A 144,179-nucleotide genomic window follows, 5' to 3' on the forward strand; every position below is an offset into this window, starting at 1 on the left:
GAAAATTAAAAAATAAATGCAAAAAAAATCTAAAAATTAAAAGACATCATCCAGGCTTCATTTAAAGATGAAACGGGTCAGGACAGGCCGAAAAATAGAGAGTAAAATAAATTTCCTCCCTGTCCGTTTGAACCAGACCCGAGGTAGAAAATTCAAATATCAATGCAAAAAAATTTTAAAAATTAAAAAACATCGTCCTGGCTTAATTTAAAGATGAAACAGGTCAGGACAGGCCGAAAAATAGAGAGTAAAAAAAATTTCCTCCCAGTCCGTTTGAACCCGACCCGAGTTAGAAAATTCAAATATCAATGCAAAAAAATTTTAAAAATGAAAAAACATCGTCCTGGTTTCATTTCACGGCGAAATGGGCCAAATCAGGCCGAAAAATAGAGAAGAAAAATAATTTACTTCCTATCCGTTCGAACCCGACCCGAGTTAGAAAATTCAAATATAAATGCAAAAAAATTTTAAAAATTAAAAAACATCATCCAGGATTTATTTCAAGACGAAATGGGCCAAGACAGGCCAAAAAATAGAGAACAAAAAAAATTTCCTTATTATACGTTTGAACCCGACCCGAGTTAGAAAATTCAAATATCAATGCAAAAAAATTTTAAAAATGAAAAAACATCGTCCTGGCTTCATTTCACGACGAAACGGGCCAAATCAGGCCGAAAAATAGAGAAGAAAAATAATTTACTTCCTATCCGTTCGAACCCGACCCGAGTTAGAAAATTCAAATATAAATGCAAAAAAATTTTAAAAATTAAAAAATATCATCCAGGCTTTATTTCAAGACGAAATGGGCCAAGGCAAGCCGACAAATAGAGAACAAAAAAAATTTCCTTATTATACGTTTGAACCCGACCCGAGTTAGAAAATTCAAAAATAAGTGCAGAAAAATTTTAAAAATTAAAAAAATCATCCAGGCTTCATTTCAAGTCGAAACGGGTCCGGACAGGCCGAAAAATAGAGAATAAAAAAAATTTCCTCCCTATCCGTTTAATCCCGACCCGAGATAGAAAATTCAAATATAAATGCAAAAAAAATTTTAAAATTAAAAAACATCGTCCAGGCTTCATTTCAAGAAGAAACGGGCTAAGACCGGCCAAAAAATAGAGAACAAAAACAATTTCCCTCCTATCCGTTCGAACCCGACCCGAGTTAGAAAATTAAAAAATAAATGCAGAAAAATTTTAAAAATTAAAAAACATCATCCAGGCTTCATTTCAAGACGAAACGGGTCAGGACAAGCCGAAAAATAGAGAATAAAAAAAATTTCCTCCCTATCAGTTTGAACCCGACCGGAGTTAGAAAATTCAAACATAAATGCAAAAAAAAATTTAAAAATTATTCATCATCGTCCAAGCTTCATTTCACGGCAAAACGGGCCAAGACAGGCCGAAAAATAGAGGAAAAAAAAACTTCCTTCCTATCCGTTCGAACCCGACCCGAGTTAGAAAATTCAAAAATAAATGCAAAAAAATTCTAAAAATTAAAAGACATCATCCAGGCTTCATTTCAAGACGAAACGGGTCAGGACAGGCTGAAAAATAGAGAATAAAAAAAATTTCCTCCCTATCCGTTTGAACCCGACCCGAGTTAGAAAATTCAAATATAAATGCAAAAAAATTTTAAAAATTAAAAAACATCATCTAGGCTTCATTTCAAGACGAAAAGGGCTAAGACAGGCCGAAAAATAGAGAAAAAAACAATTTCCTTCCTATCCGTTCGAATCCGACCCGAGTTAGAAAATTCAAAAATAAATGCAGAAAAATTTTAAAAATTAATAAACATCATCCAGGCTTCATTTCAAGACGAAACGGGTCAGGACAGGCCGAAAAATAGATAATAAAAAAAATTTCCTCCCTATCCGTTTGAACCCGACCCGAGTTTGAAAATTCAAATATAAATGCAAAATAAATTCTAAAAATTAAAAAACATCGTCCAGGCTTCATTTCACAACGAAACGGGCCAAATCAGGCAAGAAAATAGAGAAAAAAAAAATTCCTTCCTATCCGTTCGAACTCGACCCAAGTTAGAAAATTCAAAAATAAATGCAAAAATATTCTAAAAATTAAAAGACATCATCCGGGCTTCATTTCAAGACGAAATAGGTCAAGACAGGCCGAAAAATAAAGAATAAAAAAAATTTCCTCCCTATCCGTTTGAACCTGACCTGAGTTAGAAAATTCAAATATAAATGGAAAAAAATTTTAAAAATTAAAAAACATCGTCCAGGCTTCATTTCACAACGAAACGGGCCAAATCAGGCAAAAAAATAGAGAAAAAAAAAATTTCCTTCCTATCCGTTCGAACTCGACCCGAGTTAGAAAATTCAAATATAAGTGCAAAAAAATTTTAAAAATTAAAAAATATCATCCAGACTTCATTTCAAGACTTAAAGGGACAAGACAGGCCGAAAATTAGAGAATAAAAATAATTTCCTTCCTATCTGTTTGAACCCGACCCGAGTTAGAAAATTCAAATAGAAGTGCAAAAAAATTTTCAAAATTAAAAAACATCATCCAGGCTTCATTTCAAAACGAAACGGGCCAGGACAGGCCGGAAAACAGAGAATAAAAAAAATTTCGTCCCTATCCGTTTGAACCCGACCCGAGTTAGAAAATTCAAATATAAATGCAAAAAATTTTTAAAAATTAAAAAAGATCATCCAGGCTTCATTTAAAGACGAAACGGGCTAAGACAGGCCGAAAAATAGAGAACAAAAATAATTTCCTTCTTATCCGTTCGAACCCGACCCGAGTTAGAAAATTCAAAAATAAATGCAGAAAAATTTTAAAAATTAATAAACATCATCCAGGCTTCATTTCAAGATGAAACGGGTCAGGACAGGCCGAAAAATAGAGAATAAAAAAAATTTCCTCCCTATCCGTTTAAACCCGACTCGAGTTGGAAAATTCAAATATAAATGGAAAAAAAATGTAAAAAATAAAATAACATCATCCAAGCTTCATTTCACGGCAAAACAGGCCAAGACAGCCCGAAAAATAGAGAAAAAAAAATTTCATTCCTATTCGTTCGAAACCGACATGAGTTAGAAAATTAAAAAATAAATGCAAAAAAAATCTAAAAATTAAAAGACATCATCCAGGCTTCATTTAAAGATGAAACGGGTCAGGACAGGCCGAAAAATAGAGAGTAAAATAAATTTCCTCCCTGTCCGTTTGAACCAGACCCGAGGTAGAAAATTCAAATATCAATGCAAAAAAATTTTAAAAATTAAAAAACATCGTCCTGGCTTAATTTAAAGATGAAACAGGTCAGGACAGGCCGAAAAATAGAGAGTAAAAAAAATTTCCTCCCAGTCCGTTTGAACCCGACTCGAGTTAGAAAATTCAAATATCAATGCAAAAAAATTTTAAAAATGAAAAAACATCGTCCTGGTTTCATTTCACGGCGAAATGGGCCAAATCAGGCCGAAAAATAGAGATGAAAAATAATTTACTTCCTATCCGTTCGAACCCGACCCGAGTTAGAAAATTCAAATATAAATGCAAAAAAATTTTAAAAATTAAAAAACATCATCCAGGATTTATTTCAAGACGAAATGGGCCAAGACAGGCCGAAAAATAGAGAACAAAAAAGATTTCCTTATTATACGTTTGAACCCGACCCGAGTTAGAAAATTCAAATATCAATGCAAAAAAATTTTAAAAATGAAAAAACATCGTCCTGGCTTCATTTCACGACGAAACGGGCCAAATCAGGCCGAAAAATAGAGAAGAAAAATAATTTACTTCCTATCCGTTCGAACCCGACCCGAGTTAGAAAATTCAAATATAAATGCAAAAAAATTTTAAAAATTAAAAAATATCATCCAGGCTTTATTTCAAGACGAAATGGGCCAAGGCAAGCCGAAAAATAGAGAACAAAAAAAATTTCCTTATTATACGTTTGAACCCGACCCGAGTTAGAAAATTCAAAAATAAATGCAGAAAAATTTTAAAAATTAAAAAAATCATCCAGGCTTCATTTCAAGACGAAACGGGTCCGGACAGGCCGAAAAATAGAGAATAAAAAAAATTTCCTCCCTATCCGTTTAATCCCGACCCGAGATAGAAAATTCAAATATAAATGCAAAAAAAATTTTAAAATTAAAAAACATCGTCCTGGCTTCATTTCAAGAAGAAACGGGCTAAGACCGGCCAAAAAATAGAGAACAAAAACAATTTCCCTCCTATCCGTTCGAACCCGACCCGAGTTAGAAAATTAAAAAATAAATGCAGAAAAATTTTAAAAATTAAAAAACATCATCCAGGCTTCATTTCAAGACGAAACGGGTCAGGACAAGCCGAAAAATAGAGAATAAAAAAAATTTCCTCCCTATCAGTTTGAACCCGACCCGAGTTAGAAAATTCAAATATAAGTGCAAAAAAAAATTTAAAAATTATTCATCATCATCCAAGCTTCATTTCACGGCAAAACGGGCCAAGACAGGCCGAAAAATAGAGGAAAAAAAAACTTCCTTCCTATCCGTTCGAACCCGACCCGAGTTAGAAAATTCAAAAATAAATGCAAAAAAATTCTAAAAATTAAAAGACATCATCCAGGCTTCATTTCAAGACGAAACGGGTCAGGACAGGCCGAAAAATAGAGAATAAAAAAAATTTCCTCCCTATCCGTTTGAACCCGACCCGAGTTAGAAAATTCAAATATAAATGCAAAAAAATTTTAAAAATTAAAAAACAACGTCCAGGCTTCATTTCACAACGAAACGGGCTAAAACAGGCCGAAAAATAGGGAACAAAAATAATTTCCTTCTTATCCGTTCGAACCCTACCCGAGTAAGAAAATTCAAAAATAAATGCAGAAAAATTTTAAAAATTAAAAAACATCATCCAGGCTTCATTTCAAGACGAAACGGGTCAGGACAGGCCGAAAAATAGAGAATAAAAAAAATTTCCTCCTTATCCGTTTGAACCCGACTCGAGTTTGGAAATTCAAATATAAATGCAATAAAAATTTAAAAAATTAAAAAACATCGTCCAAGCTTCATTTCACGGCAAAACGGGCCAAGACAGGCCGAAAAATAGAGAAGAAAAATAATTTACTTCCTATCCGTTCGAACCCGACCCGAGTTAGAAAATACAAATATAAATGCAAAAAAATTTTAAAAATTATAAGACATCATCCAGGCTTCATTTAAGGATGAAACGGGTCTGGACAGGCCGAAAAATAGAGAGTAAAAAAAATTTCCTCCCTGTCCGTTTGAACCCGACCCGAGTTAGAAAATTCAAATATCAATGCTAAAAAATTTTAAAAATTAAAAAACATCGTCCTGGCTTCATTTAAAGATGAAACGGTTCAGGACAGGCCGAAAAATAGAGAGTAAACAAAATTTCCTCCCTGTCCGTTTGAACCCGACCCGAGTTAGAAAATTCAAATATCAATGCAAAAAAATTTTAAAAATTAAAAAACATCGTCCTGGCTTCATTTCACGACAAAACGGGCCAAATCAAACCGAAAAATAGAGAAGAAAAATAATTTACTTCCTATCCGTTCGAACCCGACCCGAGTTAGAAAATACAAATATAAATGCAAAAAAATTTTAAAAATTATAAAACATCATCCAGGCTTTATTTCAAGACGAAATGGGCCAAGACAGGCCGAAAAATAGAGAACAAAAAAAATTTCCTTTTTATACGTTTGAACCCGACCCGAGTTAGAAAATTCAAAAATAAATGCAGAAAAATTTAAAAATTAAAAAACATCATCCCGGCTTCATTTCAAGACGAAACGGGTCAGGACAGGCCGAAAAAAAGTGAATAAAAAAAATTTCCTCCCTATCCGTTTGAACCCGACCCAAGTTAGAAAATTCAAGTATAAATGCAAAAAGAATCTTAAAAATTAAAAAACATCGTCCAAGCTTCATTTCACGGCAAAACGGGCCAAGAGATAGGCCGAAAAATAGAGAAAAAAAAATTTCCTTCCTTTCCGTTCGAACCCGACCCGAGTTAGAAAATTCCAAAATAATTGCAAAAAAATTCTAAAAATTAAAAGACATCATCGAAGCTTCATTTCAAGACGAAACGGGTCAGGACAGGCCGAAAAATAGAGAATAAAAAAAATTTCCTCCCTATCCGTTTGAACCTGACCCGAGTTAGAAAATTCAAATATAAATGCAAAAAAATTTGAAAAATTAAAAAACATCGTCCAGGCTTCATTTCAAAACGAAACGGGCCAAATCAGGAAAAAAAATAGAGAAAAAAAAAAATTTCCTTCCTATCCGTTCGAATTCGACCCGAGTTAGAAAATTCAAAAATAATTGCAAAAAATTCTAAAAATTAAAAGACCTCATCCAGGCTTCATTTCAAGACGAAACGGGTCAGGACAGGCCGAAAAATAGAGAATAAAAAAAATTTCCTCCCTATCCGTTTGAACCCGACCCGAGATAGAAAATTCAAATATAAATGCAAAAAAAATTTTAAAAATTAAAAAATATCGTCCAGGCTACATTTCAAGACGAAACGGGCTAAGACATGCCGAAAAATAGAGAACAAAAATAATTTCCTTCTTATACGTTTGAACCCGACCCGAGTTAGAAAATTCAAAAATAAATGCAGAAAAATTTTAAAAATTAAAAAACATCATCCCGGCTTCATTTCAAGACGAAACGGGTCAGGACAGGCCGAAAAAAAGAGAATAAAAAAAATTTCCTCCCTATCCGTTTGAACCCGACCCGAGTTAGAAAATTCAAATATAAATGCAAAAAGAATCTTAAAAATTAAAAAACATCGTCCAAGCTTCATTTCACGGCAAAACGGGCCAAGATAGGCCTAAAAATAGAGAAAAAAAAAATTTCCTTCCTTTCCGTTCGAACCCGACCCTAGTTAGAAAATTCCAAAATAATTGCAAAAAAATTCTAAAAATTAAAAGACATCATCCAAGCTTCATTTCAAGACGAAATGGATCAGGACAGGCCGAAAAATAGAGAATAAAAAAAATTTCCTCCCTGTCCATTAGAACCCGACCCGAGATAAAAAACTCAAATATAAATGCGAAAAAAAATTTAAAAATTAAAAAACATCATCCAGGCTTCATTTCAAGACGAAAAGGGCTTAGACAGGCCGAAAAATAGAGAAAAAAACAATTTCCTTCCTATCCGTTCGAACCCGACCCGAGTTAGAAAATTCAAAAATAAATGCAGAAAAATTTTAAAAATTAAAAAACATCATCCAGGCTTCATTTCAAGACAAAACGGGTCAGGACAAGCCGAAAAATAGAGAATAAAAAAAATTTCCTCCCTATCCGTTTGAACCCGACCCGAGATAGAAAATTCAAATATAAATGCAAAATAAATTTTAAAAATTAAAAAACATCATCCAGGCTTCATTTCACAACGAAACGGGCCAAATTAGGCAAAAAAATAGAGAAAAAAAAATTTCCTTCCTATCCGTTCGAACTCGACCCGAGTTAGAAAATTCAAAAATAAATGCAAATTTATTCTAAAAATTAAAAGACATCATCCGGGTTTCATTTCAAGACGAAACGGGTCAAGACAGGCCGAAAAATAGAGAATAAAAAAAATTTCCTCCCTATCCGTTTGAACCTGACCTGAGTTAGAAAATTCAAATATAAATGCAAAAAAATTTTAAAAACTAAAAAACATCGTCCAGGCTTCATTTCACAACGAAACGGGCCAAATCAGGCAAAAAAATAGAGAAAAAAAAAATTTCCTTCCTATCCGTTCGAACTCGACCCAAGTTAGAAAATTCAAATATAAGTGCAAAAAAATTTTAAAAATTAAAAAATATCAGCCAGACTTCATTTCAAGACTTAAAGGGACAAGACAGGCCGAAAAATAGAGAACAAAAATAATTTCCCTCCAATCTGTTCGAACCCGACCCGAGTTAGAAAATCCAAATATAAGTGCAAAAAAAATTTCAAAATTAAAAAATATCATCCAGGCTTCATTTCAAAACGAAACGGGCCAGGACAGGCCGGAAAACAGAGAATAAAAAAAATTTCCTCCCTATCCGTTTGAACCAGACCCGAGTTAGAAAATTCAAATATAAATGCAAAAAATTTTTAAAAATTAAAAAAGATCATCCAGGCTTCATTTAAAGACGAAACGGGCTAAGACAGACCGAAAAATAGAGAACAAAAATAATTTCCTTCTTATCCGTTCGAACCCGACCCGAGTTAGAAAATTCAAAAATAAATGCAGAAAAATTTTAAAAATTAAAAAACATCATCCAGGCTTCATTTCAAGACGAAACGGGTCAGGACAGGCCGAAAAATAGGGAATAAAAAAAATTTCCTCCCTATCCGTTTGAACCCGACCCGAGATAGAAAATTCAAATATAAATGCAAAAAAAAAATTTAAAAATTAAAAAACATCGTCCAGGCTACATTTCAAGACGAAACGGGCTAAGACATGCCGAAAAATAGAGAACAAAAATAATTTCCTTCTTATACGTTTGAACCCGACCCGAGTTAGAAAATTCAAAAATAAATGCAGAAAAATTTTAAAAATTAAAAAACATCATCCCGGCTTCATTTCAAGACAAAACGGGTCAGGACAGGCCGAAAAAAAGAGAATAAAAAAAATTTCCTCCCTATCCGTTTGAACCCGACCCGAGTTAGAAAATTCAAATATAAATGCAAAAAGAATCTTAAAAATTAAAAAACATCGTCCAAGCTTCATTTCACGGCAAAACGGGCCAAGATAGGCCTAAAAATAGAGAAAAAAAAAATTTCCTTCCTTTCCGTTCGAACCCGACCCGAGTTGGAAAATTCCAAAATAATTGCAAAAAAATTCTAAAAATTAAAAGACATCATCCAAGCTTCATTTCAAGACGAAATGGGTCAGGACAGGCCGAAAAATAGAGAATAAAAAAAATTTCCTCCCTGTCCATTAGAACCCGACCCGAGATAAAAAACTCAAATATAAATGCGAAAAAAAATTTAAAAATTAAAAAACATCATCCAGGCTTCATTTCAAGACGAAAAGGGCTTAGACAGGCCGAAAAATAGAGAAAAAAACAATTTCCTTCCTATCCGTTCGAACCCGACCCGAGTTAGAAAATTCAAAAATAAATGCAGAAAAATTTTAAAAATTAAAAAACATCATCCAGGCTTCATTTCAAGACGAAACGGGTCAGGACAGGCCGAAAAATAGAGAATAAAAAAATTTTCCTCCCTATCCGTTTGAACCCGACCCGAGTTAGAAAATTCAAATATAAATGCAAAATAAATTTTAAAAATTAAAAAACATCGTCCAGGCTTCATTTCACAACGAAACGGGCAAAATTAGGCAAAAAAATAGAGAAAAAAAAATTTTCCTTCCTATCCGTTCGAACTCGACCCGAGTTAGAAAATTCAAAAATAAATGCAAAAATATTCTAAAAATGAAAAGACATCATCCGGGCTTCATTTCAAGACGAAACGGGTCAAAACAGGCCGAAAAATAGAGAATAAAAAAAATTTCCTCCCTATCCGTTTGAACCTGACCTGAGTTAGAAAATTCAAATATAAATGCAAAAAAATTTTAAAAATTAAAAAACATCGTCCAGGCTTCATTTCACAACGAAACGGGCCAAATCAGGCAAAAAAATAGAGAAAAAAAAAATTTCCTTCCTATCCGTTCGAACTCGACCCGAGTTAGAAAATTCAAATATAAGTGCAAAAAAATTTTAAAAATTAAAAAATATCATCCAGACTTCATTTCAAGACTTAAAGGGACAAGAAAGGCCGAAAAATAGAGAACAAAAATAATTTCCCTCCAATCTGTTCGAACCCGACCCGAGTTAGAAAATCCAAATATAAGTGCAAAAAAATTTTCAAAATTAAAAAACATCATCCAGGCTTCATTTCAAAACGAAACGGGCCAGGACAGGCCGGAAAACAGAGAATAAAAAAAATTTCCTCCCTATCCGTTTGAACCCGAGCCGAGTTAGAAAATTCAAATATAAATGCAAAAAATTTTAAAAAATTAAAAAAGATCATCCAGGCTTCATTTAAAGACGAAACGGGCTAAGACAGACCGAAAAATAGAGAACAAAAATAATTTCCTTCTTATCCGTTCGAACCCGACCCGAGTTAGAAAATTGAAAAATAATTGCAGAAAAATTTTAAAAATTAAAAAACATCATCCAGGCTTCATTTCAAGACGAAACGGGTCAGGACAGGCCCAAAAATAGGGAATAAGAAAAATTTCCTCCCTATCCGTTTAAACCCGACTCGAGTTGGAAAATTCAAATATAAATGGAAAAAAAATGTAAAAAATAAAAAAACATCGTCCAAGCTTCATTTCACGGCAAAACAGGCCAAGACAGCCCGAAAAATAGAGAAAAAAAAATTTCCTTCCTATCCGTTTGAAACCGACCTGAGTTAGAAAATTCAAAAATAAATGCAAAAAAATTCTAAAAATTAAGAGACATCATCCAGGCTTCATTTAAAGATGAAACGGGTCAGGACAGGCCGAAAAATAGAGAGTAAAAAAAATTTCCTCCCTCTCCGTTTGAACCCGACCCGAGTTAGAAAATTCAAATATCAATGCAAAAAAATTTTAAAAATTAAAAAACATCGTCCTGGCTTAATTTAAAGATGAAACGGGTCAGGACAGGCCGAAAAATAGAGAGTAAAAAAAATTTCCTCCCAGTCCGTTTGAACCCGACCCGAGTTAGAAAATTCAAATATCAATGCAAAAAAATTTTAAAAATGAAAAAACATCGTCCTGGTTTCATTTCACGGCAAAATGGGCCAAATCAGGCCGAAAAATAGAGAAGAAAAATAATTTACTTCCTATCCGTTCGAACCCGACCCGAGTTAGAAAATTCAAATATAAATGCAAAAAAATTTTAAAAATTAAAAAACATCATCCAGGCTTTATTTCAAGAGGAAATGGGCCAAGACAGGCCGAAAAATAGAGAACAAAAAAGATTTCCTTATTATACGTTTGAACCCGACCCGAGTTAGAAAATTCAAATATCAATGCAAAAAATTTTAAAAATTAAAAAACATCATCCAGGCTTCATTTCAAGACGAAAAGGGCTTAGACAGGCCGAAAAATAGAGAAAAAAACAATTTCCTTCCTATCCGTTCGAACCCGACCCGAGTTAGAAAATTCAAAAATAAATGCAGAAAAATTTTAAAAATTAAAAAACATCATCTAGGCTTCATTTCAAGACGAAACGGGTCAGGACAGGCCGAAAAATAGAGAATAATAAAATTTTCCTCCCTATCCGTTTGAACCAGACCCGAGTTAGAAAATTCAAATATAAATGCAAAATAAATTTTAAAAATTAAAAAACATCGTCCAGGCTTCATTTCACAACGAAACGGGCCAAATTAGGCAAAAAAATAGAGAAAAAAAAATTTTCCTTCCTATCCGTTCGAACTCGACCCGAGTTAGAAAATTCAAAAATAAATGCGAAAATATTCTAAAAATTAAAAGACATCATCCGGGCTTCATTTCAAGACGAAACGGGTCAAGACAGGCCGAAAAATAGAGAATAAAAAAAATTTCCTCCCTATCCGTTTGAACCTGACCTGAGTTAGAAAATTCAAATATAAATGCAAAAAAATTTTAAAAATTGAAAAACATCGTCCAGGCTTCATTTCACAACGAAACGGGCCAAATCAGGCAAAAAAATAGAGAAAAAAAAATTTTCCTTCCTATCCGTTCGAACTCGACCCGAGTTAGAAAATTCAAATATAAGTGCAAAAAAATTTTAAAAATTAAAAAATATCATCCAGACTTCATTTCAAGACTTAAAGGGACAAGACAGGCCGAAAAATAGAGAACAAAAAAAATTTCCTCATTATACGTTTGAACCCGACCCGAGTTAGAAAATTCAAAAATAAATGCAGAAAAATTTTACAAATTAAAAAAATCATCCAGGCTTCATTTCAAGACGAAACGTGTCAGGACAGATCGAAAAATAGAGAGTAAAAAAAATTTTCTCCCTGTCCGTTTGAACCCGACCTGAGTTAGAAAATTCAAATATCAATGGAAAAAAATTTTAAAAATTAAAAAACGTCGTCCTGGCTTCATTTCACGACAAAACGGGCCAAATCAAACCGAAAAATAGAGAAGAAAAAAAATTTACTTCCTATCCGTTCGAACCCGACCCGAGTTAGAAAATTCAAATATAAATGCAAAAAAATTTTAAAAATTAAAAAACATCATCCAGGCTTTATTTCAAGACGAAATGGGCCAAGACAGGCCGAAAAATAGAGAACAAAAAAAATTTCCTTCTTATACGTTTGAACCCGACCCGAGTTAGAAAATTCAAAAATAAATGCAGAAAAATTTTAAAAATTAAAAAACATCATCCCGGCTTCATTTCAAGACGAAACGGGTCAGGACAGGCCGAAAAAAAGAGAATAAAAAAAATTTCCTCCCTATCCGTTTGAACCCGACCCGAGTTAGAAAATTCAAGTATAAATGCAAAAAGAATCTTAAAAATTAAAAAACATCGTCCAAGCTTCATTTCACGGCAAAACGGGCCAAGATTGGGCGAAAAATAGAGAAAAAAAAAATTTCCTTCCTTTCCGTTCGAACCCGACCCGAGTTAGAAAATTCCAAAATAATTGCAAAAAAATTCTAAAAATTAAAAGACATCATCCAAGCTTCATTTCAAGACGAAACGGGTCAGGACAGGCTGAAAAATAGAGAATAAAAAAAATTTCCTCCCTATCCGTTTGAACCTGACCCGAGTTAGAAAATTCAAATATAAATGCAAAAAAATTTTGAAAATTAAAAAACATCGTCCAGGCTTCATTTCAAAACGAAACGGGCCAAATCAGGCAAAAAAATAGAGAAAAAAAAAATTTCCTTCCTATCCGTTCGAATCCGACCCGAGTTAGAAAATTCAAAAATAATTGCAAAAAATTCTAAAAATTAAAAGACCTCATCCAGGCTTCATTTCAAGACGAAACGGGTCAGGACAGGCCGAAAAGTAGGGAATAAAAAAAATTTCCTCCCTATCCGTTTGAACCCGACCCGAGATACAAAATTCAAATATAAATGCAAAAAAAATTTTAAAAATTAAAAAACATCGTCCAGGCTACATTTCAAGACGAAACGGGCTAAGACATGCCGAAAAATGGAGAACAAAAATAATTTCCTTCTTATACGTTTGAACCCGACCCGAGTTATAAAATTCAAAAATAAATGCAGAAAAATTGTAAAAATTAAAAAACATCATCCCGGCTTCATTTCAAGACGAAACGGGTCAGGACAGGCCGAAAAAAAGAGAATAAAAAAAATTTCCTCCCTATCCGTTTGAACCCGACCCGAGTTAGAAAATTCAAATATAAATGCGAAAAGAATCTTAAAAATTAAAAAACATCGTCCAAGCTTCATTTCACGGCAAAACAGGCCAAGATAGGCCTAAAAATAGAGAAAAAAAAAATTTCCTTCCTTTCCGTTCGAACCCGACCCGAGTTAGAAAATTCCAAAATAATTGCAAAAAAATTCTAAAAATTAAAAGACATCATCCAAGCTTCATTTCAAGACGAAACGGGTCAGGACAGGCCGAAAAATAGAGAATAAAAAAAATTTCCTCCCTGTCCATTAGAACCCGACCCTAGAAAAAAAACTCAAATATAAATGCAAAAAAAAATTTAAAAATTAAAAAACATCATCCAAGCTTCATTTCAAGACGAAAAGGGCTTAGACAGGCCGAAAAATAGAGAAAAAAACAATTTCCTTCCTATCCGTTCGAACCCGACCCGAGTTAGAAAATTCAAAAATAAATGCAGAAAAATTTTAAAAATTAAAAAACATCATCCAGGCTTCATTTCAAGACGAAACGGGTCAGGACAGGCCGAAAAATAGAGAATAAAAAAAATTTCCTCCCTATCCGTTTGAACCCGACCCGAGTTAGAAAATTCAAATATAAATGCAAAATAAATTTTAAAAATTAAAAAACATCGTCCAGGCTTCATTTCACAACGAAACGGGCCAAATTAGGCAAAAAAATAGAGAAAAAAAAATTTCCTTCCTATCCGTTCGAACTCGACCCAAGTTAGAAAATTCAAAAATAAATGCAAAAATATTCTAAAAATTAAAAGACATCATCGGGGCTTCATTTCAAGACGAAACGAGTCAAGATAGGCCGAAAAATAGAGAATAAAAAAAATTTCCTCCCTATCCGTTTGAACCTGACCTGAGTTAGAAAATTCAAATATAAATGCAAAAAAATTTTAAAAATTAAAAAACATCGTCCAGGCTTCATTTCACAACGAAACGGGCCAAATCAGGCAAAAAAATAGAGAAAAAAAAAATTTCCTTCCTATCCGTTCGAACTCGACCCGAGTTAGAAAATTCAAATATAAGTGCAAAAAAATTTTAAAAATTAAAAAATATCATCCAGACTTCATTTCAAGACTTAAAGGGACAAGACAGGCCGAAAAATAGAGAACAAAAATAATTTCCCTCCTATCTGTTCGAACCCGACCCGAGTTAGAAAATCCAAATATAAGTGCAAAAAAATTTTCAAAATTAAAAAACATCATCCAGGCTTCATTTCAAAACGAAACGGGCCAGGACAGGCCGGAAAACAGAGAATAAAAAAAATTTCCTCCCCATCCGTTTGAACCCGACCCGAGTTAGAAAATTCAAATATAAATGCAAAAAATTTTAAAAAATTAAAAAAGATCATCCAGGCTTCATTTAAAGACGAAACGGGCTAAGACAGGCTGAAAAATAGAGAACAAAAATAATTTCCTTCTTATCCGTTTGAACCCGACCCGAGTTAGAAAATTCAAAAATAAATGCAGAAAAATTTTAAAAATTAAAAAACATCATCCAGGCTTCATTTCAAGACGAAACGGGTCAGGAAAGGCCGAAAAATAGGGAATAAAAAAAATTTCCTCCCTATCCGTTTAAACCCGACTCGAGCTGGAAAATTCAAATATAAATGGAAAAAAAATGTAAAAAATAAAAAAAACATCGTCGAAGCTTCATTTCACGGCAAAACAGGCCAAGACAGCCCGAAAAATAGAGAAAAAAAAATTTCCTTCCTATCCGTTCGAAACCGACCTGAGTTAGAAAATTCAAAAATAAATGCAAAAAAATTCTAAAAATTAAGAGACATCATCCAGGCTTCATTTAAAGATGAAACGGGTCAGGACAGGCCGAAAAATAGAGAGTAAAAAAAATTTCCTCCCTCTCTGTTTGAACCCGACCCGAGTTAGAAAATTCAAATATCAATGCAAAAAAATTTTAAAAGTTAAAAAACATCGTCCTGGCTTAATTTAAAGATGAAACGGGTCAGGATAGGCTGAAAAATAGAGAGTAAAAAAAATTTCCTCCCAGTTCGTTTGAACCCGACCCGAGTTAGAAAATTCAAATATCAATGCAAAAAAATTTTAAAAATGAAAAAACATCGTCCTGGTTTCATTTCACGGCGAAATGGGCCAAATCAGGCCGAAAAATAGAGAAGAAAAATAATTTACTTCCTATCCATTCGAACCCGACCCGAGTTAGAAAATTCAAATATAAATGCAAAAAAATTTTAAAAATTAAAAAACATCATCCAGGCTTTATTTCAAGACGAAATGGGCCATGACAGGCCGAAAAATAGAGAATAAAAAAAATTTCCTTATTATACGTTTGAACCCGACCCGAGTTAGAAAATTCAAATATCAATGCAAAAAAATTTTAAAAATGAAAAAACATCGTCCTGGCTTCATTTCACGATGAAACGGGCCAAATCAGGCCGAAAAATAGAGAAGAAAAATAATTTACTTCCTATCCGTTCGAACCCGACCCGAGTTAGAAAATTCAAATATAAATGCAAAAAAATTTTAAAAATTAAAAATATCATCCAGGCTTTATTCCAAGACGAAATGGGCCAAGACAGGCCGAAAAATAGAGAACGAAAAAAATTTCCTTATTACACGTTTGAACCCGACCCGAGTTAGAAAATTCAAAAATAAATGCAGAAAAATTTTAAAAATTAAAAAAATCATCCAGGCTTCATTTCAAGACGAAACGGGTCAGGACAGGCCGAAAAATAGAGAATAAAAAAAATTTCCTCCATATCCGTTTAATCCCGACCCGAGATAGAAAATTCAAATATAAATGCAAAAAAAATTTTAAATTTAAAAAACATCGTCCAGCCTTCATTTCAAGAAGAAACGGGCTAAGACCTGCCAAAAAATAGAGAACAAAAACAATTTCCCTCCTATCCGTTCGAACCCGACCCGAGTTAGAAAATTAAAAAATAAATGCAGAAAAATTTTAAAAATTAAAAAACATCATCCAGGCTTCATTTCAAGACGAAATGGGTCAGGACAAGCCGAAAAATAGAGAATAAAAAAAATTTCCTCCCTTTCAGTTTGAACCCGACCCAAGTTAGAAAATTCAAATATAAATGCAAAAAAAAATTTAAAAATTATACATCATCGTCCAAGCTTCATTTAACGGCAAAACGGGCCAAGACAGGCCGAAAAATAGAGAAAAAAAAAACTTCCTTCCTATCCGTTCGAACCCGACCCGAGTTAGAAAATTCAAAAATAAATGCAAAAAAATTCTAAAAATTAAAAGACATCATCCAGGCTTCATTTCAAGACGAAACGGGTCAGGACAGGCCGAAAAATAGAGAATAAAAAAAATTTCCACCCTATCCGTTTGAACCCGACCCGAGTTAGAAAATTCAAATATAAATGCAAAAAAATTTTAAAAATTAAAAAACATCGTCCAGGCTTCATTTCACAACGAAACGGGCTAAGACAGGACGAAAAATAGGGAACAAAAATAATTTCCTTCTTATCCGTTCGAACCCGACCCGAGTTAAAAAATTCAAAAATAAATGCAGAAAAATTTTAAAAATTAAGAAACATCATCCAGGCTTCATTTCAAGACGAAACGGGTTAGGACAGGCCGAAAAATAGAGAATAAAAAAAATTTCCTCCTTATCCGTTTGAACCCGACTCGAGTTTGGAAATTCAAATATAAATGCAATAAAAATTTAAAAAATTAAAAAACATTGTCCAAGCTTCATTTCACGGCAAAATGGGCCAAGACAGGCCGAAAAGTAGAGAAAAAAAAAATTTCCTTCCTATCCGTTCGAAACCGACCTGAGTTAGAAAATTAAAAAATAAATGCAAAAAAATTCTAAAAATTAAAAGACATCATCCAGGCTTCATTTAAGGATGAAACGGGTCAGGACAGGCCGAAAAATAGAGAGTAAAAAAAATTTCCTCCTTGTCCGTTTGAACCCGACCCGAGTTAGAAAATTCAAATATCAATGCAAAAAAATTTTAAAAATTAAAAAACATCGTCCTGGCTTCATTTAAAGATGAAACGGGTCAGGACAGGCCGAAAAATAGAGAGTAAAAAAAATTTCCTCCCTGTGCGTTTGAACCCGACCCGAGTTAGAAAATTCAAATATAAATGCAAAAAAATTTTAAAAATTAAAAAACATCATCCAGGCTTTATTTAAAGACGAAATGGGCCAAGACAGGCCGAAAAATAGAGAACAAAAAAAATTTCCTTCTTATACGTTTGAACCCGACCCGAGTTAGAAAATTCAAAAATAAATGCAGAAAAATTTTAAAAATTAAAAAACATCATCTCGGCTTCATTTCAAGACGAAACGGGTCAGGACAGGCCGAAAAAAAGAGAATAAAAAAAATTTCCTCCCTATCCGTTTGAACCCGACCCGAGTTAGAAAATTCAAATATAAATGCAAAAAGAATCTAAAAATTAAAAAACATCGTCCAAGCTTCATTTCACGGCAAAACGGGCCAAGATAGGCCGAAAAATAGAGAAAAAAAAAATTTTCCTTCCTTTCCGTTCGAACCCGACTCGAGTAAGAAAATTCCAAAATAATTGCAAAAAAATTCTAAAAATTAAAAGACATCATCCAAGCTTTATTTAAAGACGAAACGGGTCAGGACAGGCCGAGAAATAGAGAATGAAAAAAATTTCCTCCCTATCCATTAGAACACGACCCGAGATAAAAAATTCAAATATAAATCCAAAAAATTTAAAAATTAAAAAACATCATCCAGGCTTCATTTCAAGACGAAAACGGCTAAGACAGGCCGAAAAATAGAGAAAAAAACAATTTCCTTCCTATCCGTTCGAACCCGACCCGAGTTAGAAAATTCAAAAATAAATGCAGAAAAATTTTAAAAATTAAAAAACATCATCCAGGCTTCATTTCAAGACGAAACGGGTCAAGACAGGCCGAAAAATAGAGAATAAAAAAAATTTCCTCCCTATCCGTTTGAACCCGACCCGAGTTAGAAAATTCAAATATAAATGCAAAAAAATTTTAAAAAGTAAAAAACATCATCCAGGCTTCATTTCAAGACGAAAAGGGCTAAGACGGGCCGAAAAATAGAGAAAAAAACAATTTCCTTCCTATCCGTTCGAACCCGACCAGAGTTAGAAAATTCAAATATAAATGCAAAAAAATTTTAAAAATTAAAAAACATCATCCAGGCTTCATTTCAAGACGAAAAGGGCTAAGACAGGCCGAAAAATAGAGAAAAAAACAATTTCCTTCCTATCCGTTCGAACCCAACCCGAGTTAGAAAATTCAAATATAAATGCAAAAAAATTTTAAAAATTAAAAAACATCATCCAGGCTTCATTTCAAGACGAAAAGGGCTAAGACAGGCCGAAAAATAGAGAAAAAAACAATTTCCTTCCTATCCGTTCGAACCCGACCCTAGTTAGAAAATTAAAAAATAAATGCAAAAAAATTCTAAAAATTGAAAGACATCATCCGGGCTTCATTTCAAGACGAAACGGGTCAAGACAGGCCGAAAAATAGAGAATAAAAAAAATTTCCTCCCTATCCGTTTGAACCTGACCCGAGTTAGAAAATTCAAATATAAATGAAAAAAAAATTTAAAAATTAAAAAACATCATCAAGGCTTCATTTCACAACGAAACGGGCCAAATCAGGCAAGAAAATAGAGAAAAAAAAATTTTCCTTCCTATCCGTTCGAACTCGACCCGAGTTAGAAAATTCAAATATAAGTGCAAAAAATTTTAAAAATTAAAAAATATCATCCAGACTTCATTTCAAGACTTAAAGGGACAAGACAGGCCGAAAAATAGAGAACAAAAATAATTTCCTTCCTATCTGTTCGAACCCGACCCGAGTTAGAAAATTCAAAAATAAATGCAAAAAAATTCTAAAAATTAAAAGACATCATCCAGGCTTCATTTAAAGATGAAACGGGTTAGGACAGGCCGAAAAATAGAGAGTAAAAAAAATTTCCTCCCTGTCCGTTTGAACCCGACCCGAGTTAGAAAATTCAATTATCAAAGCAAAAAAATTTTAAAAATTAAAAAACATCATCCAGGCTTCATTTTAAGATGAAAAGGGCTAAGACAGGCCGAAAAATAGAGAAAAAAACAATTTCCTTCCTATACGTTCAAACCCGACCCGAATTAGAAAATTCAAATATAAATGCAAAAAAATTTTAAAAATTAAAAAACATCATCCCGGCTTCATTTCAAGACGAAACGGGTCAGGACAGGCCGAAAAAAAGAGAATGAAAACAATTTCCTCCCTATCCGTTTGAACCCGACCCGAGTTAGAAAATTCAAATATAAATGCAAAAAAATTTTAAAAATTAAAAAACATCATCCAGGCTTTATTTAAAGACGAAATGGGCCAAGACAGGCCGAAAAATAGAGAACAAAAAAAATTTCCTTCTTATACGTTTGAACCCGACCCGAGTTAGAAAATTCAAAAATAAATGCAGAAAAATTTTAAAAATTAAAAAACATCATCTCGGCTTCATTTCAAGACGAAACGGGTCAGGACAGGCCGAAAAAAAGAGAATAAAATAAATTTCCTCCCTATCCGTTTGAACCCGACCCGAGTTAGAAAATTCAAATATAAATGCAAAAAGAATCTTGAAAATTAAAAAACATCGTCCAAGCTTCATTTCACGGCAAAACGGGCCAAGATAGGCCGAAAAATAGAGAAAAAAAAAAATTTCCTTCCTTTCCGTTCGAACCCGACTCGAGTAAGAAAATTCCAAAATAATTGCAAAAACATTTTAAAAATTAAAAGACATCATCCAAGCTTCATTTAAAGACGAAACGGGTCAGGACAGGCCGAAAAATAGAGAATAAAAAAAATTTCCTCCCTATCCATTAGAACCCGACCCGAGATAAAAAATTCAAATATAAATGCAAAAAAATTTTAAAAATTAAAAAACATCATCCAGGCTTCATTTCAAGACGAAAACGGCTAAGACAGGCCGAAAAATAGAGAAAAAAACAATTTCCTTCCTATCCGTTCGAACCCGACCCGATTTAGAAAATTCAAAAATAAATGCAGAAAAATTTTAAAAATTAAAAAACACCATCCAGGCTTCATTTCAAGACGAAACGGGTCAAGACAGGCCGAAAAATAGAGAATAAAAAAAATTTCCTCCCTATCCGTTTGAACCCGACCCGAGTTAGAAAATTCAAATATAAATGCAAAACAATTTTAAAAATTAAAAAACATCATCCAGGCTTCATTTCAAGACGAAAAGGGCTAAGACAGGCCGAAAAATAGAGAAAAAAACAATTTCCTTCCTATCCGTTCGAACCCGACCCGAGTTAGAAAATTCAAATATAAATGCAAAAAAATTTTAAAAATTAAAAAACATCATCCAGGCTTCATTTCAAGACGAAAAGGGCTAAGACAGGCCGAAAAAAGAGAAAAAAACAATTTCCTTCCTATCCGTTCGAACCCGACCCGAGTTAGAAAATTCAAAAATAAATGCAAAAAAATTCTAAAAATTGAAAGACATCATCCGGGCTTCATTTCAAGACGAAACGGGTCAAGACAGGCCGAAAAATAGAGAATAAAAAAAATTTCCTCCCTATCCGTTTGAACCTGACCCGAGTTAGAAAATTCAAATATAAATGAAAAAAAAAATTTAAAAATTAAAAAACATCGTCAAGGCTTCATTTCACAACGAAAAGGGCCAAATCAGGCAAGAAAATAGAGAAAAAAAAATTTTCCTTCCTATCCGTTCGAACTCGACCCGAGTTAGAAAATTCAAATATAAGTGCAAAAAATTTTAAAAATTAAAAAATATCATCCAGACTTCATTTCAAGACTTAAAGGGACAAGACAGGTCGAAAAATAGAGAACAAAAATAATTTCCTTCCTATCTGTTCGAACCCGACCCGAGTTAGAAAATTCAAAAATAAATGCAAAAAAATTCTAAAAATTAAAAGAAATCGTCCAGGCTTCATTTAAAGATGAAACGGGTCAGGACAGGCCGAAAAATAGAGAGTAAAAAAAATTTCCTCCCTGTCCGTTTGAACCCGACCCGAGTTAGAAAATTCAATTATCAAAGCAAAAAAAATTTAAAAATTAAAAAACATCATCCAGGCTTCATTTTAAGATGAAAAGGGCTAAGACAGGCCGAAAAATAGAGAAAAAAACAATTTCCTTCCTATCCGTTCGAACCCGACCCGAGTTAGAAAATTCAAATATAAATGCAAAAAAATTTTAAAAATTAAAAAACATCATCCCGGCTTTATTTCAAGACGAAACGGGTCAGGACAGGCCGAAAAAAAGAGAATGAAAACAATTTCCTCCCTATCCGTTTGAACCCGACCCGAGTTAGAAAATTCAAATATAAATGCAAAAAGAATCTTAAAAATTAAAAAACACCGTCCAAGCTTCATTTTCACAGCAAAACGGGCCAAGATAGGCCGAAAAATAGAGAAAAAAAAATTTCCTTCCTTTCCGTTCGAACCAGACCCGAGTTAGAAAATTTCAAAATAATTGCAAAAAAATTCTAAAAATTAAAAGACATCATCCAAGCTTCATTTTAAGACGAAACGGGTCAGGACAGGCCGAAAAAGAGAGAATAAAAAAAATTTCCTCCCTATCAGTTTGAACCGGACCTGAGTTAGAAAATTCAAATATAAATGCAAAACAATTTGAAAAATTAAAAAACATCGTCCAGGGTTCATTTCACAACGAAACGGGCCAAATCAGGCGAAAAAATATAGAAAAAAAAAATTTCCTTCCTATCCGTTCGAACCCGACCCGAGTTAGAAAATTCAAATATAAATGCAAAAAAATTTTAAAAATTAAAAAATATCATCCAGACTTCATTTCAAGACTTAAAGGGACAAGACAGGCCGAAAAATAGAGAAAAAAATAAGTTCCTTCCTATCTGTTCGAACCCTACCTGAGTTAGAAAATTCAAAAATAAATGCAGAAAAATTTTAAAAATTAAAAAACATCATCCAGGCTTCATTTCAAGATGAAAAGGGCTAAGACAGGCCGAAAAATAGAGAAAAAAACAATTTCCTTCCTATCCGTTCGAACCGGACCCGAGTTAGAAAATTTCAAAATAATTGCAAAAAAATTCTAAAAATTAAAAGACATCATCCAAGCTTCATTTCAAAACGAAACGGGCCAGGACAGGCCGGAAAACAGAGAATAAAAAAAATTTCCTCCCTATCCGTTTGAACCCGACCCGAGTTAGAAAATTCAAATATAAGTGCAAAAAATTTTAAAAATTAAAAATTATCATCCAGACTTCATTTCAAGACTTAAAGGGACAAGACAGGTCGAAAAATAGAGAACAAAAATAATTTCCTTCCTATCTGTTCGAACCCGACCCGAGTTAGAAAATTCAAAAATAAATGCAAAAAAATTCTAAAAATTAAAAGAAATCGTCCAGGCTTCATTTAAAGATGAAACGGGTCAGGACAGGCCGAAAAATAGAGAGTAAAAAAAATTTCCTCCCTGTCCGTTTGAACCCGACCCGAGTTAGAAAATTCAATTATCAAAGCAAAAAAAATTTAAAAATTAAAAAACATCATCCAGGCTTCATTTTAAGATGAAAAGGGCTAAGACAGGCCGAAAAATAGAGAAAAAAACAATTTTCTTCCTATCCGTTCGAACCCGACCCGAGTTAGAAAATTCAAATATAAATGCAAAAAAATTTTAAAAATTAAAAAACATCATCCCGCCTTTATTTCAAGACGAAACGGGTCAGGACAGGCCGAAAAAAAGAGAATGAAAACAATTTCCTCCCTATCTGTTTGAACCCGACCCGAGTTAGAAAATTCAAATATAAATGCAAAAAGAATCTTAAAAATTAAAAAACACCGTCCAAGCTTCATTTTCACAGCAAAACGGGCCAAGATAGGCCGAAAAATAGAGAAAAAAAAAATTTCCTTCCTTTCCGTTCGAACCAGACCCGAGTTAGAAAATTTCAAAATAATTGCAAAAAAATTCTAAAAATTAAAAGACATCATCCAAGCTTCATTTTAAGACGAAACGGGTCAGGACAGGCCGAAAAAGAGAGAATAAAAAAAATTTCCTCCCTATCAGTTTGAACCGGACCTGAGTTAGAAAATTCAAATATAAATGCAAAACAATTTGAAAAATTAAAAAACATCGTCCAGGGTTCATTTCACAACGAAACGGGCCAAATCAGGCGAAAAAATATAGAAAAAAAAAATTTCCTTCCTATCCGTTCGAACCCGACCCGAGTTAGAAAATTCAAATATAAATGCAAAAAAATTTTAAAAATTAAAAAATATCATCCAGACTTCATTTCAAGACTTAAAGGGACAAGACAGGCCGAAAAATAGAGAAAAGAATAAGTTCCTTCCTATCTGTTCGAACCCTACCTGAGTTAGAAAATTCAAAAATAAATGCAGAAAAATTTTAAAAATTAAAAAACATCATCCAGGCTTCATTTCAAGATGAAAAGGGCTAAGACAGGCCGAAAAATAGAGAAAAAAACAATTTCCTTCCTATCCGTTCGAACCGGACCCGAGTTAGAAAATTTCAAAATAATTGCAAAAAAATTCTAAAAATTAAAAGACATCATCCAAGCTTCATTTCAAAACGAAACGGGCCAGGACAGGCCGGAAAACAGAGAATAAAAAAAATTTCCTCCCTATCCGTTTGAACCCGACCCGAGTTAGAAAATTCAAATATAAATGTAAAAAAATTTTAAAAATTAAAAAAGATCATCCAGGCTTCATTTAAAGACGAAACGGGCTAAGACAGGCCGAAAAATAGAGAACAAAAATAATTTTCTTCTTATCCGTTCGAACCCGACCCGAGTTAGAAAATTCAAAAATAAATGCAGAAAAATTTTAAAAATTAAAAAACATCATCCAGGCTTCATTTCAAGATGAAAAGGGCTAAGACAGGCCGAAAAATAGAGAAAAAAACAATTTCCTTCCTATCCGTTCGAACCGGACCCGAGTTAGAAAATTCAAATATAAATGCAAAAAAAATTTAAAAATTAAAAAACATCATCCAGGCTTTATTTCAAGACGAAACGGGTCAGGACAGGCCGAAAAATAGAGAATAAAAAAAATTTCCTCCGTATCCGTTTAAACCCGACTCGAGTTAGAAAATTCAAATAAAAATGGAAAAAAAAATTTAAAAATAAAAAAATATTGTCCAAGCTTCATTTCACGGCAAAACAGGCCAAGACAGGCCGAAAAATAGAGAAAAAAAAAATTTCCATCCTATCCATTCGAAACCGACCTGAGTTAGAAAATTCAAAAATAAATGCAAAAAAATTTTAAAAATTGAAAACATCATCCAGGGTTTATTTCAAGACGAAATGGGCCAAGACAGGCAGAAAAATAGAGAACCAAAATAATTTCCTTCCTATCCGTTCGAACCCGACCCTAGTTAGAAAATTCAAAAATAAAAGGAAAAAAATTCTAAAAATTAAAAAACATCATCCAAGCTTCATTTCAAGACGAAAAGGGCTAAGACAGGCCAAAAAATAGAGAAAAAACAATTTCCTTCCTATCCATTCGAACCCGACCCGAGTTAGAAAATTCAAAAATAAATGCAGAAAAATTTAAAAATTAAAAAACATCATCCAGGCTTCATTTCAAGACGAAACGGGTCAGGATAGGCCAAAAAATAGAGAATAAAAAAACTTTCCTCCCTATCCGTTTGAACCCGACCAGAGTTAGAAAATTCAAATACAAATGCAAAATAAATTTTAAAAATTAAAAAACATAGTCCAAGCTTCATTAAACGGCAAAACGGACCGAGACAGGCCGAAAAAAAGAGAAAAAAAAATTTCCTTCCTATCCGTTCGAACCCGACCCGAGTTAGAAAATTCAAAAATAAAGGCAAAAAAATTCTGAAAATTAAAAGACATCATCCGGGCTTCATTTCAAGACGAAACGGGTCAAGACAGGCCGAAAAATAGAGAATAAAAAAAATTTCGTCCCTATCCGTTTGAACCTGACCCGAGTTAGAAAATTCAAACAAAAATGAAAAAAAATTTTAAAAATTAAAAAACATCGTCAATGCTTCATTTCACAACGAAACGGGCCAAATCGGGCAAAAAAATAGAGAAAAAAAAAATTTTCCTTCCTATCCGTTCGAACTCGACCCGAGTTAGAAAATTCAAATATAAGTGCAAAAAAATTTTAAAAATTAAAAAATATCATCAAGACTTCATTTCAAGACTTAAAGGGACAAGACAGGCCGAAAAATAGAGAACAAAAATAATTTCCTTCCTATCTGTTCGAACCCGACCCGTGTTAGAAAATTCAAAAATAAATGCAAAAAAATTCTAAAAATTAAAAGACATCATCCAGGCTTCATTTAAAGATGAAACGGGTCAGGACAGGCCAAAAAATAGAGAGTAAAAAAAATTTCCTCCCTGTCCGTTTGAACCCGACCCGAGTTAGAAAATTCAATTATCAATGCAAAAAAATTTTAAAAATTAAAAAACATCATCCAGGCTTCATTTCAAGATGAAAAGGGCTAAGACAGGCCGAAAAATAGAGAAAAAAACAATTTCCTTCCTATCCGTTCGAACCGGACCCGAGTTAGAAAATTCAAATATAAATGCAAAAAAATTTTAAAAATTAAAAAACATCAGCCAGGCTTTATTTCAAGACGAAATGGGCCAAAACAAGCCGAAAAATAGAGAACAAAAAAAATTTCCTTCTTATACGTTTGAACCCGACCCGAGTTAGAAAATTCAAAAATAAATGCATAAAAATTTTAAAAATTAAAAAACATCATCCCGGCTTCATTTCAAGACGAAACGGGTCAGGACAGGCTGAAAAAAAGTGAATAAAAAAAATTTCCTCCCTATCCGTTTGAACCCAACCCAAGTTAGAAAATTCAAATATAAATGCAAAAAGAATCTTAAAAATTAAAAAACATTGTCCAAGATTCATTTTCACGGCAAAACGGGCCAAGAGAGGCCGAAAAATAGAGAAAAAAAAAATTTCCTTCCTTTCCGTTCGAACCCGACCCGAGTTTGAAAATTCCAAAATAATTGCAAAAAAATTCTAAAAATTAAAAGACATCATCCAAGCTTCATTTCAAGACGAAACGGGTCAGGACAGGCCGAAAAATAGTGAATAAAAAAAATTTCCTCCCTATCCTTTAGAACCTGACCCGAGATAAAAAATTAAAATATAAATGCAAAAAAATTTTAAAAATTAAAAAACATCATCCAGGCTTCATTTCAAGACGAAAAGGGCTAAGACAGGCCGAAAAATAGAGAAAAAAAGAATTTCCTTCCTATCCGTTCGAACCCGACCCGAGTTAGAAAATTCAAAAATAAATGCAGAAAAATTTTAAAAATTAAAAAACATCATCCAGGCTTCATTTCAAGACGAAACGGGTCAGGACAGGCCGAAAAATAGAGAATAAAAAAAATTTCCTCCCTATCCGTTTGAACCCGACCCGAGTTAGAAAATTCAAATATAAATGCAAAATAAATTTTAAAAATTAAAAAACATCGTCCAGGCTTCATTTCACAACGAAACGGGCCAAATCAGGCAAAAAAATAGAGAAAAAAAAAATTTCCTTCCTATCCGTTCGAACTTGACCCGAGTTAGAAAATTCAAAAACAAATGCAAAAATATTCTAAAAATTAAAAGACATCATCCGGGCTTCATTTCAAGACGAAACGGGTCAAGACAGGCCGAAAAATAGAGAATAAAAAAAATTTCCTCCCTATCCGTTTGAACCTGACCTGAGTTAGAAAATTCAAATATAAATGCAAAAAAAATTTAAAAATTAAAAAACATCGTCCAGGCTTCATTTCACAACGAAACGGGCTAAATCAGGCAAAAAAATAGAGAAAAAAAAAATTTCCTTCCTATCCGTTCGAACTCGACCCGAGTTAGAAACTTCAAATATAAGTGCAAAAAAATTTTAAAAATTAAAAAATATCATCCAGACTTCGTTTCAAAACGAAACGGGCCAGGACAGGCCGGAAAACAGAGAATTAAAAAAATTTCCTCCCTATCCGTTTGAACCCGACCCGAGTTAGAAAATTCAAATATAAATGCAAAAAATTTTTAAAAATTAAAAAAGATCAGCCAGGCTTCATTTAAAGATGAAACGGGCTAAGACAGGCCGAAAAATAGAGAACAAAAATAATTTCCTTCTTATCCGTTCGAACCCGACCCGAGTTAGAAAATTCAAAAATAAATGCAGAAAAATTTTAAAAATTAAAAAACATCATCCAGGCTTCATTTCAAGACGAAACGGGTCAGGACAGGCCGAAAAATAGAGAATAAAAAAAATTTCCCCCCTATCCGTTTAAACCCGACTCGAGTTGGAAAATTCAAATATAAATGGAAAAAAAATGTAAAAAATAAAAAAACATCGTCCAAGCTTCATTTCACGGCAAAACAGGCCAAGACAGCCCAAAAAATAGAAAAAAAAAAATTTCTTTACTATCCGTTCGAAACCGACCTGAGTTAGAAAATTCAAAAATAAATGAAAAAAAATTCTAAAAATTAAACGACATCATCCAGGCTTCATTTAAAGATGAAACGGGTCAGGACAGGCCGAAAAATAGAGAGTAAAAAAAATTTCCTCCCTGTCCGTTTGAACCCGACCCGAGTTAGAAAATTCAAATATCAATGCAAAAAAATTTTAAAAATTAAAAAACATCGTCCTGGCTTAATTTAAAGATGACACGGGTCAGGACATGCCGAAAAATAGAGAGTAAAAAAAATTTCCTCCCAGTCTGTTTGAACCCGACCCGAGTTAGAAAATTCAAATATCAATGCAAAAAAATTTTAAAAATGAAAAAACATCGTCCTGGTTTCATTTCACGGCGAAATGGGCCAAATCAAACCGAAAAATAGAGAAGAAAAATAATTTACTTCCTATCCGTTCAAACCTGACCCGAGTTAAAAAATTCAAATATCAATGCAAAAAAATTTTAAAAATTAAAAAACATCATCCAGGCTTTATTTCAAGACGAAATGGGCCAAGACAGGCCGAAAAATAGAGAACAAAAAAAATTTCCTTATTATACGTTTGAACCCGACCCGACTTAGAAAATTCAAATATCAATGCAAAAAAATTTTAAAAATGAAAAAACATCGTCCTGGCTTCATTTCACGACGAAACGGGCCAAATCAGGCCGAAAAATAGAGAAGAAAAATAATTTACTTCCTATCCGTTCGAACCCGACCCGAGTTAGAAAATTCAAATATAAATGCAAAAAAATTTTAAAAATTAAAAAATATCATCCAGGCTTTATTTCAAGACGAAATGGGCCAAGACAGGCCGAAAAATAGAGAACAAAAAAAATTTCCTTATTATACGTTTGAACCCGACCCGAGTTAGAAAATTCAAAAATAAATGCAGAAAAATTTTAAAAATTAAAAAAATCATCCAGGCTTCATTTCAAGACGAAACGGGTCAGGACAGGCCGAAAAATAGAGAATAAAAAAAATTTCCTCCCTATCCGTTTAATCCCGACCCGAGATAGAAAATTCAGATATAAATGCAAAAAAAATTTTAAAATTAAAAAACATCGTCCTGGCTTCATTTCAAGAGGAAACGGGCTAAGACCGGCCAAAAAATAGAGATCAAAAACAATTTCCCTCCTATTCGTTCGAACCCGACCCGAGTTAGAAAATTAAAAAATAAATGCAGAAAAATTTAAAAAATTAAAAAACATCATCCAGGCTTCATTTCAAGACGAAACGGGTCAGGACAAGCCGAAAAATAGAGAATAAAAAAAATTTCCTCCCTATCAGTTTGAACCCGACCCGAGTTAGAAAATTCAAATATAAATGTAAAAAAAAAATTTAAAAATTATACATCATCGTCCAAGCTTCATTTCACGGCAAAACGGGCCAAGACAGGCCGAAAAATAGAGAAAAAAAAAACTTCCTTCCTATCCGTTCGAACCCAACCCGAGTTAGAAAATTCAAAAATAAATGCAAAAAATTCTAAAAATTAAAAGACATCATCCAGGCTTCATTTCAAGACGAAACGGGTCAGGACAGGCCGAAAAAGAGAGAATAAAAAAAATTTCCTCCCTATCCGTTTGAACCCGACCCGAGTTAGAAAATTCAAATATAAATGCAAAAAAATTTTAAAAATTAAAAAACATCGTCCAGGCTTCATTTCACAACGAAACGGGCTAAGACAGGCCGAAAAATAGGGAACAAAAATAATTTCCTTCTTATCCGTTCGAATCCGACCCGAGTTAGAAAATTCAAAAATAAATGCAGAAAAATTTTAAAAATTAAAAAACATCATCCAGGCTTCATGTCAAGACGAAACGGGTCAGGATAGGCCGAAAAATAGAGAATAAAAAAAATTTCCTCCTTATCCGTTTGAACCCGACTCGGGTTTGGAAATTCAAATATAAATGCAATAAAAATTTAAAAAATTAAAAAACATCGTCCAAACTTCATTTCACGGCAAAACGGGCCAAGACAGGCCGAAAAATAGAGAAAAAAAAATTTTCCTTCCTATCCGTTCGAAACCGACCTGAGTTAGAAAATTCAAAAATAAATGCAAAAAAATTCTAAAAATTAAAAGACATCATCCAGGCTTCATTTAAGGATGAAACGGGTCAGGACAGGCCGAAAAATAGAGAGTAAAAAAAATTTCCTCCCTGTCCGTTTGAACCCAACCCGAGTTAGAAAATTCAAATATCAATGCAAAAAAATTTTACAAATTAAAAAACATCGTCCTGGCTTCATTTAAAGATGAAACGGGTCAGGACAGGCGGAAAAATAGAGAGTAAAAAAAATTTCCTCCCTGTCCGTTTGAACCCGACCCGAGTTAGAAAATTCAAATATCAATGCAAAAAAATTTTAAAAATTAAAAAACATCGTCCTGGCTTCATTTCACGACAAAACGGGCCAAATCAAACCGAAAAATAGAGAAGAAAAATAATTTACTTCCTATCCGTTCGAACCCGACCCGAGTTAGAAAATTCAAATATAAATGCAAAAAAGTTTTAAAAATTAAAAAACATCATCCAGGCTTTATTTCAAGACGAAATGGGCCAAGACAGGCCGAAAAATAGAGAACATAAAAAATTTCCTTCTTATAGGTTTGAACCCGACCCGAGTTAGAAAATTCAAAAATAAATGCAGAAAAATTTTAAAAATTAAAAAACATCATCTCGGCTTCATTTCAAGACGAAACGGGTCAGGACAGTCCGAAAAAAAGAGAATAAAAAAAATTTCCTCCCTATCCGTTTGAACTCGACCCGAGTTAGAAAATTCAAATATAAATGCAAAAAGAATCTTAAAAATTAAAAAACATCGTCCAAGCTTCATTTCACGGCAAAACGGGCCAAGATAGGCCGAAAAATAGTGAAAAAAAAAATTTCCTTCCTTTCCGTTCGAACCCGACCCGAGTAAGAAAATTCCAAAATAATTACAAAAAAATTCTAATTAAAAGACATCATCCAAGCTTCATTTCAAGACGAAACGGGTCAGGACAGGCCGAAAAATAGAGAATAAAAAAAATTTCCTCCCTATCCCTTAGAACCCGACCCGAGATAAAAAATTCAAGTATAAATGCAAAAAAATTTTAAAAATTAAAAAACATCATCCAGGCTTCATTTCAAGACGAAAAGGGCTAAGACAGGCCGAATAATAGAGAAAAAAACAATTTCCTTCCTATCCGTTCGAACCCGACCCGAGTTAGAAAATTCAAAAATAAATGTAGAAAAATTTTAAAAATTAAAAAACATCAACCAGGCTTCATTTCAAGACGAAACGGTTCAGGGCAGGCCGAAAAATAGAGAATAAAAAAAATTTCCTCCCTATCCGTTTGAACCCGACCCGAGTTAGAAAATTCAAATACAAATGCAAAATAAATTTTAAAAATTAAAAAACATAGTCCAAGCTTCATTAAACGGCAAAACGGACCGAGACAGGCCGAAAAAAAGCGAAAAAAAATTTCCTTCCTATCCGTTCGCGCCCGACCCGAGTTAGAAAATTCAAAAATAAATGCAAAAAAATTCTAAAAATTAAAAGACATCATCCGGGCTTCATTTCAAGACGAAACGAGTCAAGACAGGCCGAAAAATAGAGAATAAAAAAAATTTCCTCCCTATCTGTTTGAACCTGACCCGAGTTAGAAAATTCAAATATAAATGAAAAAAAAATTAAAAAATTAAAAAACATAGTCAAGGCTTCATTTCACAACGAAACGGGCCAAATCAGGCAAAAAAATAGAGAAAAAAAAATTTTCCTTCCTATCCGTTCGAACTCGACCCGAGTTAGAAAATTCAAATATAAGTGCAAAAAAATTTTAAAAATTAAAAATTATGATCCAGACTTCATTTCAAGACTTAAAGGGACAAGACAGGCCGAAAAATAGAGAACAAAAATAATTTCCTTCCTATCTGTTCAAACCCGACCCGAGTTAGAAAATTCAAAAATAAATGCAAAAAAAATTCTAAAAAGTAAAAGACATCATCCAGGCTTCATTTAAAGATGAAACGGGTCAGGACAGGCCGAAAAATAGAGAGTAAAAAAAATTTCCTCCCTGTCCGTTTGAACCCGACCTGAGTTGGAAAATTCAATTATCAATGCAAAAAAATTTTAAAAATTAAAAAACATCATCCAGACTTCATTTCAAGATGAAAAGGGCTAAGACAGGCCGAAAAATAGAGAAAAAAACAATTTCCTTCCTATCCGTTCGAACCCGACCCAAGTTAGAAAATTCAAATATAAATGCAAAAAAATTTTAAAAATTAAAAAACATCATCCCGGCTTCATTTCAAGACGAAACGGGTTAGGACAGGCCAAAAAAAGAGAATAAAAAGAATTTTCTCCCTATCCGTTTGAACCCGACCCGAGTTAGAAAATTCAAATATAAATGCAAAAAGAATCTTAAAAATAAAAAAACATCGTCCAAGCTTCATTTTCACGGCAAAACGGGCCAAGATAGGCCGAAAAATAGAGAAAAAAAAATTTCCTTCCTTTCCGTTCGAACCCGACCCGAGTTAGAAAATTCCAAAATAATTGCAAAAAAATTCTAAAAATTAAAACACATCATCCAAGCTTCATTTCAGGACGAAACGGGTCAGGGCAGGCCGAAAAATAGAGAATAAAAAAAATTTCCTCCCTATCCGTTTGACCCGGACCCGAGTTAGAAAATTCAAATATAAGTGCAAAAAAATTTTAAAAATTAAAAAATATCATCCAGACTTCATTTCAAGACTTAAAGGGACAAGACAGGCCGAAAAATAGAGAACAAAAATAAGTTCCTTCCTATCTGTTCGAACCCGACCTGAGTTAGAAAATTCAAATATAAGTGCAAAAAAATTTTTCAAAATTAAAAAACATCATCCAGGCTTCATTTCAAAACGAAACGGGCCAGGACAGGCCGGAAAATAGAGAATAAAAAAAATTTCCTCCCTATCCGTTTGAACCCGACCCGAGTTAGAAAATTCAAATATAAATGCAAAAAAATTTTAAAAATTTAAAAAGATCATCCAGGCTTCATTTAAAGACGAAACGGGCTAAGACAGGCCGAAAAATAGAGAACAAAAATAATTTCCTTCTTATCCGTTCGAACCCGACCCGAGTTAGAAAATTCAAAAATAAATGCAGTAAAATTTTAAAAATTAAAAAACATCATCCAGGCTTCATTTCAAGACGAAACGGGTCAGGACAGGCCGAAAAATAGAGAATAAAAAAAATTTCCTCCCTATCCGTTTAAACCCGACTCGAGTTAGAAAATTCAAATATAAATGGAAAAAAAAATTTAAAAATAAAAAAATATTGTCCAAGCTTCATTTCACGGCAAAACAGGCCAAGACAGGCCGAAAAATAGAGAAAAAAAAAATTTCCTTCCAATCCATTCGAAACCGACCCGAGTTAGAAAATTCAAAAATAAATGCAAAAAAATTTTAAAAATTAAAAACATCATCCAGGGTTTAATTCAAGACGAAATGGGCCAAGACAGGCAGAAAAATAGAGAACCAAAATAATTTCCTTCCTATCCATTCGAACCCGACCCCAGTTAGAAAATTCAAAAATAAAAGGAAAAAAATTCTAAAAATTAAAAAACATCATCCAAGCTTCATTTCAAGACGAAAAGGGCTAAGACAGGCCGAAAAATAGAGAAAAAAACAATTTCCTTCCTATCCGTTCGAACCCGACCCGAGTTAGAAAATTCAAAAATAAATGCAGAAAAATTTTAAAAATTAAAAAACATCATCCAGGCTTCATTTCAAGACGAAACGGGTCAGGACAGGCCGAAAAATAGAGAATAAAAAAAATTTCCTCCCTATCCGTTTGAACCCGACCCGAGTTAGAAAATTCAAATACAAAGGCAAAATAAATTTTAAAAATTAAAAAACATAGTCCAAGCTTCATTTAACGGCAAAACGGACCGAGACAGGCCGAAAAAAAGAGAAAAAAAAAATTTCCTTCCAATCCGTTCGAACCCGACCCGAGTTAGAAAATTCAAAAATAAATGCAAAAAAATTCTGAAAATTAAAAGACATCATCCGGGCTTCATTTCAAGACGAAACGGGTCAAGAAAGGCCGAAAAATAGAGAATAAAAAAAATTTCCTCCCTATCCGTTTGAACCTGACCCGGGTTAGAAAATTCAAATATAAATGAAAAAAAATTTTAAAAATTAAAAAACATCATCAAGGCTTCATTTCACAACGAAACGGGCCAAATCAGGCAAAAAAATAGAGAAAAAAAAAATTTTTCCTTCCTATCCGTTCGAACTCGACCCGAGTTAGAAAATTCAAATATAAGTGCAAAAAAATTTTAAAAATTAAAAAATATCATCCAGACTTCATTTCAAGACTTAAAGGGACAAGACAGGCCGAAAAATAGAGAACAAAAATAATTTCCTTCCTATCTGTTCGAACCCGACCCGAGTTAGAAAATTCAAAAATAAATGCAAAAAAATTCTAAAAATTAAAAGACATCATCCAGGCATCATTTAAAGATGAAACGGGTCAGGACAGGCCGAAAAATAGAGAGTAAAAAAAATTTCCTCCCTGTCCGTTTGAACCCGACCCGAGTTAGAAAATTCAATTATCAATGCAAAAAAATTTTAAAAATTAAAAAACATCATCCAGGCTTCATTTCAAGATGAAAAGGGCTAAGACAGGCCGAAAAATAGAGAAAAAAACAATTTCCTCCCTGTCCGTTTGAACCCGACCCGAGTTAGAAAATTCAATTATCAATGCAAAAAAATTTTAAAAATTAAAAAACATCATCCAGGCTTCATTTCAAGATGAAAATGGCTAAGACAGGCCGAAAAATAGACAAAAAAAAAATTTCCTTCCTCTCCGTTCGAACCCGACACGAGTTAGAAAATTCAAATATAAATGCAAAAAAATTTTAAAAATTAAAAAACATCATCCAGGCTTTATTTCAAGACGAAATGGGCCAAGACATGCCGAAAAATAGAGAACAAAAAAAATTTCCTTCTTATACGTTTGAACCCGACCCGAGTTAGAAAATTCAAAAATAAATGCAGAAAAATTTTAAAAATTAAAAAACATCATCCCGGCTTCATTTCAAGACGAAACGGGTCAGGACAGGCCGAAGAAAAGAGAATAAAAACAATTTCCTCCCTATCCGTTTGAACCCGACCCGAGTTAGAAAATTCAAATATAAATGCAAAAAGAATCTTAAAAATTAAAAAACATTGTCCAAGCTTCATTTTCACCGCAAAACGGGCCAAGATAGGCCGAAAAATAGAGAAAAAAAAAATTTCCTTCCTTTCCGTTCGAACCCGACCCGAGTTAGAAAATTCCAAAATAATTGCAAACAAATTCTAAAAATTAAAAGACATCATCCAAGCTTCATTTCAAGACGAAACGGGTCAGGACAGGCCGAAAAATAGTGAATAAAAAAAATTTCCTCCCTATCCTTTAGAACCCGACCCGAGATAAAAAATTCAAATATAAATGTAAAAAAATTTTAAAAATTAAAAAACATCATCCAGGCTTCATTTCAAGACGAAACGGGTTAGGACAGGCCGAAAAATAGAGAGTAAAAAAAATTTCCTCCCTGTCCGTTTGAACCCGACCTGAGTTGGAAAATTCAATTATCAATGCAAAAAAATTTTAAAAATTAAAAAACATCATCCAGACTTCATTTCAAGATGAAAAGGGCTAAGACAGGCCGAAAAATAGAGAAAAAAACAATTTCCTTCCTATCCGTTCGAACCCGACCCAAGTTAGAAAATTCAAATATAAATGCAAAAAAATTTTAAAAATTAAAAAACATCATCCCGGCTTCATTTCAAGACGAAACGGGTTAGGACAGGCCAAAAAAAGAGAATAAAAAGAATTTTCTCCCTATCCGTTTGAACCCGACCCGAGTTAGAAAATTCAAATATAAATGCAAAAAGAATCTTAAAAATAAAAAAACATCGTCCAAGCTTCATTTTCACGGCAAAACGGGCCAAGATAGGCCGAAAAATAGAGAAAAAAAAATTTCCTTCCTTTCCGTTCGAACCCGACCCGAGTTAGAAAATTCCAAAATAATTGCAAAAAAATTCTAAAAATTAAAACACATCATCCAAGCTTCATTTCAGGACGAAACGGGTCAGGGCAGGCCGAAAAATAGAGAATAAAAAAAATTTCCTCCCTATCCGTTTGACCCGGACCCGAGTTAGAAAATTCAAATATAAGTGCAAAAAAATTTTAAAAATTAAAAAATATCATCCAGACTTCATTTCAAGACTTAAAGGGACAAGACAGGCCGAAAAATAGAGAACAAAAATAAGTTCCTTCCTATCTGTTCGAACCCGACCTGAGTTAGAAAATTCAAATATAAGTGCAAAAAAATTTTTCAAAATTAAAAAACATCATCCAGGCTTCATTTCAAAACGAAACGGGCTAGGACAGGCCGGAAAATAGAGAATAAAAAAAATTTCCTCCCTATCCGTTTGAACCCGACCCGAGTTAGAAAATTCAAATATAAATGCAAAAAAATTTTAAAAATTTAAAAAGATCATCCAGGCTTCATTTAAAGACGAAACGGGCTAAGACAGGCCGAAAAATAGAGAACAAAAATAATTTCCTTCTTATCCGTTCGAACCCGACCCGAGTTAGAAAATTCAAAAATAAATGCAGTAAAATTTTAAAAATTAAAAAACATCATCCAGGCTTCATTTCAAGACGAAACGGGTCAGGACAGGCCGAAAAATAGAGAATAAAAAAAATTTCCTCCCTATCCGTTTAAACCCGACTCGAGTTAGAAAATTCAAATATAAATGGAAAAAAAAATTTAAAAATAAAAAAATATTGTCCAAGCTTCATTTCACGGCAAAACAGGCCAAGACAGGCCGAAAAATAGAGAAAAAAAAAATTTCCTTCCAATCCATTCGAAACCGACCCGAGTTAGAAAATTCAAAAATAAATGCAAAAAAATTTTAAAAATTAAAAACATCATCCAGGGTTTAATTCAAGACGAAATGGGCCAAGACAGGCAGAAAAATAGAGAACCAAAATAATTTCCTTCCTATCCATTCGAACCCGACCCCAGTTAGAAAATTCAAAAATAAAAGGAAAAAAATTCTAAAAATTAAAAAACATCATCCAAGCTTCATTTCAAGACGAAAAGGGCTAAGACAGGCCGAAAAATAGAGAAAAAAACAATTTCCTTCCTATCCGTTCGAACCCGACCCGAGTTAGAAAATTCAAAAATAAATGCAGAAAAATTTTAAAAATTAAAAAACATCATCCAGGCTTCATTTCAAGACGAAACGGGTCAGGACAGGCCGAAAAATAGAGAATAAAAAAAATTTCCTCCCTATCCGTTTGAACCCGACCCGAGTTAGAAAATTCAAATACAAAGGCAAAATAAATTTTAAAAATTAAAAAACATAGTCCAAGCTTCATTTAACGGCAAAACGGACCGAGACAGGCCGAAAAAAAGAGAAAAAAAAAATTTCCTTCCAATCCGTTCGAACCCGACCCGAGTTAGAAAATTCAAAAATAAATGCAAAAAAATTCTGAAAATTAAAAGACATCATCCGGGCTTCATTTCAAGACGAAACGGGTCAAGAAAGGCCGAAAAATAGAGAATAAAAAAAATTTCCTCCCTATCCGTTTGAACCTGACCCGGGTTAGAAAATTCAAATATAAATGAAAAAAAATTTTAAAAATTAAAAAACATCATCAAGGCTTCATTTCACAACGAAACGGGCCAAATCAGGCACAAAAATAGAGAAAAAAAAAATTTTTCCTTCCTATCCGTTCGAACTCGACCCGAGTTAGAAAATTCAAATATAAGTGCAAAAAAATTTTAAAAATTAAAAAATATCATCCAGACTTCATTTCAAGACTTAAAGGGACAAGACAGGCCGAAAAATAGAGAACAAAAATAATTTCCTTCCTATCTGTTCGAACCCGACCCGAGTTAGAAAATTCAAAAATAAATGCAAAAAAATTCTAAAAATTAAAAGACATCATCCAGGCTTCATTTAAAGATGAAACGGGTCAGGACAGGCCGAAAAATAGAGAGTAAAAAAAATTTCCTCCCTGTCCGTTTGAACCCGACCCGAGTTAGAAAATTCAATTATCAATGCAAAAAAATTTTAAAAATTAAAAAACATCATCCAGGCTTCATTTCAAGATGAAAAGGGCTAAGACAGGCCGAAAAATAGAGAAAAAAACAATTTCCTCCCTGTCCGTTTGAACCCGACCCGAGTTAGAAAATTCAATTATCAATGCAAAAAAATTTTAAAAATTAAAAAACATCATCCAGGCTTCATTTCAAGATGAAAATGGCTAAGACAGGCCGAAAAATAGACAAAAAAAAAATTTCCTTCCTCTCCGTTCGAACCCGACACGAGTTAGAAAATTCAAATATAAATGCAAAAAAATTTTAAAAATTAAAAAACATCATCCAGGCTTTATTTCAAGACGAAATGGGCCAAGACATGCCGAAAAATAGAGAACAAAAAAAATTTCCTTCTTATACGTTTGAACCCGACCCGAGTTAGAAAATTCAAAAATAAATGCAGAAAAATTTTAAAAATTAAAAAACATCATCCCGGCTTCATTTCAAGACGAAACGGGTCAGGACAGGCCGAAGAAAAGAGAATAAAAACAATTTCCTCCCTATCCGTTTGAACCCGACCCGAGTTAGAAAATTCAAATATAAATGCAAAAAGAATCTTAAAAATTAAAAAACATTGTCCAAGCTTCATTTTCACCGCAAAACGGGCCAAGATAGGCCGAAAAATAGAGAAAAAAAAAATTTCCTTCCTTTCCGTTCGAACCCGACCCGAGTTAGAAAATTCCAAAATAATTGCAAACAAATTCTAAAAATTAAAAGACATCATCCAAGCTTCATTTCAAGACGAAACGGGTCAGGACAGGCCGAAAAATAGTGAATAAAAAAAATTTCCTCCCTATCCTTTAGAACCCGACCCGAGATAAAAAATTCAAATATAAATGTAAAAAAATTTTAAAAATTAAAAAACATCATCCAGGCTTCATTTCAAGACGAAACGGGTTAGGACAGGCCGAAAAATAGAGAATAAAAAAAATTTCCTCCCTATCCGTTTGAACCCGACTCGTGTTAGAAAATTCAAATACAAATGCAAAATAAATTTTAAAAATTAAAAAACATAGTCCAAGCTTCATTAAATGGCAAAACGGACCGAGACAGGCCGAAAAAAAAGAATTTCCTTCCTATCCGTTCGAACCCGACCCGAGTTAGAAAATACAAAAATAAATGCAAAAAAATTCTAAAAATTAACAGACATCATCCAGGCTTCATTTCAAGACGAAACGGGTCAGGACCGGCCGAAAAATAGAGAATAAAAAAAATTTCCTCCCTATCCGTTTGAACCGGACCCGAGTTAGAAAATTCAAATATAAATGCAAAAAAATTTTAAAAATTAAAAAACATCGTCCAGGGTTCATTTCACAACGAAACGGGCCAAATCAGGCAAAAAAATAGAGAAAAAAAAATTTCCTTCCTATCCGTTCGAACCCGACCCGAGTTAGAAAATTCAAATATAAGTGCAAAAAAATTTTAAAAATTAAAAAATATCATCCAGACTTCATTTCAAGACTTAAAGGGACAAGACAGGCCGAAAAATAGAGAGCAAAAATAAGTTCCTTCCTATCTGTTCGAACCCGACCTGAGTTACAAAATTCAAATATAAGTGCAAAAAAATTTTGAAAATTAAAAAACATCATCCAGGCTTCATTTCAAAATGAAACGGGCCAGGACAGGCCGGAAAACAGAGAATAAAAAAAATTTCCTCCCTATCGGTTTGAACCCGACCCGAGTTAGAAAATTCAAATATAAATGCGAAAAAATTTTAAAAATTAAAAAAGATCATCCAGGCTTCATTTAAAGACGAAACGGGCTAAGACAGGCCGAAAAATAGAGAACAAAAATAATTTCCTTCTTATCCGTTTGAACCCGACCCGAGTTAGAAAATTCAAAAATAAATGTAGAAAAATTTTAAAAATTAAAAAATATCATCCAGGCTTCATTTCAAGACGAAAAGGGCTAAGACAGGCCGAAAAATAGAGAAAAAAACAATTTCCTTCCTATCCGTTCGAACCCGACCCGAGTTAGAAAATTCAAAAATAAATGCAGAAAAATTTTAAAAATTAAAAAACATCATCCAGGCTTCATTTCAAGACGAAACGGGTCAGGACAGGCCGAAAAATAGAGAATAAAAAAAATTTCCTCCCTATTCGTTTGAACCCGACCCGAGTTAGAAAATTCAAATACAAATGCAAAATAAATTTTAAAAATTAAAAAACATAGTCCAAGCTTCATTAAACGGCAAAACGGACCGAGACAGGCCGAAAAAAAGAGAAAAAAAAAATTTCCTTCCTATCCGTTCGATCCCGACCCGTTTTAGAAAATTCAAAAATAAATGCAAAAAAATTCTAAAAATTAAAAGACATCATCTGGGCTTCATTTCAAGACGAAACAGGTCAAGACAGGCCGAAAAATAGAGAATAAAAAAAATTTCCTCCCTATCCGTTTGAACCTGACCCGAGTTAGAAAATTCAAATATAAATGAAAAAAAATTTTAAAAATTAAAAAACATCGTCAAGGCTTCATTTCACAACGAAATGGGCCAAATTAGGCAAAAAAATAGAGAAAAAAAAAAATTTTCCTTCCTATCCGTTCGTACTCGACCCGAGTTAGAAAATTCAAATATAAGTGCAAAAAAATTTTAAAAATTAAAAAACATCATCCAGACTTCATTTCAAGAATTAAAGGGACAAGACAGGCCGAAAAGTAGAGAACAAAAATAATTTCCTTCCTATCTGTTCGAACCCGACCCGAGTTAGAAAATTCAAAAATAAATGCAAAAAAATTCTAAAAATTAAAAGACATCATACAGGCTTCATTTAAAGATGAAACGGGTCAGGACAGGCCGAAAAATAGAGAGTCAAAAAAATTTCCTCCCTGTCCGTTTGAACCCGACCCGAGTTAGAAAATTCAATTATCAATGCAAAAAAATTTTAAAAATTAAAAAACATCATCCAGGTTTCATTTCTAGATGAAAAGGGCTAAGACAGGCCGAAAAATAGAGAAAAAAACAATTTCCTTCCTATCTGTTCGAACCCGACCCGAGTTAGAAAATTCAAATATAAATGCAAAAAAATTTTAAAAATTAAAAACATCATCCAGGGTTTATTAAAAGACGAAATGGGCCAAGACAGGCAGAAAAATAGAGAACCAAAATAATTTCCTTCCTATCCGTTCGAACCCGACCCTAGTTAGAAAATTCAAAAATAAAAGGAAAAAAATTCTAAAAATTAAAAAACATCATCCAGGTTTCATTTCGAGACGAAACGGGTGAAGTCTGGCCAAAAAAGAGAGAAGAAAAAAAATTTTCTTCCTATCCGTTCGAACCCGACCCAACTTAGAAATTTCAAAAATAACTGTAAAAAATTTTTAAAAATTAAAAGACATCATCCAGGCTTCATTTCAAGACGAAACAGGTCAGGACAGGCATAAAAAATAGAGAATAAAAAAAATTTCCTCCCTATCCGTTTGAACCCGACCCTAGTTAGAAAATTCAAATACAAATGCAAAATAAATTTTAAAAATTAAAAAACATAGTCCAAGCTTCATTAAACGGTAAAACAGACCGAGACAGGCCGAAAAAAAAGAGAAAAAAAAAATTTCCTTCCTATCCGTTCGAACCCGACCCGAGTTAGAAAATTCAAAAATAAATGCAAAAAAATTCTAAAAATTAAAAGACATCATCCAGGCTTCATTTCAAGACGAAACGGGTCAGGACCGGCCGAAAAATAGAGAATAAAAAAAATTTCCTCCATATCCATTTGAACCGGACCCGAGTTAGAAAATTCAAATATAAATGCAAAAAAATTTTAAAAATTAAAAAACATCGTCCAGGGTTCATTTCACAACGAAACGGGCCAAATCAGGCAAAAAAATAGAGAAAAAAAAAATTTCCTTCCTATCCGTTCGAACCCGACCCGAGTTAGAAAATTCAAATATAAGTGCAAAAAAATTTTAAAAATTAAAAAATATCATCCAGACTTCATTTCAAGACTTAAAGGGACAAGACAGGCCGAAAAATAGAGAACAAAAATAAGTTCCTTCCTATCTGTTCGAACCCGACCTGAGTTAGAAAATTCAAATATAAGTGCAAAAAAATTTTAAAAATTAAAAAACATCATCCAGGCTTCATTTCAAAACGAAACGGGCCAGGACAGGCCGGAAAACAGAGAATAAAAAAAATTTCCTCCCTATCCGTTTGAACCCGACCTGAGTTAGAAAATTCAAATATAAATGCAAAAAAATTTTAAAAATTAAAAAAGATCATCCAGGCATCATTTAAAGACGAAACGGGCTAAGACAGGCCGAAAAATAGAGAACAAAAATAATTTCCTTCTTATCCGTTCGAACCCGACCCGAGTTAGAAAATTCAAAAATAAATGCAGAAAAATTTTAAAAATTAAAAAACATCATCCATGCTTCATTTCAAGACGAAACGGGTCAGGACAGGCCGGAAAATAGAGAATAAAAAAAATTTCCTCCCTATCCGTTTAAACCCGACTCGAGTTAGAAAATTCAAATATAAATGGAAAAAAAATTTAAAAATAAAAAAACATTGTCCAAGCTTCATTTCAAGGCAAAACAGGCCAAGACAGGCCGAAAAATAGAGAAAAAAAAAATTTCCTTCCTATCCATTCGAAACCGACCCGAGTTAGAAAATTCAAAAATAAATGCAAAAAAATTTTAAAAATTAAAAACATCATCCAGGGTTTATTTCAAGACGAAATGGGCCAAGACAGGCAGAAAAATAGAGAACCACAATAATTTCCTTCCTATCCGTTCGAACCCGACCCTAGCTAGAAAATTCAAAAATAAAAGGAAAAAAATTCTAAAAATTAAAAAACATCATCCAGGTTTCATTTTGAGACGAAACGGGTGAAGTCAGGCCGAAAAAGAGAGAAGAAAAAAAATTTTCTTCCTATCCGTTCGAACCCGACCCAAGTTAGAAAATTCAAAAATAACTGAAAAAAATTTTCAAAAATTAAAAGACATCATCCAGGCTTCATTTCAAGACGAAACGGGTCAGGACAGGCCGAAAAATAGAGAATAAAAAAAATTTCCTCCCTATCCGTTTGAACCCGACCCGAGTTAGAAAATTCAAATATAAATGCAGAAAAATTTTCAAAATTAAAAAACATCGTCCAGGCTTCATTTCAAGACGAAACGGGCTAAGACAGAACGAAAAATAGAGAACAAAAATAATTTCCTTCTTATTCGTTCGAGCCCGACCCGAGTTAGAAAATTCAAAAATAAATGCAGAAAAATTTTCAAAATTAAAAAACATCAACCAGGCTTAATTTCAAGACGAAACGGGTCAGGACAGACCGAAAAATAGAGAATAAAAAAAATTTCCTCCCTATCCGTTTGAACCTGACCCGAGTTAGAAAATTCAAATATAAATGCAAAAAAATTTTAAAAATTAAAATAATCATCCAGGTTTCATTTCAAGACGAAACGGGCTAAGACAGGCCGAAAAATAGAGAACAAAAACAATTTCCTTCCTATTCGTTCGAACCCGACCCGAGTTAGAAAATTCAAAAGTATATACAGAAAAATTTTAAAAATTAAAAAACATCATCCAGGTTTCATTTCAAGACGAAACGGGCTAAGACAGGCCGAAAAATAGAGAACAAAAACAATTTCCTTCCTATCCGTTCGAACCCGACCCGAGATAGAAAATTCAAATATAATTGCAAAAAGAATTTTAAAAATTAAAAAACATCGTCCATGCTTCATTTCACGGCAAAACGGGCCAAGATAGGCCGAAAAATAGAGAAAAAAAAATTCATACCTTTCCGTTCGAACCCGACCCGAGTTAGAAAATTCAAAAATAATTGCAAAAAAATTCTAAAAATTAAAAGACATCATCCAAGCTTCATTTCAAGACTTAACGGGTCAGGACAGGCCGAAAAATAGAGAATAAAAAAAATTTCCCCCCTGTCCGTTTGAACCCGACCCGAGATAGAAAATTCAAATACAAATGCAAAAAAAATTTGAAAATTAAAAAACATCGTCCAGGCTTCATTTCAAGACGAAACGGGCTAAGACAGGCCCAAAAATAGAGAACAAAAACAATTTCCTTCCTATCCGTTCGAACCCGACCCGAGTTAGAAAATTCAAATATATATTCAGAAAAATTTTAAAAATTAAAAAACATCATCCAGGCTTCATTTCAAGTTGAAACGGGTCTGGACAGGCCGAAAAATATAGAATAAAAAAAATTTCCTCCCTATCCGTTTGAACCCGACCCGAGTTAGAAAATTTAAATATAAATGCAAAAAAAATTTTAAAAATTAAAAAACATCGTCCAAGCTTCATTTCACGGCAAAACGGGCCAAGACAGGCCGAAAAATAGAGAAAAAAAAATTTTCATTCCTATCCGTTCGAACCTGACTTGGGTTAGAAAATTCAAAAATAAATGAAAAAAATTCTAAAAATTAAAAGACATCGTCCAGGCTTCATTTCAAGACGAAACGGGTCAGGACAGGCCGAAAAATAGAGATGAAAAATAATTTCCTTCCTACCTGTTCGAACCCGACCCGAGTTAGAAAATTCATAAATAAAAGGAAAAAAAATTCTAAAAATTAAAAAACATCATCCAGGTTTCATTTCGAGACGAAACGGGTGAAGTCAGGCCGAAAAAGAGAGAAGAAAAAAAAATTTCTTCCTATCCGTTCGAACCCGACCCGAGTTAGAAAATTCAAAAATAAATGAAAAAAAATTTTAAAAGTTAAAAGACATCATCCCGGCTTCATTTCAAAACGAAACGGGTCAGGACAGGCCTAAAAATAGAGAATAAAAAAAATTTCCTCCCTATCCGTTTAAACCCGACTCGAGTTAGAAAATTCAAATATAATTGCAAAAAAAAATTAAAAAATTAAAAAACATCGTCCAAGCTTCATTTCATGGCAAGACGGGCCAAGACAGGCCGAAAAATAGAGAAAAAAAAATTTCCTTCCTATACGTTAGAAACCGACCCGAGTTAGAAAATTCAAAAATAAAAGGAAAAAAATTCTAAAAATTAAAAAACATCATCCAGGCTTTATTTCAAGACGAAACGGGTCAGGACAGGCCGAAAAATAGAGAACAAAAACAATTTCCTTCCTATCCGTTCGAACTCGACCCGAGTTAGAAAATTCAAAAATAAATGCAGAAAAATTTTTAAAAATTAAAAAACATTATCCCGGCTTCATTTCAAGATGAAACGGGCTAAGACAGGCCGAAAAATAGAGAACAAAAACAATTTCTTTCCTATCCGTTCGAACCCGACCCGACTTAGAAAATTCAAAAATAAATGCAGAAAAATTTTAAAAATTAAAAAACATCATCCAGGCTTCATTTCAAGACGAAACGGGTCAGGAAAGGCCGAAAAATATAGAATAAAAAAAATTTCCTCCCTATCCGTTTGAACCCGACCTGAGTTAGAAAATTCAAATATTAATGCAAAAAAAATTTTAAAAATTAAAAAACATCGTCCAAGGTTTATTTCACGGCAAAACGGGCCAAGACAGGCCAAAAAATAGAGAAAAAAAAAATTTTCCTTCCTATCCGTTCGAACCCGACCCGAGTTAGAAAATTCAAAAATAAATGCAAAAAAATTCTAAAAATTAAAAGACATCATCCAGGCTTCATTTCAAGACGAAAGGGTCAGGACAGGCTGAAAAATAGAGAATAAAAAAAATTTCCTCCCAATCCGTTTGAACCCGACCCGAGTTAGAAAATTCAAATATAAATGCAAAAAAATTTCAAAAATTAAAAAATATCATCCAGGCTTCATTTCAAGACAAAACGGGCGTAATCAGGCCGAAAAATAGAGAAGAAAAATAATTTCCTTCATATCCGTTCGAACCCGACCCGAGTTAGAAAATTCAAATATAAATGCAAAAAAATTTTAAAAATTAAAAAACATCATCCATGCTTTATTTAAAGACGAAACGGGCCAAGACAGGCCGAAAAATAGAGAACAAAAGTAATTTTCTTCCTATCCGTTCGAACCCGACCCAAGTTAGAAAATTCAAAAATAAAAGGAAAAAAAATTCTAAAAATTAAAAAACATCATCCAGGTTTCATTTCGAGAAGAAACGGGTGAAGTGAGGCCGAAAAATAGAGAAGAAAAAAAATTTTCTTCCTATCCGTTCGAACCCGACCCGAGTTAGAAAATTCAATAATAAATGAAAAAAATTTTTAAAAATTAAAAGACATCATCCCGGCTTCATTTCAAAACGAAAATGGTCAGGACAGGCCTAAAAATAGAGAATAAAAAAAATTTCTTCCCTATCCGTTTAAACCCGACTCGAGTTAGAAAATTCAAATATAATTGCAAAAAAAAATTTAAAAATTAAAAAACATCGTCCAAGCTTCATTTCATGGCAAGACGGGCCAAGACAGGCCGAAAAATAGAGAAAAAAAAATTTCCTTCCTATACGTTAGAAACCGACCCGAGTTAGAAAATTCAAAAATAAAAGGAAAAAAATTCTAAAAATTAAAAAACATCATCCAGGCTTTATTTCAAGACGAAACGGGTCAGGACAGGCCGAAAAATAGAGAACAAAAACAATTTCCTTCATATCCGTTCGAACTCGACCCGAGTTAGAAAATTCAAAAATAAATGCAGACAAATTTTTAAAAATTAAAAAACATTATCCCGGCTTCATTTCAAGACGAAACGGGCTAAGACAGACCGAAAAATAGAGAACAAAAACAATTTCCTTCCTATCCGTTCGAACCCGACCCGAGTTAGAAAATTCAAAAATAAATGCAGAAAAATTTTAAAAATTAAAAAACATCATCCAGGCTTCATTTCAAGACGAAACGGCTCAGGAAAGGCCGAAAAATATAGAATAAAAAAAATTTTCTCCCTATCCGTTTGAACCCGACCTGAGTTAGAAAATTCAAATATTAATGCAAAAAAAATTTTAAAAATTAAAAAACATCGTCCAAGCTTTATTTCACGGCAAAACGGGCCAAGACAGGCCGAAAAATAGAGAAATTTTTTTTTTTTCCTTCCTATCCGTTCGAACCCGACCCGAGTTAGAAAATTCAAAAATAAATGCAAAAAAATTCTAAAAATTAAAAGACATCATCCAGGCTTCATTTCAAGACGAAAGGGTCAAAACAGGCTGAAAAATAGAGAATAAAAAAAATTTCCTCCCAATCCGTTTGAACCCGACCCGAGTTAGAAAATTCAAATATAAATGCAAAAAAATTTTAAAAATTAAAAAACATCATCCAGGCTTCATTTCAAGACAAAACTGGCGTAATCAGGCCGAAAAATAGAGAAGAAAAATAATTTCCTTCCTATCCGTTCGAACCCGATCCGAGTTAGAAAATTCAAATATAAATGCAAAAAAATTTTAAAAATTAAAAAACATCATCCATGCTTTATTTAAAGACGAAACGGGCCAAGACAGGCCGAAAAATAGAGAACAAAAGTAATTTTCTTCCTATCCGTTCGAATCTGACCCGAGTTAGAAAATTCAAAAATAAAAGGAAAAAAATTCTAAAAATTAAAAAACATCATCCAGGTTTCATTTCGAGAAGAAACGGGTGAAGTCAGGCCGAAAAATAGAGAAGAAAAAAAATTTTCTTCCTATCCGTTCGAACCCGACCCGAGTTAGAAAATTCAATAATAAATGAAAAAAAATTTTAAAAATTAAAAGACATCATCCCGGCTTCATTTCAAAACGAAACGGGTCAGGACAGGCCGAAAAATAGAGAATAAAAAAAATTTCCTCCCTATCCGTTTAAACCCGTCTCGAGTTAGAAAATTCAAATATAAATGCAAAAAAAAATTTAAAAATTAAAAAACATCGCCCAAGCTTCATTTCATGGCAAGACGGGCCAAGACAGGCCGAAAAATAGAGAAAAAAAAATTTCCTTCCTATACGTTAGAAACCGACCCGAGTTAGAAAATTCAAAAATAAAAGGAAAAAAATTCTAAAAATTAAAAAACATCATCCAGGCTTTATTTCAAGACGAAATGGGCCAAGACAGGCTGAAAAATAGAGAACAAAAATAATTTTCTTCCTATCCGTTCGAACCCGACCCGAGTTAGAAAATTCAAAAATAAAAGGAAAAAAATTGTAAAAATTAAAAAACATCATCCAGGCTTTATTTCAAGACTTAATGGGCCAAGACAGGCCGAAAAATAGAGAACAAAAATAATTTCCTTCCTATCCGTTCGAACCCGACTCGAGTTAGAAAATTCAAAAATAAAAGGAAAAAAATTCTAAAAATTAAAAAACATCATCCAGGTTTCATTTCGAGACGAAACGGGTCAAGTCAAGCCGAAAAATAGAGAGGAAAAAAAATTTTCTTCCTATCCATTTGAACCTGACCCGAGTTCGAAAATTAAAAAATAAATGCAAAAAAAATTTTAAAAATTAAAAAACATCATCCAGGCTTCATTTCAAGACGAAACGGGACAGGACAGGCCGAAAAATAGAGAATAAAAAAAATTTCCTCCCTATCCGTTTGAACCGGACCCAAGTTCGAAAATTCAAATATAAATTCAAAAAAATTTTAAAAATCAAAAAACATCGTCCAGGCTTCATTTCACAACGAAACGGGCCAAATCAGGCCGAAAAATAGAGAAAAAAAAAATTTCGTTCCTATCCGTTTGAACTCGACACGAGTTAGAAAATTCAAATATAAATGCAAAAAAATTTTAAAAATTAAAAAATATCATCCAGACATCATTTCAAGACTTAAAGGGACAAGACTGGCCGAAAAATAGAGAACAAAAATAATTTGCTTCCAATCTGTTCGAACCCGAACCAAGTTAGAAAATACAAATATAAGTGCAAAAAAATTTTCAAAATTAAAAAACATCATCTAGGCTTCATTTCAAGACGAAACGGGTCAGGACAGGCCGTAAAACAGAGAATAAAAAAAATTTCCTCCCTATCCGTTTGAACCCGACCCGAGTGAGAAAATTCAAATATAAATGCAAAAAAATTTTAAAAATTAAAAAACATCGTCCAGGCTTCATTTAAAGACGAAACAGGCTAAGACAGGATGAAAAAAAGAGAACAAAAATAAATTCCTTCTTATCCGTTCGAACCCGACCTGAGTTAGAAAATTCAAAAATAAATGCCGAAAAATTTTAAACATTAAAAAACATCATCCAAGCTTCATTTCAAGACGAAACAGGTCAGGACAGTCCGAAAAATAGAGAATAAAAAAAATTTCCTCCCTATCCGTTTAAACCCGACTCGAGTTAGAAAATTCAAATATAAATGCAGAAAAAAATTTAAAAATTAAAAAACATCGTCCAAGCTTAATTTCACGGCAAAACGGGCAAAGACAGGCCAAAAAATAGAGAAAAAAAAATTTCCTTCCGATCCGTTCGAAACCGACCCGAGTTAGAAAATTCAAAAATAAATGCAAAAAAATTTTAAAAATTAAAAAACATCAGCCAGGCTTTATTTCAAGACGAAATGGGCCAAGACAGGCCGAAAAATAGAGAACAAAAATAATCTCCTTCCTATCCGTTTGAACCCGACCCGAGATAGAAAATTCAAATATAAATGCAAAAAAAAATTTAAAAATTAAAAAGCATCGTCCAGGCTTCATTTCAAGACGAAACGGGCTAAGACAGGCCGAAAAATAGAGAACAAAAACAATTTCCTTCCTATCCGTTCGAACCCGACCCGAGTTAGAAAATTCAAAAATAAATGCAGAAAAATTTTAAAAATTAAAAAACATCATCCAGGCTTCATTTCTAGACGAAACGAGTCAGGACAGGCCGAAAAATAGAGAATAAAAAAAATTTCCACCCTATCCGTTTCAACCCGACCCGAGTCAGAAAATTCAAATATAAATGCAAAACGAATTTTAAAAATTAAAAAACATCGTCCAAGCTTCATTTCACGGCAAAACGGGCCAAGATAGGCCGAAAAATAGAGGAAAAAAAAATTCCATCTTTTCCGTTTGAACCCGACCCGAGTTATAAAATTCAAAAATAATTGCAAAAATATTCTAAAAATTAAAAGACATCATCCAAGCTTCAATTCAAGACGAAAAGGGTCAGGACAGGCCGAAAAATAGAGAATAAAAAAAATTTCCTCCCTATCCGTTTGAACCCGACCCGAGATAGAAAATTCAAATATAAAACCAAAAAAAATTTAAAAATTAAAAAACATCGTCCAGGCTTCATTTCAAGACGAAACGGGCTAGGACAGGCCAAAAAATAGAGAACAAAAACAATTTCCTTCCTATCCGTTCGAACCCGACCCGAGTTAGAAAATTCAAATATAAATGCAAAAAAATTTTAAAAATTAAAAAACATCGGCCAGGCTTTATTTCAAGATGAAACGGGCTAAGACAGGCCGAAAAATAGAGAACAAAAACAATTTCCTTCCTATCCGTTCGAACCCGACCAGAGTTAGAAAATTCAAAAATAAATGCAGAAAAATTTTAAAAATTAAAAAACATCATCCAGGCTTCATTTCAAGACGAAACGGGACAGGAGAGGCCGAAAAATAGAGAATAAAAAAAATTTCCTCCCTATCCGTTTGAACCCGTCCCGAGTTAGAAAATTCAAATATAAATACAAAAAAATTTTAAAAATTAAAAAACATCATCCAGGCTTTATTTCAAGACGAAATGGGCCAAGACAGGCCGAAAAATAGAGAACAAAAATAATTTCCTTCATATCCGTTCAAACCCGACCCGAGTGAAAAAATTCAAAAATAAATGGAAAAAAATTCTAAAAATTAAAAAACATCATCCAGATTTCATTTCGAGACGAAACGGGTGAAGTCAGGCCGAAAAATAGAGAAGAAAAAAAATTTTCTTCCTATCCGTTCGAACCCGACCCGAGTTAGAAAATTTAAAAATAAATGAAAAAAATTTAAAAAATTAAAAGACAACATCCAGGCTTCATTTCAAGACGAAACGGGTCAGGACAGACCGAAAAATAGAGAATAAAAAAAATTTCATCCCTATCCGTTCGAACCCGACCCGAGTTAGAAAATTAAAAAATAACTGGAAAAAAATTTTAAAAATAAAAAACATCGTCCTGGCTTCATTTGCAGACGAAACGGGCTAAGACAGGCCGAAAAATAGAGAACAAAAATAATTTCATTCTTATCCGTTCGAACCCGACCCGAGTTAAAAAATTCAAAAATAAATGCAGAAAAATTTTAAAAATTAAAGAACATCATCCAGGCTTCATTTCACGACGAAACGGGGCAGGACAGGACGAAAAATAGAGAATAAAAAAAATTTCCTCCCTATCTGTTCGAACCCGACCCGAGTTAGAAAATTCAATTATAAATGCAGAAAAGTTTTCAAAATTAAAAAAACATCGTCCAGGCTTCATTTCAAGACGAAACGGGCTAAGACAGGCCGACAAATAGATAACAAAAACAATTTCTTTCCTATCCGTTCGAACCCGACCCTAGTTAGAAAATTAAAAAATAAATGCAGAAAAATTTTAAAAATTAAAAAACATCATCCAGGCTCCATTTCAAGACGAAACGGGTCAGGACAGGCCGAAAAATAGAGAATAAAAAAATTTCCTCCCTATCCGTTTGAACCCGACCCGAGTTACAAAATTCAAATATAAATGCAAAAAATTTTTAAAAATTTAAAAACATCATCCAAGCTTCATTTCACGGCAAAACGGGCCAAGACGGGCCGAAAAATAGAGAAAAAAAAATTTTCCTTCCTATCCGTTCGAACCCGACCCGAGTTAGAAAATTCAAAAATAAATGCAAAAAAATTCTAAAAATTAAAAGACATCATCCAGGCTTCATTTCAAGACGAAACGGGTCAGGACAGGCCGAAAAATAGAGAATAAAAAAAATTTCCTCCCAATCTGTTTGAACCCAACCCGAGTTAGAAAATTCAAATATAAATGCAAAAAAATTTTAAAAATTAAAAAACGTCGTCCAGGCCTCATTTCAAGACGAAACGAGCGTAATCAGGCAAAAAAATAGAGAAGAAAAATAATTTCCTTCCTATCCGTTCGAACCCGACCTGAGTTAGAAAATTCAAATATAAATGCAAAAAAATTTTAAAAATTAAAAAACATCATCCAGGTTTTATTTAAAGACGAAATGGGCCAACACAGGCCGAAAAATAGAGAACAAAAGTAATTTCCTTCCCATCCGTTCGAACCCGGCCCGAGTTAGAAAATTCAAAAATAAAAGGAAAAAAATTCTAAAAATTAAAAAACATCATCCAGGCTTTATTTCAGGACGAAATGAGCCAAGACAGGCCAAAAAATAGAGAACAAAAATAATTTCCTTCCTATCCGTTTGAACCCGACCCGAGATAGAAAATTCAAATATAAATGCAAAAAAAATTTAAAAATTAAAAAACATCGTCCAGGCTTCATTTCAAGACGAAACGGGCTAAGACAGGCCGAAAAATAGAGAAAAAAAAATTCCATCCTTTCCGTTTGGACCCGACCCGAGTTAGAAAATTCAAAAATAATTGGAAAAATATTCTAAAAATTAAAAGACATCATCCAAGCTTCATTTCAAGACGAAACGGGTTAGGACAGGCCGAAAAATAGAGAATAAAAAAAATTTCCTCCCTATCCGTTTGAACTCGACCCGAGATAGAAAATTCAAATATAAATGCAAAAAAAATTTAAAAATTAAAAAACATCGTCCAGGCTTCATTTCAAGACGAAACGTGCTAAGACAGGCCGAAAAATAGAGAACAAAAACAATTTCCTTCCTATCCGTTCGAACTCGACCCGAGTTAGAAAATTCGAAAATAAATGCAGAAAAATTTTAAAAATTAAAAAACATCATCTAGGCTTCGTTTCAAGTCGAAACGGGTCAGGACAGGCCGAAAAATATAGAATAAAAAAAATTTCCTCCCTATCCGTTTGAACCCGACCCGAGTTAGAAAATTCAAATATAAATGCAAAAAAAATTTAAAAAATTAAAAAACATTGTTCAAGCTTCATTTCACGGCAAAACGGGCCAAGACAGGCCGAAAAATAGAGAAAAAAAAATTTTCCTTCCTATCCGTTCGAACCCGACCCGAGTTAGAAAATTCAAAAATAAATGCAAAAAAATTCTAAAAATTAAAACACATCATCCAGGCTTCATTTCAAGATGAAACGGGTCAGGACTGGCCGAAAAATAGAGAATAAAAAAAATTTCCCCCCTGTCCGTTTGAACCTGACCCGAGTTAGAAAATTCAAATATCAATGAAAAAAAATTTTAAAAATTAAAAAGCATCGTCCAGGCTTCATTTCAAGACGAAACGGGCTAAGACAGGCCGAAAAATAGAGAACAAAAACAATTTCCTTCCTATCCGTTCGAACCTGACCCGAGTTAGAAAATTCAAAAATAAATGCAGAAAAATTTTAAAAATTAAAAAACATCATCCAGGCTTCATTTCTAGACGAAACGAGTCAGGACAGGCCGAAAAATAGAGAATAAAAAAAATTTCCACCCTATCCGTTTCAACCCGACCCGAGTCAGAAAATTCAAATATAAATGCAAAACGAATTTTAAAAATTAAAAAACATCGTCCAAGCTTCATTTCACGGCAAAACGGGCCAAGATAGGCCGAAAAATAGAGGAAAAAAAAATTCCATCTTTTCCGTTTGAACCCGACCCGAGTTATAAAATTCAAAAATAATTGCAAAAATATTCTAAAAATTAAAAGACATCATCCAAGCTTCAATTCAAGACGAAAAGGGTCAGGACAGGCCGAAAAATAGAGAATAAAAAAAATTTCCTCCCTATCCGTTTGAACCCGACCCGAGATAGAAAATTCAAATATAAAACCAAAAAAAATTTAAAAATTAAAAAACATCGTCCAGGCTTCATTTCAAGACGAAATGGGCTAGGACAGGCCAAAAAATAGAGAACAAAAACAATTTCCTTCCTATCCGTTCGAACCCGACCCGAGTTAGAAAATTCAAATATAAATGCAAAAAAATTTTAAAAATTAAAAAACATCGGCCAGGCTTTATTTCAAGATGAAACGGGCTAAGACAGGCCGAAAAATAGAGAACAAAAACAATTTCCTTCCTATCCGTTCGAACCCGGCCAGAGTTAGAAAATTCAAAAATAAATGCAGAAAAATTTTAAAAATTAAAAAACATCATCCAGGCTTCATTTCAAGACGAAACGGGACAGGAGAGGCCGAAAAATAGAGAATAAAAAAAATTTCCTCCCTATCCGTTTGAACCCGTCCCGAGTTAGAAAATTCAAATATAAATACAAAAAAATTTTAAAAATTAAAAAACATCATCCAGGCTTTATTTCAAGACGAAATGGGCCAAGACAGGCCGAAAAATAGAGAACAAAAATAATTTCCTTCATATCCGTTCAAACCCGACCCGAGTGAAAAAATTCAAAAATAAATGGAAAAAAATTCTAAAAATTAAAAAACATCATCCAGATTTCATTTCGAGACGAAACGGGTGAAGTCAGGCCGAAAAATAGAGAAGAAAAAAAATTTTCTTCCTATCCGTTCGAACCCGACCCGAGTTAGAAAATTTAAAAATAAATGAAAAAAATTTAAAAAATTAAAAGACAACATCCAGGCTTCATTTCAAGACGAAACGGGTCAGGACAGACCAAAAAATAGAGAATAAAAAAAATTTCATCCCTATCCGTTCGAACCCGACCCGAGTTAGAAAATTAAAAAATAACTGGAAAAAAATTTTAAAAATAAAAAAACATCGTCCTGGCTTCATTTGCAGACGAAACGGGCTAAGACAGGCCGAAAAATAGAGAACAAAAATAATTTCATTCTTATCCGTTCGAACCCGACCCGAGTTAAAAAATTCAAAAATAAATGCAGAAAAATTTTAAAAATTAAAGAACATCATCCAGGTTCATTTCACGACGAAACGGGGCAGGACAGGACGAAAAATAGAGAATAAAAAAAATTTCCTCCCTATCTGTTCGAACCCGACCCGAGTTAGAAAATTCAAATATAAATGCAGAAAAGTTTTCAAAATTAAAAAAACATCGTCCAGGCTTCATTTCAAGACGAAACGGGCTAAGACAGGCCGACAAATAGATAACAAAAACAATTTCCTTCCTATCCGTTCGAACCCGACCCTAGTTAGAAAATTAAAAAATAAATGCAGAAAAATTTTAAAAATTAAAAAACATCATCCAGGCTCCATTTCAAGACGAAACGGGTCAGGACAGGCCGAAAAATAGAGAATAAAAAAATTTCCTCCCTATCCGTTTGAACCCGACCCGAGTTACAAAATTCAAATATAAATGCAAAAAATTTTTAAAAATTTAAAAACATCATCCAAGCTTCATTTCACGGCAAAACGGGCCAAGACGGGCCGAAAAATAGAGAAAAAAAAATTTTCCTTCCTATCCGTTCGAACCCGACCCGAGTTAGAAAATTCAAAAATAAATGCAAAAAAATTCTAAAAATTAAAAGACATCATCCAGGCTTCATTTCAAGACGAAACGGGTCAGGACAGGCCGAAAAATAGAGAATAAAAAAAATTTCCTCCCAATCTGTTTGAACCCAACCCGAGTTAGAAAATTCAAATATAAATGCAAAAAAATTTTAAAAATTAAAAAACGTCGTCCAGGCTTCATTTCAAGACGAAACGAGCGTAATCAGGCAAAAAAATAGAGAAGAAAAATAATTTCCTTCCTATCCGTTCGAACCCGACCTGAGTTAGAAAATTCAAATATAAATGCAAAAAAATTTTAAAAATTAAAAAACATCATCCAGGTTTTATTTAAAGACGAAATGGGCCAACACAGGCCGAAAAATAGAGAACAAAAGTAATTTCCTTCCCATCCGTTCGAACCCGGCCCGAGTTAGAAAATTCAAAAATAAAAGGAAAAAAATTCTAAAAATTAAAAAACATCATCCAGGCTTTATTTCAGGACGAAATGAGCCAAGACAGGCCAAAAAATAGAGAACAAAAATAATTTCCTTCCTATCCGTTTGAACCCGACCCGAGATAGAAAATTCAAATATAAATGCAAAAAAAATTTAAAAATTAAAAAACATCGTCCAGGCTTCATTTAAAGACGAAACGGGCTAAGACAGGCCGAAAAATAGAGAAAAAAAAATTCCATCCTTTCCGTTTGGACCCGACCCGAGTTAGAAAATTCAAAAATAATTGGAAAAATATTCTAAAAATTAAAAGACATCATCCAAGCTTCATTTCAAGACGAAACGGGTTAGGACAGGCCGAAAAATAGAGAATAAAAAAAATTTCCTCCCTATCCGTTTGAACTCGACCCGAGATAGAAAATTCAAAAATAAATGCAAAAAAAATTTAAAAATTAAAAAACATCGTCCAGGCTTCATTTCAAGACGAAACGTGCTAAGACAGGCCGAAAAATAGAGAACAAAAACAATTTCCTTCCTATCCGTTCGAACTCGACCCGAGTTAGAAAATTCGAAAATAAATGCAGAAAAATTTTAAAAATTAAAAAACATCATCTAGGCTTCGTTTCAAGTCGAAACGGGTCAGGACAGGCCGAAAAATATAGAATAAAAAAAATTTCCTCCCTATCCGTTTGAACCCGACCCGAGTTAGAAAATTCAAATATAAATGCAAAAAAAATTTTAAAAATTAAAAAACATTGTTCAAGCTTCATTTCACGGCAAAACGGGCCAAGACAGGCCGAAAAATAGAGAAAAAAAAATTTTCCTTCCTATCCGTTCGAACCCGACCCGAGTTAGAAAATTCAAAAATAAATGCAAAAAAATTCTAAAAATTAAAACACATCATCCAGGCTTCATTTCAAGATGAAACGGGTCAGGACTGGCCGAAAAATAGAGAATAAAAAAAATTTCCCCCCTGTCCGTTTGAACCTGACCCGAGTTAGAAAATTCAAATATCAATGAAAAAAAATTTTAAAAATTAAAAAACATCGTCCAGGCTTTATTTCAAGATGAAACGGGCTAAGACAGGCCGAAAAATAGAGAACAAAAACAATTTCCTTCCTATCCGTTCCAACCCGACCCGAGTTAGAAAATTCAAAAAAAAAATGCAGAAAAATTTTAAAAATTAAAAAACATCATCCAGGATTCATTTCAAGACGAAACGGGTGAAGTCAGGCCGAAAAACAGAGAAGAAAAAAAAATTTATTCCTATCCGTTCGAACCCGACCCGAGTTAGAAAATTCAAAAATCAATGAAAAAAAATTTAAAAAATTAAAAGACATCATCCCGGCTTCATTTCAAAACGAAACGGGTCTGGACAGGCCTAAAAATAGAGAATAAAAAAAATTTCCTCCCTATCCGTTTAAACCCGACTCGAGTTAGAAAATTCAAATATAATTGCAAAAAAAAATTTAAAAATTAAAAAACATCGTCCAAGCTTCATTTCATGGCAAGACGTGCCAAGACAGGCCGAAAAATAGAAAAAAAAAATTTCCTTCCTATACGTTAGAAACCGACCCGAGTTAGAAAATTCAAAAATAAATGCAAAAAAATTTTAAAAATTAAAAAATATCATCCAGGCTTTATTTCAAGACGAAATGGGCCAAGACAGGACGAAATATAGAGAACAAAAATAATTTCCTTCCTATCCGTTCGAACCCGACCCGAGTTAGAAAATTTAAAAATAAATGCAGAAAAATTTTAAAAATTAAAAAACATTATCCAGGCTTCATTTCAAGACGAAACGGGCTAAGACAGGTCGAAAAATAGAGAACAAAAACAATTTCCTTCCTATCCGTTTGAACCCGACCCGAGTTAGAAAATTCAAATAAAAATTGCAGAAAAATTTTAAAAATTAAAAAGCATCAGCCAGGCTTCATATCAAGACGAAACGGGTCAGGAAAGGCCGAAAAATATAGAATAAAAAAAATTTCCACCCTATCCGTTTGAACCCGACCTGAGTTAGAAAATTCAAATATTAATGCAAAAAAAATTTTAAAAATTAAAAAACATCGTCAAAGCTTTATTTCACGGCAAAACAGGCCAAGACAGGCCGAAAAATAGAGAAAAAATTTTTTTTTTCCTTCCTATCCGTTCGAACCCAACCCGAGTTAGAAAATTCAAAAATAAATGCAAAAAAATTCTAAAAATTAAAAGACATCATCCAGGCTTCATTTCAAGACGAAAGGGTCAGGACAGGCCGAAAAATAGAGAATAAAAAAAATTTCCTCTCAATCCGTTTGAACCCGACCCGAGTTAGAAAATTCAAATATAAATGCAAAAAAATTTTAAAAATTAAAAAACATCATCCAGGCTTCATTTCAAGACAAAAAGGGCCTAATCAGGCCGAAAAATAGAGAAGAAAAATAATTTCCTTCCAATCCGTTGGAACCCGACCCGAGTTAGAAAATTCAAATATAAATGCAAAAAAATTTTAAAAATTAAAAAACATCATCCAGGCTTTATTTAAAGACGAAACAGGCCAAGACAGGCCGAAAAAAAGGGAACAAAAGTAATTTCCGTCCTATCCGTTCGAACCCGACCCGAGTTAGAAAATTCCAAAATAAAAGGAAAAAAATTCTAAAAATTAAAAAACATCATCCAGGCTTTATTTCAAGACTTAATGGGCCAAGACAGGCCGAAAAATAGAGAACAAAAATAATTTCCTTCCTATCCGTTCGAACCCGACTCGAGTTAGAAAATTCAAAAATAAAAGGAAAAAAATTCTAAAAATTAAAAAACATCATCCAGGTTTCATTTCGAGACGAAACGGGTGAAGTCAAGCCGAAAAATGGAGAAGAAAAAAAATTTTCTTCCTCTCCATTTGAACCTGACCCGAGTTAGAAAATTAAAAAATAAATGCAAAAAAAATTTTAAAAATTAAAAAACATCGTCCAGGCTTCATTTCAAGACGAAACGGGTCAGGACAGGCCGAAAAATAGAGAATAAAAAAAATTTCCTCGCTATCCGTTTGAACTTGACCCGAGTTACAAAATTCAAATATAAATGCAAAAAAATTTTAAAAATAAAAAAACATCGTCCAGGCTTCATTTCACAACGAAACGGGCCAAATCAGGCCGAAAAATAGAGAGAAAAAAAATTTCCTTCCTATCCGTTTGAACTCGAAACGAGTTAGAAAATTCAAATATAAATGCAAAAAAATTTTAAAAATTAAAAAATATCATCCGGACTTCATTTCAAGACTTAAAGGGACAAGACTGGCCGAAAAATAGAGAACAAAAATAATTTCCTTCCAATCTGTTCGAACCCGACTCGAGTTAGAAAATTCAAATATAAGTGCAAAAAAATTTTCAAAATTAAAAAACATCATCTAGGCTTCATTTCAAGACGAAACGGGTTAGGACAGGCCGTAAAACAGAGAATAAAAAAAATTTCCTCCTTATCCGTTTGAACCCGACCCGAGTGAGAAAATTCAAATATAAATGCAAAAAAATTTTAAAAATTAAAAAACATCGTCCAGGCTTCATTTAAAGACGAAACAGGCTAAGACAGGCCGAAAAATAGAGAACAAAAAAAAATTCCTTCTTATCCGTTCGAACCCGACCCGAGTTAGAAAATTCAAAAATAAATGCCGAAAAATTTTAAACATTAAAAAACATCATCCAAGCTTCATATCAAGACGAAACGGGTTAGGAATGGCCGAAAAATATAGAATAAAAAAAATTTCCTCCCTATCCGTTTGAACCCGACCTGAGTTAGAAAATTCAAATATTAATGCAAAAAAAATTTTAAAAATTAAAAAACATCGTCCAAGCTTTATTTCACGGCAAAACGGGCTAAGACAGGCCGAAAAATAGAGAAAAAAAAAATTTTCCTTCCTATCCGTTCGAACCCAACCCGAGTTAGAAAATTCAAAAATAAATGCAAAAAAATTCTAAAAATTAAAAGACATCATCCAGGCTTCATTTCAAGACGAAAGGGTCAGGACAGGCCGAAAAATAGAGAATAAAAAAAATTTCCTCCCAATCCGTTTGAACCCGACCCGAGTTAGAAAATTCAAATATAAATGCAAAAAAATTTTAAAAATTAAAAAAAATCATCCAGGCTTCATTTCAAGACGAAACGGGTGAAGTCAGGCCGAAAAATAGAGAAGAAAAAAAATTTTCTTCCTATCCGTTCGAACCCGACCCGAGTTAGAAAATTCAATAATAAATGAAAAAAAAATTTTAAAAATTAAAAGACATCATCCCGGCTTCATTTCAAAACGAAACGGCTTAGGACAGGCCGAAAAATAGAGAATAAAAAAAATTTCCTCCCTATCCGTTTAAACCCGTCTCGAGTTAGAAAATTCAAATATAAATGCAAAAAAAAATTTAAAAATTAAAAAACATCGTCCAAGCTTCATTTCATGGCAAAACGGGCCAAGACAGGCCGAAAAATAGAGAAAAAAAAATTTTCCTTCCTATCCGTTCGAAACCGACCAGAGTTATAAAATTCAAAAATAAATGCAAAAAAAATTTTAAAATTAAAAAACATCATCCAGGCTTTATTTCAAGACGAAATGGGCCAAGACAGGCTGAAAAATAGAGAACAAAAATAATTTCCTTCCTATCCGTTCGAACCCGACCCGAGTTAGAAAATTCCAAAATAAAAGGAAAAAAACTTCTAAAAATTAAAAAACATCATCCAGGCTTTATTTCAAGACTTAACGGGCCAAGACAGGCCGAAAAATAGAGAACAAAAATAATTTCCTTCCTATCCGTTCGAACCCCACTCGAGTTAGAAAATTCAAAAATAAAAGGAAAAAAATTCTAAAAATTAAAAAACATCATCCAGGTTTCATTTCGAGACGAAACGGGTGAAGTCAAGCCGAAAAATAGAGAAGAAAAAAAATTTTCTTCCTATCCATTTGAACCTGACCCGAATTAGAAAATTAAAGAATAAATGCAAAAAAAATTTTAAAAATTAAAAAAACATCGTCCAGGCTTCATTTCAAGACAAAACGGGTCAGGACAGGCCGAAAAATAGAAAATAAAAAAAATTTCCTCGCTATCCGTTTGAACCTGACCCGAGTTAGAAAATTCAAATATAAATGCAAAAAAATTTTAAAAATCAAAAAACATCGTCCAGGCTTCATTTCACAACGAAACGGGCCAAATCTGGCCGAAAAATAGAGAAAAAAAAATTTCCTTCCTATCCGTTTGAACTCGACACGAGTTAGAAAATTCAAATATAATTGCAAAAAAATTTTAAAAATTAAAAAATATCATCCAGTCTTCATTTCAAGACTTAAAGGGACAAGACAGGCCGAAAAATAGAGAACAAAAATAATTTCCTTCCAATCTGTTTGAACCCGACCCGAGTTAGAAAATTCAAATATAAGTGCAAAAAAATTTTCAAAATTAAAAAACATCATCTAGGCTTCATTTTCAAGACGAAACGGGTCAGGACAGCCGTAAAACAGAGAATAAAAAAAATTTCCTCCCTATCCGTTTGAACCCGACCCGAGTGAGAAAATTCAAATATAAATGCAAAAAAATTTTAAAAATTAAAAAACATCTTCCAGGCTTCATTTAAAGACGAAACAGGCTAAGACAGGCCGAAAAATAGAGAACAAAAATAAATTCCTTCTTATCCGTTCGAACTCGACCCGAGTTAGAAAATTCAAAAATAAATGCCGAAAAATTTTAAACATTAAAAAACATCATCCAAGCTTCATTTCAAGACAAAACGGGTCAGGACAGGCCGAAAAATAGAGAATAAAAAAAATTTCCTCCCTATCCGTTTAAACCTGACTCGAGTTAGAAAATTCAAATATAAATGCAGAAAAAAATTTAAAAATTAAAAAACATCGTCCAAGCTTAATTTCACGGCAAAACGGGCAAAGACAGGCCGAAAAATAGAGAAAAAAAAAATTTCCTTCCTATCCGTTCGAAACCGACCCGAGTTAGAAAATTCAAAAATAAATGCAAAAAAATTTTAGAAATTAAAAAACATCATCCAGGCTTTATTTGAAGACGAAATGGGCCAAGACAGGCCGAAAAATAGAGAACAAAAATAATTTCCTTCCTATCCGTTTGAACCCGACCCGAGATAGAAAATTCAAATATAAATGCAAAAAAAAATTTAAAAATTAAAAAACATCGTCCAGGCTTCATTTCAAGACGAAACGGGTTAAGACAGGCCGAAAAATAGAGAACAAAAACAATTTCCTTCCCCTCCGTTCGAACCCGACCCGAGTTAGAAAATTCAAAAATAAATGCAGAAAAAATTTAAAAATTAAAAAACATCATCCAGGCTTCATTTCAAGACGAAACGAGTCAGGATAGGCCGAAAAATAGAGAATAAAAAAAATTTCCACCCTATCCATTTCAACCCGACCCGAGTTAGAAAATTCAAATATAAATGCAAAAAGAATTTTAAAAATTAAAAAATATCGTCCAAGCTTCATTTCCCGGCAAAACGGGCCAAGATAGGCCGAAAAATAGAGAAAAAAAAAATTCCATCCTTTCCGTTTGAACCCGACCCGAGTTAGAAAATTCAAAAATAATTGCAAAAATATTCTAAAAATTAAAAGACATCATCCAAGCTTCAATTCAAGACGAAACGGGTCAGGACAGGCAGAAAAATAGAGAATAAAAAAAATTTCCTCCCTATCCGTTTCAACCCGACCCGAGATAGAAAATTCAAATATAAAAGCAAAAAAAATTAAAAAATTAAAAAACATCGTCCAGGCTTCATTTCAAGACGAAACGGGCTAGGACAGGCCGAAAAATAGAGAACAAAAACAATTTCCTTCCTATCCGTTCGAACCCGACCCGAGTTAGAAAATTCAAATATAAATACAAAAAAATTTTAAAAATTAAAAAACATCGGCCAGGCTTTATTTCAAGATAAAACGGGCTAAGACAGGCCGAAAAATAGAGAACAAAAACAATTTCCTTCCTATCCTTTCGAACCCGACCAGAGTTAGAAAATTCAAAAATAAATGCAGAAAAATTTTAAAAATTAAAAAACATCATCCAGGCTTCATTTCAAGACAAAACAGGTCAGGAGACGCCGAAAAATAGAGAATAAAAAAAATTTCCTCCCTATCCGTTTGAACCCGTCCCGAGTTAGAAAATTCAAATATAAATGCAAAAAAATTTTAAAAATTAAAAAACATCATCCAGGCTTTATTTCAAGACGAAATGGGCCAAGACAGGCCGAAAAATAGAGAACAAAAATAATTTCCTTCATATCCGTTCGAACCCGACCCGAGTGAAAAAATTCAAAAATAAATGGAAAAAAAGTCTAAAAATTAAAAAACATCATCCATATTTCATTTCGAGACGAAACGGGTGAAGTCAGGCCGAAAAATAGAGAAGAAAAAATATTTTCTTCCTATCCGTTCGAACCCGACCCGAGTTAGAAAATTTAAAAATAAATGAAAAAAATTTAAAAAATTAAAAGACAACATCCAGGCTTCATTTCAAGATAAAACGGGTCAGGACAGACCGAAAAATAGAGAATAAAAAAAATTTCCTCCCTATCCGTTCGAACCCGACCCGAGTTAGAAAATTAAAAAATAAATGGAAAAAAATTTTAAAAATAAAAAAATATCGTCCTGGCTTCATTTGAAGACGAAACGGGCTAAGACAGGCCGAAAAATGGAGAACAAAAATAATTTCCTTCTTATCCGTTCGAACCCGACCCGAGTTAAAAAATTCAAAAATAAATGCAGAAAAATTTTAAAACTTAAAAAACATCATCCAGGCTTCATTTCACGACGAAACGGGGCAGGACAGGCCGAAAAATAGAGAATAAAAAAAATTTCCTCCCTATCTGTTCGAACCCGACCCGTGTTAGAAAATTCAAATATAAATGCAGAAAAATTTTAAAAATTAAAAAAACATCGTCCAGGCTTCATTTCAAGACGAAACGGGCTAAGACAGGCCGAAAAATAGATAACAAAAACAATTTCCTTCCTATCCGTTCGAACCCGACCTGAGTTAGAAAATTCAAATATAAATGCAAAAAAATTTTAAAAATTAAAAAACATCATCCAGGTTTTATTTAAAGACGAAATGGGCCAAGACAGGCTGAAAAATAGAGAACAAAAGTAATTTCCTTCCCATCCGTTCGAAACCGGCCCGAGTTAGAAAATTCAAAAATAAAAGGAAAAAAATTCTAAAAATTAAAAAACATCATCCAGGCTTTATTTCAGGACGAAATGAGCCAAGACAGTCCGAAAAATAGAGAACAAAAATAATTTCCTTCCTATCCGTTTGAACCAGACCCGAGATAGAAAATTCAAATATAAATGCAATAAAAATTTAAAAATTAAAAAACATCGTCCAGGCTTCATTTCAAGACGAAACGGGCTAAGACAGGCCGAAAAATAGAGAAAAAAAAATTCCATCCTTTCCGTTTGGACCCGACCCGAGTTAGAAAATTAAAAAATAATTGGAAAAATATTCTAAAAATTAAAAGACATCATCCAAGCTTCATTTCAAGACGAAACGGGCTAAGACAGGCCGAAAAATAGAGAACAAAAACAATTTCCTTTCTATCCGTTCGAACTCGACCCGAGTTAGAAAATTCGAAAATAAATGCAGAAAAATTTTAAAAATTAGAAAACATCATCTAGACTTCGTTTCAAATCGAAACGGGTCAGGACAGGCCGAAAAATATAGAATAAAAAAATTTCCTCCCTATCCGTTTGAACCCGACCCGAGTTAGAAAATTCAAATATAAATGCAAAAAAAAATTTAAAAATTAAAAACCATCGTCCAAGCTTCATTTCACGGCAAAACGGGCCAAGACAGGCCGAAAAATAGAGAAAAAAAAATTTTCCTTCCTATCCGTTCGAACCCGACAGGAGTTAGAAAATTCAAAAATAAATGCAAAAAAATTCTAAAAATTAAAACACATCATCCAGGCTTCATTTCAAGATGAAACGGGTCAGGACTGGCCGAAAAATAGAGAATAAAAAAAATTTCCCCCCTGTCCGTTTGAACCCTGCCCGAGTTAGAAAATTCAAATATCAATGTAAAAAAATTTTAAAAATTAAAAAACATCGTCCAGGCTTTATTTCAAGATGAAACGGGCTAAGACAGGCCGAAAAATAGAGAACAAAAACAATTTCCTTCCTATCCGTACGAACCGGACCCGAGTTAGAAAATTAAAAAATAAATGCAGAAAAATTTTAAAAATTAAAAACATCATCCAGGATTCATTTCAAGACGAAACAGGTCAGGAGAGGCCGAAAAATAGAGAATAAAAATAATTTCCTTCCTATCTGTTCGAACCCGACCCGAGTTAGAAAATTCAAATATAAATGCAATGAAATTTTAAAAATTAAAAAACATCGGTCAGGCTTTATTTCAAGAGGAAACGGGCTAAGACAGGCCGAGAAATAGAGAACCAAAACAATTTTGCTTCCTATCCGTTCGAACCCGACCCGAGTTAGAAAATTCAAAAATAAATGCCGAAAAATTTTAAAAATTAAAAAACATCATCCAGGCTTCATTTCAAGACGAAACGGGTCAGGAGAGGCCGAAAAATAGAGAATAAAATAAATTTCCTCCCTATCCGTTTGAACCCGACCCGAGTTAGAAAATTCAAATATAAATGAAAAAAATTTTAAAAATTAAAAAACATCATCCAGGCTTTATTTCAAGACGAACTGGGCCAAGACAGGCCGGAAAATAGGGAACAAAAATAATTTCCTTCATATCCGTTCGAACCCGACCCGAGTTAGAAAATTCAAAAATAAATGGAAAAAAATTCTAAAAATTAAAAAACATCATCCAGGTTTCATTTCGAGATGAAACGGGTGAAGTCAGGCCGAAAAATAGAGAAGAAAAAAAAATTTCTTCGTATCCGTTCGAACCCGACCCGAGTTAGAAAATTAAAAAATAAATGGAAAAAATTTTTAAAAATTAAAAGACATCATCCAGGCTTCCTTTCAAGACGAAACGGGTTAGGACAGACCGAAAAATTGAGAATAAAAAAAATTTCCTCCCTATCCGTTTGAACCCGACCCGAGTTAGAAATTTCAAATATAAATGCAAAAAAATTTTAAAAATTAAAAAACATCATCCAGGCTTCATTTCAAGACGAAACGGGCTAAGACAGGCCGAAAAATAGAGAACTAAAACAATTTCCTTCCCATCCGTTCGAACCCGACCCGAGTTAGAAAATTCAAAAATAAAAGGAAAAAAATTCTAAAAATTAAAAAACATCATCCAGGCTTTATTTAAGGACGAAATGAGCCAAGACAAGCCGAAAAATAGAGAACAAAAATAATTTCCTTCCTATCCGTTTGAACCCGACCCGAGATAGAAAATTCAAATATAAATGCAAAAAAAATTTAAAAATTAAAAGACATCATCCAAGCTTCATTTCAAGACGAAACGGGTTAGGACAGGCCGAAAAATAGAGAATAAAAAAAATTTCCTCCCTATCCGTTTGAACCCGACCCGAGTTAGAAAATTCAAAAATAAATGCAAAAAAATTCTAAAAATTGAAACACATCATCCAGGCTTCATTTCAAGATGAAACTGGTCAGGACAGGCCGAAAAATAGAGAATAAAAAAAATTTCCTCCCAATCTGTTTGAACCCAACCCGAGTTAGAAAATTCAAATATAAATGCAAAAAAATTTTAAAAATTAAAAAACATCGTCCAGGCTTCATTTCAAGACGAAACGGGCGTAATCAGGCAAAAAAAATAGAGAAGAAAAATAATTTCCTTCCTATCCGTTCGAACCCGACCTGAGTTAGAAAATTCAAATATAAATGCAAAAAAATTTTAAAAATTAAAAAACATCATCCAGGTTTTATTTAAAGACGAAATGGGCCAACACAGGCCGAAAAATAGAGAACAAAAGTAATTTCCTTCCCATCCGTTCGAACCCGGCCCGAGTTAGAAAATTCAAAAATAAAAGGAAAAAAATTCTAAAAATTAAAAAACATCATCCAGGCTTTATGTCAGGACGAAATGAGCCAAGACAGGCCGAAAAATAGAGAACAAAAATAATTTCCTTCCTATCCGTTTGAACCCGACCCGAGATAGAAAATTCAAATATAAATGCAAAAAAAATTTAAAAATTAAAAAACATCGTCCAGGCTTCATTTCAAGGCGAAACGATCTAAGACAGGCCGAAAAATAGAGAAAAAAAAATTCCATCCTTTCCGTTTGGACCCGACCCGAGTTAGAAAATTCAAAAATAATTGGAAAAATATTCTACAAATTAAAAGACATCATCCAAGCTTCATTTCAAGACGAAACGGGCTAAGACAGGCCGAAAAATAGAGAACAAAAACAATTTCCTTCCTATCCGTTCGAACTCGACCCGAGTTAGAAAATTCGAAAATAAATGTAGAAAAATTTTAAAAATTAAAAAACATCATCTAGGCTTCGTTTCAAGTCGAAACGGGTCAGGACAGGCCGAAAAATATAGAATAAAAAAAATTTCCTCCCTATCCGTTTGAACCCGACCCGAGTTAGAAAATTCAAATATAAATGCAAAAAAAAATTTAAAAATTAAAAAACATCGTCCAAGCTTCATTTCACAGCAAAACGGGCCAAGACAGGCCGAAAAATAGAGAAAAAAAAATTTTCCTTCCTATCCGTTCGAACCCGACCCGAGTTAGAAAATTCAAAAATAAATGGAAAAAAATTCTAAAAATTAAAACACATCATCCAGGCTTCATTTCAAGATGAAACGGGTCAGGACTGGCCGAAAAATAGAGAATAAAAAAAATTTCCCCCCTGTCCGTTTGAACCCGGCCCGAGTTAGAAAATTCAAATATCAATGCAAAAAAATTTTAAAAATTAAAAAACGTCGTCCAGGCTTTATTTCAAGATGAAACGGGCTAAGACAGGCCGAAAAATAGAGAACAAAAACAATTTCCTTCCTATCCGTTCGAACCCGACCCGAGTTAGAAAATTAAAAAATAAATGCAGAAAAATTTTAAAAATTAAAAACATCATCCAGGATTCATTTCAAGACGAAACAGGTCAGGAGAGGCCGAAAAAAAGAGAATAAAAAAAATTTCCTCCCTATCCGTTCGAACCCGACCCGAGTTAGAAAATTCAAATATAAATGCAAAGAAATTTTAAAAATTAAAAAACATCGACCAGGCTTTATTTCAAGAGGAAACGGGCTAAGACAGGCCGAAAAATAGAGAACCAAAACAATTTTGCTTCCTATCCGTTCGAACCCGACCCGAGTTAGAAAATTCAAAAATAAATGCAGAAAAATTTTAAAAATTAAAAAACATCATCCAGGCTTCATTTCAAGACGAAACGGGTCAGGAGAGGCCGAAAAATAGAGAATAAAATAAATTTCCTCCCTATCCGTTTGAACCCGACCCGAGTTAGAAAATTCAAATATAAATGCAGAAAAATTTTAAAAATTAAAAAACATCATCCAGGCTTTATTTCAAGACGAACTGGGCCAAGACAGGCCGGAAAATAGGGAACAAAAATAATTTCCTTCCTATCCGTTCGAACCCGACCCGAGTTAGAAAGTTCAAAAATAAATGGAAAAAAATTCTAAAAATTAAAAAACATCATCCAGGTTTCATTTCGAGATGAAACGGGTGAAGTCAGGCCGAAAAATAGAGAAGAAAAAAAAATTACTTCGTATCCGTTCGAACCCGACCCGAGTTAGAAAATTAAAAAATAAATGGAAAAAAATTTTAAAAATTAAAAGACATCATCCAGGCTTCATTTCAACACGAACCGGGTCAGGACAGACCGAAAAATAGAGAATAAAAAAAATTTCCTCCCTATCCGTTTGAACCCGACCCGAGTTAGAAATTTCAAATATAAATGCAAAAAAATTTTAAAAATTAAAAAACATCGTCTAGGCTTCATTTCAAGACGAAACGGGCTAAGACAGGCCGAAAAATAGAGAACTAAAACAATTTCCTTCCTATCCGTTCGAACCCGACCCGAGTTAGAAAATTCAAAAATAAAAGGAAAAAAATTCTAAAAATTAAAAAACATCATCCAGGCTTTATTTAAGGACGAAATGAGCCAAGACAGGCCGAAAAATAGAGAACAAAAATAATTTCCTTCCTATCCGTTTGAACCCGACCCGAGATACAAAATTCAAATATCAATGCAAAAAAAATTTAAAAATTAAAAAACATCGTCCAGGCTTCATTTCAAGACGAAACGGGCTAAAACCAGCCGAAAAATAGAGAAAAAAAATTCCATCCTTTCCGTTTGGACCCGACCCGAGTTAGAAAATTTAAAAATAATTGGAAAAATATTCTAAAAATTAAAAGACATCATCCAAGCTTCATTTCAAGACGAAACGGGTTAGGACAGGCCGAAAAATAGAGAATAAAAAAAATTTCCTCCCTATCCGTTTGAACCCGACCCGAGTTAGAAAATTAAAAAATAAATGCAAAAAAATTCTAAAAATTAAAACACATCATCCGGGCTTCATTTCAAGATGAAACGGGTCAGGACAGGCCGAAAAATAGAGAATAAAAAAAATTTCCCCCCTGTCCGTTTGAACCCGACCCGAGTTAGAAAATTCAAATATCAATGCAAAAAAATTTTAAAAATTAAAAAACATCGTCCACGCTTTATTTCAAGATGAAACGGGGTAAGACAGGCCGAAAAATAGAGAACAAAAACAATTTCCTTCCTATCCGTTCGAACCCGACCCGAGTTAGAAAATTCAAAAATAAATGCAGAAGAATTTTAAAAATTAAAAAACATCATCCAGGATTCATTTCAAGACGATACAGGTCAGGAGAGGCCGAAAAATAGAGAATAAAAAAAATTTCCTCCCTATCCGTTCGAACCCGACCCGAGTTAGAAAATTCAAATATAAATGCAAAAAAATTTTAAAAATAAAAAAACATCGGCCAGGCTTTATTTCAAGATGAAACGGGCTAAGACAGGTCGAAAAATAGAGAACCAAAACAATTTCCTTCCTATCCGTTCGAACCCGACCCGAGTTAGAAAATTCAAAAATAAATGCAAAAAAATTCTAAAAATTAAAACAACTCATCCAGGCTTCATTTCAAGTTGAAAAGGATCAGGACTGGCCGAAAAATAGAGAATAAAAAAAATTTCCCCCCTGTCCGTTTGAACCCGACCCGAGTTACAAAATTCAAATATCAATGCAAAAAAATTTTCAAAATTAAAAAACATCGTCCAGGCTTTAGTTCAAGATGAAACGGGGTAAGACAGGCCGAAAAATAGAGAACAAAAACAATTTCCTTCCTATACGTTCGAACCCGATCCGAGTTAGAAAATTCAAAAATAAATGCAGAAAAATTTTACAAATTAAAAAACATCATCCAGGATTCATTTCAAGGCGAAACAGGTCAGGAGAGGCCGAAAAATAGAAAATAAAAAAAATTTCCTCCCTATCCGTTCGAACCCGACCCGAGTTAGAAAATTCAAATATAAATGCAAAAAAATTTTAAAAATTAAAAAACATCGGCCAGGCTTTATTTCAGGATGAAACGGGCTAAGACAGGTCGAAAAATAGAGAACCAAAACAATTTCCTTCCTATCCGTTCGAACTAGACCCGAGTTAGAAAATTCAAAAATAAATGCAGAAAAATTTTAAAAATTAAAAAATATCATCCAGGCTTCATTTCAAGACGAAACGGGTCAGGACAGACCGAAAAATAGAGAATAAAAAAAATTTCCTCCCTATCCGTTTGAACCCGACTCGAGTTAGAAAATTCAAATATAAATGCAAAAAAATTTTAAAAATTAAAAAACATCGTCCAGGCTTCATTTCAAGACCAAACGGGCTAAGACAGGCCAAAAATAGAGAACTAAAACAATTTCCTTCCTATCCGTTCGAACCCGACCCGAGTTAGAAAATTCAAAAATAAATGCAGAAAAATTTTAAAAATTAAAAAACATCATCCAGGCTTCATTTCACGACGAAACGGGGCAGGACAGGCCGAAAAATAGAGAATAAAAAAAATTTCCTCCCTATCTGTTCGAACCCGACCCGAGTTAGAAAATTCAAATATAAATGCAAAAAAATTTAAAAAATTAAAAGACATCATCCAGGCTTCATTTCACGGCAAAACGGGCCAAGACGGGCCGAAAAATAGAGAACAAAAAAATTTTCCTTCCTATCCGTTCGAACCCGACCCGAGTTAGAAAATTCAAAAATAAATGCAAAAAAATTCTAAAAATTAAAAGACATCATCCAGGCTTCATTTCAAGACGAAACGGGTCAGGACAGGCCAAAAAATAGAGAATAAAAAAAATTTCCTCCCAATCTGTTTGAACCCAACCCGAGTTAGAAAATTCAAATATAAATGCAAAAAAATTTTAAAAATTAAAAAACATCGTCCAGGCTTCATTTCAAGACGAAACGGGCGTAATCAGGCAAGAAAATAGAGAAGAAAAATAATTTCCTACCTATCCGTTCGAACCCGACCCGAGTTAGAAAATTCAAATATAAATGCAAAAAAATTTTAAAAATTAAAAAACATCATCCAGGTTTTATTTAAAGACGAAATGGGCCAAGACAGGCCGAAAAATAGAGAACAAAAGTAATTTCCTTCCTATCCGTTCGAACCCGGCCCGAGTTAGAAAATTCAAAAATAAAAGGAAAATAATTCTAACAATTAAAAAACATCATCCAGGTTTAATTTCGAGACGAAACGAGTGAAGTCAAGCCGAAAAATAGAGATGAAAAAAAATTTTCTTCCTATCCATTTGAACCTGACCCGAGTTAGAAAATTCAAAAACAAATGCAAAAAAAATTTAAAAATTAAAAAACATCGTCCAGGCTTCATTTCAAGACGAAACTGGTCAGGACAGGCCGAAAAATAGAGAATAATAAAAATTTCCTCTCTATCCGTGTGAACCCGACCCGAGATAGAAAATTCAAATAAAAATGCAAAAAAAATTTAAAAATTAAAAAACATCATCCAGGCTTCATTTCAAGATGAAACGGGCTAAGACAGGCCGAAAAATAGAAAACAAAAACAATTTCCTTCCTATCCGTTCTAACTCGACCCGAGTTAGAAAATTCGAAAATAAATGCAGAAAAATTTTAAAAATTAAAAAACATCATCTAGGCTTCGTTCCAAGTCGAAACGGGTCAGGACAGGCCGAAAAATATAGAATAAAAAAAATTTCCTCCCTATCCGTTTGAACCCGACCCGAGTTAGAAAATTCAAATATAAATGCAAAAAAAATTTTAAAAATTAAAAAACATTGTCCAAGCTTCATTTCACGGCCAAACGGGCCAAGACAGGCCGAAAAATAGAGAAAAAAAAATTTTCCTTCCTACCCGTTCGAACCCGACCCGAGTTAGAAAATTCAAAAATAAATGCAAAAAAATTCTAAAAATTAAAACACATCATCCAGGCTTCATTTCAAGATGAACCGGGTCAGGACTGGCCGAAAAATAGAGAATAAAAAAAATTCCCCCCCTGTCCGTTTGAACCCGACCCGAGTTAGAAAATTCAAATATGAATGCAAAAAAATTTTAAAAATTAAAAAACATCGTCCAGGCTTTATTTCAAGATGAAAAGGGTGAAAAATGGCCAAAAAAAAGAGAACAAAAACAATTTCCTTCCTATCCGTTCGAACCCGACCCGAGTTAGAAAATTCAAAAATAAATGCAGAAAAATTTTAAAAATTAAAAAACATCATCCAGGATTCATTTCAAGATGAAACGGGTCAGGAGAGGCCGAAAAATAGAGAATAAAAAAAATTTCCTCCCTATCCGTTCGAACCCGACCCGAGTTAGAAAATTCAAATATAAATGCAAAGAAATTTTAAAAATTAAAAAACATCGGCCAGGCTTTATTTCAAGATGAAACGGGGTAAGACAGGCCGAAAAATGGAGAACCAAAACAATTTCCTTCCTATCCGTTCGAACCCGACCCGAGTTAGAAAATTCAAAAATAAATGCAGAAAAATTTTAAAAATTAAAAAACATCATCCAGGCATTATTTAAGACGAAACGGGTCAGGAGAGGCCTAAAAATAGAGAATAAAATAAATTTCCTCCCTATCCGTTTGAACCCGACCCGAGTTAGAAAATTCAAATATAAATGCAAAAAAATTTTAAAAATTAAAAAACATTATCCAGGCTTTATTTCAAGACGAACTGGGCCAAGACAAGCCGGAATATAGAGAACAAAAATAATTTCCTTCCTATCCGTTCGAACCCGACCCGAGTTAGAAAATTCAAAAATAAATGCAAAAAAATTCTAAAAATTAAAAGACATCATCCAGGCCTCATTTCAAGACGAAACGGGTTAGGACGGACCGAAAAATAGAGAATAAAAAAAATTTCCTCCCAATCTGTTTGAACCCAACCCGAGTTAGAAAATTCAAATATAAATGCAAAAAAATTTTAAAAATTAAAAAACATCGTCCAGGCTTCATTTCAGGACGAAACGGGCGTAATCAGGCAAAAAAATAGAGAAGAAAAATAATTTCCTTCCTATCCGTTCGAACCCGACCCGAGTTAGAAAATTCAAATATAAATGCAAAAAAAATTTAAAAATTAAAAAACATCATCCAGGTTTTATTTAAAGACGAAATGGGCCAAGACAGGCCGAAAAATAGAGAACAAAAGTAATTTCCTTCCAATCCGTTTGAACCCGACCCGAGTTAGAAAATTCAAAAATAAAAGGAAAAAAATTCTAAAAATTAAAAAACATCATCCAGGTTTCATTTCGAGACGAAACGGGTGAAGTCAAGCCGAAAAATAGAGATGAAAAAAAATTTTCTTCCTATCCATTTGAACCTGACCCGAGTTAGAAAATTCAAAAATAAATGCAAAAAAATTTTAAAAATTAAAAAACATCGTCCAGGCTTCATTTCAAGAAGAAATGGGTCAGGACAGGCCGAAAAATAGAGAATAAGAAAAATTTCCTCCCTATCCGTTTGAACCTGACCCGAGTTAGAAAATTCAAATATAAATGCAAAAAAATTTTAAAAATTAAAAAACATCGTCCAGGCTTCATTTAAACACGAAACGGGCTAAGACAGGCCGAAAAATAGAGAACAAAAATAGTTTCCTTATTATCCGTTCGAACCCGACCCGAGTTAGAACATTCAAAAATAAATGCAGAAAAATTTTAAAAATTAAAAAACATCATCCAGGCTTCATTTCAAGACGAAACGGGTCAGGACAGGCCGAAAAATAGAGAATAAAAAAAATTTCCTCCCTATCCGTTTAAACCCAACTCGAATTAGAAAATTCAACTATAAATGCAAAAAAAAAATTAAAAATTAAAAAACATCGTAAAAGCTTAATTTCACGGCAAAACGGGCCAAGACAGGCAGAAAAATAGAGAAAAAAAAATTTTCCTTCCTATCCGTTCGAAACCGACCCGAGTTAGAAAATTCAAAAATAAATGCAAAAAAATTTTAAAAATTAAAAAACATCATCCAGGCTTTATTTCAGGACGAAATGAGCCAAGACAGGCCGAAAAATAGAGAATAAAAATAATTTCCTTCCTATCCGTTTGAACCCGACCCGAGATAGAAAATTCAAATATAAATGCAAAAAAAATTTAAAAATTAAAAAACATTGTCCAGGCTTCATTTCAAGACGAAACGGGCTAAGACAGGCCGAAAAATAGAGAAAAAAAAAATAAATCCTCTCCGTTTGGACCCGACCAGAGTTAGAAAATTCAAAAATAATTGGAAAAATATTCTAAAAATTAAAAGACATCATCCAAGCTTCATTTCAAGATCAAACGGGTCAGGACTGGCCGAAAAATAGAGAATAAAAAAAATTTCCCCCCTGTCCGTTTGAACCCGACCCGAGTTAGAAAATTCAAATATCAATGCAAAAAAATTTTAAAAATTAAAAAACATCGTCCAGGCTTTATTTCAAGATGAAACGGGCTAAGACAGGCCGAAAAATAGAGAACAAAAACAATTTCCTTCCTATCCGTTCGAACCCGACCCGAGTTAGAAAATTCAAAAATAAATGCAGAAAAATTTTAAAAATTAAAAAACATCGTCCAAGCTTCATTTCACGGCCAAACGGGCCAAGACAGGCTGAAAAATAGAGAAAAAAAAATTTTCCTTCCTATCCGTTCGAACCCGACCCGAGTTAGAAAATTCAAAAATAAATGCAAAAAAATTCTAAAAATTAAAACACATCATCCAGGCTTCATTTCAAGATGAAACGGGTCAGGACTGGCCGAAAAATAGAGAATAAAAAAAATTTCCCCCCTGTCCGTTTGAACCCGACCCGAGTTAGAAAATTCAAATATCAATGCAAAAAAATTTTAAAAATTAAAAAACATCGTCCAGGCTTTATTTCAAGATGAAACGGGTGAAGAATGGCAGAAAAAAAGAGAACAAAAACAATTTCCTTCCTATCCGTTCGAACCCGACCCGAGTTAGAAAATTCGAAAATAAATGCAGAAAAATTTTAAAAATTAAAAAACATCATCCAGGATTCATTTCAAGATGAAATGGGTCAGGAGAGGCCGAAAAATAGAGAATAAAAAAAATTTCCTCCCTATCCGTTCGAACCCGACCCGAGTTAGAAAATTCAAATATAAATGCAAAAAAATTTTAAAAATTAAAAAACATCGGCCAGGCTTTATTTCAAGATGAAACGGGCTAAGACAGGCCGAAAAATAGAGAACCAAAACAATTTCCTTCCTATCCGTTCGAACCCGACCCGAGTTAGAAAATTCAAAAATAAATGCAGAAAAATTTTAAAAATTAAAAAACATCATCCAGGATTCATTTAAGACGAAACGGGTCAGGAGAGGCCTAAAAATAGAGAATAAAATAAATTTCCTCCCTATCCGTTTGAACCCGACCCGAGTTAGAAAATTCAAATATAAATGCAAAAAAATTTTAAAAATTAAAAAACATCATCCAGGCTTTATTTCAAGACGAACTGGGCCAAGACAGGCCGGAAAATAGAGAACAACAATAATTTCCTTCCTATCCGTTCGAACCCGACCCGAGTTAGAAAATTCAAAAATAAATGCAAAAAAATTCTATAAATTAAAAGACATCATCCAAGCTTCATTTCAAGACGAAACGGGTCAGGACAGACCGAAAAGTAGAGAATAAAAAAAATTTCCTCCCAATTTGTTTGAACCCAACCTGAGTTAGAAAATTCAAATATAAATGCAAAAAAATTTTAAAAATTAAAAAACATCGTCCAGGCTTCATTTCAAGACGAAACGGGCGTAATCAGGCAAAAAAATTGAGAAGAAAAATAATTTCCTTCCTATCCGTTCGAACCCGACCCGAGTTAGAAAATTCAAATATAAATGCAAAAAAATTTTAAAAATTAAAAAACATCATCCAGGTTTTATTTAAAGACGAAATGGGCCAAGACAGGCCGAAAAATAGAGAACAAAAGTAATTTCCTTCCTATCCGTTCGAACCCGGCCCGAGTTAGAAAATTCAAAAATAAAAGGAAAAAAATTCTAAAAATTAAAAAACATCATCCAGGTTTCATTTCGAGACGAAACGGGTGAAGTCAAGCCGAAAAATAGAGATGAAAAAAAAATTTCTTCTTATCCATTTGAACCTGACCCGAGTTAGAAAATTCAAAAATAAATGCAAAAAAATTTTAAAAATTAAAAAACATCGTCCAGGCTTCATTTCAAGAAGAAATGGGTCAGGACAGGCCGAAAAATAGAGAATAAAAAAAATTTCCTCCCTATCCGTTTGAACCTGACCCGAGTTAGAAAATTCAAATATAAATGCAAAAAAATTTTAAAAATTAAAAAATATCGTCTAGGCTTCATTTAAACACGAAACGGGCTAAGACAGGCCGAAAAATAGAGAACAAAAATAGTTTCCTTCTTATCCGTTCGAACCCGACCTGAGTTAGAACATTCAAAAATAAATGCAGAAAAATTTTAAAAATTAAAAAACATCATCCAGGCTTCATTTCAAGACGAAACGGGTCAGGACAGGCCGAAAAATAGAGAATAAAAAAAATTTCCTCCCTATCCGTTTAAACCCAACTCGAATAAGAAAATTCAAATATAAATGCAAAAAAAAATTTAAAAATTAAAAAACATCGTAAAAGCTTAATTTCACGGCAAAACGGGCCAAGACAGGACGAAAAATAGAGAAAAAAAAATTTTCCTTCCTATCCGTTCGAAACCGACCCGAGTTAGAAAATTCAAAAATAAATGCAAAAAAATTTTAAAAATGAAAAAACATCATCCAGGCTTTATTTCAGGATGAAATGAGCCAAGACAGGCCGAAAAATAGAGAACAAAAATAATTTCCTTCCTATCCGTTTGAACCCGACCCGAGATAGAAAATTCAAATATAAATGCAAAAAAAATTTAAAAATTAAAAAACATCGTCCAGGATTCATTTCAAGACGAAACGGGCTAAGACAGGCCGAAAAATAGAGAAAAAAAAAATTCAATCCTTTCCGTTTGGACCCGACCCGAGTTAGAAAATTCAAAAATAATTGGAAAAATATTCTAAAAATTAAAAGACATCATCCAAGCTTCATTTCAAGACGAAACGGGTCAGGACAGGCCGAAAAATAGAGAATAAAAAAAATTTCCTCCCTATCCGTTTGAACCCGACCCGAGATAGAAAATTCAAATACAAATGCAAAAAAATTTTAAAAATTAAAAAACATCGTCCAGGCTTCATTTCAAGACGAAACGGGCTAAGACAGGCCGAAAAATAGAGAACAAAAACAATTTCCTTCCTATCCGTTCGAACTCGACCTGAGTTAGAAAATTCGAAAATAAATGCAAAAAAATTTTAGAAATTAAAAAACATCATCTAGGCTTCGTTTCAAGTCGAAACGGGTCAGGACAAGCCGAAAAATATAGAATAAAAAAAATTTCCTCCCTATCCGTTTGAACCCAGCCGAGTTAGAAAATTCAAATATAAATGCAAAAAAAATTTTAAAAATTAAAAAACATCGTCCAAGCTTCATTTCACGGCAAAACGGGCCAAGACAGGCCGAAAAATAGAGAAAAAAAAAATTTTACGTCCTATCCATTCGAACCCGACCCGAGTTAGAAAATTAAAAAATAAATGCAAAAAAGTTCTAAAAATTAAAACACATCATCCAGACTTCATTTCAAGATGAAACGGGTCAGGACTGGCCGAAAAATAGAGAATAAAAAAAATTTCCCCCCTGTCCGTTTGAACCCGACCCGAGTTAGAAAATTCAAATATCAATGCAAAAAAATTTTTAAAATTAAAAAACATCGTCCAGGCTTTATTTCAAGATGAAACGGGCTAAGACAGGCTGAAAAATAGAGAACAAAAACAATTTCCTTCCTATCCGTTCGAACCCGACCCGAGTTAGAAAATTCAAAAATAAATGCAGAAAAATTTTAAAAATTAAAAAACATCATCCAGGATTCATTTCAAGACGAAACGGGTCAGGAGAGGGCGAAAAATAGAGAATAAAAAAAATTTCCTCCCTATCCGTTCGAAACCGACCCGAGTTAGAAAATTCAAATATAAATGTAAAAAAATTTTAAAAATTAAAAAACATCAGCCAGGCTTTATTTCAAGATGAAACGGGGTAAGACAGGTCGAAAAATAGAGAACCAAAACAATTTCCTTCCTATCCGTTCGAACCCGACCCGAGTTAGAGAATTCAAAAATAAATGCAGAAAAATTTTAAAAATTAAAAAACATCATCTAGGCTTCATTTCAAGACGAAACGGGTCAGGGGAGGCCGAAAAATAGAGAATAAAATAAATTTCCTCCCTATCCGTTTGAACCCGACCCGAGTTAGAAAATTCAAATATAAATGCAAAAAAATTTTAAAAATTAAAAAATATCATCCAGGCTTTATTTCAAGACGAACTGGGCCAAGACAGGCCGGAAAATAGAGAACAAAAATAATTTCCTTCCTATCCGTTCGAACCCGACCCGAGTTAGAAAATTTAAAAATAAATGGAAAAAAATTCTAAAAATTAAAAAACATCATCCAGGTTTCATTTTGAGACGAAACGGGTGAAGTCAGGCCGAAAAATAAAGAAGAAAAAAAATTTTCTTCGTATCCGTTCGAACCCGACCCGAGTTAGAAAATTAAAAAATAAATGCAAAAAAGTTCTAAAAATTAAAACACATCATCTAGACTTCATTTCAAGATGAAACGGGTCAGGACTGGCCGAAAAATAGAGAATAAAAAAAATTTCCCCCCTATCCGTTTGAACCCGACCCGAGTTAGAAAATTCAAATATCAATGCAAAAAAATTTTTAAAATTAAAAAACATCGTCCAGGCTTTATTTCAAGATGAAACGGGCTAAGACAGGCCGAAAAATAGAGAACAAAAACAATTTCCTTCCTATCCGTTCGAACCCGACCCGAGTTAGAAAATTCAAAAATAAATGCAGAAAAATTTTAAAAATTAAAAAACATCATCCAGGATTCATTTCAAGACGAAACGGGTCAGGAGAGGGCGAAAAATAGAGAATAAAAAAAATTTCCTCCCTATCCGTTTGAACCCGACCCGAGTTAGAAAATTCAAATATAAATGCAAAAAAATTTTTAAAAATTAAAAAACATCGTCCAAGCTTCATTTCACGGCAAAACGGGCCAAGACAGGCCGAAAAATAGAGAAAAAAAAAATTTTACGTCCTATCCGTTCGAACCCGACCCGAGTTAGAAAATTAAAAAATAAATGCAAAAAAGTTCTAAAAATTAAAACACATCATCCAGACTTCATTTCAAGATGAAACGGGTCAGGACTGGCCGAAAAATAGAGAATAAAAAAAATTTCCCCCCTGTCCGTTTGAACCCGACCCGAGTTAGAAAATTCAAATATAAATGCAAAAAAATTTTAAAAATTAAAAAATATCATCCAGGCTTTATTTCAAGACGAACTGGGCCAAGACAGGCCGGAAAATAGAGAACAAAAATAATTTCCTTCCTATCCGTTCGAACCCGACCCGAGTTAGAAAATTCAAAAATAAATGGAAAAAAATTCTAAAAATTAAAAAACATCATCCAGGTTTCATTTTGAGACGAAACGGGTGAAGTCAGGCCGAAAAATAAAGAAGAAAAAAAATTTTCTTCGTATCCGTTCGAACCCGACCCGAGTTAGAAAATTAAAAAATAAATGGAAAAAAAATTTAAAAATTAAAAGACATCATCCAGGCTTCATTTCAAGACGAAACGGGTCAGGACAGATCGAAAAATAGAGAATAAAAAAAATTTCCTCCCTATCCGTTTGAACCCGACCCGAGATAGAAAATTCAAATATAAATGCAAAAAAAATTTAAAAATTAAAAAACATCGTCCAGGCTTCATTTCAAGACGAAACGGGCTAAGACAGGCCGAAAAATAGAGAACAAAAACAATTTCCTTCCTATCCGTTCGAACTCGACCCGAGTTAGAAAATTCGAAAATAAATGCAGAAAAATTTTAAAAATTAAAAAACATCATCTAGGCTTCGTTTCAAGTCGAAACGGGTCAGGACAGGCCGAAAAATATAGAATAAAAAGAATTTCCTCCCTATCCGTTTGAACCCGACCCGAGTTAGAAAATTCAAATATAAATGCAAAAAAAATTTTAAAAATTAAAAAACATCGTCCAAGCTTCATTTCACGGCAAAACGGGCCAAGACAGGCCGAAAAATAGAGAAAAAAAAATTTTCCTTCCTATCCGTTCGAACCCGACCCGAGTTAGAAAATTCAAAAATAAATGCAAAAAAATTCTAAAAATTAAAACACATCATCCAGGCTTCATTTCAAGATGAAACGGGTCAGGACTGGCCGAAAAATAGAGAATAAAAAAAATTTCCCCCCTGTCCGTTTGAACCCGACCCGAGTTAGAAAATTCAAATATCAATGCAAAAAAATTTTAAAAATTAAAAAACATCGTCCAGGCTTTATTTCAAGATGAAACGGGCTAAGACAGGCCGAAAAATAGAGAACAAAAACAATTTCCTTCCTATCCGTTCGAACCCGACCCGAGTTAGAAAATTCAAAAATAAATGCAGAAAAATTTTAAAAATTAAAAAACATCATCCAGGATTCATTTCTAGACGAAACGGGTCAGGAGAGGCCGAAAAATAGAGAATAAAAAAAATTTCCTCCCTATCCGTTCGAAATCGACCCGAGTTAGAAAATTCAAATATAAATGCAAAAAAATTTTAAAAATTAAAAAACATCAGCCAGGCTTTATTTCAAGATGAAACGGGCTAAGACAGGTCGAAAAATAGAGAACCAAAACAATTTCCTTCCTATCCGTTCGAACCCGACCCGAGTTAGAAAATTCAAAAATAAATGCAAAAAAATTTTAAAAATTAAAAAATATCATCCAGGCTTCATTTCAAGACGAAACGGGTCAGGGGAGGCCGAAAAATAGAGAATAAAATAAATTTCCTCTCTATCCGTTTGAACCCGACCCGAGTTAGAAAATTCAAATATAAATGCAAAAAAATTTTAAAAATTAAAAAACATCATCCAGGCTTTATTTCAAGACGAACTGGGCCAGGACAGACCGAAAAATAGAGAATAAAAAAAATTTCCTCCCTATCCGTTTGAACCCGACCCGAGTTAGAAAATTCAAATATAAATGCAAAAAAATTTAAAAATTAAAAAACATCGTCCAGGCTTCATTTCAAGACGAAACGGGCTAAGACAGGCCGAAAAATAGAGAACTAATACAATTTCTTTCCTATCCGTTCGAACCCGACCCGAGTTAGAAAATTCAAATATAAATGCAGAAAAATTTTCAAAATTAAAAAAACATCGTCCAGGCTTCATTTCAAAACGAAACGGGCTTAGACAGGCCGAAAAATAGATAACAAAAACAATTTCCGTCCTATCCGTTCGAACCCGACCCGAGTTAGAAAATTAAAAAATAAATGCAGAAAAATTTTTAAAATTAAAAAACATTATCCAGGCTCCATTTCAAGACGAAACGGGTCAGGACAGGCCGAAAAATAGAGAATAAAAAAAATTTCCTCCCTATCCGTTTGAACCCGACCCGAGTTAGAAAATTCAAATATAAATGCAAAAAAATTTTAAAAAATTAAAAAACATCGTCCAAGCTTCATTTCACGGCAAAACGGGCCAAGACGGGCCGAAAAATAGAGAAAAAAAAAATTTTCCTTCCTATCCGTTCGAACCCGACCCGAGTTAGAAAATTCAAAAATAAATGCAAAAAAATTCTAAAAATTAAAAGACATCATTCAGGCTTAATTTCAAGACGAAACGGGTCAGGACAGGCCGAAAAATAGAGAATAAAAAAAATTTCCTCCCAATCTGTTTGAACCCAACCCGAGTTAGAAAATTCAAATATAAATGCAAAAAAATTCTAAAAATTAAAACACATCATCCAGGCTTCATTTCAAGATGAAACGGGTCAGGACTGGCCGAAAAATAGAGAATAAAAAAAATTTCCCCCCTGTCCGTTTGAACCCGACCCGAGTTAGAAAATTCAAATATCAATGCAAAAAAATTTTAAAAATTAAAAAACATCGTCCAGGCTTTATTTCAAGATGAAACGGGCTAAGACAGGCCGAAAAATAGAGAACAAAAACAATTTCCTTCCTATCCGTTCGAACCCGACCCGAGTTAGAAAATTCAAAAATAAATGCAGAAAAATTTTAAAAATTAAAAAACATCATCCAGGATTCATTTCAAGACGAAACGGGTCAGGAGAGGCCGAAAAATAGAGAATAAAAAAAATTTCCTCCCTATCCGTTCGAAATCGACCCGAGTTAGAAAATTCAAATATAAATGCAAAAAAATTTTAAAAATTAAAAAACATCAGCCAGGCTTTATTTCAAGATGAAACGGGCTAAGACAGGTCGAAAAATAGAGAACCAAAACAATTTCCTTCCTATCCGTTCGAACCCGACCCGAGTTAGAAAATTCAAAAATAAATGCAAAAAAATTTTAAAAATTAAAAAATATCATCCAGGCTTCATTTCAAGACGAAACGGGTCAGGGGAGGCCGAAAAATAGAGAATAAAATAAATTTCCTCTCTATCCGTTTGAACCCGACCCGAGTTAGAAAATTCAAATATAAATGCAAAAAAATTTTAAAAATTAAAAAACATCATCCAGGCTTTATTTCAAGACGAACTGGGCCAGGACAGACCGAAAAATAGAGAATAAAAAAAATTTCCTCCCTATCCGTTTGAACCCGACCCGAGTTAGAAAATTCAAATATAAATGCAAAAAAATTTAAAAATTAAAAAACATCGTCCAGGCTTCATTTCAAGACGAAACGGGCTAAGACAGGCCGAAAAATAGAGAACTAATACAATTTCTTTCCTATCCGTTCGAACCCGACCCGAGTTAGAAAATTCAAATATAAATGCAGAAAAATTTTCAAAATTAAAAAAACATCGTCCAGACTTCATTTCAAAACGAAACGGGCTTAGACAGGCCGAAAAATAGATAACAAAAACAATTTCCGTCCTATCCGTTCGAACCCGACCCGAGTTAGAAAATTAAAAAATAAATGCAGAAAAATTTTTAAAATTAAAAAACATTATCCAGGCTCCATTTCAAGACGAAACGGGTCAGGACAGGCCGAAAAATAGAGAATAAAAAAAATTTCCTCCCTATCCGTTTGAACCCGACCCGAGTTAGAAAATTCAAATATAAATGCAAAAAAATTTTAAAAAATTAAAAAACATCGTCCAAGCTTCATTTCACGGCAAAACGGGCCAAGACGGGCCGAAAAATAGAGAAAAAAAAAATTTTCCTTCCTATCCGTTCGAACCCGACCCGAGTTAGAAAATTCAAAAATAAATGCAAAAAAATTCTAAAAATTAAAAGACATCATTCAGGCTTAATTTCAAGACGAAACGGGTCAGGACAGGCCGAAAAATAGAGAATAAAAAAAATTTCCTCCCAATCTGTTTGAACCCAACCCGAGTTAGAAAATTCAAATATAAATGCAAAAAAATTTTAAAAATGAAAAAACATCGTCCAAGCTTCATTTCACGGCAAAACGAGCCAAGATAGACCGAAAAATAGAGAACAAAAAAATTTCATACCTTTCCTTTCGAACCTGACCCGAGTTAGAAAATTCAAAAATAATTGCAAAAAAATTCTAAAAATTAAAATAGAGAATAAAAAAAATTTCCTCCCTATCCGTTAGAACCCTACCCGAGATAGAAAATTAAACTATAAATGCAAAAAAAATTTCACAATTAAAAAACATCATCCAGGGTTCAGTTCAAGACGAAACGGGTCAGGACGGGCCCTAAAACAGAGAATAAAAAAATTTTCCTCCCTATCCGTTTGAACCCGACCCGAGGTAGAAAATTCAAATATAAATGCAAAAAAATTTTAAAAATTAAAAAACATCGTCCAGGCTTCATTAGAAGACGAAACGGTCTAAGAAAGGCCGAAAAATAGAGAACAAAAATAATTTCCTTCTTATCCGTTCGAACCGGACCCGAGTTAGAAAATTCAAAAATAAGTGCAGAAAAATTTTAAAAATTAAAAGACATCATCCAGGCTTCATTTCAAGATGAAACGGATCAGGACAGGCCGAAAAATAGAGAATAAAAAAATTTTCCTCCCTGTCCATTTGAACCCGACCCCAGTTAGAAAATTCAAATATCAATGCAAAAAAATTTTAAAAATTAAAAAACATCGTCCAGGGTTCATTTCACGACGAAATGGGCCAAATCAGGCCGAAAAATAGAGAAGAAAAATAATTTCCTTCCTATCCATTCGAACCCGACCCGAGTTAGAAAATTCAGATATAAATGCAAAAAAATTTTAAAATTTAAAAAAAATCATCCAGACATTATTTCATGACGAAATGGGCCAAGACAGGCCGAAAAATAGAGAACAAAAATAATTTCCTTCCTATCTGTTCGAACCCGACCCGAGTTAGAAAATTCAAATATAAGTGCAAAAAAATTTTCACAATTAAAAAACATCATCCAGGCTTCATTTCAAGACGAAACGGGTCAGGACAGGCCCTAAAACAGAGAATAAAAAAAATTTCTTCCCTATCCGTTTGAACCCGACCCGAGTTAGAAAATTCAAATATAAATGTAAAAAAAATTTAAAAATTAAAAAACATCGTCCAGGCTTCATTTGAAGACGAAACAGGCTAAGACAGGCTGAAAAATAGAGAACAAAAATAATTTCCTTCTTATCCGTTCGAACCCGACCCGAGTTAGAAAATTCAAAAATAAATGCAGAAAAATTTTAAAAATTAAAAGACATCATTCAGGCTTCATTTCAAGATGAAACGGATCAGGACAGGCCGAAAAATAGAGAATAAAAAAATTTTCCTCCCTATCCGTTTGAACCCGACCCGAGTTAGAAAATTCAAATATCAATTGCAAAAAAATTTTAAAAATTAAAAAACATCGTCCAGGCTTCATTTCACGACGAAATGGGCCAAATCAGGTCGAAAAATAGAGAAGAAAAATAATTTCCACCCTATCCGTTTGAACCCGACCAGAGTTAGAAAATTCATATATAAATGCAAAAAAATTTTAAAAATTAAAAAACATCGTCCAGGCTTCATTTGAAGACGAAACGGGCTAAGACAGGCCGAAAAATAGAGAACAAAAATAATTTCCTTCTTATCCGTTCGAACCCGACCCGAGTTAGAAAATTAAAAAATAAATGCAGAAAATTTTTAAAAATTAAAAAACATCATCCAGGCTTTATTTCAAGACGATACGGGTCAGGAGAGACCGAAAAATAGAGAATAAAAAAAATTTCCTCCCTATCCGTTCGAACCCGACCAGAGTTAGAAAATTCAAATATAAATGCAAAAAAATTTTAAAAATTAAAATACATCGTCCAGGCTTCATTTCAAGACGAAACTGGCTAAGACAGGCCGAAAAATAGAGAACTAAAACAATTTCCTTCCTATCCGTTCGAACCCGACCCGAGTTAGAAAATTGAAAAATAAATGCAGAAAAATTTTAAAAATTAAAAGACATCATCCAGGCTTCATTTCAAGTCGAAACGGGTCAAGACAGGCCGAAAAATAGAGAATGAAAAAAATTTCCTCCCTATCCGTTTGAACCCGACCCGAGTTAGAAAATTCAAATATAAATGCAAAAAAATTTTAAAAATTAAAAAACATCGTCTAGGCTTCATTTCAAGAGGAAACTGGCTAGGACAGGTCGAAAAATAGAGAACTAAAACAATTTCCTTCCTATCCGTTCGAACCCAACCCGAGTTAGAAAATTCAAAAATAAATGCAGAAAAATTTTAAAAATTAGAAAACATCATCCAGGCTTCATTTCACGACGAAACGAGTCAAGACAGGCCGAAAAATAGAGAATTAAAAAAATTTCCTCCCTATCCGTTTGAACCCGACCCGAGTTAGAAAATTCAAATATAAATGCAGAAAAATTTTCAAAATTAAAAAAACATCGTTCAGGCTTCATTTCAAGATGAAACGGGTCAGGACAGGCTGAAAAATAGAGAATAAAAAAAATTTCCTCCCTATCCGTTTGAATCCGACCCGAGATAGAAAATTTAAATATAAATGCAAAAATAATTTTAAAACTTAAAAAACATCGTCCAAGTTTCATTTCACGGCAAAACGGGCCAAGATAGGCCGAAAAATAGAGAAAAAAAAAATTTCCTTTCTTTCCTTTCGAACCCGACCCGAGTTAGAAAATTCCAAAATAATTGCAAAAAAATTGTAAAAATTAAAAGACATCATCCAAGCTTCATTTCAAGACGAAACGGGTCAGGACAGGCCGAATAATAGAGAATAAAAAAAATTTCCTCCCTATCCGTTAGAACCCGACCTGAGATAGAAAATTAAAATATAAATGCAAAAAAAATTTCACAATTAAAAAAATCATCCAGGCTTCAGTTCAAGACGAAACGAGTCAGGACAGGCCCTAAAACAGAGAATAAAAAAAATTTCCTCCCTATCCGTTTGAACCCGATCCGAGTTAGAAAATTCAAATTTAAATGCAAAAAAATTTTAAAAATTAAAAGACATCATCCAGGCTTCATTTCAAGATGAAACGGATCAGGACAGGCCGAAAAATAGAGAATAAAAAAATTTTCCTCCCTGTCCGTTTGAACCCGACCCGAGTTAGAAAATTCAAATATCAATGCAAAAAAATTTTAAAAATTAAAAAACATCGTCCAGGCTTCATTTCACGACAAAATGGGCCAAATCAGGCCGAAAAATAGAGAAGAAAAATAATTTCCTTCCTATCCGTTCGAACCCGACCCGAGTTAAGAAATTCAAATATAAATGCAAAAAAATTTTAAAAGTTAAAAAAAATCATCCAGGCTTTATTTCCAGACGAAATGGGCCAAGACAGGCCGAAAAATAGAGAACAAAAATAATTTCCTTCCTATCTGTTCGAACCCGACCCGAGTTAAAAAATTCAAATATAAGTGCAAAAAAATTTTCACAATTAAAAAACATCATCCAGGCTTCATTTCAAGACGAAACGGGTCAAGACAGGCCCTAAAACAGAGAAAAAAAAAATTTCCTCCCTATCCGTTTGAACCCGACCCGAGTTAGAAAATTCAAATATAAATGCAAAAAAATTTTAAAAATTAAAAAACATCGTCCAGGCTTCATTTTGAAGACGAAACGGGCTAAGACAGGCCGAAAAATAGAGAACAAAAATAATTTCCTTCTTATCCGTTCGAACCCGACCCGAGTTAGAAAATTAAAAAATAAATGCAGAAAAATTTTAAAAATTAAAAGACATCATTCAGGCTTCATTTCAAGATGAAACGAATCAGGACAGGCCGAAAAATAGAGAATAAAAAAATTTTCCTCCCTGTCCGTTTGAACCCGACCCGAGTTAGAAAATTCAAATATCAATGCAAAAAAATTTTAAAAATTAAAAAACATCGTCCAGGCTTCATTTCAAGACGAAATGGGCCAAATCAGGCCGAAAAATAGAGAAGAAAAATAATTTCCTTCCTATCCGTTCGAACCCGACCCGAGTTAAGAAATTCAAATATAAATGCAAAAAAATTTTAAAAGTTAAAAAAAATCATCCAGGCTTTATTTCCAGACGAAATGGGCCAAGACAGGCCGAAAAATAGAGAACAAAAATAATTTCCTTCCAATCTGTTCGAACCCGACCCGAGTTAGAAAATTCAAATATAAGTGCAAAAAAATTTTCACAATTAAAAAACATCATCCAGGCTTCATTTCAAGACGAAACGGGTCAAGACAGGCCCTAAAACAGAGAATAAAAAAAATTTCCTCCCTATCCGTTTGAACCCGACCCGAGTTAGAAAATTCAAATATAAATGCAAAAAAATTTTAAAAATTAAAAAACATCGTCCAGGCTTCATTTGAAGAAGAAACGGGCTAAGACAGGCCAAAAAATAGAGAATGAAAATAATTTCCTTCTTATCCGTTCGAACCCGACCCGAGTTAGAAAATTCAAAAATAAATGCAGAAAAATTTTAAAAATTAAATAACATCATTCAGGCTTCATTTCAAGATGAAACGGATCAGGACAGGCCGAAAAATAGAGAATAAAAGAATTTTCCTCCCTGTCCGTTTGAACCCGACCCGAGTTTGAAAATTCAAATATCAATTGCAAAAAAATTTTAAAAATTAAAAAACATCGTCGAGGCTTCATTTCACGACGAAATGGGCCAAATCAGGCCGAAAAATAGAGAAGAAAAATAATTTCCTTCCCATCCGTTTGAACCCGACCCGAGTTAGAAAATTCAAATATAAGTGCAAAAAAATTTTCACAACTAAAAAACATCATCCAGGCTTCATTTCAAGACGAAACGGGTCAGGACAGGCCCTAAAACAGAGAATAAAAAAAATTTCCTCCCTATCCGTTTGAACCCGACCCGAATTAGAAAATTCATATATAAATGCAAAGAAAATTTAAAAATTAAAAAACATCGTCCCGGCTTTATTTGAAGACGAAACGGGCTAAGACAGGCCGAAAAATAGAGAACAAAAATAATTTCCTTCTTATCCGTTCGAACCCGACCCGAGTTAGAAAATTCAAAAATAAATGCAGAAAAATTTTAAAAATTAAAAGACATCATTCAGGCTTCATTTCAAGATGAAACGAATCAGGACAGGCCGAAAAATAGAGAATAAAAAAATTTTCCTCCCTGTCCGTTTGAACCCGACCCGAGTTAGAAAATTCAAATATCAATGCAAAAAAATTTTAAAAATTAAAAAACATCGTCCAGGCTTCATTTCAAGACGAAATGGGCCAAATCAGGCCGAAAAATAGAGAAGAAAAATAATTTCCTTCCTATCCGTTCGAACCCGACCCGAGTTAAGAAATTCAAATATAAATGCAAAAAAATTTTAAAAGTTAAAAAAAATCATCCAGGCTTTATTTCCAGACGAAATGGGCCAAGACAGGCCGAAAAATAGAGAACAAAAATAATTTCCTTCCAATCTGTTCGAACCCGACCCGAGTTAGAAAATTCAAATATAAGTGCAAAAAAATTTTCACAATTAAAAAACATCATCCAGGCTTCATTTCAAGACGAAACGGGTCAGGACAGGCCCTAAAACAGAGAATAAAAAAAATTTCCTCCCTATCCGTTTGAACCCGACCCGAGTTAGAAAATTCAAATATAAATGCAAAAAAATTTTAAAAATTAAAAAACATCGTCCAGGCTTCATTTGAAGAAGAAACGGGCTAAGACAGGCCAAAAAATAGAGAATGAAAATAATTTCCTTCTTATCCGTTCGAACCCGACCCGAGTTAGAAAATTCAAAAATAAATGCAGAAAAATTTTAAAAATTAAATAACATCATTCAGGCTTCATTTCAAGATGAAACGGATCAGGACAGGCCGAAAAATAGAGAATAAAAGAATTTTCCTCCCTGTCCGTTTGAACCCGACCCGAGTTTGAAAATTCAAATATCAATTGCAAAAAAATTTTAAAAATTAAAAAACATCGTCGAGGCTTCATTTCACGACGAAATGGGCCAAATCAGGCCGAAAAATAGAGAAGAAAAATAATTTCCTTCCCATCCGTTTGAACCCGACCCGAGTTAGAAAATTCAAATATAAGTGCAAAAAAATTTTCACAACTAAAAAACATCATCCAGGCTTCATTTCAAGACGAAACGGGTCAGGACAGGCCCTAAAACAGAGAATAAAAAAAATTTCCTCCCTATCCGTTTGAACCCGACCCGAATTAGAAAATTCATATATAAATGCAAAGAAAATTTAAAAATTAAAAAACATCGTCCAGGCTTTATTTGAAGACGAAACGGGCTAAGACAGGCCGAAAAATAGAGAACAAAAATAATTTCCTTCTTATCCGTTCGAACCCGACCCGAGTTAGAAAATTCATAAATAAATGCAGAAAAATTTTAAAAATTAAAAAACATCATCTAGGCTTTATTTCAAGACGAAACGGGTCTGGAGAGGCCGAAAAATAGAGAATAAAAAAAATTTCCTCCCTATCCGTTCGAACCCGACCCGAGTTAGAAAATTCAAATATAAATGCAAAAAAATTTTAAAAATTAAAAAACATCGGCCAGGCTTTATTTCAAGATGCAACGGGCTAAGACAGGCCGAAAAATAGAGAACCAAAATAATTTCCTTCCTATCCGTTCGAACCCGACCCGAGTTAGAAAATTCAAAAATAAATGCAGAAAAATTTTAAAAATTAAAAATCATCATCCAGGCTTCATTTCAAGACGAAACGGATCAGGAGAGGCCGAAAAATAGAGAATAAAAAAAATTTCTTCGTATCCGTTCGAACCCGACCCGAGTTAGAAAATTCAAAATAAATGGAAAAAAATTTTAAAAATTAAAAGACATCATCCAGGCTTCATTTCAAGACGAAACGGCTCAGGACAGACCGAAAAATAGAGAATAAAAAAAATTTCCTCCCTATCCGTTTGAACCCGACCCAAGTTAGAAAATTCAAAAATAAATGCAGAAAAATTTTAAAAATGAAAAAACATCATCCAGGCTTCATTTCACGACGAAACGGGTCAGGACAGGCCGAAAAATAGAGAATAAAAAAAATTTCCTCCTTATCCGTTTGAACCGGACCCGAGTTAGAAAATTCAAATATAAATGCAGAAAAATTTTCAAAATTAAAAAAACATCGTCGAGGCTTCATTTCAAGATGAAACGGGCAAAGACAGGCCGAAAAATAGATAACAAAAATAATTTCCTTCTTATCCATTCGAACCCGACCCGAGTTAGAAAATTCAAAAATAAATGCAGAAAAATTTTAAAAATTAAAAAATATCATCCAAGCATCATTTCAAGACGAAACGGATCAGGACAGGCCGAAAAATGGAGAATAAAAAAAATTTCCTCCCTATCCGTTTGAACCCGACCCGAGTTAGAAAATTCAAATATAAATGCCAAAATAATTTTAAAAATTAAAAAACATCGTCCAAGCTTCATTTCACGGCAAAACGGGCCAGGATAGGCCGAAAAATAGAGACAAAAAAATTTCCTTCCTTTCCTTTCAAACCCGACCCGAGTTAGAAAATTCCAAAATAATTGCAAAAAAAATTCTAAAAATTAAAAGACATCGTCCAAGCTTCATTTCAAGATGAAACGGGTCAGGACAGGCCGAAAAATAGAGAATAAAAAAAATTTCCTCACTATCCGTTAGAACCCGACCCGAGATAGAAAATTAAAATATAAATGCAAAAAAATTTTCTCAATTAAAAAACATCATCCAGAGTTCAGTTCAAGACGAAACGGGTAAGGACAGGCCCTAAAACAGAGAATAAAAAAAATTTCCTCCCTATCCGTTTGAACCAGACCCGAGTTAGAAAATTCAAATATAAATGCAAAAAAATTTTAAAAATTAAAAAACATCGTCCAGGCTTCATTTCACGACAAAATGGGCCAAATCAGGCCGAAAAATAGAGAAGAAAAATAATTTCCTTCCTATCCGTTCGAACCCGACCCGAGTTAAGAAATTCAAATATAAATGCAAAAAAATTTTAAAAATTAAAAAACATCGTCCAGGCTTCATTTGAAGACGAAACGGGCTAAGACAGGCCGAAAAAGAGAGAACAAAAATAATTTCCTTCTTATCCGTTCGAACCCGACCCGAGTTAGAAAATTCAAAAATAAATGCAGAAAAATTTTAAAAATTAAAAGACATCATCCGGGCATCATTTCAAGATGAAACGGATCAGGACAGGCCGAAAAATAGAGAATAAAAAAATTTTCCTGCCTGTCCGTTTGAACCCGACCCGAGTTAGAAAATTCAAATATCAATGCAAAAAAATTTTAAAAATTAAAAAACATCGTCCAGGCTTCATTTCACGACGAAATGGGCTAAATCAGGCCGAAAAATAGAGAAGAAAAATAATTTCCTTCCTATCCGTTCGAACCCGACCCGAGTTAGAAAATTCAAATATAAATGCAAAAAAATTTTAAAAATTAAAAAAACATCATCCAGGCTTTATTTCAAGACGAAATGGGCCAAGACAGGCCGAAAAATAGAGAACAAAAATAATTTCCTTCCTATCTGTTCGAACCCGACCCGAGTTAGAAAATTCAAATATAAGTGCAAAAAAATTTTCACAATTAAAAAACATCATCCAGGCTTCATTTCAAGACGAAACGGGTCAGGACAGGCCCTAAAACAGAGAATAAAAAAAATTTCCTCCCTATCCGTTTGAACCCGACCCAAGTTAGAAAATTCAAATATAAATGCAAAAAAATTTTAAAAATTAAAAAACATCATCCAGGCTTCATTTGAAGACGAAACGGGCTAAGACAGGCCAAAAAATAGAGAACAAAAATAATTTCCTTCTTATCCGTTCGAACCCGACCCGAGTTAGAAAATTCAAAAAAAAAGTAGAAAAATTTTGAAAATTAAAAGACATCATTCAGGCTTCATTTCAAGATGAAACGGATCAGGACAGGCCGAAAAATAGAGAATAAAAAAATTTTCCTCCCTGTCCGTTTGAACCCGACCCGAGTTAGAAAATTCAAATATCAATTGCAAAAAAATTTTAAAAATTAAAAAACATCGTCTAGGCTTCATTTCACGACGAAATGGGCCAAATCAGGCTGAAAAATAGGGAAGAAAAATAATTTCCTTCCTATCCGTTTGAACCTGACCCGAATTAGAAAATTCAAATTTAAGTGCAAAAAAATTTTCACAACTAAAAAACATCGTCCAGGCTTCATTTCAAGATGAAACGGGTCAGGACAGGCCCTAAAACAGAGAATAAAAAAAATTTCCTCTCTATATGTTTGAACCCGACCCGAGTTAGAAAATTCATATATAAATGCAAAAAAAATTTAAAAATTAAAAAACATCGTCCAGGCTTCATTTGAAGACGAAACGGGCCAAGACAGGCCGAAAGATAGAGAACAAAAATAATTTCCTTCCTATCTGTTCGAACCCGACCCGAGTTAGAAAATTCAAATATAAGTGCAAAAAAATTTTCACAATTAAAAAACATCATCCAGGCTTCATTTCAAGACGAAACGGGTCGGGACAGGCCCTAAAACAGAGAATAAAAAAAATTTCCTCCCTATCCGTTTGAACCCGACCCAAGTTAGAAAATTCAAATATAAATGCAAAAAAATTTTAAAAATTAAAAAACATCATCCAGGCTTCATTTGAAGACGAAACGGGCTAAGACAGGCCAAAAAATAGAGAACAAAAATAATTTCCTTCTTATCCGTTCGAACCCGACCCGAGTTAGAAAATTCAAAAAAAAAGTAGAAAAATTTTGAAAATTAAAAGACATCATTCAGGCTTCATTTCAAGATGAAACGGATCAGGACAGGCCGAAAAATAGAGAATAAAAAAATTTTCCTCCCTGTCCGTTTGAACCCGACCCGAGTTAGAAAATTCAAATATCAATTGCAAAAAAATTTTAAAAATTAAAAAACATCGTCCAGGCTTCATTTCACGACGAAATGGGCCAAATCAGGCTGAAAAATAGGGAAGAAAAATAATTTCCTTCCTATCCGTTTGAACCTGACCCGAATTAGAAAATTCAAATTTAAGTGCAAAAAATTTTCACAACTAAAAAACATCGTCCAGGCTTCATTTCAAGATGAAACGGGTCAGGACAGGCCCTAAAACAGAGAATAAAAAAAATTTCCTCTCTATATGTTTGAACCCGACCCGAGTTAGAAAATTCATATATAAATGCAAAAAAAATTTAAAAATTAAAAAACATCGTCCAGGCTTCATTTGAAGACGAAACGGGCTAAGACAGGCCGAAAAATAGAGAACAAAAATAATTTCCTTCTTATCCGTTCGAACCCGACCCGAGTTAGAAAATTCAAAAATAAATGAAAAAAAATTTTAAAAACTAAAAGACATCATCCAGGCTTCATTTCAAGATGAAACGGGTCAGGACAGGCCGAAAAATAGAGAATAAAAAAAATTTCCTCCCTATCCGTTTGAACCCGACCCGAGTTAGAAAATTCAAATATAAATGCAAAAAAATTTTAAAAATTAAAAAACATCGTCCAGGCTTCATTTCAAGACGAAACGGGCTAAGACAGGCCGAAAAATAGAGAACTAAATCAATTTCCTTCCTATCCGTTCGAACCCGACCCGAGTTAGAAAATTCAAAAATAAATTCAAAAAGAATTTTAAAAATTAAAAAACATCTTCCAAGCTTCATTTCACGGCAAAACGGGCTAAGATAGGCCGAAAAATAGAGAAAAAAAAATATCATTCCTTTCTTTTCGAACCCGACCCGAGTTAGAAAATTCCAAAATAATTGCGAAAAAATTCTAAAAATTAAAAGACATCATCCAAGCTTCATTTCAAGACGAAACGGGTTAGGACAGGCCGAAAAATAGAGAATAAAAAACCTTCCTACCTATCAGTTAGAACCCGACCCGAGATAGAAATTTAAAATATAAATGCAAAAAAATTTTAAAACATAAAAAACATCGTCCAGGCTTTATTTCAAGACGAAACGGGCTAAGACAGGCCGAAAAATAGAGAAAAAAAAAATTTCCTTCCTATCCGTTCGAACCTGACCCGAGTTAGAAAATTCGAAAATAAATGCAGAAAAATTTTAAAAATTAAAAAATATCATCGAGGCTTCATTTCAAAACGAAACGGGTCAGGATAGACCGAAAAATAGAGAATAAAAAAAATTTCCTCCCAATCCGTTTGAAACCGACCCGAGTTAGAAAATTCAAATTTAAATGCAAAAAAAATTTCAAAAATTAAAAAACATCGTCCAAGCTTTATTTCACGGCAAAACGGGCCGAGACAGGCCAAAAAATAGAGAAAAAAAAAATTTCCTTCCTATCCGTTCGAACCCGACCCGAGTTAGAAAATTCAAAAATAAATGCAAAAAAATTCTAAAAATTAAAAGACATCATCCAGGCTTCATTTCAAGACGAAACGGGTCAAGACAGGCCGAAAAATAGAGAAAAAAAAAATTTCCTTCCTATCCGTTCGAACCCGACACGAGTTAGAAAATTCAAATATAAATACAAAAAAATTTTAAAAATTAAAAAATATCATCCAAACTTCATATCAAGACTTAAAGGGACAAGACAGGCCGAAAAATAGAGAACAAAAATAATTTCCTTCCAATCTGTTCGAACCCGACCCGAGTTAGAAAATTCAAATATAAGTGCAAAAAAATTATCAATATTAAAAAACATCATCCAGGCTTCAGTTCAAGACAAAACGGGTCCGGAAAGGCCGGAAAACAGAGAATAAAAAAAATTTCCTCCCTATCCGTTTGAACCCGACCCGAGTTAGAAAATTCAAATATAAATGCAAAAAAATTTAAAAAATTAAAAAACATTGTCCAGGCTTCATTTGAAGACGAAACGGGCTAAGACAGGCCGAAAAATAGAGAACAAAAATAATTTCCTTCTTATTCGTTCGAATCCGACCCGAGTTAGAAAATTCAAAAATAAATGCAGAAAAATTTTAAAAATTAAAAAACATCATCCAGGCTTCATTTCAAGACGAAACGGGTCAGGACAGGCCGAAAAATAGAGAATAAAAAAAATTTCCTCCCTATCCGTTTAAACCCGCCTCAAGTTAGAAAATTCAAATATAAATGCAAAAAAAAATTTAAAAATAAAAAAACATCGTCCAAGCTTCATTTGAAGACGAAACGGGCTAAGACAGGCCGAAAAATAGAGAACAAAAATAATTTCCTTCCTATCCGTTCGAACCTGACCTGAGTTAGAAAATTCAAAAATAAATGAAAAAAAATTTTAAAAATTAAAAGACATCATCCAGGCTTTATTTCAAGACGAAACGGGCCCAGAAAGGCCGAAAAATAGAGAACAAAAATAATTTCCTTCCTATTTGTTCGAACCCGACCCGAGTTAGAAAATTCAAATATCAGTGCAAAAATATTTTCACAATTTAAAAACATCATACAGGCTTCAGTTCAAGACGAAACGGGTCAGGACAGGCCCTAAAACAGAGAATAAAAGAAATTTCCTCCCTATCCATTTGAACCCGACCTGAGTTAGAAAATTAAAATATAAATGCAAAAAAATTTTAAAAATTAAAAAACATCGTCCAGGCTTCATTTGAAGACGAAACGGGCTAAGACAGGCAGAAAAATAGAGAACAAAAATAATTTCCTTCTTATCCGTTCGGACCCGACCTGAGTTAGAAAATTGAAAAATAAATGCAGAAAAATTGTAAAAATTAAAAGACATCATCCAGGCTTCATTTCAAGATGAAACGGATCAGGACAGGCCGAAAAATAGAGAATAAAAAATTTTTCCACCCTGTCCGTTTGAACCCGACCCGAGTTAGAATATTCAAATATCAATTGCAAAAAAATTTAAAAAATTAAAAAACATTGTCCAGGCCTCATTTAACGACGAAATGGGCCAAATCAGGCCGAAAAATTGAGAAGAAAAATAATTTCCTTCCTATCCGTTCGAACGCGACCCGAGTTAGAAAATTCAAATATAAGTGTAAAAAAATTTTCAGAATTAAAAAGCATCATCCAGGCTTCATTTCAAGACGAAACGGGTCAGGACAGGCCATAAAACAGAGAATAAAAAACATTTCCTCCCTATCCGTTTGAACCCGACCCGAGTTAGAAAATTCAAATATAAATGCACAAAAATTTTAAAAATTAAAAAACATCGTCCAGGCTTCATTTGAAGACGAAACGGGCTAAGACAGGCCGAAAAATAGAGAACAAAAATAATTTCCTACTTATCCGTTCGAACCTGACCTGAGTTAGAAAATTCAAAAATAAATGAAAAAAAATTTTTAAAATTAAAAGACATCATCCAGGCTTCATTTCAAGACGAAACGGGTCAGGACAGGCCGAAAAATAGAGAATAAAAAAAATTTCCTCCCTATCCGTTTGAACCCGACCCGAGTTAGAAAATTCAAATATAAATGCAAAAAAATTTTAAAAATTAAAAAACATCGTCCAGGCTTCATTTCAAGACGAAACGGGCTAAGACAGGCCGAAAAATAGAGAACTAAAACAATTTCCTTCCTATCCGTTCGAACCCGACCCGAGTTAGAAAATTCAAAAATAAATGCAGAAAAATTTTAAAAATTAAAAAACATCATCCACGCTTCATTTCACGAAGAAACGGGTCAGGACAGGCCGAAAAATAGAGAATAAATAAAATTTCCTCCCTATCCGTTTGAACCCGACCCGAGTTAAAAAATTCAAATATAAATGCAAAAAAATTTTAAAAATTAAAAAACATCATCCAGGCTTTATTTGAAGACGAAACGGGCTAAGACAGGCCGAAAAATAGAGAAAAAAAAATTTCCTTCCTATCCGTTCGAACCCGACCCGAGTTAGAAAATTAAAAAATAAATGCAAAAAAATTCTAAAAATTAAAAGACATCATCCAGGCTTCATATCAAGACGAAACGGGTCAGGACAGGCCGAAAAATAGAGAATAAAAACCTCTCTATCCATTTGAACCTTACTCGAGTTAGAAAATTCAAATATAAATGCAAAAAAAATTTAAAAATTAAAAAACATCGTCAAGGCCTCATTTCACAACGAAACGGGCCAAATCAGGCCGAAAAAAAGAGAAAAAAAAAAATTTCCTTCCTATCCGTTCGAACCCGACACGAGTTAGAAAATTCAAATATAAATGCAAAAAAATTTTAAAAATTAAAAAATATCATCCAGACTTCATTTCAAGACTTAAAGGGACAAGACAGATCGAAAAATAGAGAACAAAAATAATTTCCTTCCAATCTGTTCGAACCCGACCCGAGTTAGAAAATTCAAATATAAGTGCAGAAAAATTTTAAAAATTAAAAAACATCATCCAGGCTTTATTTCACGACGAAACGGGTCAGGACAGGCCAAAAAATAGAGAATAAATAAAATTTCCTCCCTATGCGTTTGAACCCGACCCGAGTTAGAAAATTCAAATATACTTGCAAAAAAATTTCAAAAATTAAAAAACATCGTCCAAGCTTCATTTCACGACAAAACGGGCTGAGACAGGCCGAAAAATAGAGAAAAAAAAAATTTCCTTCCTATCCGTTCGAACCCGACCTGAGTTAGAAAATTCAAAAATAAATGCAAAAAAATTCTAAATATTAAAAGACATCATCCAGGCTTCATTTCAAGACGAAAAGAGTCAGGACAGAACGAAAAATAGAGAATAAAAAAAATTTCCTCTCTATCCATTTGAACCTTACCCGAGTTAGAAAATTCAAATATAAATGCAAAAAAAATTTAAAAATTAAAAAACATCGTCCAGACCACATTTCACAACGAAACGGTCCAAATTAGGCCGAAAAATAGAGAAAAAAAAATTTCCATCCTATTCGTTCGAACCCGACACGAGTTAGAAAATTCAAATATAAATGCAAAAAAAATTTAAAAATTAAAAAATATCATCCAGACTTCATTTCAAGATTTAAAGGGACAAGACAGGCCGAAAAATAGAGAACAAAAATAATTTCCTTCCAATCTGTTCGAACCTGACCCGAGTTAGAAAATTCAAATATAAGTGCAAAAAAATTTTCAATATTAAAAAACATCATCCAGGCTTCATTTCAAGACGAAACGGGTCAGGACAGGCCGAAAAACAGAGAATAAAAAAAATTTCCTCCCCATCCGTTTGAACCCGACCCGAGTTAGAAAATTCAAATATAAATGCAAAAAAATTTTAAAAATTAAAAAATATCGTCCAGGCTTCATTTGAAGATGAAACGGGCTAAGACAGGCCGAAAAATTGACAACAAAAATAATTTCCTTCTTATCCGTTCGAACCAGACCCGAGTTAGAAAATTCAAAAATAAATGAAAAAAAAATTTAAAAATTAAAAGACATCATCCAGGCTTCATTTCAAGACGAAACGGGTCAGGACAGGCCGAAAAATAGAGAATAAAAAAAATTTCCACCCTATCCGTTTGAACCCGACCCGAGTTAGAAAATTCAAATATAAATGCAAAAAAATTTTAAAAATTAAAAAACATCGTCCAGGCTTCATTTCAAGACGAAACGGGCTAAGACAGGCCGAAAAATAGAGAACTAAAAAAATTTCCTTCCTATCCGTTCGAACCCAACCCGAGTTAGAAAATTCAAAAATAAATGCAGAAAAATTTTAAAAATTAAAAAACATCATCCAGGCTTCATTTCACGACGAAACGGGTCAGGACAGGCCGAAAAATAGAGAATAAATAAAATTTCCTCCCTATCCGTTTGAACCCGACCCGAGTTAGAAAATTCAAATATAAATGCAAAAAAATTTCAAAAATTAAAAAACATTGTCCAAGCTTCATTTCACGGCAAAACGGGCCGAGACAGGCGGAAAAATAGAGAAAAAAAAAATTTCCTTCCTATCCGTTCGAACCCGACCCGAGTTAGAAAATTCGAAAATAAACGCAAAAAAATTGTAAAAATTAAAAGACATCATCCAGGCTTCATTTCATGACGAAACGGGTCAGGACAGGCCGAAGAATAGAGAATAAAAAAAATTTCCTCTCTATCCATTTGAACCTTACCCAAGTTAGAAAATTCAAATATAAATGCAAGAAAAATTTAAAAATTAAAAAACATCGTCCTGGCCTCATTTCACAATGAAACGGGCCAAATCAGGCCGAAAAATAGAGAAAAAAAAAATTTCCTTCTTATCCATTTGAACCCGACACGAGTTAGAAAATTCAAATATAAATGCAAAAAAATTTTCAAAATTAAAAAATATCATCCAGACTTCATTTCACGACTTAAAGGGACAAGACAGGCCGAAAAATAGAGAACAAAAATAATTTCCTTCCACTCAGTTCGAACCCGACCCGAGTTAGATAATTCAAATATAAGTGCAAAAAAATTTTCACAATTAAAAAACATCATCCAGTCTTCATTTCAAGACGAAACGGGTCAGGAAAGGCCCTAAAATAGAGATAAAAAATAATTGCCTTCCTATCCGTTCGAACCCGACCCGAGTTAGAAAATTCAAAAATAAATGGAAAAAAATTCTAAAAATTAAAAAATATCATCCAGGTTTCATTTCGAGACGAAACGGGCTAAGACAGGCCGAAAAATAGAGAACAAAAATAATTTCCTTCTTATCCGTTCGAACCCGACCCGAGTTAGAAAATTCAAAAATAAATGCAAAAAAATTTTAAAAATTAAAAGACATCATTCAGGCTTCATTTCAAGATGAAACGGATCAGGACAGGCCAAAAAATAGAGAATAAAAAAATTTTCCTCCCTGTCCGTTTGAACCCGACCCGAGTCAGAAAATTCAAATATCAATTGTAAAAAAATTTTAAAAATTAAAAAACATCGTCCAGGCTTCATTTCACGACGAAACGGGCCAAATCAGGCTGAAAAATAGAGAAGAAAAATAATTTCCTTCCTATCCGTTTGAACCCGACCCGAATTAGAAAATTCAAATATAAGTGCAAAAAAATTTTCAAAACTAAAAAACATCATCCAGGCTTCATTTCAAGACGAAACGGATCAGGACAGGCCCTAAAACAGAGAATAAAAAAAATTTCCTACCTATCCGTTTGAACCCGCCCCGAGTTAGAAAATTCATATATAAATGCAAAAAAAATTTTAAAATTAAAAAACATCATCCAGGCTTCATTTGAAGACGAAACGAGCTAAGACAGGCCGAAAAATAGAGAACAAAAATAATTTCCTTCTTATCCGTTCGAACCCGACCCGAGTTAGAAAATTCAAAAATAAATGAAAAAAAATTTTAAAAATTAAAAGACATCATCCAGGCTTCATTTCAAGACGAAACGGGTCAGGACAGACCGGAAAATAGAGAATAAAAAAAATTTCCTCCCTATCCGTTTGAACCCGACCCGAGTTAGAAAATTCAAATATAAATGCAAAAAAATTTTAAAAATTAAAAAACATCGTCCTGGCTTCATTTCAAGACGAAACGGGCTAAGACAGGCCGAAAAATAGAGAACTAAAACAATTTCCTTCCTATCCGTTCGAACCCGACCCGAGTTAGAAAATTGAAAAATAAATGCAAAAAAATTTTAAAAATTAAAAAACGTCATCCAGGCTTCATTTCACGACGAAACGGGTCAGGCCATGGCTAAAAATAGAGAATAAAAAAAATTTCCTCCCTATCCGTTTGAACCCGACCCGAGTTAGAAAATTCAAATATAAATGCAAAAAAATTAAAAAAATTAAAAAACATCGTCCAGGCTTCATTTCAAGACGAAACGGGCTAAGACAGGCCGAAAAATAGAGAACAAAAAGAATTTCCATCTTATCCGTTCGAACCCGACCCGAGTTAGAAAATTCAAAAATAAATGAAAAAAATTTTTAAAAATTAAAAGACATCATCCAGGCCTCATTTCAAGACGAAACGGGTCAGGACTGGCCGGAAAATAGAGAATAAAAAAAATTTCCTCCCTATCCGTTTGAACCCGACCCGATTAAGAAAATTCAAATATAAATGCAAAAAAAATTTAAAAATTAAAAAACATCGTCCAGGCTTCATTTCAAGACGAAACGGGCTAAGACAGGCCGAAAAACAGAGAACTAAAACAATTTCCTTCCTATCCCTTCGAACCCGACCCGAGTAAGAAAATTGAAAAATAAATGCATAAAAATTTTAAAAATTAAAAAACATCATCCAGGCTTCATTTCACGACGAAACGGGTCAGGACAGGCCGAAAAATAGAGAAGAAAAATAATTTCCGTCCTATTTGTTCGAACCCAACCCGAGTTAGAAAATTCAAATATCAGTGCAAAAAAATTTTCACAATTAAAAAACATCATCCAGGCTTCAGTTCAAGACGAAACGGGTCAGGACAGGCCCGAAAACAGAGAATAAAAAAAATTTCCTCCCTATCCGTTTGAACCCGACCCGAGTGAGAAAAATCAAATATAAATGCAAAAAAAATTTAAAAATTAGAAAACATCGTCCAGGCTTCATTTGAAGACGAAACGGGCTAAGACAGGCCGATAAATAGAGAAAAAAAATAATTTCCTTTTTATTCGTTCGAACCCGACCCGAGTTAGAAAATTCAAAAATAAATGCAGAAAAATTTGAAAAATTTAAAAACATCATCCAGGCTTCATTTCAAGACGAATCGGGTCAGGACAGGCCGAAAAATAGAGAACAAAAATAATTTCCTTCCTATCCGTTCGAACCCGACCCGAGTTAGAAAATTCAAAAATAAATACCGAAAAATTTTAAAAATTAAAAAACATCATCCAGGCTTCATTTCAAGACGAATCGGGTCAGGACAGGCCGAAAAATAGAGAATAAAAAAATTTTCCTCCCTATCCGTTTGAACCCGGCCCGAGTTAGAAAATTCAAATATAAATGCAAAAAAAATTTCAAAAATTAAAAAACATCGTCCAAGCTTCATTTCACGACAAAACGGGCCGAGACAGGCCGAAAAATGGAGAAAAAAAAAATTTCCTTCCTATCCGTTCGAACCCGACCCGAGTTAGAAAATTCAAAAATAAATGCAAAAAAATTATAAAAATTAAAAGACATCATCCAGGCTTCATTTCAAGACGAAACGGGTCAGGACAGGCCGAAAAATAGAGAATAAAAAAAATTTCCTCCCTATCCGTTTGAACCCGACCCGAGTTAGAAAATTCAAATATAAATGCAAAAAAATTTTAAAAATTAAAAAACATCGTCCAGGCTTCATTTGAAGACGAAACGGGCTAAGACAGGCCGATAAATAGAGAAAAAAAATAATTTCCTTTTTATTCGTTCGAACCCGACCCGAGTTAGAAAATTCAAAAATAAATGCAGAAAAATTTGAAAAATTTAAAAACATCATCTAGGCTTCATTTCAAAACGAAACGGGTCAGGACAGGCCGAAAAATAGAGAAGAAAAATAATTTCCGTCCTATTTGTTCGAACCCAACCCGAGTTAGAAAATTCAAATATCAGTGCAAAAAAATTTTCACAATTAAAAAACATCATCCAGGCTTCAGTTCAAGACGAAACGGGTCAGGACAGGCCAGAAAACAGAGAATAAAAAAAATTTCCTCCCTATCCGTTTGAACCCGACCCGAGTGAGAAAAATCAAATATAAATGCAAAAAAAATTTAAAAATTAGAAAACATCGTCCAGGCTTCATTTGAAGACGAAACGGGCTAAGACAGGCTGAAAAATAGAGAACAAAAATAATTTCCTTCTTATCCGTTCGAACTTGACCCTAGTTAGAAAATTCAAAAATAAATGCAGAAAAATTTTAAAAATTAAAAGACATCATCTAGGCCTCATTTCAAGATGAAACGGATCAGGACAGGCCGAAAAATAGAGAATAAAAAAATTTTCCTCTCTGTCCGTTTGAACCCGACCCGAGTTAGAAAATTCAAATATCATTTGCAAAAAAATTTTAAAAATTAAAAAACATCATCCAGGCTTCATTTCACGACGAAGCGGGTCAGGACAGGCTGGAAAATAGAGAATAAAAAAAAATTCCTCCCTATCCGTTTGAACCCGACCTGAGTTAGAAAATTCAAATATAAATGCAGAAAAATTTTCAAAATTAAAAAAACATCGTCCAGGCTTCATTTGAAGACGAAACGGGCTAAGACAGGCCGAAAAATAGATAACAAAAATAATTTCCTTCTTATCCATTCGAACCCGACCCGAGTTAGAAAATTCAAAAATAAATGCAGAAAAATTTTAAAAATTAAAAAACATCATCCAGGCTTCATTTCAAGACGAAACGGGTCAGGACAGCCCGAAAAATAGAGAATAAAAAAATTTTCCTCCCTATCCGTTTGAACCCGGCCCGAGTTAGAAAATTCAAATATAAATGCAAAAAGAATTTTAAAAATTAAAAAACTTCGTCCAAGCTTCATTTCACGGCAAAACGGGCTAAGATAGGCCGAAAAATAGAGAAAAAAAAAATTTCCTTCCTTTCCTTTCGAACCCGACCCGAGTCAGAAAATTCCAAAATAATTGCGAAAAAATTCTAAAAATTAAAAGACATCATCCAAGCTTCATTTCAAGACCTAACGGGTCAGGACAGGCCGAAAAATAGAGAATAAAAAAAATTTCCTCCCTATCCGTTAGAACCCGACCCGAGATAGAAAATTAAAATATAAATGCAAAAAAATTTTAAAAATTAAAAAACATTGTCCAGGCTTCATTTGAAGACGAAACGGGCTAAGACAGGCCGAAAAATAGAGAAAAAAAAATTTCCTTCCTATCCGTTCGAACCCGACCCGAGTTAGAAAATTCAAAAATAAATACCGAAAAATTTTAAAAATTAAAAAACATCATCCAGGCTTCATTTCAAGACGAATCGGGTCAGGACAGGCCGAAAAATAGAGAATAAAAAAATTTTCCTCCCTATCCGTTTGAACCCGGCCCGAGTTAGAAAATTCAAATATAAATGCAAAAAAAATTTCAAAAATTAAAAAACATCGTCCAAGCTTCATTTCACGACAAAACGGGCCGAGACAGGCCGAAAAATGGAGAAAAAAAAAATTTCCTTCCTATCCGTTCGAACCCGACCCGAGTTAGAAAATTCAAAAATAAATGCAAAAAAATTATAAAAATTAAAAGACATCATCCAGGCTTCATTTCAAGACGAAACGGGTCAGGACAGGCCGAAAAATAGAGAATAAAAAAAATTTCCTCCCTATCCGTTTGAACCCGACCCGAGTTAGAAAATTCAAATATAAATGCAAAAAAATTTTAAAAATTAAAAAACATCGTCCAGGCTTCATTTGAAGACGAAACGGGCTAAGACAGGCCGATAAATAGAGAAAAAAAATAATTTCCTTTTTATTCGTTCGAACCCGACCCGAGTTAGAAAATTCAAAAATAAATGCAGAAAAATTTGAAAAATTTAAAAACATCATCTAGGCTTCATTTCAAAACGAAACGGGTCAGGACAGGCCGAAAAATAGAGAAGAAAAATAATTTCCGTCCTATTTGTTCGAACCCAACCCGAGTTAGAAAATTCAAATATCAGTGCAAAAAAATTTTCACAATTAAAAAACATCATCCAGGCTTCAGTTCAAGACGAAACGGGTCAGGACAGGCCCGAAAACAGAGAATAAAAAAAATTTCCTCCCTATCCGTTTGAACCCGACCCGAGTGAGAAAAATCAAATATAAATGCAAAAAAAATTTAAAAATTAGAAAACATCGTCCAGGCTTCATTTGAAGACGAAACGGGCTAAGACAGGCTGAAAAATAGAGAACAAAAATAATTTCCTTCTTATCCGTTCGAACTTGACCCTAGTTAGAAAATTCAAAAATAAATGCAGAAAAATTTTAAAAATTAAAAGACATCATCTAGGCCTCATTTCAAGATGAAACGGATCAGGACAGGCCGAAAAATAGAGAATAAAAAAATTTTCCTCTCTGTCCGTTTGAACCCGACCCGAGTTAGAAAATTCAAATATCATTTGCAAAAAAATTTTAAAAATTAAAAAACATCATCCAGGCTTCATTTCACGACGAAGCGGGTCAGGACAGGCCGGAAAATAGAGAATAAAAAAAAATTCCTCCCTATCCGTTTGAACCCGACCTGAGTTAGAAAATTCAAATATAAATGCAGAAAAATTTTCAAAATTAAAAAAACATCGTCCAGGCTTCATTTCAAGACGAAACGGGCTAAGGCAGGCCGAAAAATAGATAACAAAAATAATTTCCTTCTTATCCATTCGAACCCGACCCGAGTTAGAAAATTCAAAAATAAATGCAGAAAAATTTTAAAAATTAAAAAACATCATCCAGGCTTCATTTCAAAACGAAACGGGTCAGGACAGCCCAAAAAATAGAGAATAAAAAAATTTTCCTCCCTATCCGTTTGAACCCGGCCCGAGTTAGAAAATTCAAATATAAATGCAAAAAGAATTTTAAAAATTAAAAAACTTCGTCCAAGCTTCATTTCACGGCAAAACGGGCTAAGATAGGCCGAAAAATAGAGAAAAAAAAAAATTTCCTTCCTTTCCTTTCGAACCCGACCCGAGTCAGAAAATTCCAAAATAATTGCGAAAAAATTCTAAAAATTAAAAGACATCATCCAAGCTTCATTTCAAGACCTAACGGGTCAGGACAGGCCAAAAAATAGAGAATAAAAAAAATTTCCTCCCTATCCGTTAGAACCCGACCCGAGATAGAAAATTAAAATATAAATGCAAAAAAATTTTAAAAATTAAAAAACATTGTCCAGGCTTCATTTGAAGACGAAACGGGCTAAGACAGGCCGAAAAATAGAGAAAAAAAAAATTTCCTTCCTATCCGTTCGAATCCGACCCGAGTTAGAAAATTCAAAAATAAATACCGAAAAATTTTAAAAATTAAAAAACATCATCCAGGCTTCATTTCAAGACGAATCGGGTCAGGACAGGCCGAAAAATAGAGAATAAAAAAATTTTCCTCCCTATCCGTTTGAACCCGGCCCGAGTTAGAAAATTCAAATATAAATGCAAAAAAAATTTCAAAAATTAAAAAACATCGTCCAAGCTTCATTTCACGACAAAACGGGCCGAGACAGGCCGAAAAATGGAGAAAAAAAAAATTTCCTTCGTATCCGTTCGAACCCGACCCGAGTTAGAAAATTCAAAAATAAATGCAAAAAAATTATAAAAATTAAAAGACATCATCCAGGCCTCATTTCAAGACGAAACGGGTCAGGACAGGCCCTAAAACAGAGAATAAAAAAAATTTCCTCCCTATCCGTTTGAACCCGACCCGAGTTAGAAAATTCAAATATAAATGCAAAAAAATTTTAAAAATTAAAAAACATCGTCCAAGCTTCATTTCACGGCAAAACGGGCCATGACAGGCCGAAAAATAGAGAAAAAAAAATTTCCTTCCTATCCGTTCGAAACCGACCCGAGTTAGAAAATTCAAAAATAAATGCAAAAAAATTTTAAAAATTAAAAAACATCATCCAGGCTTTATTTCAAGACGAAATGGGCCAAGACAGGCCGAAAAATAGAGAACAAAAATAATTTCCTTCCTATCTGTTCGAACCCGACCCCAGTTAGAAAATTCAAATATAAGTGCAAAAAATTTTTCACAATTAAAAAACATCATCCAGGCTTCATTTCAAGATGAAACAGGTCAGGACAGGCCCTAAAACAGAGAATAAAAAAAATTTCCTCCCTATCCGTTTAAACCCGAACCGAGTTAGAAAATTCAAATATAAATGCAAAAAAGTTTTAAAAATTAAAAAACATCGTCCAGGCTTAATTTGGAGACGAAACGGGCTAAGACAGGCTGAAAAATAGAGAACAAAAATAATTTCCTTCTTATCCGTTCGAACCCGACCCGAGTTAGAAAATTCAAAAATAAATGCAGAAAAATTTTAAAAATTAAAAGACATCATTCATGCTTCATTTCAAGATGAAACGGATCAGGACAGGCCGAAAAATAGAGAATAAAAAAATTTTCCTCCCAGTCCGTTTGAACCCGACCCGAGTTAGTAAATTCAAATATCAATTGCAAAAAAATTTTAAAAATTAAAAAACATCGTCCAGGCTTCATTTCACGACGAAACGGGCCAAATCAGGCCGAAAAATAGAGAAGAAAAATAATTTCCTTCCTATCCGTTTGAACCCGACCCGAGTTAGAAAATTCAAAAATAAATGCAAAAAAATTTTAAAAATTAAAAAATATCATCCAGGCTTTATTTCAAGACGAAATGGGCCAAGACAGGCCGAAAAATAGAGAATAAAAAAATTTTCCTCCCAGTCCGTTTGAACCCGTCCCGAGTTAGAAAATTCAAATATCAATTGCAAAAAAATTTTAAAAATTAAAAAACATCGTCCAGGCTTCATTTCACGACGAAACGGGCCAAATCAGGCCGAAAAATAGAGAAGAAAAATAATTTCCTTCCTATCCGTTTGAACCCGACCCGAGTTAGAAAATTCAAATATAAATGCAAAAAAATTTCAAAAATTAAAAAACATCGTCCAAGCTTCCTTTCACGGCAAAACGGGTCGAGACAGGCCGAAAAATAGAGAAAAAAAAATTTCCTTCCTATCCGTTCGAACCCGACCCGAGTTATAAAATTCAAAAATAAATGCAAAAAAATTCTAAAAATGGAAAGACATCATCCAGGCTTCATTTCAAGGCGAAACGGGTCAGGACAGGCCGAAAAATAGAGAATAAAAAAAATTTCCTCTCAATCCATTTGAACCTTACCCGAGTTAGAAAATTCAAATATAAATGCAAAAAAAAATTTAAAAATTAAAAAACATCATCTAGGCCTCATTTCACAACGAAACGGGCCAAATCAGGCCGAAAAATAGAGAAAAGAAAGTTTCCTTCCTATCCGTTCGAACCCGACACGAGTTAGAAAATTCAAATATAAATGCAAATAAATTTTAAAAATTAAAAAATATCATCCAGACTTCATTTCAAGACTTAAAGGGAAAAGACAGGCTGAAAAATAGAGAACAAAAATAACTTCCTTCCAATCTGTTCGAACCCGACTCGAGTTAGAAAATTCAAATATAAGTGCAAAAAAATTTTCAATATTAAAAAACATCATCCAGGCTTCATTTCAAGACGAAAAGGGTCAGGACAGGCTGGAAAACAGAGAATAAAAAAAATTTCCTCCCTATCCGTTTGATCCCGACCCGAGTTAGAAAATTCAAATATGAATGCAAAAAAATTTTAAAAATTAGAAAACATCGTCCAGGCTTCATTTGAAGACGAAACGGGCTAAGACAGGCCGAAAAATAGAGAACAAAAATAATTTCCTTCTTATTCGTTCGAACCCGACCCTAGTTAGTAAATTCAAAAATAAATGCAGAAAAATTTTAAAAATTAAAAAACATCATCCAGGCTTCATTTCAAGACAAAACGGGTCAGGACAGGCCGAAAAATAGAGAATAAAAAAAATTTCCTCCCTATCCGTTTAAACCCGACTCGAGTTAGAAAAGTCAAATATAAATGCAAAAAAAAAATTTAAAAATTATAAAACATCGTCCAAGCTTCATTTCACGGCAAAACGGGCCAAGACAGGCCGAAAAATAGAGAAAAAAAAATTTCCTTCCTATCTGTTCGAAACCGACCCAAGTTAGAAAACTCAAAAATAAACGCAAAAAAATTTTAAAAATTAAAAAACATCATCTAGGCTTTATTTCAAGACGAAATGGGCCAAGACAGGCCGAAAAATAGAGAACAAAAATAATTTCCTTCCTATCACTTCGAACTCGACCCGAGTTAGAAAATTCAAATATAAGTGCAAAAAAATTTTCACAATTAAAAAACATCATCCAGGCTTCAGTTCAAGACGAAACGGGTCAGGACAGGCCGTAAAACAGAGAATAAAAAAAATTTCCTTCCTATCCGTTTGAATCCGACCCGAGTTAGAAAATTCAAATATAAATGCAAAAAAATTTTAAAAATTAAAAAACATCGTCCAGGCTTCATTTGAAGACGAAACGGGCTAAGACAGGCCGAAAAACAGAGAACAAAAATAATTTCCTTCTTATCCGTTCGAACCCGACCCGAGTTAGAAAATTTAAAAATAAATGCAGAAAAATTTTAAAAATTAAAAGACATCATCCAGGCTTCATTTCAAGATGAAACGGATCAGGATAGGCCGAAAAATAGAGAATAAAAAAATTTTCCTCCCTGTCCGTTTGAACCCGACCCGAGTTAGAAAATTCAAATATCACTTGCAAAAAAAATTTTAAAAATTAAAAAACATCGTCCAGGCTTCATTTCACGACGAAATGGGCCAAATCACGCCGAAAAATAGAGAAGGAAAATCATTTCCTTCCTATCCGTACGAACCCGACCCGAGTTAGAAAATTCAAATATAAGTGCAAAAAAAATTTCACAATTAAAAAACATCATCCAGGCCTCATTTCAAGACGAAACGGGTCAGGACAGGCCCTAAAACAGAGAATAAAAAAAATTTCCTCCCCATCCGTTTGAACCCGACCCGAGTTAGAAAATTCAAATATAAATGCAAAAAAATTTTAAAAATTAAAAAAGATCGTCCAAGCTTCATTTCAAGGCAAAACGGGCCAAGACAGGCCGAAAAATAGAGAAAAAAAAATTTCCTTCCTATCCGTTCGAAACCGACCCGAGTTAGAAAATTCAAAAATAAATGCAAAAAAATTTTAAAAATTAAAAAACATCATCCAGGCCTTATTTCAAGACGAAATGGGCCAAGACAGGCCGAAAAATAGAGAACAAAAATAATTTCCTTCCTATCTGTTCGAACCCGACCCAGTTAGAAAATTCAAATATAAGTGCAAAAAAATTTTCACAATTAAAAAATATCATCCAGGCTTCATTTCAAGACGAAACAGGTCAGGACAGGCCCTAAAACAGAGAATAAAAAAAATTTCCTCCCTATCCGTTTGAACCCGACCCGAGTTAGAAAATTCAAATATAAATGCAAAAAAATTTTAAAAATTAAAAAACATCGTCCAGGCTTAATTTGGAGACGAAACGGGCTACGACAGGCTGAAAAATAGAGAACAAAAATAATTTCCTTCTTATCCGTTCGAACCCGACCTGAGTTAGAAAATTGAAAAATAAATGCAGAAAAATTTTAAAAATTAAAAGACATCATTCATGCTTCATTTCAAGATGAAACGGATCAGGACAGGCCTAAAAATAGAGAATAAAAAAATTTTCCTCCCAGTCCGTTTGAACCCGACCCGAGTTAGAAAATTCAAATATCAATTGCAAAAAAATTTCAAAAATTAAAAAACATCGTCCAGGCTTCATTTCACGACGAAACGGGCCAAATCAGGCCGAAAAATAGAGAAGAAAAATAATTTCCTTCCTATCCGTTTGAACCCGACCCGAGTTAGAAAATTCAAAAATAAATGCAAAAAAATTTTAAAAATTAAAAAACATCATCCAGGCTTTATTTCAAGACGAAATGGGCCAAGACAGGCCGAAAAATAGAGAACAAAAATAATTTCCTTCCTATCTGTTCGAACCCGACCCCAGTTAGAAAATTCAAATATAAGTGCAAAAAAATTTTCACAATCAAAAACCATCATCCAGGCTTCATTTCAAGACGAAACAGGTCAGGACAGGCCCAAAAACAGAGAATAAAAAAAATTTCCTCCCTATCCGTTTGAACCCGACCCGAGTTAGAAAATTCAAATATAAATGCAAAAAAATTTTAAAAATTAAAAAACATCGTCCAGGCTTCATTTCAGGACGAAACGGGCTAAGACAGGCCGAAAAATAGATAACAAAAATAATTTCCTTCTTATCCGTTCGAACCCGACCCGAGTTAGAAAATTCAAATATAAATGCAAAAAAATTTTAAAAATTAAAAAACATCATCCAGGCTTCATTTCAAGACGAAACGGGTCAGTACAGGCCGAAAAATAGAGAATAAAAAAATTTTCCTCCCTATCCGTTTGAACCCGACCCGAGTTAGAAAATTCAAATATAAATGCAAAAAGAATTTTAAAAATTAAAAAACATCATCCAAGCTTCATTTCACGGCAAAACGGGCTAAGATAGACCGAAAAATAGAGAAAAAAAAAATTCCTTCCTTTCCTTTCCAACCCAACCCGAGTTAGAAAATTCCAAAATAATTGCGAAAAAATTCTAAAAATTAGAAGACATCATCCAAGCTTCATTTCAAGACGAAACGGGTCAGGACAGCCGAAAAATAGAGAATAAAAAAAATTTCCTCCCTATCCGTTAGAACCTGACCCGAGATAGAAAATTAAAATACAAATGCAAAAAAATTTTAAAAATTAAAAAACATCGTCCAGGCTTCATTTCAAGACGAAACGGGCTAAGACAGGCCGAAAAATAGAGAAAAAAACAATTTCCTTCCTATCCGTTCGAACCCGACCCGAGTTAAAAATTCAAAAATAAATGCAGAAAAATTTCAAAAATTAAAAAACATCATCCAGGCTTCATTTCAAGACGAAACGAGTCAGGACAGGCCGAAAAATAGAGAATAAAAAAAAATTTCCTCCCAATCAGTTTGAACCCTACCCGAGTTAGAAAATTCAAATATAAATGCAAAAAGAATTTCAAAAATTAAAAAACATCGTCCAAGCTTCATTTCACGGCAAAACGGGCCGAGACAGGCCGAAAAATAGAGAATAAAACAATTTCCTCCCAATCCGTTCGAACCCGACCCGAGTTAGAAAATTCAAAAATAAATGCAAAAAAATTCTAAAAATTAAAAGACATCATCCAGGCTTCATTTCAAGACGAAACGGGTCAGGGCAGGCCGAAAAATAGAGAATAAAAAAAATTTCCTCCCTATCCATTTGAACCTTACCCGAGTTAGAAAATTTAAATATAAATGCAAAAAAAATTAAAAAATTAAAAAACATCGTCCAGGCCACATTTCACAACGAAATGGGCCAAATCAGGCCGAAAAATAGAGAAAATAAAATTTTCCTTCCTATCCGTTCGAACCCGACACGAGTTAGAAAATTCAAATATAAATGCAAAAAAATTTTAAAAATTAAAAATTATCATCCAGACTTCATTTCAAGACTTAAAGGGACAAGACAGGCCGAAAAATAGAGAACAAAAATAATTTCCTTCCAATCTGTTCGAACCCGACCCGAGTTAGAAAATTCAAATATAGCAAAAAAATTTTCAATATTAAAAAACATCATCCGGGCTTCATTTCAAGACGAAACGGGTCAGGAGAGGCCGGAAAACAGAGAATAAAAAAAATTTCCTCTCTATCCATTTGAACCCGACCCGAGTTAGAAAATTCAAATATAAATGCAAAAAAATTTTAAAAATTAAAAAACATCGTCCAGGCTTCATTTGAAGATGAAACTGGCTAAGACAGGCCGAAAAATAGAGAACAAAAATAATTTCCTTCTTATTCGTTCGAACCCGACCCGAGTTAGAAAATTCAAAAATAAATGCAGAAAAATTTTAAAAATTAAAAAACATCATCCAAGCTTCATTTCAAGACGAAACGCGTTAGGACAGGCCGAAAAATAGAGAATAAAAAAAATTTCCACCCTATCCGTTTAAACCCGACTCGAGTTAGAAAATTCAAATATAAATGCAAAAAAAAATTTAAAAATGAAGAAGCATCGTCCAAGCTTCATTTCACGGCAAAACGGGCCAAGACAGGCCGAAAAATAGAGAAAAAAAATTTCCTTCCTATCCGTTCGAACCCGACCCGAGTTAGAAAAGTCAAATATAGCAAAAAAATTTTCAATATTAAAAAACATCATCCGGGCTTCATTTCAAGACGAAACGGGTCAGGAGAGGCCGGAAAACAGAGAATAAAAAAAATTTCCTCTCTATCCGTTTGAACCCGACCCGAGTTAGAAAATTCAAAAATAAATGCAAAAAAATTTTGAAATTAAAAAACATCATCCAGGCTTTATTTCAAGACAAAATGGGCCAACACAGGCCGAAAAATAGAGAACAAAAATAATTTCCTTCTTATCCGTACGAATCCGACCCGAGTTAGAAAATTCAAAAATAAATGCAGAAAAATTTTAAAAATTAAAAGGCATCATCCAGGCTTCATTTCAAGATGAAACGGATCACGGCAGGCCGAAAAATAGAGAATAAAAAAATTTTCCTCCCTGTCCGTTTGAACCCGACCCGAGTTAGAAAATTCAAATATCAATTGCAAAAAAATTTTAAAAATTAAAAAACATTGTCTAGGCTTCATTTCACGACGAAATGGGCCAAATCAGGCCGAAAAATAGAGAAGAAAAATAATTTCCTTCTTATCCGTTCGAACCCGACCCGAGTTAGAAAATTCAAATATAAATGCAAAAAAATTTTAAAAATTAAAAAAACATCATCCAGGCTTTATTTCAAGACAAAATGGGCCAAGACAGGCCGAAAAATAGAGAACAAAAATAATTTCCTTCCTATCTGTTCGAACCCGACCCGAGTTAGAAAATTCAAATATAAGTGCAAAAAATTTTTCACAATTAAAAAACATCATCCAGGCTTCAGTTCAAGACGAATCGGGTCAGGCTAGGCCCTAAAACAGAGAATAAAAAAAATTTCCTCCCTATCCGTTTGAACCCGACCCGAGTTAGAAAATTCAAATATAAATGCAAAAAAATTTTAAAAATTAAAAAACATCGTCCAGGCTTCATTTGAAGACGAAATGGGCTAAGACAGGCCGAAAAATAGAGAACAAAAATAATTTCATTCTTATCCGTTCGAACCAGACCCTAGTTAGAAAATTCAAAAATAAGTGAAAAAAAATTTTAAAAATTAAAAGACATCATCCAGGCTTCATTTCAAGACGAAACGGGTCAGGACAGGCCGAAAAATAAAGAATAAAAAAAATTTCCTCCCTATCCGTTTGAACCCTACCCGAGTTAGAAAATTCAAATATAAATGAAAAAAAATTTTAAAAATTAAAAAACATCGTCCAGGCTTCATTTCAAGACGAAACGGGCTAAGACAGGCCGAAAAATAGAGAACTAAAACAATTTCCTTCCTATCTGTTCGAACCCGACCTGAGTTAGAAAATTCAAAAATAAATGCAAAAAAATTCTAAAAATTAAAATACATCATCCAGGCTTCATTTCAAGACGAAACGGGTCAGGACAGGCCGAAAAATAGAGAATAAAAAAAATTTCCTCCCTATCCATTTGAACCTGACCCGACTTTGAAAATTCAAATGTAAATGCAAAAAAAAATTAATAATTAAAAAACATCATCCAGGCCTCATTTCACAACGAAACGGGCCAAATCAGGCCGAAAAATAGAGAAAAAAAAATTTCCTTCCTATCCGTTCGAACCCGACAAGAGTTAAAAAATTCAAATATAAATGCAAAAAAATTTTAAAAATTAAAAAACATCGTCCAGGCTTCATTTGAAGACGAAATGGGCTAAGACAGGCCGAAAAATAGAGAACAAAAATAATTTCATTCTTATCCGTTCGAACCAGACCCTAGTTAGAAAATTCAAAAATAAGTGAAAAAAAATTTTAAAAATTAAAAGACATCATCCAGGCTTCATTTCAAGACGAAACGGGTCAGGACAGGCCGAAAAATAAAGAATAAAAAAAATTTCCTCCCTATCCGTTTGAACCCTACCCGAGTTAGAAAATTCAAATATAAATGAAAAAAAATTTTAAAAATTAAAAAACATCGTCCAGGCTTCATTTCAAGACGAAACGGGCTAAGACAGGCCGAAAAATAGAGAACTAAAACAATTTCCTTCCTATCTGTTCGAACCCGACCTGAGTTAGAAAATTCAAAAATAAATGAAAAAAAATTCTAAAAATTAAAATACATCATCCAGGCTTCATTTCAAGACGAAACGGGTCAGGACAGGCCGAAAAATAGAGAATAAAAAAAATTTCCTCCCTATCCATTTGAACCTGACCCGACTTTGAAAATTCAAATGTAAATGCAAAAAAAAATTAATAATTAAAAAACATCATCCAGGCCTCATTTCACAACGAAACGGGCCAAATCAGGCCGAAAAATAGAGAAAAAAAAATTTCCTTCCTATCCGTTCGAACCCGACAAGAGTTAAAAAATTCAAATATAAATGCAAAAAAATTTTAAAAATTAAAAAATATCATCCAGACTTCATTTCAAGACTTAAAGGGATAAGACAGGCCGAAAAATAGAGAACAAAAATAATTTCCTCCCTATCCGTTCGAACCCGACCCGAGTTAGCAAATTAAAAAATAAATGCAGAAAAATTTTAAAAATTAAAAGACATCATCCAGGCTTCATTTCAAGATGAAACGGATCAGGACAGGCCTAAAAATAGAGAATAAAAAAATTTTCCTCCCTGTCCGTTTGAACCCGACCCGAGTTAGAAAATTCAAATATCAATGCAAAAAAAATTTAAAAATTAAAAAACATCGTCCAGGCTTCATTTCACGACGAAATGGGCCAAATCAGGTCGAAAAATAGAGAAGAAAAATAATTTCCTTCCTATCCGTTCGAACCCGACCCGAGTTAGAAAATTCAAATATAAATGCAAAAAAATTTTAAAAATTAAAAAACACCATCCAGACTTTATTTGAAGACGAAATGGGCCAAGACAGGCCGAAAAATAGAGAACAAAAATAATTTCATTCCTATCCGTTCGAACCCGACCCGAGTTAGACAATTCAAAAATAAGAAGAAAAAAATTCTAAAAATTAAAAAACATCAGCCAGGTTTCATTTCGAGACGAAACGGGTGAAGTCTGGCCGAAAAATAGAGAAGAAAAAAAATTTTCTTCCTATCCGTCCGAACCCGACCCGAGTTAGAAAATTCAAATATAAATGCAAAAAAATTATAAAAATTAAAAAACATCGTCCAGGCTTCATTTGAAGACGAAATGGGCTAAGACAGGCCGAAAAATAGATAACAAAAATAATTTCCTTCTTATCCGTTCGAACCCGACCGTAGTTAGAAAATTCAAAAATAAATGAAAATAAATTTTAAAAATTAAAAGACATCATCCAGGCTTCATTTCAAGACGAAACGGGTCAGGACAGGCCGAAAAATAGAGAATAAAAAAACTTTCCTCCCTATCCGTTAGAACCCGACCCGAGATAGAAAATTAAAATATAAATGCAAAAAAATATTAAAAATTAAAAAACATCGTCCAGACTTCATTTCAATACGAAACGAGCTAAAACAGGCTGAAAAATAGAGAAAAAAACAATTTCCTTCCTATCCGTTCAAACCCGGCCCGAGATAGAAAATTAAAATATAAATACAAAAAAATTTCAAAAATTAAAAAACATCGTCCAAGCTTCATTTCACGGCAAAACGGGCCGAGACAGGTCGAAAAATAGAGAAAAAAAAATTTCTTTTCTATCCGTTCGAACTCGACCCGAGTTAGAAAATTCAAAAATAAATGCAAAAAAATTCTAAAAATTAAAATACATCATCCAGGCTTCATTTCAAGACGAAACGGGTCAGGACAGACCGAAAAATAGAGAATAAAAAAAATTTCCTCCCTATCCATTTGAACCTGACCCGACTTAGGAAATTCAAATGTAAATGCAAAAAAAAAATTAATAATTAAAAAACATCATCCAGGCCTCATTTCACAACGAAACGGGCCAAATCAGGCCGAAAAATAGAGAAAAAAAAAATTCCTTCCTATCCGTTCGAACCCGACACGAGTTAAAAAATTCAAATATAAATGCAAAAAAATTTTAAAAATTAGAAAATATCATCCAGACTTCATTTCAAAACTTAAAGGGATAAGACAGGCCGAAAAATAGAGAACAAAAATAATTTCCTTCTTATCCGTTCGAACCCGACCCGAGTTAGCAAATTAAAAAATAAATGCAGATAAATTTTAAATATTAAAAGACATCATCCAGGCTTCATTTCAAGATGAAACGGATCAGGACAGGCCTAAAAATAGAGAATAAAAAAATTTTCCTCCCTGTCCGTTTGAACCCGACCCGAGTTAGAAAATTCAAATATCAATGCAAAAAAAATTTAAAAATTAAAAAACATCGTCCAGGCTTCATTTCACGACGAAATGGACCAAATCAGGCCGTAAAATAGAGAAGAAAAATAATTTCCTTCCTATCCGTTCGAACCCGACCCGAGTTAGAAAATTCAAATATAAATGCAATAAAATTTTAAAAATTAAAAAACACCATCCAGGCTTTATTTGAAGACGAAATGGGCCAAGACAGGCCGAAAAATAGAGAACAAAAATAATTTCCTTCCTATCCGTTCGAACCCGACCCGAGTTAGAAAATTCTAAAAATTAAAAAACATCATCCAGGTTTCATTTCGAGACGAAACAGGTGAAGTCAGGCCGAAAAATAAAGAAGAAAAAAAATTTTCTTCCTATCCGTCCGAACCCGACCCGAGTTAGAAAATTTAAAACTAACTGAAAAAAAATTTTAAAATTTAAAAGACATCATCCAGGCTTCATTTCAAGACGAAACGGGTAAGGACATGCCGAAAAATAGAGAATAAAAAAAATTTCCTCCCTATCCGTTTGAACCCAACCCGAGTTAGAAAATTCAAATGTAAATGCAGAAAAATTTTCAAAATTAAAAAACATCGTCCAGGCTTCATTTCAAGATGAAACGGGCTAAGACAGGCCGAAAAATAGAGAAACAAATAATTTCCTTCTTATTCGTTCGAACCCGACCCGAGTTAGAAAATTCAAAAATAAATGCAGAAAAATTTTAAAAATTAAAAAACATCATCCAGGCTTCATTTCAAGACGAAACGGGTCAGGACAGGCCGAAAAAAAGAGTTTAAAAAAAATTTCCTCCCTATCCGTTTGAACCCGACCCGAGTTAGAAAATTCAAATATAAACGCAAAAAGAATTTTAGAAATTAAAAAACATCGTCTAAGCTTCATTTCACGGTAAAACGTGCCAAGAGAGGTCGAAAAATAGAGAACAAAAAAAATTCCTTCCTTTCCGTTCGAACCCGATCCGAGTTAGAAAATTCAAAAATAATTGCAAAAAAATTCTAAAAATTAAAAGACATCATCCAGGCTTCATTTCAAGACGAAACGGATCAGGACAGGCCGAAAAATAAAGAATAAAAAAAAATTTCCTCCCTATCCGTTTGAACCCAACTCGAGTTAGAAAATTCAAATATAAATGCAAAAAAAAAATTTTAAAATTAAAAAACATCGTCCAAGCTTCATTTCACAGCAAAACAGGCCAAGACAGGCCGAAAAATAGAGAAAAAAAAAATTTTCCTTCCTATACGTTCGAAACCGACCCGAGTTAGAAAATTCAAAAATAAATGCAAAAAAAATTTAAAAATTAAAAAACATCATCCAGGCTTTAATTTAAGACAAAATGGGCCAAGACAGGCCGAAAAATAGATAACAAAAATAATTTCCTTCCTATTTGTTCGAACCCGACCCGAGTGAGAAAATTCAAATATAAGTGCAAAAAAATTTTCACAATTAAAAAACATCATCCAGGCTTCATTTCAAGACGAAACGGGTTAGGACAGGCCCTAAAACAGAGAACAAAAATAATTTCCTTCCTATCCGTTCGAACCCGACCCGAGTTAGAAAATTCAAAAATAATTGCAAAAAAATTCTAAAAATTAAAAGACATAATCCAAGCTTCATTTCAAGACGAAACGGGTCAGGACAGGCCGAAAAGTAGAGAATAAAAAAACTTTCCTCCCTATCCGTTAGAACCCGACCCGAGATAGAAAATTAAAATATAAATGCAAAAAAATATTAAAAATTAAAAAACATCGTCCAGACTTCATTTCAATACGAAACGAGCTAAAACAGGCTGAAAAATAGAGAAAAAAACAATTTCCTTCCTATCCGTTCAAACCCGGCCCGAGATAGAAAATTAAAATATAAATACAAAAAAATTTCAAAAATTAAAAAACATCGTCCAAGCTTCATTTCACGGCAAAACGGGCCGAGACAGGTCGAAAAATAGAGAAAAAAAAATTTCTTTTCTATCCGTTCGAACTCGACCCGAGTTAGAAAATTCAAAAATAAATGCAAAAAAATTCTAAAAATTAAAATACATCATCCAGGCTTCATTTCAAGACGAAACGGGTCAGGACAGACCGAAAAATAGAGAATAAAAAAAATTTCCTCCCTATCCATTTGAACCTGACCCGACTTAGGAAATTCAAATGTAAATGCAAAAAAAAAATTAATAATTAAAAAACATCATCCAGGCCTCATTTCACAACGAAACGGGCCAAATCAGGCCGAAAAATAGAGAAAAAAAAAATTCCTTCCTATCCGTTCGAACCCGACACGAGTTAAAAAATTCAAATATAAATGCAAAAAAATTTTAAAAATTAGAAAATATCATCCAGACTTCATTTCAAAACTTAAAGGGATAAGACAGGCCGAAAAATAGAGAACAAAAATAATTTCCTTCTTATCCGTTCGAACCCGACCCGAGTTAGCAAATTAAAAAATAAATGCAGATAAATTTTAAATATTAAAAGACATCATCCAGGCTTCATTTCAAGATGAAACGGATCAGGACAGGCCTAAAAATAGAGAATAAAAAAATTTTCCTCCCTGTCCGTTTGAACCCGACCCGAGTTAGAAAATTCAAATATCAATGCAAAAAAAATTTAAAAATTAAAAAACATCGTCCAGGCTTCATTTCACGACGAAATGGACCAAATCAGGCCGTAAAATAGAGAAGAAAAATAATTTCCTTCCTATCCGTTCGAACCCGACCCGAGTTAGAAAATTCAAATATAAATGCAATAAAATTTTAAAAATTAAAAAACACCATCCAGGCTTTATTTGAAGACGAAATGGGCCAAGACAGGCCGAAAAATAGAGAACAAAAATAATTTCCTTCCTATCCGTTCGAACCCGACCCGAGTTAGAAAATTCTAAAAATTAAAAAACATCATCCAGGTTTCATTTCGAGACGAAACAGGTGAAGTCAGGCCGAAAAATAAAGAAGAAAAAAAATTTTCTTCCTATCCGTCCGAACCCGACCCGAGTTAGAAAATTTAAAACTAACTGAAAAAAAATTTTAAAATTTAAAAGACATCATCCAGGCTTCATTTCAAGACGAAACGGGTAAGGACATGCCGAAAAATAGAGAATAAAAAAAATTTCCTCCCTATCCGTTTGAACCCAACCCGAGTTAGAAAATTCAAATGTAAATGCAGAAAAATTTTCAAAATTAAAAAACATCGTCCAGGCTTCATTTCAAGATGAAACGGGCTAAGACAGGCCGAAAAATAGAGAAACAAATAATTTCCTTCTTATTCGTTCGAACCCGACCCGAGTTAGAAAATTCAAAAATAAATGCAGAAAAATTTTAAAAATTAAAAAACATCATCCAGGCTTCATTTCAAGACGAAACGGGTCAGGACAGGCCGAAAAAAAGAGTTTAAAAAAAATTTCCTCCCTATCCGTTTGAACCCGACCCGAGTTAGAAAATTCAAATATAAACGCAAAAAGAATTTTAGAAATTAAAAAACATCGTCTAAGCTTCATTTCACGGTAAAACGTGCCAAGAGAGGTCGAAAAATAGAGAACAAAAAAAATTCCTTCCTTTCCGTTCGAACCCGATCCGAGTTAGAAAATTCAAAAATAATTGCAAAAAAATTCTAAAAATTAAAAGACATCATCCAGGCTTCATTTCAAGACGAAACGGATCAGGACAGGCCGAAAAATAAAGAATAAAAAAAAATTTCCTCCCTATCCGTTTGAACCCAACTCGAGTTAGAAAATTCAAATATAAATGCAAAAAAAAAATTTTAAAATTAAAAAACATCGTCCAAGCTTCATTTCACAGCAAAACAGGCCAAGACAGGCCGAAAAATAGAGAAAAAAAAAATTTTCCTTCCTATACGTTCGAAACCGACCCGAGTTAGAAAATTCAAAAATAAATGCAAAAAAAATTTAAAAATTAAAAAACATCATCCAGGCTTTAATTTAAGACAAAATGGGCCAAGACAGGCCGAAAAATAGATAACAAAAATAATTTCCTTCCTATTTGTTCGAACCCGACCCGAGTGAGAAAATTCAAATATAAGTGCAAAAAAATTTTCACAATTAAAAAACATCATCCAGGCTTCATTTCAAGACGAAACGGGTTAGGACAGGCCCTAAAACAGAGAACAAAAATAATTTCCTTCCTATCCGTTCGAACCCGACCCGAGTTAGAAAATTCAAAAATAATTGCAAAAAAATTCTAAAAATTAAAAGACATAATCCAAGCTTCATTTCAAGACGAAACGGGTCAGGACAGGCCGAAAAGTAGAGAATAAAAAAAATTTCCTCCCTATCCGTTTGAACCCGACCCGAGATTGAAAATTCAAATATAAATGCAAAAAAAATTTAAAAATTAAAAAACATCGTCCAAGCTTCATTTCAAGACGAAACGGGCTAAGACAGGCCGAAAAATAGAGAACAAAGACAATTTCCTTCCTATCCGTTCGAACCCGACCCGAGTTAGAAAATTCAAAAATAAATGCAGAGAAATTTTAAAAATTAAAAAACATCATCCAGGCTTCATTTCAAGACGAAACGGGTCAGGACAGGCCGAAAAATTGAGAATAAAAAAAATTTCCTCCCTATCCGTTTGAACCCGACTCGAGTTAGAAAATTCAAATATAAATGCAAAAACAATTTTAAAAATTAAAAAACATCGTCCAAGCTTCATTTCACGGCAAAACGGGCCAAGACAGGCCGAAAAATAGAAAAAAAAAAAAATTTCCTACCTATTCGTTCGAACCCGACCCGAGTTAGAAAATTCAAAAATAAATGTAAAAAAATTCTGAAAATTAAAAGACATCATCCAGGCTTCATTTCAAGACGAAACGGGTCAGGACAGGCCGAAAAATAGAGAATAAAAAAAATTTCCTCCCTATCCGTTTGAACCCGACTCGAGTTAGAAAATTCAAATATAAATGCAAAAAAAAATTTAAAAATTAAAAAACATCGTCCAAGCTTCATTTCACGGCAAAACGGGCCAAGGCAGGCCGAAAAATAGAGAAAGAAAAAATTTCCTTCCTATCCGTTCGAAACCGACCCGAGTTAGAAAATTCAAAAATAACTGAAGAAAAATTCTAAATATTAAAAGACATCATCCAGGCTTCATTTCAAGATGAAACGGGTCAGTACAGGCCAAAAAATAGAGAATAAAAAAAATTTCCTCCCTATCCGTTTAAACCCGACTTGAGTTAGAAAATTCAAATAAAATGCAAAAAAAAATTTAAAAATTAAAAACATCGTCCAAGCTTCATTTCACGGCAAAACGGGCCAAGACAGGCCGAAAAATAGAGAAAAAAAAATTTTCCTTCCTATACGTTCGAACCAAACCCTAGTTAGAAAATTCAAATATAAATGTAAAAAAATTTTAAAAATTAAAAAACATCATCCAGGCTTTATTTGAAGACGAAACGGGTCAGGACAGGCCCTAAAACAGAGAATAAAAAAATTTCCTCCCTATCCGTTTGAGCCCGACCCGAGTTAGAAAATTCAAACATAAATGCAAAAAATTTTAAAAATTAAAAAACATCGTCCAGGCTTCATTCGAAGACGAAACGGGCAAAGACAGGCCGAAAAATAGAGAACAAAAATAATTTCCTTCTTATCCGTTCGAACCCGACCCGAGTTAGCAAATTCAAAAATAAATGCAGAAAAATTTTAAAAATTAAAAGACATCATCCAGGCTTCATTTCAAGATGAATCGGATCAGGACAGGTCGAAAAATAGAGAATAAAAAAATTTTCCTCCCTGTCCGTTAGAACCCGACCCGAGTTAGAAAATTCAAATATCAATGCAAAAAAATTTTAAAAATTAAAAAACATCGTCCAGGCTTCATTTCACGACGAAATGGGCCAAATCAAGCCAAAAAATAAAGAAGAAAAATAATTTCCTTCCTATACTTTCGAACCCAACCCTAGTTAGAAAATTCAAATATAAATGTAAAAAAATTTAAAACTTAAAAAACATCATCCAGGCTTTATTTGAAGACGAAATGGGCCAAGACAGGCCGAAAAATAGAGAACAAAAATAATTTACTTCCTATCCGTTCGAACCCGACCCGAGTTAGAAATTTCAAAAATAAAAAGAAAAAAATTCTAAAAATTAAAAAACATCATCCAGGTTTCATTTCGAGACGAAACGGGTGAAGTCAGGCCGAAAAATAGAGAAGAAAAAAAATTTTCTTCCTATCTGTCCGAACCCGACCCGAGTTAGAAAATTCAAAAATAACTGAAGAAAAATTTTAAAAATTAAAAAATATCGTCCTGGCTTCATTGCAAGATGAAATGGGCTAAGACAGGCCGAAAAATAGAGAACAAACATAATTTCCTTCTTATTCGTTCGAACCCGACCCGAGTTAGAAAATTCAAAAATAAATGCAGAAAAATTTTAAAAATTAAAAAACATCATCCAGGCTTCATTTCAAGACGAAACGGGTCCGGACAGGCCGAACAAAAGAGAATAAAAAAAATTACTTCCTTTCCATTCGAACCCGACCCGAGTTAGAGAATTCAAATATAAATGCAAAAAAAAAATTTAAAAATTAAAAAACATCATCCAGGTTTCATTTCAAGACGAAACGGGTCCGGACAGGCCGAAGAAAAGAGAATAAAAAAAATTACTTCCTTTCCATTCGAACCCGACCCGAGTTAGAGAATTCAAAAATAATTGCAAAAAAATTCTAAAAATTAAAAGACATCATCCAAGCTTCATTTCAAGACGAAACGGGTCAGGACAGGCCGAAAAGTAGAGAATAAAAAAAATTTCCTCCCTATCCGTTTGAACCCGACCCGAGATAGAAAATTCAAATATAAATGCAAAAAAAATTTAAAAATTAAAAAACATCGTCCAGGCTTCATTTCAAGACGAAACGGGCTAAGACAGGCCGAAAAATAGAGAACAAAGACAATTTCCTTCCTATCCGTTCGAACCCGACACGAGTTAGAAAATTCAAAAATAAATGCAGAGAAATTTTAAAAATTAAAAAACATCATCCAGGCTTCATTTCAAGACGAAACGGGTCAGGACAGGCCGAAAAATAGAGAATTAAAAAAATTTCCTCCCTATCCGTTTGAACCCGACCCGAGTTAGAAAATTCAAATATAAATGCAAAAAAAATTTAAAAATTAAAAAACATCGTCCAGGCTTCATTTCAAGACGAAACGGGCTAAGACAGGCCGAAAAATAGAGAACAAAGACAATTTCCTTCCTATCCGTTCGAACCCGACACGAGTTAGAAAATTCAAAAATAAATGCAGAGAAATTTTAAAAATTAAAAAACATCATCCAGGCTTCATTTCAAGACGAAACGGGTCAGGACAGCCGAAAAATAGAGAATAAAAAAAATTACTTCCTTTCCATTCGAACCCGACCCGAGTTAGAGAATTCAAAAATAATTGCAAAAAAATTCTAAAAATTAAAAGACATCATCCAAGCTTCATTTCAAGACGAAACGGGTCAGGACAGGCCGAAAAGTAGAGAATAAAAAAAATTTCCTCCCTATCCGTTTGAACCCGACCCGAGATAGAAAATTCAAATATAAATGCAAAAAAAATTTAAAAATTAAAAAACATCGTCCAGGCTTCATTTCAAGACGAAACGGGCTAAGACAGGCCGAAAAATAGAGAACAAAGACAATTTCCTTCCTATCCGTTCGAACCCGACACGAGTTAGAAAATTCAAAAATAAATGCAGAGAAATTTTAAAAATTAAAAAACATCATCCAGGCTTCATTTCCAGACGAAACGGGTCAGGACAGGCCGAAAAATAGAGAATAAAAAAAATTTCCTCCCTATCCGTTTGAACCCGACCCGAGTTAGAAAATTCAAACATAAATGCAAAAAAAAATTTTAAAAATTAAAAAACATCGTCCAAGCTTCATTTCACGGCAAAACAGGCCAAGACAGGCCGAAAAATAGAGAAAAAAAAAATTTCCTTCCTATCCGTTCGAAACCGACCCGAGTTAGAAAATTCAAAAATAAATGCAAAAAAAATTTAAAAATTAAAAAACATCATCCAGGCTTTAATTTAAGACAAAATGGGCCAAGACAGGCCGAAAAATAGATAACAAAAATAATTTCCTTCCTATTTGTTCGAACCCGACCCGAGTGAGAAAATTCAAATATAAGTGCAAAAAAATTTTCACAATTAAAAAACATCATCCAGGCTTCATTTCAAGACGAAACGGGTCAGGACAGGCCGAAAAATAGAGAACAAAAAAAATTTCCTCCCTATCCGTTTAAACCCGACTTGAGTTAGAAAATTCAAATAAAATGCAAAAAAAAATTTAAAAATTAAAAAACATCGTCCAAGCTTCATTTCACGGCAAAACGGGCCAAGACAGGCCGAAAAATAGAGAAAAAAAAATTTTCCTTCCTATACGTTCGAACCAAACCCTAGTTAGAAAATTCAAATATAAATGTAAAAAAATTTTAAAAATTAAAAAACATCATCCAGGCTTTATTTGAAGACGAAACGGGTCAGGACAGGCCCTAAAACAGAGAACAAAAATAATTTCCTTCCTATCCGTTCGAACCCGACCCGAGTTAGAAAATTCAAAAATAATTGCAAAAAATTTCTAAAAATTAAAAGACATCATCCAAGCTTCATTTCAAGACGAAACGGGTCAGGACAGGCCGAAAAGTAGAGAATAAAAAAAATTTCCTCCCTATCCGTTTGAACCCGACCCGAGATTGAAAATTCAAATATAAATGCAAAAAAAATTTAAAAATTAAAAAACATCCTCCAAGCTTCATTTCAAGACGAAACGGGCTAAGACAGGCCGAAAAATAGAGAACAAAGACAATTTCCTTCCTATCCGTTCTAACCCGACCCGAGTTAGAATATTCAAAAATAAATGCAGAGAAATTTTAAAAATTAAAAAACATCATCCAGGCTTCATTTCAAGACGAAACGGTTCAGGACAGGCCGAAAAATTGAGAATAAAAAAAATTTCTTCCCTATCCGTTTGAACCCGACTCGAGTTAGAAAATTCAAATATAAATGTAAAAACAATTTTAAAAATTAAAAAATATCGTCCAAGCTTAATTTCACGGCAAAACAGGCCAAGACAGGCCGAAAAATAGAAAAAAAAAAAAAATTTTTCCTTCCTATCCGTTCGAACCCGACCCGAGTTAGAAAATTCAAAAATAAATGTAAAAAAATTCTGAAAATTAAAAGACATCATCCAGGCTTCATTTCAAGACGAAACGGGTCAGGACAGGCCGAAAAATAAAGAATAAAAAAAATTTCCTCCCTATCCGTTTGAACCCGACTCGAGTTAGAAAATTCAAATATAAATGCAAAAAAAAATTTAAAAATTAAAAAACATCGTCCAAGCTTCATTTCACGGCAAAACGGGCCAAGGCAGGCCGAAAAATAGAGAAAAAAAAAATTTCCTTCCTATCCGTTCGAAACCGACCCGAGTTAGAAAATTCAACAATAAATGCAAAAAAATTCTAAATATTAAAAGACATCATCCAGGCTTCATTTCAAGATGAAACGGGTCAGTACAGGCCGAAAAATAGAGAATAAAAAAAATTTCCTCCCTATCCGTTTAAACCCGACTTGAGTTAGAAAATTCAAATAAAATGCAAAAAAAAATTTAAAAATTAAAAACATCGTCCAATCTTCATTTCACGGCAAAATGGGCCAAGACAGGCCGAAAAATAGAGAAAAAAAAATTTTCCTTCCTATACGTTCGAACCAAACCCTAGTTAGAAAATTCAAATATAAATGTAAAAAAATTTTAAAAATTAAAAAACATCATCCAGGCTTTATTTGAAGACGAAACGGGTCAGGAAAGGCCCTAAAACAGAGAATAAAAAAATTTCCTCCCTATCCGTTTGAGCCCGACCCGAGTTAGAAAATTCAAACATAAATGCAAAAAATTTTAAAAATTAAAAAACATCATCCAGGCTTCATTTCAAGACGAAACGGGTCCGGACAGGCCGAAGAAAAGAGAATAAAAAAAATTACTTCCTTTCCATTCGAACCCGACCCGAGTTAGAGAATTCAAATATAAATGCAAAAAAAAATTTTAAAAATTAAAAAACATCATCCAGGCTTCATTTCAAGACGAAACGGTTCAGGACAGGCCGAAAAATTGAGAATAAAAAAAATTTCTTCCCTATCCGTTTGAACCCGACTCGAGTTAGAAAATTCAAATATAAATGTAAAAACAATTTTAAAAATTAAAAAATATCGTCCAAGCTTAATTTCACGGCAAAACAGGCCAAGACAGGCCGAAAAATAGAAAAAAAAAAAAAATTTTCCTTCCTATCCGTTCGAACCCGACCCGAGTTAGAAAATTCAAAAATAAATGTAAAAAAATTCTGAAAATTAAAAGACATCATCCAGGCTTCATTTCAAGACGAAACGGGTCAGGACAGGCCGAAAAATAAAGAATAAAAAAAATTTCGTCCCTATCCGTTTGAACCCGACTCGAGTTAGAAAATTCAAATATAAATGCAAAAAAAAATTTAAAAATTAAAAAACATCGTCCAAGCTTCATTTCACGGCAAAACGGGCCAAGGCAGGCCGAAAAATAGAGAAAAAAAAAATTTCCTTCCTATCCGTTCGAAACCGACCCGAGTTAGAAAATTCAACAATAAATGCAAAAAAATTCTAAATATTAAAAGACATCATCCAGGCTTCATTTCAAGATGAAACGGGTCAGTACAGGCCGAAAAATAGAGAATAAAAAAAATTTCCTCCCTATCCGTTTAAACCCGACTTGAGTTAGAAAATTCAAATAAAATGCAAAAAAAAATTTAAAAATTAAAAACATCGTCCAAGCTTCATTTCACGGCAAAACGGGCCAAGACAGGCCGAAAAATAGAGAAAAAAAAATTTTCCTTCCTATACGTTCGAACCAAACCCTAGTTAGAAAATTCAAATATAAATGTAAAAAAATTTTAAAAATGAAAAAACATCATCCAGGCTTTATTTGAAGACGAAACGGGTCAGGAAAGGCCCTAAAACAGAGAATAAAAAAATTTCCTCCCTATCCGTTTGAGCCCGACCCGAGTTAGAAAATTCAAACATAAATGCAAAAAATTTTAAAAATTAAAAAACATCGTCCAGGCTTCATTCGAAGACGAAACGGGCAAAGACAGGCCGAAAAATAGAGAACAAAAATAATTTCCTTCTTATCCGTTCGAACCCGACCCGAGTTAGCAAATTCAAAAATAAATGCTGAAAAATTTTAAAAATTAAAAGACATCATCTAGGCTTCATTTCAAGATGAATCGGATCAGGACAGGTCGAAAAATAGAGAATAAAAAAATTTTCCTCCCTGTACGTTAGAACCCGACCCGAGTTAGAAAATTCAAATATCAACGCAAAAAAATTTTAAAAATTAAAAAACATCGTCCAGGCTTCATTTCACGACGAAATGGGCCAAATCAGGCCAAAAAATAGAGAAGAAAAATAATTTCCTTCCTATACGTTCGAACCCAACCCTAGTTAGAAAATATAAATATAAATGTAAAAAATTTTAAAACTTAAAAAACATCATCCAGGCTTTATTTGAAGACGAAATGGGCCAAGATAGGCCGAAAAATAGAGAACAAAAATAATTTACTTCCTATCCGTTCGAACCCGACCCGAGTTAGAAAATTCAAAAATAAAAGGAAAAAAATTCTAAAAATTAAAAAACATCATCCAGGTTTCATTTCGAGACGAAACGGGTGAAGTCAGGCCGAAAAATAGAGAAGAAAAAAAATTTTCTTCCTATCTGTCTGAACCCGACCCGAGTTAGAAAATTCAAAAATAACTGAAGAAAAATTTTAAAAATTAAAAAATATCGTCCTGGCTTCATTTCAAGATGAAACGGGCTAAGACAGGCCGAAAAATAGAGAACAAAAGTAATTTCCTTCTTATTCGTTCGAACCCGACCCGAGTTAGAAAATTAAAAAATAAATGCAGAAAAATTTTAAAAATTAAAAAACATCATCCAGGCTTCATTTCAAGACGAAACGGGTCCAGACAGGCCGAAGAAAAGGGAATAAAAAAAATTACTTCCTTTCCATTCGAACCCGACCCGAGTTAGAAAATTCAAAAATAATTGCAAAAAAATTCTAAAAATTAAAAGACATCATCCAAGCTTCATTTCAAGACGAAACGGGTCAGGACAGGCCGAAAAATAGAGAATAAAAAAAATTTCCTCCCTATCCGTTTGAACCCGACCCGAGATAGAAAATTCAAATATAAATGCAAAAAAAATTTAAAAATTAAAAAACATCGTCCAGGCTTCATTTCAAGACGAAACGGGCTAAGGCAGGCCGAAAAATAGAGAACAAAGACAATTTCCTTCCTATCCGTTCGAACCCGACCCGAGTTAGAAAATTCAAAAATAAATGCAGAGAAATTTTAAAAATTAAAAAACATCATCCAGGCTTCATTTCAAGACGAAACGGGTCAGGACAGGCCGAAAAATAGAGAATAAAAAAAATTTCCTCCCTATCCGTTTGAACCCGGCCCGAGTTAGAAAATTCAAATATAAATGCAAAAACAATTTTAAAAATTAAAAAACATCGTCCAAGCTTCATTTCACGGCAAAACGGGCCAAGACAGGCCGAAAAATAGGGAAAAAAAAAATTTTCCTTCTTATACGTTCGAACCAAACCCTAGTTAGAAAATTCAAATATAAATGTAAAAAAATTTTAAAAATTAAAAAACATCATCCAGGCTTTATTTGAAGACGAAACGGGTCAGGATAGGCCCTAAAACATAGAATAAAAAAATTTCCTCCCTATCCGTTTGAGCCCGACCCGAGTTAGAAAATTCAAACATAAATGCAAAAAATTTTAAAAATTAAAAAACATCGTCCAGGCTTCATTCGAAGACGAAACGGGCAAAGACAGGCCGAAAAATAGAGAACAAAAATAATTTCCTTCTTATCCATTCGAACCCGACCCGAGTTAGCAAATTCAAAAATAAATGCAGAAAAATTTTAAAAATTAAAAGACATCATCCAGGCTTCATTTCAAGATGAATCGGATCAGGACAGGTCGAAAAATAGAGAATAAAAAAATTTTCCTCCCTGTCCGTTAGAACCCGACCCGAGTTAGAAAATTCAAATATCAAAGCAAAAAAATTTTAAAAATTAAAAAACATCATCCAGGCTTCATTTCACGACGAAATGGGCCAAATCAGGCCAAAAAATAGAGAAGAAAAATAATTTCCTTCCTACACGTTCGAACCCAACCCTAGTTAGAAAATTCAAATATAAATGTAAAAAATTATAAAACTTAAAAAACATCATCCAGGCTTTATTTGAAGACGAAATGGGCCAAGACAGGCCGAAAAATAGAGAACAAAAATAATTTACTTCCTATCCGTTCGAACCCGACCCGAGTTAGAAAATTCAAAAATAAAAGGAAAAAAATTCTAAAAATTAAAAAACATCATCCAGGTTTCATTTCGAGACGAAACGGGTGAAGTCAGGCCGAAAAATAGAGAAGAAAAAAAATTTTCTTCCTATCTGTCCGAACCCGACCCGAGTTAGAAAATTCAAAAATAACTGAAGAAAAATTTTAAAAATTAAAAAACATCATCCTGGCTTCATTTCAAGATGAAACGGGCTAAGACAGGCCGAAAAATAGAGAACAAAAATAATTTCCTTCTTATTCGTTCGAACCCGACCCGAGTTAGAAAATTCAAAAATAAATGCAGAAAAATTTTAAAAACTAAAAAACATCATCCAGGCTTCATTTCAAGACGAAACGGGTCCGGACAGGCTGAAGAAAAGGGAATAAAAAAAATTACTTCCTTTCCATTCGAACCCGACCCGAGTTAGAAAATTCAAAAATAATTGCAAAAAAATTCTAAAAATTAAAAGGCATCATCCAAGCTTCATTTCAAGACGAAACTGGTTAGGACAGGCCGAAAAATAGAGAATAAAAAAAATTTCCTCCCTATCCGTTTGAACCCGACCCGAGATAGAAAATTCAAATATAAATGCAAAAAAAATTTAAAAATTAAAAAACATCGTCCAGGCTTCATTTCAAGACGAAACGGGCTAAGACAGGCCGAAAAATAGAGAACAAAGACAATTTCCTTCCTATCCGTTCGAACCCGACCCGAGTTAGAAAATTCAAAAATAAATGCAGAGAAATTTTAAAAATTAAAAAACATCATCCAGGCTTCATTTCAAGACGAAACGGGTCAGGACAGGCCGAAACATAGAGAATAAAAAAAATTTCCTCCCTATCCATTTGAACCCGACCCGAGTTAGAAAATTCAAATATAAATGCAAAAACAATTTTAAAAATTAAAAAATATCGTCCAAGCTTCATTTCACGGCAAAACGGGCCAAGACAGGCCGAAAAATAGAAAAAAAAAATTTTCCTTCCTATCCGTTCAAACCCGACCCGAGTTAGAAAATTCAAAAATAAATGTAAAAAAATTCTGAAAATTAAAAGACATCATCCAGGCTTCATTTCAAGACGAAACGGGTCAGGACAGGCCAAAAAATAGAAAATAAAAAAATTTTCCTCCCTATCCGTTTGAACCCAACTCGAGTTAGAAAATTCAAATATAAATGCAAAAAAAAATTTAAAAATTAAAAAACATCGTCCAAGCTTCATTTCACGGTAAAACGGGCCAAGACAGGCCGAAAAATAGAGAAAAAAAAAATTTCCTTCCAATCCGTTTGAAACCGACCCGAGTTAGAAAATTCAAAAATAAATGCAAAAAAATTCTAAATATTAAAAGACATCATCCAGGCTTCATTTCAAGATGAAACGGGTCAGTACAGGCCGAAAAATAGAGAAGAAAAAAAATTTCCTCCCTATCCGTTTAAACCCGACTCGAGTTAGAAAATTCAAATAAGACGCAAAAAAAAATTTAAAAATTTAAAAACATCGTCCAAGCTTCATTTCACGGTAAAACGGGCCAAGACAGGCCGAAAAATAGAGAAAAAAAAAATTTCCTTCCTATCCGTTCGAAACCGACCCGAGATAGAAAATTCAAAAATAAATGCAAAAAAATTTTAAAAATTAAAAAACATCATCCAGGCTTTAATTCAAGACGAAATGGGCCAAGACAGGCCGAAAAATAGAGAACAAAAATAATTTCCTTCCCATTTGTTCGAACCCGACCCGAGTTAGAAAATTCAAATATAAGTGCAAAAAAATTTTCACAATTAAAAAACATCATCCAGGCTTCATTTCAAAACGAAACGGGTCAGGACAGGCCCTAAAACAGAGAATAAAAAAATTTCCTCCCTATCCGTTTGAACCCGACCAGTGTTAGAAAATTCAAACATAAATGCAAAAATTTTAAAAATTAAAAAACATCGTCCAGGCTTCATTTGAAGACGAAACGGGCTAAGACAGGCCGAAAAATAGAGAACAAAAATAATTTCCTTCTTATCCGTTCGAACCCGACCCGAGTTAGCAAATTCAAAAATAAATGCAGAAAAATTTTAAAAATTAAAAGACATCATCCAGGTTTCATTTCAAGATGAAACGGATCAGGACAGGCCGAAAAATAGAGAATAAAAAAATTTTCCTCACTGTCCGTTTGAACCCGACCCGAGTTAGAAAATTCAAATATCAATGCAAAAAAATTTTAAAAATTAAAAAACATCGTTCAGGCTTCATTTCACGACGAAATGGGCCAAATCAGGCCGAAAAATAGAGAAGAAAAATAATTTCCTTCCTATACGTTCGAACCCAACCCGAGTTAGAAAATTCAAATATAAATGCAAAAAAATTTTAAAAATTAAAAAACATCATCCAGGCTTTATTTGGAGACGAAATGGGCCAAGACAGGCCGAAAAATAGAGAACAAAAATAATTTACTTCCAATCCGTTCGAACCCGACCCGAGTTAGAAAATTCAAAAATAAGAGGAAAAAAATTCTACAAATTAAAAAACGTCATCCAGGTTTCATTTCGAAATGAAACGGGTGAAGTTAGGCCGAAAAATAGAGAAGAAAAAAAATTTTCTTCCTATCTGTCCGAACCCGACCCGAGTTAGAAAATTCAAAAATAACTGAAAAAAATTTTTAAAAATTAAAAGACATCATCCAGGCTTCATTTCAAGACGAAACGGGTCAGGACAGGCCGAAGAAAAGAGAATAAAAAAAATTTCCTCCCTATCCGTTTTAACCCGACCCGAGTTAGAAAATTCAAATATAAATGCAAAAAGAATTTTAAAAATTAAAAAACATCGTCCAAGCTTCATTTCACGGCAAAACGGGCCAAGATAGGCCGACAAATAGAGGAAAAAAAAATTCCTTCCTTTCCGTTCGAACCCGACCCGAGTTAGAAAATTCAAAAATATTTGCAAAAAAATTCTAAAAATTAAAAGACATCATCCAAGCTTCATTTCAAGACGAAACGGGTCAGGACAGGCCGAAAAGTAGAGAATAAAAAAAATTTCATCCCTATCCGTTTCAGCCCGACCCGAGATAAAAAATTCAAATATAAATGCAAAAAAAATTTAAAAATTAAAAAACATCGTCCAGGCCTCATTTCAAGACGAAACGGGCTAAGCAAGCCGAAAAATAGAGAAAAAAACAATTTCCTTCCTATCCGTTCGAACCCGACCCGAGTTAGAAAATTAAAAAATAAATGCAGAAAAATTTTAAAAATTAAAAAACATCATCCAGGCTTCATTTCAAGACGAAACGGGTCAGGACAGGCCGAAAAATAGAGAATAAAAAAAATTACCTCCCTATCCATTTGAACCCGACCCGAGTTAGAAAATTCAAATATAAGTGCAAAAAAAATTTTAAAAATTAAAAAACATCGTCCATGCTTCATTTCACGGCAAAACGGGCCAAGACAGGCCGAAAAATAGAGAAAAAAAAAATTTTTCCTTCCTATCCGTTCGAACCCGACCCGAGTTAGAAAATTCAAAAATAAATGTAAAAAATTCTAAAAATTAAAAGACATCATCCAGGCTTCATTTCAAGATGAAACGGGTCAGGACAGGCCAAAAATAGAGAATAAAAAAAATTTCCTCCCTATCCGTTTGAACCCGACCCGAGTTAGAAAATTCAAAAATAAATGAAAAAAAATTTTAAAAATTAAAATACATCATCCAGGCTTCATTTCAAGACGAAACGGGTCAGGACAGGCCGAAAAATAGAGAATAAAAAAAATTTCCTCCCTATCCGTTAGAACCCGACCCGAGATAGAAAATTAAAATATAAATGCAAAAAAATATGAAAAATTGAAAAACATCGTCCAGGCTTCATTTCAAGACGAAACGAGCTAAGACAGGCCGAAAAATAGAGAAAAAAACAATTTCCTTCCTATCCGTTCGAACTCGACCCGAGATAGAAAATTAAAATATAAATGCAAAAAAATTTCAAAAAGTAAAAAACATCGTCCAAGCTTCATTTCACGGCAAAACGGGCCGAGACAGGTCGAAAAATAGAGAAAAAAAAAATTTCTTTTCTATCCGTTCGAACCCGACCCGAGTTAGAAAATTCAAAAATAAATGCAAAAAAATTCTAAAAATTAAAATACATCATCCAGGTTTCATTTCAAGACGAAACGGGTAAGGACAGGCCGAAAAATAGAGAATAAAAAAAATTTCCTCCCTATCCATTTGAACCTGACCCGACTTAGAAAATTCAAATGTAAATGCAAAAAAAAATTAATAATTAAAAAACATCATCCAGGCCTCATTTCACAACGAAACGGGCCAAATCAGGCCGAAAAATAGAGAAAAAAAAATTTCCTTCCTATCCGTTCGAACCCGACACGAGTTAAAAAATTCAAATATAAATGTAAAAAAATTTTAAAAATTAAAAAAAATCATCCAGACTTCATTTCAAGACTTAAAGGGATAAGACAGGCCGAAAAATAGAGAACAAAATTAAAAAACATCATCCAGGTTTCATTTCGAGACGAAACGGGTGAAGTTAGGCCGAAAAATAGAGAAGAAAAAAAATTTTCTTCCTATCCGTCCGAACCCGACCCGAGTTAGAAAATTCAAAAATAACTGAAAAAAGTTTTTAAAAATTAAAAGACATCATCCAGGCTTCATTTCAAGACGAAACGGGTCAGGACAGGATGAAAAATAGAGAATAAAAAAAATTTCCTCCCTATCCGTTTGAACCCGACCCGAGTTAGAAAATTCAAATATAAATGCAAAAATTTTTAAAAATTAAAAAACATCGTCCAGGCTTCATTTGAAGACGAAACGGGCTAAGACAGGCCGAAAAATAGAGAACAAAAATAATTTCCTTCTTATCCGTTCGAACCCGACCCGAGTTAGCAAATTCAAAAATAAATGCAGAAAAATTTTAAAAATTAAAAGACATCATCCAGGCCTCATTTCAAGATGAAACGGATCAGGACAGGCCGAAAAATAGAGAATAAAAAAATTTTCCTCCCTGTCCGTTTGAACCCGACCCGAGTTAGAAAATTCAAATATCAATGCAAAAAAATTTTAAAAATTAAAAAACATCGTCCAGGCTTCATTTCACGACGAAATGGGCCAAATCAGGCCGAAAAATACAGAAGAAAAATAATTTCCTTCCTATCCGTTCGAACCCGACCCAAGTTAGAAAATTCAAATATAAATGCAAAAAAATTTTAAAAATTAAAAAACATCATCCAGGCTTTATTTGAAGACGAAATGGGCCAAGACAGGCCGAAAAATAGAGAACAAAAATAATTTCCTTCCTATACGTTCGAACCCGACCCGAGTTAGAAAATTCAAAAATAAAAGGAAAAAAATTCCAAAAATTAAAAAACATCATCCAGGTTTCATTTCGAGACGAAACGGGTGAAGTTAGGCCGAAAAATAGAGAAGAAAAAAAAATTTCTTCCTATCCGTCCGAACCCGACCCTAGTCAGAAAATTCAAAAATAACTGAAAAAATTTTTAAAAAATTAAAAGTCATCATCCAGGCTTCATTTCAATACGGAACGGGTCAGGACTGGATGAAAAATAGAGAATAAAAAAAATTTCCACCCTATCCGTTTGAACCCGACCCGAGTTAGAAAATTCAAATATAAATGCAAAAAATTTTAAAAATTAAAAAACATCGTCCAGGCTTCATTTGAAGACGAAACGGGCCAAGACAGGCCGAAAAATAGAGAACAAAAATAATTTCCTTCTTATCCGTTCGAACCCGACCCGAGTTAGCAAATTCAAAAATAAATGCAGAAAAATTTTAAAAATTAAAAGACATCATCCAGGCCTCATTTGAAGATGAAACGGATCAGGACAGGCCGAAAAATAGAGAATAAAAAATTTTTTCTCCCTGTCCGTTTGAACCCGACCCGAGTTAGAAAATTTAAATATCAATGCAAAAAAATTTTAAAAATTAAAAAACAACGTCCAGGCTTCATTTCAAGATGAAACGGGCTAAGACAGGACGAAAAATAGGGAACAAAAGTAATTTCCTTCTTATTCGTTCGAACCAGACCCGAGTTAGAAAATTCAAAAATAGATGCAGAAAAATTTTCAAAATTAAAAAACATCATCCAGGCTTCATTTCAAGACGGAACGGGTCAGGGCAGGCCGAAAAAAAGAGAATAAAAACAATTTCCTCCCTATCCGTTTGAACCCGACCCGAGTTAGAAAATTCAAATATAAATGCAAAAAGAATTTTAGAGATTAAAACACATCGTCCAAGCTTCATTTCACGGCAAACCGGGCCAAGATAGGCCGAAAAATAGAGAAAAACAAAATTCCTTCCTTTCCGTTCGAACCCGACCCGAGTTAGAAAATTCAAAAATAACAGCAAAAAAATTCTAAAAATTGAAAGACATCATCCAAGCTTCATTTCAAGACGAAACGGGTCTGGACAGGCCGAAAAGTAGAGAATAAAAAAAATTTCCTCCCTATCCGTTTGAACCCGACCCGACATAGAAAATTCAAATATAAATGCAAAAAAAATTAAAAAAATTAAAAAACATCGTCCAGGCTTCATTTCAAGACGAAACGGGCTAAGACAGGCCGAAAAATAGAGAACAAAGACAATTTCCTTCCTATCCGTTCAAACCCAACCCGAGTTAGAAAATTTAAAAATAAACGCAGAGAAATTTTAAAAATTAAAAAACATCATCCAGTCTTCATTTCAAGACTAAACGGGTCTGGACAGGCCGAAAAATAGAGAATAAAAAAAATTTCCTCCCTATCCGTTTGAACCCGACCCGAGTTAGAAAATTCAAATATAAATGCAAAAACAATTTTAAAAATTAAAAAACATCGTCCAAGCTTCATTTCACGGCAAAACGGGCCAAGACAGGCCGAAAAATAGAAAAAAAAAAAAAAAAATTTCCTTCCTATCCGTTCGAACCCGACCCGAGTTAGAAAATTCAAAAATAAATGTAAAAAAATTCTGAAAATTAAAAGACATCATCCAGGCTTCATTTCAAGACGAAACGGGTCAGGACAGGCCGAAAAATAGAGAATAAAAAAAATTTCCTCCCTATCCGTTTGAACCCATCTCGAGTTAGAAAATTCAAATATAATTGCAAAAAAAATTTTAAAATTAAAAAACATTGTCCAAGCTTCATTTCACGGCAAAACGGGCCAAGACAGGCCGAAACATAGAGAAAAAAAAAATTTCCTTCCTATCCGTTCGAAACCGACCCGAGTTAGAAAATTCAAAAATAAATGCAAAAAAATTCTAAATATTAAAAGACATCATCCAGGCTTCATTTCAAGATGAAACGGGTCAGTACAGGCCGAAAAATAGAGAATAAAAAAAATTTCCTCCCTATCCGTTTAAACCCAACTCGAGTTAGAAAATTCAAATAAAATGCAAAAAAAAATTTAAAAATTTAAAAACATCATCCAAGCTTCATTTCACGGCAAAACGGACCAAGACAGGCCGAAAAATAGAGAAAAAAAAATTTCCTTCCTATCCGTTCGAAACCGACCCGAGTTAGAAAATTCAAAAATAAATGCAAAAAAATTTTAAAAATTAAAAAACATCAACCAGACTTTAATTCAAGACGAAATGGGCCAAGACAGGCCGAAAAATAGAGAACAAAAATAATTTCCTTCCTATTTGTTCGAACCCGACCCGAGTTAGAAAATTCAAATATAAGTGCAAAAAAATTTTAAAAATTAAAAAACATCGTCCAGGCTTCATTTCACGACGAAATGGGCCAAATCAGGCCGAAAAATAGAGAAGAAAAATAATTTCCTTCCTATACGTTCGAACCCAACCCTAGTTAGAAAATTCAAATATAAATGCAAAAAAATTTTAAAAATTAAAAAACATCGTCCAGGCTTCATTTCAAGACGAAACGGGCTAAGACAGGCCGAAAAATAAAGAACAAAGACAATTTCCTTCCTATCCGTTCGAACCCGACCCGAGTTAGAAAATTCAAAAATAAATGCAAAAAAAATTTAAAAATTAAAAAACATCGTCCAGGCTTCATTTCAAGACGAAACGGGCTAAGACAGGCCGAAAAATAAAGAACAAAGACAATTTCCTTCCTATCCGTTCGAACCCGACCCGAGTTAGAAAATTCAAAAATAAATGCGGAGAAATTTTAAAAATTAAAAAGCATCATCCAGGCTTCATTTCAAGACGAAACGGGTCAGGACAGGCCGAAAAGTAGAGAATAAAAAAAATTTCCTCCCTATCCGTTTGAACCCGACCCGAGATAGAAAATTCAAATATAAATGCAAAAAAAATTTAAAAATTAAAAAACATCGTCCAGGCTTCATTTCAAGACGAAACGGGCTAAGACAGGCCGAAAAATAAAGAACAAAGACAATTTCCTTCCTATCCGTTCGAACCCGACCTGAGTTAGAAAATTCAAAAATAAATGCAGAGAAATTTTAAAAATTAAAAAACATCATCCAGGCTTCATTTCAAGACGAAACGGGTCAGGACAGGCCGAAAAAAAAAAGAATAAAAAAATTTCCTCCCTATCCGTTTGAACCCGACTCCAGTTAGAAAATTCAAATATAAATGCAAAAACAATTTCAAAAATTAAAAAACATCGTCCAAGCTTCATTTCACGGCAAAACGGGCCAAGACAGGCCGAAAAATAGAAAAAAAAATTTTTTTTCCTTCCTATCCGTTCGAACCCGACCTGAGTTAGAAAATTCAAAAATAAATGTAAAAAAATTCTGAAAATTAAAAGACATCATCCAGGCTTCATTTCAAGACGAAACGGGTCTGGACAGGCCGAAAAATAGAGAATAAAAAAAATTTCCTCCCTATCCGTTTGAACCCAACTCGAGTTAGAAAATTCAAATATAAATGCAAAAAAAATTTAAAAATTAAAAAACATCGTCCAAGCTTCAATTCACGGCAAAACGGGCCAAGACAGGCCGAAAAATAGAGGAAAAAAAAATTTCCTTCCTATCCGTTCGAAACCGACCCGAGTTAGAAAATTAAAAAATAAATGCAAAAAAATCCTAAATATTAAAAGACATCATCCAGGCTTCATTTAAAGATGAAACGGGTCAGTACAGGCCGAAAAATAGAGAATAAAAAAAATTTCCTCCCTATCCGTTTAAACTCGACTCGAGTTAGAAAATTCAAATAAAATGCAAAAAAAAATTTAAAAATTTAAAAACATCGTCCAAGCTTCATTTCACGGCAAAACGGGCCAAGACAGGCCGAAAAATAGAGAAAAAAAATTTTTCCTTCCTATCCGTTCGAAACCGACCCGAGATAGAAAATTCAAAAATAAATGCAAAAATATTTTAAAAATGAAAAAACATCATCCAGGCTTTAATTTAAGACGAAATGGGCCAAGACAGGCCGAAAAATAGAGAACAAAAATAATTTCCTTCCTATTTGTTCGAACCCGACCCGAGTTAGAAAATTCAAATATAAGTGCAAAAAAATTTTCACAATTAAAAAACATCATCCAGGTTTCATTTCAAGACGAAACGGGTCAGCACAGGCCCTAAAAAAGAGAATAAAAAAATTTCCTCCCTATCCGTTTGAACCCGACCCGAGTTAGAAAATTCAGACATAAATGCAAAAAATTTTAAAAATTAAAAAATATCGTCCAGGCTTCATTTGAAGCAAACGGGCTAAGACAGGCTGAAAAATAGAGAACAAAAATAATTTCCTTCTTATCCGTTCGAACCCGACCCGAGTTAGCAAATTCAAAAATAAATGCAGAAAAATTTTAAAAATTAAAAGACATCATCCAGGCTTCATTTCAAGATGAATCGGATCAGGACAGGTCGAAAAATAGAGAATAAAAAAATTTTCCTCCCTGTCCGTTTGAACCCGACCCGAGTTAGAAAATTCAAATATCAATGCAAAAAAATTTTAAAAATTAAAAAACATCGTCCAGGCTTCATTTCAAGACGAAACGGGCTAAGACAGGCCGAAAAATAGAGAACTAAAATAATTTACTTCCTATCCGTTCGAACCCGACCCGAGTTAGAAAATTCAAAAATAAAAGGAAAAAAATTCCAAAAATTAAAAAACATCATCCAGGTTTCATTTCGAGACGAAACGGGTGAAGTCAGGCCGAAAAATAGAGAAGAAAAAAAATTTTCTTCCTATACGTTCGAACCCAACCCTAGTTAGAAAATTCAAATATAAATGCAAAAAAATTTTAAAAATTAAAAAACATCATCCAGGCTTTCTTTGAAGACGAAATGGGCCAAGACAGGCCGAAAAATAGAGAACAAAAATAATTTACTTCCTATCCGTTCGAACCCGACCCGAGTTAGAAAATTCAAAAATAAAGGGAAAAAAATTCCAAAAATTAAAAAACATCATCCAGGTTTCATTTCGAGACGAAACGGGTGAAGTCAGGCCGAAAAATAGAGAAGAAAAAAAATTTTCTTCCTATCTGTCCGAACCCGACCCGAGTTAGAAAATTCAAAAATAACTGAAAAAAATTTTTAAAAATTAAAAGACATCATCCAGGCTTCATTGCAAGACGAAACGTGTCAGGACAGGCCGAAAAATATAGAATGAAAAACATTCCTCCCTATCCGTTTGAACCCAACCCGAGTTAGAAAATTCAAATATAAATGCAGAAAAATTTTAAAAATTAAAAAACATCGTCCTGGCTTCATTTCAAGATGAAACGGGCTAAGACAGGACAAAAAATAGAGAACAAAAATAATTTCCTTCTTATTCGTTCGAACTCGACCTGAGTTAGAAAATTCAAAAATAAATGCAGAAAAATTTTAAAAATTAAAAAACATCATCCAGGCTTCATTTCAAGACGAAACGGGTCCGGACAGGCCGAAGAAAACAGAATAAAAAAAATTTCCTCCCTATCCGTTTGAACCCGACCCGAGTTAGAAAATTCAAATATAAATGCAAAAAGAATTTTAAAAATTAAAAAACATTGTCCAAGCTTCATTTCACGGCAAAACGGGCCAAGATAGGCCGACAAATAGAGAAAAAAAAAATTCCTTCCTTTCCATTCGAACCCGACCCGAGTTAGAAAATTAAAAAATAATTGCAAAAAAATTCTAAGAATTAAAAGACATCATCCAAGCTTTATTTCAAGACGAAACGGGTCAGGACAGGCCGAAAAGTAGAGAATAAAAAAAATTTCCTCCCTATCCGTTTGAACCCGACCCGAGATAGAAAATTCAAATATAAATGCAAAAAAAATTTAAAAATTAAAAAACATCGTCCAGGCTTCATTTCAAGACGAAACGGGCTAAGACAGGCTGAAAAATAGAGAACAAATAAAATTTCCTTCCTATCCGTTCGAACCCGACCCGAGTTAGAAAATTCAAAAATAAATGCAGAGAAATTTTAAAAATTAAAAAACATCATCCAGGCTTCATTTCAAGACGAAACGGATCAGGACTGGCCGAAAAATAGAGAATAAAAAAAATTTCCTCCCTATCCGTTAGAACCCGACCCGAGTTAGAAAATTCAAATATAAATGCAAAAACAATTTTAAAAATTAAAAAACATCGTCCAAGCTTCATTTCACGGCAAAACGGGCCAAGACAGGCCGAAAAATAGAAAAAAAAAAAAATTTCCTTCCTATCCGTTCGAACCCGACCCGAGTTAGAAAATTCAAAAATAAATGTAAAAAAATTCTGAAAATTACAATAAATCGTCCAGGCTTCATTTCAAGACGAAACGGGTCAGGACAGGCCGAAAAATAGAGAATAAAAAAAATTTCCTCCCTATCCGTTTCAACCCAACTCGAGTTAGAAAATTCAAATATAAATGCAAAAAAAAATTTAAAAATTTAAAAACATCGTCCAAGCTTCATTTCACGGCAAAACGGGCCAAGACAGGCCGAAAAATAGAGAAAAAAAAATTTCCTTCCTATCCGTTCGAAACCGACCCGAGTTAGAAAATTCAAAAATAAATGCAAAAAAATTCTAAATATTAAAAGACATCATCCAGGCTTCATTTCAAGATGAAACGGGTCAGTACCGGCCGAAAAATAGAGAATAAAAAAAATTTCCTCCGTATCCGTTTAAACCCGACTCGAGTTAGAAAATTCAAATAAAATGCAAAAAAAAATTTAAAAATTTAAAAACATCGTCCAAGCTTCATTTCACGGTAAAACGGGCCAAGACAGGCCGAAAAATAGAGAAAAAAAAAAATTTCCTTCCTATCCGTTCGAAACCGACCCGAGATAGAAAATTCAAAAATAAATGCAAAAAAATTTTAAAAATTAAAAAACCACATCCAGGCTTTAATTCAAGACGAAATGGGCCAAGACAGGCCGATAAATAGAGAACAAAAATAATTTCCTTCCTATTTGTTCGAACCCGACCCGAGTTAGAAAATTCAAATATAAGTTCAAAAAAATTTTAGCAATTAAAAAACTTCATCCAGGCTTCATTTCAAGACGAAACGGGTCAGGACAGGCCCTAAAACAGAGAATAAAAAAATTTCCTCCCCATCTGTTTGAACCCGACCCGAGTTAGAAAATTCAAACATAAATGCAAAAAATTTTAAAAATTAAAAAACATCGTCCAGGCTTCATTTGAAGACGAAACGGGCTAAGACAGGCCGAAAAATAGAGAACAAAAATAATTTCCTTCTTATCCGTTTGAACCCGACCCGAGTTAGCAAATTAAGAAATAAATGCAGAAAAATTTTAAAAATTAAAAGACATCATCCAGGCTTCATTTCAAGATGAAACGGATCAGGACAGGCCGAAAAATAGAGAATAAAAAAATTTTCCTCCCTGTCCGTTTGAACCCGACCCGAGTTAGAAAATTCAAATATCAATGCAAAAAAATTTTAAAAATAAAAAAACATCATCCAGGCTTCATTTCACGTCGAAATGGGCCAACTCAGGCCGAAAAATAGAGAAGAAAAATAATTTCCTTCCTATACGTTCGAACCCAACCCTAGTTAGAAAATTCAAATATAAATGCAAAAAAATTTTAAAAATTAAAAAACATCATCCAGGCTTTATTTGAAGACGAAATGGGCCAAGACAGGCCGAAAAATAGAGAACAAAAATAATTTACTTCCTATCCGTTCGAACCCGACCCGAGTTAGAAAATTCAAAAATAAAAGGAAAAAAATTCCAAAAATTAAAAAACATCATCCAGGTTTCATTTCGAGACGAAACTGGAGAAGTCAGGCCGAAAAATAGAGAAGAAAAAAAATTTTCTTCCTATCTGTCCGAACCCGACCCGAGTTAGAAAATTCAAAAATAACTGAAAAAAATTTTTAAAAATTAAAAGACATCATCCAGGCTTCATTTCAAGACGAAACGTGTCAGGACAGGCCGAAAAATATACAATAAAAAAAATTCCTCCCTATCCGTTTGAACCCAACCCGAGTTAGAAAATTCAAATATAAATGCAGAAAAATTTTAAAAATTAAAAAACATCGTCCTGGCTTCATTTCAAGAGGAAACGGGCTAAGACAGGACGAAAAATAGAGAACAAAAATAATTTCCTTCTTATTCGTTCGAACCCGACCCGAGTTAGAAAATTAAAAAATAAATGCAGAAAAATTTTAAAAATTAAAAAACATCATCCAGGCTTCATTTCAAGACGAAACGGGTCTGGACAGGCCGAAGAAAACAGAATAAAAAAAATTTCCTCCCTATC

This window comes from Quercus robur, chromosome 6 (genome assembly GCF_932294415.1).
Source record: "Quercus robur chromosome 6, dhQueRobu3.1, whole genome shotgun sequence".
Lineage (NCBI taxonomy): Eukaryota > Viridiplantae > Streptophyta > Magnoliopsida > Fagales > Fagaceae > Quercus > Quercus robur.